Genomic DNA, 144179 nt, shown 5'->3' on the forward strand with positions numbered 1-144179 from the left:
CCATTTGAACCATTTTTTCGATCTTTCCCATAGTCCGAAATATATTGTGTGCCGGCCGGAGTGGCCGTGCGGTTCTAGGCTCTACAGTCTGGAACCGAGCGACCACTATGGTCGCAGGTTCGAATCCTGTCTCGGGAATGGATGTGTGTGATGTCCTTAGGTTGCTTAGGTTTAATTAGTACAAAGTTCTAGGCGACCTCAGAAGTTAAGTCGGATAGTGCTTAGAGCCATTTGAGCCATTTGAATATATTGCGTAATGTCATTTGCTAAGTGTTTTCAAAGAGGTATACGTAAGATAAAGAAGGAAGCGATGCGCTGCAGCAGAATTTCTGTTAGATGAGAGAGATGTGACTGTCACATTGTTTTAAGGCGGAAATAAGACAAAGTCTGTGGTGTGTCTTGGTAAAGAGAGAATACGAGCATTATTATCGTTCCTCCTATTGTATCAGTTTTGTTAACAATATTGGGTTTTGGGTTAATATAAATAGCGTGGAGTGAATTACAGTCCCTGTATATTTTTTTAACAAGCAGTTCATCTCACCGCATCGAAATTTGAGTTTCTTTCATTAGACGACACAGTCAACGTTTAGCAACTTCTACGGCAGCTGTATTCGAGACCACCATCGCAGCTGTAACTGGGTTTTCTCTTTTGATGCTAGGTATTTCTCAGGATGAGCATTACTGCAAAGGGCATTTGATTCTAAAGCATTATGTCAGGGTGAAAAACACTAAATAAATTACTTTTTATCTCTTAACAACATGTGGGCAGCGTGGGTTCTTCCTTGGCTCGGGTATGTGGTAGAATGAGCCAGCATTTTTATATAAGATAACTTTTATTGGAAGTTTTTTACAATGGTTTCCTTACTCGATTGTTCTGGCTGTGAGAGCGGCAGCTGTGTCGTTTGCGAAGCCTTCTGCTGCGGCAGCGGCGGCGTCTTATTACGCCTGGCAGTGTGTATCTCGTGTCGCCGTCTCGCCCAGTTGACTGGAGACGTGCAGCGCGAGGTGACCCGTTTAATTATTGAGAACGAAGTCGTGAATCGGATGGCGATACCTTGGATGTGGCGTCCCAGTGTTTCTCTCTCAATGCGGCCGCGTGTGACAGTGTTGTGCGTCGGCCAGCGGAGCGCTGCGGCGGGGAAGGCCAGTGTCCCGGACTCGAACAGCAGACTCCAGCTTGCCAGTCTTCGGCTGTCAGATCTTCATCCCAGCTCACAGGTGACTGCTGACGTGAGGCCGTCTCCTTCCCGTCCTCACGAGTCACCCGGATACGTAAAAATCAGCCTTCAAATACCTGCTGCTTGCTATTCCATTACAGCGGCGGACTTGGTGTTTCTGTGTACGATGTAGGCTCTTCCTGCATGACGGTCTTCAGCACCGAAACTGAACTGAAAACTACTGTCGGGCCCACTGCGTCTCGCATATTTATTTACTTCAGTTAACTGGAGGTGAGTGACTTGACGGTCATTGCCTCTTCTGCCACTTTGAAAAGCTTCTCGAAGAATCTTCTTAACGTCGGTCATTGGCTCTTGGAATGTAGGCGAGTGCCTTTGATCACATGTGACAATTGAGAAACACGTGAGCCAGTCGGACGATGCCCTGATGGCTGAATCGACAGCTTCCGCTTATGTGGGGAGGGCGATGGCTTCTCCTCAACGTGCAGACTTCCAAGAGCTGGCCGTTGCCACTGCTGCTCTGTACGCTGTTTGCCAGTGTGTAATTCTTCTAAACTAAACTAAGTTTTTCATTTATTTTAGAATTTCTACTTCACTTCACATTGATTTCACTAATTTATTTACCTATCTTAAGTACCACTCAACACAGCAGAGAGAAGAGGTAAAATTTCCCACTGACAAGCAAATAAACATATACTCATAAACTTCCTAAGAATTTTACTTCAGAGATGTTTGATGGTATGTGTGTGGCAGCCAGACATAAAATCCTATCATTAACTGCCATTTATTACTTCACAGTTAAAAGTCAGAAAATATTTCGACTTCAAAAGCTCCAATTCATTAGCAAGCCAGTAAAAAAAAAAAAAAAAAAAAAAAAAAAAAGATTATAATGTAGTTGATAATCAGTAAGAGCAAATATGGTGTTGCAGCCTCTGCTGGAACAAATGCAACAACGTTCGACAAACCTAGTGACCATCGTGACTCACATAATTCTTCATATGGGAATGGCTTATTTTTGCACGGAAAGTACTAAAAAATGCTTGCATGAGAATGGTATTTATCGGCATGTGCCTCACTGTCGTGGATGAAGACACTCGAGATATTCACGTTATAGCAGATTCCATTCAGCTCAGTGTATTTCTGCTGTTGAGAGAAAGGTTTGAAATATATTTATTATATTGAAACTGGAATCGATAGATCGCCCTTATCTTTCCTAAAGGTATGTAGTAGCTTCGATTAGAAAAAGAGTATAAATTCCTCGAGCTTTCTTCAAACCTACTTTCGTATTTTCCAGAAAATTCTAATGTTACTGCGTCGTAATTTGATACACTATATAAGTCCGTTGAAATATATGTTTTATATTCTAATAATGTTTTCACTAACAAAAGATCCAGACAGTACAGCTGACGTTATTAGTGTGAAACAGATAACCCTTACACCTGGGCACTGAACTCTTGTCACTTTTTCTGTCGTTAGACGATTAATCTGCTCAATCTTCTTGAATTTTCTCCTCTTCTCCTCAGACACTAGTTATTTCCAATTGCTATTCTTCCCCGTAAGACTTTCTTGAATTTGTGGAACACATGGTAAACTTGTGGAACATCATAAGTGCTTCAAAAGTTTTCGGGTAAATTATCTGACAAAATATTTGGTTTGTTGCGACATGTCGCTTCCACTGTTATATTTGAAAGGGGCTAACAGGTAAAAACTTTAAGAGAATAAATTGCTCGAATAAGAGAGAAGTATCACTAGAGCTCATTGCTCCCAGCAGTGAAACGAATACAGAATAAGTTTTTATGTATCTCCAAATCTGATACAGTTAAAACAATGTATTACTGCAAAATGGTAAACCTATAGGATCGTATGCGGCCGCTTACTATTTTTATAATCGATGTTTTTGGAAAGTTTGCAACTGGATCGACAATGATTTAAATAATGACAACGGCACCAGTTACGTGTTTTTAATGCTTAGCACGACACGTTTCGAGAATTTATTCTCATTGCCAAGTGCATTTGTTTACGTAACTACTTTTCTGATATTGGCATGCGTGATTTTTCTGCCCGTCTAGCACTGTATATTGTCTCCTCCACTACGCAGAATATTACAAACACATCACTCACACTGGTGATCTTTGAAATCAAAACATCCAGCAGAGATATTACGAGAGTATGGTTTGACAAAGAGTTTGGATACACTCAGAAACGCAGTTTTCATAGTTTAAATCACGTTATTTTATGTTATCGAAGTGACACACATACGCATACAACAGTCACCTGGACCCAAATCTTAGGTAATGCAACACAGAGTGGAACTGGTCACCCACAGCAACGAAATCGAGTAAGACACCTACAAAATTTGAGTGTGTTTATAAGGTACGTATCGGAAGATATACGATCAAAGAGTTATTGATGTAAATTCAAATGAACTTCTCAGTTTTCCTTCAATATTCGCTAAGTTTGTTATTCAAGAGCGTCCTCATCGCCATCATCAAAGTATTTGATAGCATACCGTAAATAAAAATCATCTTTCTTAATGTAGAAATCAAGGTCCTTTCTTTTTAGGTTAAATGCAACACATATTGAAGTTAAAATCTTCTGAGTTGTTTAGCCACGTCATATTTCTTCACACAATCGACGTTTCCACTTCTGAGACTTCTTTAGGAACTTTTGGTATCCATATTCCTTGCCTGTAGCACATATCAATTCGTATTTTATAATGCTTGGGTGCTTTTTTTAACGAGAGTTTAGTTAAATTCATTTGTATTAAGTAAAGAATCTAACACACAGAAATGTTAAATACTGAAACAGCAACAGAAAAAAAAGTATATTTTACCTTAGTTTCTGTGGAGTAAACTAACAGTGATAACCTAGTCAAGCAGCGAGTGAGCCAGGATAGGAATCAGCGGTTGTTGTTTGTAAGCGTGTAACTATATTGCTGACCACTGCCTATATCGATATCGTGCCCCTTCTGCTAACTTGTTGTGTCTTTTGAAAGTAGAAATACGGCTATAAAGCAGCGTGAAGAGGTATGAGCGGGCTTTTTGGCGGCTAGTTCGTCATAAACAGCAAAATAGCTTCCAAACGGTCGCGTTCATGATAAAGGACGTCATATTGAGAAATCGGATGCAGGTGCTCCGTCTGGAATAAATTATATGAACAAATGTATAAATGTTATTGACTTTCGAATACATGTGTCGTGGAGATTAATAACTACCCACCGCAGGACGATTTTTGAGAGACCAAAGCACTCGTGGACTTGGTGTTTTAGTGTGAAGGATCAGTGCAGGAGAAAGTGCACATCAATTAACAATGTTGCACGAGAGGCTGAATATTCGCATCGTCATCAGGGAGTCTACATTCATAAGAATCACGTCGGCTAGGTGCTCTCTCGCGAAGAGCAACTGTCTGTTACGCAACTGCTGTGAATGACGTAAATCAGGAAGATAAACATTGTTATCTTCCAAAACTGTATCGACAATTAAGGTTCGGATGCCCTTAGACCGTGAACAGTGCAGCCCACATACTCAGTATGTTTTTCTGGACTCAATACTCGCTTCGTTTTACGAGAGCTTCATGTGATTAAATTCCAAGTGTGCAGTTTACCCATATTTGAAAAATGTAAAATTACGATTGCCCATTGTGTTGACTAAACAGGAACACGTGGCTGAGCATACTGTGACATATCGGATATCGTAAGAATTACAAACACTAGTCAACAGCAATCGTAGTATGTGTTCGCTTATGACCTCTCATATTTCCATCTGGCAGCTTACATTTTGCGGCAAAACCTACATAATACATGCTTGTGAAGAGCTACTTTGAACTTCGTAACAAAGACAGAAGGAACGTGAAAATCAGTGCACATCAGGGAATCCTCCCGGCAACAAAGCGCTCTTTTGTTAAGTAAATTTCCCCCGTTCTTGTCCGCGCCTCGTGGGTTGGATAATAGAGGGAGAGTGCGCTCACGTGTTACTCTGTCTTCTTTGTCGCATGAAGTATGTTTTACTCCAGAGAAATTTTCATTATGCATAACAAAGTCACTTCTTCTCTCACTCCTAAGCAAGTCGACTGTGACGGAATGACGCTAGCAAATTAATGTGAGGAGGGTGGTATATTTTGCGATGAAGCAGCTTGATACGTTACGCTCACTGAGTACACGCTGTCTCCTCCGATCCATCCTCGCTTTGAACGAGGAGCAGCAAGCAGAGCGATAAAACTCCCTGGGGACGTGGTCTTTGCGACACTCGCCACTGGGGACGAGAGGGCTGGGCAGTTCCCTAGGGAAACGCCACGGCTGAAGACGGCAGATAGGGCCTGTATAGCGGCCTGTATAGTGCCCCTGCTGATCGTTATCCCGTAACTGCGCCTGCCCTGATAAGGGCTGAAATGTCATCGTATGCCGCCATCTTCCCTACATCCTGTAGACAGCGCTGAAGAGTTTTCCAACATCATGTCACAGCCTGAGGTAGTTTTACGGCGCAGTTCCTCCTGCACTCATACAGAATATTGACAACCCGAAAGAACCTTTACGGGTCTATACATCGTTCCCTAGTTCCAGATCACGCCTAACGGTTAAAACGCTGTGTTTTTCATCATAAATCGATCCTGCGTTTGTGTGTGAATTACTAAGGAACCAAACTGCTGAGGTCATCGGTCCCTAGACTTGCACATTAGCTGCCGGTGTGGCCGTGAGGTTCTAGGCGCTTCAGTCTGGAACCGCGTGACGACTACGGTCGCAGGTTCGAATCCTCCCTCGGGCATGGATGTGTGTGATGTCTTTAGGTTAGTTAGGTTTAAGTAGTTCTAAGTTCTAGGGGACATGACCACAGAATTTAAGTCCCAAAGTGCTCAGAGCCATTTGAACCATTTGAACTTACACATTACTTAAACTTACTTAAACTAACTTATGCTAAGAACAACACACACACCCATGCCTGAGAGAGGACTCGAACCTCCGGCGGGAGGGGCGGCGCAATCCCTGACATGGCGCTTCAAACCGCGCGGCCACTCCGCACCTGTATCAGGTGACCAATAACCGTGTAATGACCCACCGTAAATATAAGGGTCGACCTAGCAGCCGGCCTCTGTGAAGTTGAGGATGTCATGACACCAACTGCCTGCATGATTTTATTATTTTTCGAGCTCCGCTAAACCATTTCAAGTACTGATTTCATCCACATCTACATCTACGTAGGTACTCCGCAAGCCACCGTACGTTGCGTGCCAGAGGGTATCCTAAACCACTATTTCTCATTTACCCTTCTATTCTACTCGAAAATAGAGCGAGAAAAAAAACCCTGTCTGTACGCCTGCGTCTGAGCCCTAATTTCTCGTATCTTAATTCGTGGTCGCGCGATGTGTGTTGGCGGCAGTAGAATCGTTCGGCAGTCAGTTTCAAAAGTCGATTGTCTAAATTTTCTTTATAGTCTTTCTCGAAGAGAACATCGCCTTCCCTCCAGGCATCCAGGCATTCCCATTTGAGTTCCCGAAGCATCTCCGTGACAGATAGGTGTTGTTCGAAACTACCGATAACAAAATCTAGCAGCCCGCCTCTGAATTGCTTCGATGCAGCTCTTCAGAAGTTCCTGTCAAAGGTGGAACTATGTTTCTTATATTTTAGACAGCTGTCATAGTGTAGTTCTTAAGATCTTTTACATATGAAACAGGAGCGTGTACGTCTGGGAGAGTTCGAGAAAATACAACGCTTTTCCGCCCTATTCTGGAGTACTGCTGTGCGGTCTGGGATCCACATTAGACGGGACTGACGGATGACATCGAAAAAGCTCAAGGAAGGGCAGCTCGTTTTGTATTATAGCGAAGTAGGGGAGATAGTGTCACAGCCGTGATACGTGAATTGGAGTGGAAATCATTAAAACAAAGGTGATTTACGTTGCGACGGGATCTTCTCATGAAATTTCAATCACCAGTTTTCTCCTATGATTGCGAAAACATTCATTTGGCAGCCACCAATATAGGAAGAAATGGTCATCACGATAAAATAAGAGAAATCAGGCCTCGCACAGAAAAATTTAAGTGTTTGTTTTCTCAGCGCGCCGTTCGAGAGTAGAACGGTAGAGAGACAGCTCGAAGGTGGTTCATTGAACACTCTGCCAGGCACTTCATTGTGAATAGCAGAGTTCAAAAATGGTTCAAATGGCTCTGAGCACTATGGGACTTAACATCTTAGGTCATCAGTCTCCTAGAACATAGAACCATTTAAACCTAATTAACCTAAGGACATCACACACATCCATCCATGCCCGAGGCAGTATTCGAACCTGCGACCGTAACTGTCGCGCGGTTCCGGACAGAAGCGCTTAGAACCGCTCGGGCACCGCGGCCAGCCAATAGCAGAGTAATCACGCCGATGTAGATGTACGTATTGGAAGGTGTGTATGTTTATGTGTAAGCATCAGTCACTCTCAAGGATAGTGAAGTGCGGCGCTGGCATAATGAGATACAAAAGAAAATTATAATGGCGATGAAAGACGCACTAACGCTATTTGACTCGAATTAACGCCTCGAAAATAGATATGCAGCACAAACTTTCATATAACTAACTATTCGGCTAATAAGTATCTCGCATATCTCACTAGAGAATATAATAAATAACTTAACAGATTCGTGAAAGCAGCTTTATGCTTGTAGCTATCAGCAATGTAGTGGTGGTATTTCCTCAAGTACGTGTTCATCGATTCACAGTGAATGTTGTATCTAAACTGATGTGTAACAATCATTCCACAGAGCTCCCACATTGCTCGTAAAAAATATGAACTCCGATTCGTACAAGCATACAAGCTGACGTCCTAACTTGCATTCTAACACGAAAAGACAATTCTGAAAGAAACAACTGATTAGTAGAAAAATTCACAGCGATCGTAGAGAACGTCCATTCCGCTGCCATATGTCGTATTCTCTGCTTGTATACGAAGCTGAACACAGGAAACGTCAGTTTAGCAACACGAACAATAAAATAGCAGAAAATTTTATTTAGTACCAAATTAAACATATCCTGATCGTTCTCCGTTGCTGTCACTGTCGTAAGCAAACGTGTGTAGCATATGGAAATACAGCTCAAGGTAGACAAGAAAAAATGCCAGGCACAGAGCCGCCTATAGTGACCAGTCTGAATCTTGAAGGCTGAATGTCCGAATACAGTTACACAGCTTGTCCGTAGCACAGGTATTAACTCACTCTCTAAACACAAATCTCTCAACAGCTAGACAGAACGGTGAAGCGTAGACTCCGCACTCTGGAGACGGAAACAGAACACTCACTGGAGGCGTTGCCCAAGTCGGAACTTACGCAGTGCAGCCAACGTGGCCAATACGGCCGCATTTCATAACGGGTAAGATGCGGTGGCGTCTGTCAACCCCGAGAGTGGCTCAAATGGTTAAAATGGCTCTGAGCACTATGGGACTTAACTTCTGAGGTCATCAGTCTCCTAGAACTTAGAACTACTTAAACCTAACTAACCTAAGGACATCACAGACATCCATGTCCGAGGCAGGATTCAAACCTCCGACCGTAGCGGTCGCGCGGCTCCAGACTGTAGCCCCTAGAACCACTCGGCCACCCGGCCGGTCTCCGAGAGTGGCTCTCACCTCATCTGTCTTGGTGCCGCTGGTGATGCTGCTATAATGTGCAACACATTTACGGTGGTCGACCTGGGTGTGGCATTGCTGACGCCGATACCGCACTAACCAACCACAAACAGTAGCACAGAATTCAGCTGAATAGAATCACTTAGAATTGTCTTACTGCTAATGTTAAGCGTCGTACAAATAATTCATCATAATAGTTCTCCAGCAGGCAAAACTAATCTCTTAAAAATTGCATGCGAAGTCCAAAGTAGCTCAAAAACCAAACGCATCTCAATGCTCGAGGCACTTTACACTGGAGGTAATGGCTAATAACCTTCGAACATGGAAGCAAGTGGAATCTCTTCTGCCATGGCACGTGCGTGTCTAAGGACCAACGGCTTACCAAAGATAAGCTTTCCGATGCAGCGGTGATGCTAAGAGCTTATGCACATATCAGAATTGATATGTACTGAAGCTGGCTGGCTTAATATCTCATAAATAGTTGTAAAATAAATGTTATAGATCTTCGAAAACATATATTAGCTGGTGGGAAAATGAAAGAGTCTACAACAGGCCCTTTCAATGTTTCTGAGAAATGTTTTGCTTTGTCGTGGGTTTGTAGGACAATGAAGTAGAACAGTACTGTAATATGAAAGTACCTAATAGTGATATAACTACAGGAGAAAATATACGTAGTAGAAGGGAGGAACTAGTGTCACACTGGCATGATCTGTCGATAATCACTATTTTGTGTCTTTCAGACCTAATTCAGGCTATTACCAGTTTCTGGCAAGTAGAATGTATCTTGTGCACAGCGTGTGCCGTTTGAGTGTAGTCTCCTGCTGTGATATTATTTACAGTCACCACCAACTTTGATGGTTACTAAGAAATTGAAAAAATTCTATGTTTTTTACACGCATGGTAAATTATTAAAATACGGAGATAGTGTGCCAATATGCTGCTTATGCAATAAAATTAAAATATGCTACATGTTATCCACTAACGGGGCTTGAGGATCCGACTCAAACTGGAGACCTGAAGATGACAGCAAAGTTTGTCGAAAACGGTTATTGTCAGTAAAGTAATATTCTCATTTCATACTGGGGGCTTGTGGAAGTGGTAACGACTGCTGGCCTCACGAGTGGGATGCAAGCAGAGTTCGCAATTTGCAGCATTGTTCCCACAGTTGTCCAAATTAGTGATCCGGGTCCTTGGGTTTGGAGCCGAGTAGAGGGTCTCAGACAAAGGCTGAAGATTTCTAGACCTGCGTTAGAGTGCGGCGATTTGTGGGACTCCCCTTGATAAGTCAGGTGTACAGTACACAAAGGAAGCAACTACTCGGGTAGCAGAGTACTCGTGGAGTGCAAGTGAGGGTATTTTACGCTAGACGATAGTTCCAGGTGCTCTGGTGAACACTTACCAGTCGATACACAGCAAGGGAAGTCAGACAGCGTTCAGAGTCAAGATAATTCGGCTGTCAAAATTTTATCAGTAAACTGTCGAAGTATTCGTAACAAAGTTCCCGATATTTCTGCCCTCCAGGAATGTTATCGGGTCCAAATTATTCTCGGGACCGAGAGCTGGCTGAAACCCAAAGTAAAAAGTTCTGAGACATTTAGCGAGTTATGGAAGCTATATCGGAGAGACAGACTGCTCGTTGCAGTTGACATTAATAATCCCGCCATTGAGGTCGAAGTTGAGTGTGACAGTGAAGTTGGTCGCGTAGAAGAGATCTAAGTGAAACCAAGTCAATTGTGTTTTTACCTACCACCTGAGACTGCTGTGGCAGTTCTTGAGTTATTCAGAGACTGTCTATTTGGTCCCATAGGTACCTACCACAAATTTCCATATTTTTCCTACAACGCCATTAACCTGTAAAGTCGCACCGCTATGCGGAACATCGCTTCAGCTCCGCAGGTGCAATGGCCGAAGCGAGCTGAACTTCAACTGGCATGCAGGTAGCAGGTTAGTTCCGAGGGCGCGCACAAGAGCAGTAGAGGCCGCCACAGATACAGACGTTCTGGTGGATCTGCCGCGCCGAATTCCTCAGCCAATCCGAGCCCACATAGCTAGACCAACAGCAGTGTAGTAGTCATCCACCACAATGTATTACGAATACATAGAAAGAAGGATCCTTTATCATATGATTATAACGTATAGGTTAGAAAATTTGAAAAGGTAAATGAATAGGTTAAAGTTAGATATTGTGGGAATTAGTGAAGTTCGGTGGCAGGAGGATCAAGACTTTTGGTCAGGTGAATACAGGGCTATAAATACAAAATAATGTAGGGGTAATTCTGGAGTAGGTTCAATATTGAATAAAAAAAATAGGAGTGCGGGTAAGCTACTACAAACAGCATAGTGAACGCATTATTGTGGCCAAGATAGACACGAAGCCCATGCCTACTACAGTAGTACAAGTTTGTATGCCAACTAGCTCTGCAGATGATGAAGAAATTGATGAAATGTATGATGAGATAAAAGAAATTATTGAGGTACTGTAGGGAGACGAAAATGGGTGACTGGAATTCGAGAGCAGGAAAAGGAAGAGAAGGAAACATAGCAGGTGAATATGGATTGGGGGTAAGAAATGAAAGAGGAAGCCGTCTGGTAGAATTTTGCACAGAGCTTAACCTAATCATAGGTAACACTTGGTTCCAGAAACATAAAAGAAGGTTGTATACATGGAATAATCCTGGAGATACTAGAAGGTATAAGATAGATTATATAATGGTAAGACAAAGATTTAGGAACCAGGTTTTAAATGGTAAGATATTTTCAGGGGCAGATGTGGACTCTGACCACAATCTATTGGTTATGAACTGTAGATTAAAACTGAAGAAACTGCAAAAGGGTGGGAATTTAAGGAGATGGGACCTGGATAAACTGAAAGAACCAGAAGTTGTACAGAGTTTCAGGGAGAACATAAGGGAACAATTCACTAGAATGGGGGAAAGAAATACAGTAGAAGAAGGATGGGTAGCTCTGAAGGATGGAGTTGTGAAGGCAGCAGAGGATCAAGTAGGTAAAAAGACGAGGGCTAGTAGAAATCCTTGGTTGGTTGGTTGGTTGGTTGGTTTAAAGATTAAAGGGAGCAAACTGCAAAGGTCATCGGTCAGAAATCCTTGGGCAATGGAAAAAATATTGAATTTAATCGATGAAAGGAGAAAATATAAAAATGCAGTAAATGAAGCAGGCAAAAAGGAATACAAACGTCTCAAAAATGAGATCGACAGGAAGTGCAAAATGGCTAACCAGGGATGGCTAGAGGACAAATGCAAGCGTGTAGAGGCTTATCTCACGAGGGGTAAGATAGATACTGCCTACAGGAAAATTGAACAGACCTTTGGAGAAAAGAGAGCCACTTGAATGAATGTCAAGAGCTCAGTTGGAAACCCAGTTCTAAGCAAAGAACGGAAAGCAGAAAGGTGGAAGGAGTATATAGAGGGTCTATACAAGGGCGATGTACTTGAGGACAATATTATGGATATGGAAGAGGATGTAGATGAAGATGAAATGGGAGATATGATACTGAGTGAAGAGTTTAACAGAGCACTGAAAGATCTGTGTCGAAACAAGGCCCCGGGAGTAGACAACATCCCATAAGAACTACTGACAGCCTTGGGAGAGCCAGTCCTGACAAAACTCTACCATCTGGTGAGCAAGATGTAGGAGACAGGCGCAATACCCTCAGACTTCAAGAAAAATATAATAATTCCAATCCCAAAAAAAAGCAGGTGTTGGAAGATGTGAAAATTACCGAACTATCAGTTTAGTAAGTCACAGCTGCAAAATACTAACGCGAATTCTTTACAGACGAATGGAAGAACTGGTAGAAGCCGACCTCGGGGAAGATCAGTTTGGATTCCGTAGAAATGTTGGAACACGTGAGGCAATACTGACCTTACGACTTATCTTAGAAGAAAGATTAAGGAAAGGCAAACCTACGCTTCTAGCATTTGTATACTTGGAAAAAGCTTTTGACGATGTTGACTGGAATACTCTCTTTCTAATTCTAAAGGTGGCAGGGTTAAAATACAGGGAGCGAAAGGCTATTTACAATTTGTGCAGAACCAGATGGCAGTTATATGAGTCGAGGGTCATGAAAGGGAAGCAGTGGTTGGGAAGGGAGTGAGACAGGGTTGTAGCCTCTCCCCGATGTTATTCAATCTGTATATTGAGCAACCAGTAAAGGAAACAAAAGAAAAATTCGGATTACGTATGAAAATCCACGGAGAAGAAATAAAAACTTTGAGGTTCGCCGATGACATTGTAATTCTGTCAGAGACAACAAAGGAGTTGCAAGAGCAGTTGAACGGAATGGACAGTGTCTTGAAAGATGGATATAAGATGAATACCAACAAAAGCAAAACGAGGATAATGGAATGTAGTCTAACTAAGTCGGATGATGCTGTGGGAATTAGATTAGGAAATAAGAAACATCAAGTAGTAAAGTTGTTTTGCCATTTGGGGAGCAAAATATTTGATGATGGTCGAAGTAGAGAGGATATAAAATGTAGACTGGCAATGGCAAGGAAAGCGTTTCTGAAGAAGAGAAATTTGTTAACATCGAGTATGGGTTTAAGTGTCAGGAAGTCATTTCTGAAAGTATTTGTATGGAGTGTAGCCGTGTATGGAAGTGAAACATGGACGATAAATATTTTGGACAAGAAGAGAATAGAAACTTTCGAAATGTGGTGCTACAGAAGAATGCTGAAGATTAGATGTGTAGATAACGTAACTGATGAGGAGGTATTGAATAGCTCTGGGGAGAAGAGAAGTTTGTGGCACAACTTGACGAGATGAAGGGATCGGTTGGTAAGACATGCTCTGAGGCATCAAGGGATCACAAATTTAGCATTCGAGGGCGGCGTGGAGGGTAAAACTCGTAGAGGGAGACCAATAGGTGAATACATTAAGCAGATTCAGAAGGATGTAGGTTGCAGTAAGTACTGGGAGATGAAGAAGCTTGCAGAGGATAGAGTAGCATGGAGAGCTGCATCACACCAGTCTCAGGAATGAAGACCACAACAACAACAACAACAACATGATTATATGATAGCAGAATAAACACTGGTAGCAGTTACTTCTGTAAAATATCTGGGAGTATGCGTACGGAACGATTTGATGTGGAATGATCATATAAAATTAATTGTTGATAAGGCGAGTGTCAGGTTGAGATTCATTGGGAGAGTCCTTAGAAACTGGAGTCCATCAACAAAGGAGGTGACTTACAAAACACTCGTTCGACGTATGCTTGAGTATTGCTTATCAGTGTGGGATCCGTACCAGGTCGGGTTGACAGAAGAGATAGAGAAGATCCAAAAAGTGGCGCGTTTCGTCGCAAGGTTATTTGGTTAGCGTGATAGCGTTACGGAAATGTTTAGCAAACTCAAGTGGCAGACTCTGCAAGAGAGGCGCTCTGCTTTGCCGTGTAGCTTGCTGTCCAGGTTTCGAGAGGGTGCGTTTCTGCATGAGGTATCGAATATATTGCTTCCCCCTACTTATACCTCCCGAGGAGATCACGAACATAAAATTAGAGAGATTCGAGCACGCACGGAGGTTTTCCGGCAGTCGTTCTTCCCACGAACCATACGCGAGTGGAACAGGAAAGGGAGGTAATGACACTGGCACGTAAAGTGCCCTTCGCCACACACCGTTGGGTGGCTTGCGGAGTATAAATGTAGATGTAGATGTAGGTGTTCTGCAGAGTGTAATTCTATGGCCGTTACTTTTTCGTCGATCTTCACTTTGTTTTTTTATTTTCTAAGTGTGTTTCTGGCAGTGCTATAATGTCTATAGAGTAATCCACCATAACCTACTAATCTGGACACGTTTGGCTCTACCCCTGTTTAGCTGCAGGGTGCGAAAAACAGACACAACGTATTAGTTCAGAGCTCAATAACAGCGCTGCTGTTTGTTTCCTAATGGTACCTCTGCAGCTTTCGACCGCGAGATAAGCAATATCTATTGTGGTCGCCATTGGTGTACACTTTTAGCCGTTCTGATTCCGCTGACCGTTTGTCGGGACGTCACTTCTTGGAAACTGACTACGCTAATGGTTCAAATGGCTCTGAGCACTATGAGACTTAACTGCTGAGGTCATCAGTCCCCTAGAACTTAGAACTACTTAAACCTAACGAACCTAAGGACATCACACACATCCATGCCCGAGGCAGGATTCGAACCTGCGACCATATCGCTCACGCGGTTCCAGAATGTAGCGCCTAGAACCGCTCGGTCACTCCGGCAGGCCTGACTACGCTGCACAGCCCCATTCTCCTGGTGAATCTCATTCTGGCATTTGCCTTTCCTGAGATTCACTTTATGTGGTCATTCCACGTCAGATAGCTCCGTACACATACTCCTCAATGTTTTATGGAAGTAACTGTTTCCAGTGATTGTTCTGCAGTCATACAAAGATGGGTCTTTCTGTTTAACTACATGCAATACGTTACATTTATTTATATTGGGGTTTAATTGTCAGTCCTTGCACCAAGAGTCGATCTTTCGTGAGTGTTGCTGCAGTTCACTATAATTTTCCAGCGTTTCCACTTCTCTGTATAAAACAGTATCACCCGCGAAAAGCCTTGTGTAACTTCCTGAGTCGTCTACTTTGTCATTTACGCAAATTGTGAAAAGCAATGGACCTATAACACTCCCGTAGGGTACGGCCGAAGTTACGTTTACGTATGAATCCTTCTCCATTGAGAATGGTATGCTGTATTCTGTGTTACAGAAACTCTTCAATCCAGTTACATATTTTTTACTACGGGATCCTACTGAACGCCTTACGGATGTCAAGGAACACGACATTTACCTGGGCGCTGGACTGTTGGTAGCTCTTTCCGTCCATATCCAGTTTTGGATTTTCCGTCTTTTGAGCCGTATTACCACTTTGCTTTTCTGTATGTACCAGTTTCGCAAGCGGTTTTGTACTCTGCTGCCCTTACGATCACCTATGTTATCGAAGTTCAGTTGGCGTGTGTGTCTGTGTGTGTGTGTGTTTGTGTGAGTGTGTGTGTGTTTTACTTGATGTGACTATTATCCAGTGATGAAAGACTCGGATAATATGAAATGAAGTCAATGAAAGGGAATTAAGTTGGCTTTGGCCCTACATGAAATTTCCTTTAAATGTGTTGACAGCAGAAAGAAAAAAAGGTGGCTGAAATTTGAGTTATCCACTACGTTACTCAGGAGACAATCACTTTATGGAGTGTGCAGATCAGATCATGAAAGGAAATAACACTTGTACTTGTGAGTGTAATAGAGGATTGATATCTTTTTCACACTGAGCATAAAGACGTACCATCTAAATACAAGCAAGAAAATTGAACCGCGAAATTGGTAGCATTGCAGAGCTAGCAAAGGCACTACATTTCGTGCGTGGCGTCAAGTGCGGTAAGAAGTATTTAAATACTGGCAGTTGTAGGGTAATGCGCTCTTAGCTCAGTGGCACAGCAGGCGTTCTGGTACGCAACTGGCTGACGATAATGTGTTGTTCGTATCTGGGGAAGCGCACTTACTCGTCATCACCGATTGCATCCACATTTGTGGCATATGCAGGGCATGGCCGAAATGAAGGTGACAGAAGCTGGAGCTCCGGGCGGTCAAGCGTTTGGAAAAAATAACATTCATGGCGCGGGTCGCGTGAGGCACGTGCCCTTTACGTTAATGTAAATCACTGGCAGCGCTTGGCGCAGCGGGAAGCGTACAGAACGGTACTCTGACGGTCGTGGTTCCGAGGTCGTCTGTGGACACAATTGTTTTTATTTACAGTTTCTACTCTACTTACACTGAAAATAAACCGAAATAATGCTCAATATATTGTATTTACTAATATTTTCATAAAAGGCACGAAAAGGAAAAGCAAAGTAAAATTTGGTGGCTGTGTATTCAACATACTTCATCTAAATCTAGAAAAATTACAACAACCTTATACAAACTTTTTTTTTTGACTAGTATATGTGGTGTCACCGCCAGACACCATACTTGATAGGTGGTAGCCTTTAAATCGGCCGCGGTCCGTTAGTATACGTCGGATCCGCGTGTCGCCACTATCAGTGATTGCAGACCGAGCGCCGCCACACGGCCGGTCTAGTCTAGAGAAACTCCCTAGCACTCGCCTCAGTTGTACAGCCGACTTTGCTAGCGATAGTTCACTGTCTACGTACGCTCTCATTTGCAGAGAAGATAGTTTAACATAGCCTTCAGCTACGTCATTTGCTACGACCTAGCAAGGCGCCATATTCAATTACTATGAATGTCTTCTGAACAGATAATATTGTGACTCATGTACCGTCAAGAGTGACCTTCATCATTAATGGATTAAAGTTAAGTATCAAACTAATTACGTCCGCTTTCTGAATTCTAATTCCTTGTCATGTTCCAGACCTCACGTCAGTATACACTCCTGGAAATGGAAAAAAGAACACATTGACACCGGTGTGTCAGACCCACCATACTTGCTCCGGACACTGCGAGAGGGCTGTACAAGCAATGATCACACGCACGGCACAGCGGACACACCAGGAACCGCGGTGTTGGCCGTCGAATGGCGCTAGCTGCGCAGCATTTGTGCACCGCCGCCGTCAGTGTCAGCCAGTTTGCCGTGGCATACGGAGCTCCATCGCAGTCTTTAACACTGGTAGCATGCCGCGACAGCGTGGACGTGAACCGTATGTGCAGTTGACGGACTTTGAGCGAGGGCGTATAGTGGGCATGCGGGAGGCCGGGTGGACGTACCGCCGAATTGCTCAACACGTGGGGCGTGAGGTCTCCACAGTACATCGATGTTGTCGCCAGTGGTCGGCGGAAGGTGCACGTGCCCGTCGACCTGGGACCGGACCGCAGCGACGCACGGATGCACGCCAAGACCGTAGGATCCTACGCAGTGCCGTAGGGGACCGCACCGCCACTTCCCAGCAAATTAGGGACACTGTTGCTCCTGGGGTATCGGCGAGGACCATTCGCAACCGTCTCCATGAAGCTGGGCTACGGTCCCGCCCACCGTTAGGCCGTCTTCCGCTCACGCCCCAACATCGTGCAGCCCGCCTCCAGTGGTGTCGCGACAGGCGTGAATGGAGGGACGAATGGAGACGTGTCGTCTTCAGCGATGAGAGTCGCTTCTGCCTTGGTGTCAATGATGGTCGTATGCGTGTTTGGCGCCGTGCAAGTGAGCGCCACAATCAGGACTGCATACGACCGAGGCACACAGGGCCAACACCCGGCATCATGGTGTGGGGAGCGATCTCCTACACTGGCCGTACACCACTGGTGATCGTCGAGGGGACACTGAATAGTGCACGGTACATCCAAACCGTCATCGAACCCATCGTTCTACCATTCCTAGAACGGCAAGGGAACTTGCTGTTCCAACAGGACAATGCACGTCCGCATGTATCCCGTGCCACCCAACGTGCTCTAGAAGGTGTAAGTCAACTACCCTGGCCAGCAAGATCTCCGGATCTGTCCCCCATTGAGCATGTTTGGGACTGGATGAAGCGTCGTCTCACGCGGTCTGCACGTCCAGCACGAACGCTGGTCCAACTGAGGCGCCAGGTGGAAATGGCATGGCAAGCCGTTCCACAGGACTACATCCAGCATCTCTACGATCGTCTCCATGGGAGAATAGCAGCCTGCATTGCTGCGAAAGGTGGATATACACTGTACTAGTGCCGACATTGTGCATGCTCTGTTGCCTGTGTCTATGTGCCTGTGGTTCTGTCAGTGTGATCATGCGATGTATCTGACCCCAGGAATGTGTCAATAAAGTTTCCCCTTCCTGGGACAAGGAATTCACGGTGTTCTTATTTCAATTTCCTGGAGTGTAGTTCTTCCCTCCTCACGCCAGCCTGCGTGAGCTAAGACGAGTGCATTTCGGCCTCCACTAGTAACACGGTGTTGGCTCTTCTGCCAACACAACAGTATAATGAAGCATTATATGTAAACAAACAAATATCTTCTGTTAAGTGACTCACGGAGAGGACAAACAAGTCCACGACGACATTTATCAAGATAAAGGAGTCTCCCAAAATGTACTCACTAGTGTTACCCAGTATGTCTTTTCCTTTTTTATCGTCAAATGAAGAATTTGTTCATAGAGCTCAAAAAACAGGTCTTACCGAGAGAGAAAAATAAATGCCATCCCGAGAAGGCTGCATCAAAACATTTCACTGACAGTATTTCGTGAAACGGTTGTTATAGGTGGTTTGCAGGAACAGTGTGCAGTGTTAAACAACATTTTATCAATGTGAACCAAGCTTGTTTTTCTATAGTCATTTTAAAACCACCATGTACCTTTAAAAATGCGGCGCTTATACCATGTGCAAGATGTCAGAAAACTATTGCATCCCCTGTTTTTCCGATAAATGTCACTTCAGCACCTATTAATCGTGAACTGCAAAATAATAAAAGTACATAAATTTTGTAACGAAATCCTCGTGCACGCCTTACAATCTGTTCCTGGAAGTTTATTTACAGTTCTAAATTTTCGTTGACCTTTCCTTTTTACGGCTTTTTATTAATACATACAATACACTGAGCACTATTTCCATTTATCTGCAGGGTAAGTAGCATGAAAATTTAAAACTAAAAGAAAAAATATTTTCACATGGGAAATTACCCTCATTCTGCACTCCTTTCGCTGCTCCACCCGAAACCAGGTAACTACGTCATCGTAAATGGCTCATGCCGCACTCGCCCCGTGCCAAAAATGTTGTTTTTCCTAAACGCTCGGCAAGCTGGAGCTCCAACTTTTGTCACTTTTATTTCTAGCCAAGCCCTGCATATACCACAAATGTGGATGAAATCGGTGATGCCGAATAGGTGCGGTTCCCTTGTTGGCGCAGTTTCTTTTGCGTTACTCCATTAATTTGTTTAATCAGTAGAGATCTTGAAATTAATAGAAGTAACAGTTCACAGGTCTTATTAATATATTTTCACCCCTGAAAAGGACACAGTATGTGGCTTCTTTACCTCTTAATATCCAATGCAGTGGCTTTCAGCTTCATTGTCTGTCGGTAGTCTACGAAGAAAGGAGTCTCTAAGGTGGGCAATAAATCTTTTCTAACACCTCCATCCGCGCAGCTTGGGTGACGTTACGAAAGTCATCAAGAAACCTTGGTGCAGGATCAGTCCAGTTTTCTCGCAAGGTCTGTTTCATTCTGCCCATACGTTTTCAGTACGGTTGAGGTCTGTTGCAGAAGTAGGCCAATCGATAAGAGAAATTTCATTCCGTTCTGCAAACAATTCCTGCACCGACAGGTGTATAGGAGACTGGTACTGCTGGAAACAGATTACTGCCTCATGATATGATAGTCACGCCATAATAGTAACATGGGTATACTGGGCAGCACCATCTATCTTGCGAAACATTCCAAGTCCGCCAGAACACATCCAGCCCGATATTGTCACAGACACATGGAAACTGCGAGATGACTCGTGGATGGTGTCGAAACGGGTACGTTACGGGCTGAGTGTCACACTGGGCCATCATTTCCCGCAGACAGTGCCTATTCGTCGGAAAATATCAGGTACCACCACTCACTACTGACACTGTTCTCCGCAAACGCTAGTCCACAGTCCATGCCCGTCACGCAGCCTCTCCTTGATTGCCGCAACTTTTTTCAGTAGTCCGGCCTCCCGAAGTCGGCGCCGAATCGCATACAGTGATCCGGGAAAGGCAGTAGTATGTTTCAACTCTTTATTCACGTGAAGTGCTGAGTGCTATTGACAAGGGATTTCAGATCGATTCCGTATTCCTGGATTTCCGGAAGGTTTTTGACACTGTACCACACAAGCGGCTCGTAGTGAAATTGCGTGCTTATGGAATATTGTGTCAGTTATGTGACTGGATTTGCGATTTCCTGTCAGAGAGGTCACAGTTCGTAGTAACTGACGGAAAGTCTTCGAGTAAAACAGAAGTGATTTCAGGCGTTCCCCAAAGCAGTGTTATAGGCCCTTTCCTCTTCCTTATCTATACAAGCGATTTTGGAGACATTCTGAGCAGCCCTCTTCGGTTGTCTGCAGATGACGCTGTCGTCTATCAACTAATAAAGTCATCAGAAGTACAAAACAAACTGCAAAACGATATAGAAAAAAATGTCTGAATGGAGTCAAAGATGGCAGTTGACCCTAAATAACGAAAAGTGAGAGGTCATCCACATGAATGCTAAAAGGAACTCGTTAAACTTCGGTTACACGATAAATCGGTCTAATCTAAAAGCCATAAATTCAACTAAAAACCTAAGTATTACAATTAGTAACAACTTAAATTGGAAAAAAATGGTTCAAATGGCTCTGAGCACTATGCGACTTAACTTCTGAGGTCATCAGTTCGCCTAGAACTTAGAACTAATTAAACCTAACTAACCTAAGGACAACACACATATCCATGACCGAGGCAGGATTCGAACCTGCGACCGTAGCGGTCGCTCGGTTCCAGACTGCAGCGCCTAGAACCGCACGGCCACTCCGGCCGGCTTAAATTGGAAAGACACATAGAAAATTTTGTCGGGGAGGCTAACCAAAGGCTGCGTTTTATTGGCAGGACACTTAGAAAATGTAACAGACCTACTAAAGAGACTGCTTACGCTGAGCTTGTCCGTCCTCTTTTAGAATACTGCTGCGTGGTGTGGGTTCCTTACCAGGTAGGACTGACGGAGCACATCGAAAAAGTTTAAAGAAGGTGATCTTCTCACGAAATTCCATTCGCCAACTTTCTCCTCGGAATGCGAAAATATTTTGTTGACACCGACCTACATAGGGCGGAACGATCACCACGATAAAATAAAGGAAATCAGAGCACGTACGAAAAATAGGTGTTCATTTTTTCTGCGAGCTATACGAGATTGGAATAATAGAGAATTGTGAAGGTGGTTCGACGAACCCTCTACCAGGCACTCAAATGTGATTTGCAGAGTATCCATGTAGATGTGGAACTGTACCACGATTAAAAAAGGATTTTGCCGTCACGTGTTGACAAGTTTATTATCTTGAACAGATATTGTTACACGCCAGATGCTACTTGCCACACAGCTCCGTGACTCCTGTATCTCGACAAAATTTCATCTACCATTGCACCATACCGTGCCTCAGCCTCCGACGCCGTAAAATTCTCTTCTTTCATTAGAGCAAGAACGCGTTCACCAATGAACTTTTTGCGTCGCCCCTTATTACTAAGTTCATGGCACACAAAACAAAAATTGACATGAGACATAGATATACGGATAACAAAATAAAAAAATAACAAAAAAACATTTATGTAACGTTTCCATGTAAGTTTTCTCACAGCATTCCTGAGAACCGTCAAATACGTGGTGGAAAGTCACCTTGCACTCATGCAACCTTGATTCTAACATGGCATGTCATCGATGAGATCATCAACGTAGCCTTGATCCAAACATTCCCACTCTTCAGTTGTGATTCTGTGTTAGTCGCGCAGAGTACGCCTTCGTTTCGACATCCAGAAAAAACTCCTTCATACCGGTACCACACGTGTTCAATTGAACTCGTGCGTCAGGGACCAGGCAGGACACGTCATTTTGGTGATCCTAGCATACTGATGAAACGCGTTGACGAAAATAGCAAGATGAACACACGAGCTATTATCCATCAAGATGACACTGTTAACAAGTTGTTGGTGACAACGTCCCAATACTGGTTGCAGAATACTGTCCCTCTGCCTTACAGCAGTCACATTTCCCACAACAACCTCAAGAGGTGTACAGTGCTGCAAGTAATGCGGCCGTAGGACAATACTTCACCGCCAACCTGTTGCACAGATAGGACACGGCGTTGGAGGCGACAGATATTATCGAGTTGTTTTCAAACACGTTGTCTGCGATTATCAGGGTGAAAACAGATCCGAGTTTCCTCCGTAAAAAATACACAACACCAATCCTGAGCCTTCCATCCCGTATGATTTCTCGCCCATCTGTAATCTTGACGTATGACGTGGCGCTCGCCACAGTCGTCGGGGATGGAGATTCACATCATTCATCGTATCCTAACAGGCTGATGTACGACGTGGCATCCTGTAGCCTCCTCGAATAACGAATTCAGTTGTGGAGCACTTACGTGCGGTTTCTTCGCATCAGAAGTTGAAGACATCCATCATCATGTGCACCTTTCAACGTGGATGGAGTATGCCGCGATAATCCTCAACATTACCTGTCAACTGGAACCGATCCCATGTCCGCGCCACAACACTACAACACTTAGGCTCTTACGCACAATTCAAGTACACTACTGGCCATTAAAATTGCTACACCACGAAGATGACTGCTATAGACGCGAAATTTAACCGATTGGAATAAGATACTGTGATACGCAAATGATTAGCTTTTCAGAGCATTCACACAAGGGTGGCGCCGGTGGCGACACCTAAAACGTGCGGACATGAGGAAAGTTTCCAACCGATTTCTCATACACAAACAGCAGTTGACCGGCGTTGCCTGGTGAAACGATGTTGTGATGCCTCGTGTAAGGAGGAGAAATGCGTACCATCGCGTTTCCGTCTTTGATAAAGGTCGGATTGTAGCCTATCGCGATTGCGGTTTATCGTATCGCGGCACTGCTGCTCGCGTTGTTCGAGATCCAATGACTTTAGCAGAATATAGAATCTGTGGATTCAGAAGGGTAACACGGAATGCCGTGCTGGGTCCCAACAGCCTCGTATCACTAGCAGTCGAGATGACAGGCATCTTATCCGCATGGCTGTAACGGATCGTGCAGCAACGTCTCGATCCCTGAGTTAACAGATGGGGACGTTTGCAAGACAACAGTTCGACGACGTTTGCAGCAGCATGGACTATCAGCTCGGAGACCGTGACTGCGGTTACCTTTGACGCTGCATCACAGGAGCGCCTGCGATGGTGTACTCAACGAGGAACCCGGGTGCGCTAATGGCAAAACGCCATTTTTTCGGATGAATCCAGGTTCTGTTTACAGTATCGTGATGGTCCCATCCGTGTTTGGCGACATCGCGGTGAACGCACATTGGAAGCGAGCATACTGGCGTATCAAATGGTTCAAATGGCTCTGAGCACTATGCGACTTAACTTCTGAGGTCATCAGTCGCCTAGAACTTAGAACTAACTAAACCTAACTAACCTAAGGACATCACACATCCATGCCCGAGGCAGGATTCGAACCTGCGACCGTAGCGGTCGCTCGGCTCCAGTCTGTAGCGCCTAGAACCGCACGGCCACACCGGCCGGCTAGTAGCGTATCATCCGGCGTGATGGTATGCGGTGCCATTGGTTACACGTCTCGGTCACCTCTTCTTCGCATTGACGGCACTTTGAACAGTGGACGTTACATTTCAGATGTGTTACGACCCGTGGCTCTACCCTTCATTCGATCCCTGCGAAGCCCTACATTTCAGCAGGATAATGCACGGCCGCATGTTGCAGGCCCTGTACGGGCCTCTCTGGATACAGAAAATGTTCGACTGCTGTCCCGGTCAGCACATTTTCCAGATCTCCCACCAATTGAAAACGTCTGGTTAATGGTGGCCGAGCAACTGGCTCGTCACAATACGCCAGTCACTACTCTTGATGAACTGTGGTATCGTGTTGAAGCTGCATCGGCAGCTGTACCTGTACATGCCATCCAAGCTCTGACTCAATACCCAGGCGTATCAAGGCCGTTATTACGTCCAAAGGTGGTTGTTCTGGGTACTGATTTCTCAGGATCTATACACCCAAATTGCGTGAAAATGTAATCTCATGTCAGTTCTAGTATAATATATTTGTCCAATGAATACCCGTTTGTCATCTACATTTCTTCTTGGTGTAGCAATTTTAATGGACAGTAGTGTAACTTCTCTGGTTTCAACGCCTTCTGAGAGTAATGAGACGATGTGGATCCGATCACTTGTCGCGACTGCTCTTCATAGCACGATGGATGTTCAGTCAATCTTTTCACGGACGTACCTAACGGGACCCAACTGCTGCTTTACTTTCATTTAAAGTCCGTCCAAGGGCAGTGTTCTTCTTGTAGGCAGCGAACATTGTCACTACGTATATGTTTACAAAGAACGTCAGTGTTGAAACTTACTGGCAGATTAAAACTGTGTGCCGGACCGAGACGCGAACTCGGAACCTTTGCCTTACGCGGATAAGTGCTATACCATCTGAGCTGCCCAAGCACGACTCAAGTCCCCTTCTCCCAGCTTTACTTCTGCCAGTATCTCGTCTCATACTTTCCAAACTTCACAGAAGCTTTCCTGCGAACCTTGCAGAACTAGCACTCTTGGAAGAAAGGACTGGAGAGCTTCTGTGAAGTTTGGAAGGTAGGGGACGAGATACTGGTAGAAGTAAAGCTGTGAGGACGGGGCGTGAGTCGTGCTTGGGTAACTCAGATGGTATAGCACTTGCCTGCGAAAGGCAAAGGTTCCGAGTTCGAGTCTCGGTCCGGCATACAGTTTTAATCTGCAGGAAGTTTTATATCAGCACACACTCCGCTGCAGAATGAAAATCTCATTTCGGGAACGTCAGTGTTGTTCAAAAAAAGTGTGTTTGAATTCGTAAGGGACCAAACTGCTGAGGTTATCGGTCCCTAGGCTTAATCTAACTTATGCTAAGAACAACACACACAACCACGCCCGAGGGAGGACTCAAATGTCCGGCAGGAGGGGCCGCGCAATCTATGACATTGCCCCTCTAACCGCGCGGCCACTACGCGCGGCAATGTCAGTGTTGACTTTCCTAAGCCTAATCACTTGCACGACATATACAAAACTTTTGATGATGTATGTATTCAGTCGATACACAATATATCTATAGACAATGCCAGCAAATCTATTTGCAGAAAATATTTTTTGTCTTATTGGATCATATCTGGAATACTTAAAAGTCAGCTTCCTGTTATTTGTTTCGTTGTCTGAAAAATATGGTGTGTTGAATTTGATTCTCGTCACTGCTATACAGGACTTTAACGCTGGCTCCCATTTCCGCCTGCCTGTTTTTGTGCTGTCAGTTGTACAATGGAAATTCATTAGATACTGCATTAATAATGTTAAGTTTATGCACGTGCTATGTTTTAAGTATCATCAAAAGAAATATAACAGAATAATTTTTTTCCATCACGTAAAAGTTCTGGGGGTTGATTGCGAGGAGGATACGAAACAAAAAAGGTCTATGAACATATGCATGGTTTCCATGCCAGACACCATTTACTCAATCATACTTTTTCACATAGACTGTAGTGTAATAAGCGATGTACCGCGCAACCACAGTTACGGTATGCGTTGAAAACCGTCTTCATGTGCCTCAACACATCCGTGTACGCATTGTAGCACTCTGTCTCACACGTTCACGTCAGCCAGGCTGCACACGGGCAGTGTTAAAGGCAGCATGAATTCGTTGCTCCAGTGTCTCCACGTCTGGAATGGGCTCTGCTACACGATACTTTCGAGATGGCCTGTAGTCAGCTACTGACAACCACTTCTTAACAAGTACTTAGTAGGCGTTCCTGATATTTTGGCAGGTGTTTGTAAGAACAGAGCTTCGGGAGGTGTATAGTATGTTGCTTTACGGAACTATGAGTACCAGAAGAAAATTTCCGAACTCCATTTTCCTAATAGGATTATGTAAATGACGACAGATAGCCATTATTTTCTTCAAAGCCCTTCCAAGATGTTACTTCAAGGAATTGTGCCCAAGGTGTTCTTTGTGTTCGGAAAAGCACTTCGCTTAAGAGCTCGCGATCGGCTTCCCATAGCGACACGGCTGCAGGCAGGCAGCTTTGCCCGCAGGGCGGCTTAGACAAGGTGCCTGCAGCCGGAGGCTAATGCCACCTAACATGCAAACTAGGCGCAGGTGGCGCCTCTGAACCCGTTTCCATTCGCAAATCCCCTACACACCGCTCCTCTCACATCCCAGCGGGCAACATTTTCTCGGAAAGAGGACCGCAGGCGCAAAGCGCGGTCAAAGGAAACGTTTTGGTGTTGGGAAGGGTAACGCCAATTTGGGGCAAGACGGTAAAATTTACTTAACGGTTTCGGACGCGGAACATACAAAATAAGGACTTTATTTATTTGTCTATAACTAACCTTTGTGCCACATGTTAAGAAACAGAGGAAATGCAGAGTACGCAAGCTGAAAGATTTACATTTAAATTAACTGACGGCAGCGTGAAACATGTACGTTTCTAATAACATAACTGACAATAGTCTGCAACACATCTATTAGAACAGGAATGGCATGCGAACGTGTATTTTATATCGTCGCTTAAGCGCTTTGCCCTATGCTGAACTTTTCTGACTGCGAGAATGTAAATAGTCAATAGCTTTAAACCAAAACAAAACTGCATAAATTTACGTAACACAAACATTGAATCTGATGCGACATTATTGATTTGAAAGTGGACCTGGTAATAAAATAAAACTTGATCAAGTTGAAAATAATATTGCCTGTGTTTAATGAATTCTATCCCTGAAATAATTACATTTCTTACCTGTATCTGCGCAATGATAACGCTCTTCTCACTGCTCTCTGTTGGTATTTTAAATAGTATAGTTAGCAGACAGCTATTGTGCAAGGCTGTTGCTTGACATACATTTTAATGAAACAGAAAATCACTCAGACAATAACATCTCGAGAAAAATAAGTAATCAAAAACGACGTGGATCTGGGAACTGGTATTGAGTTGTGGTAAGTAACAATATGGCACTAACTTTGAAACTCATATTTTGACTCTTCGAAAATTAATAATGCTCACTGTTAACACACACAATAAACTGATGCTACAATAACAAAATCATTGTATGTGGGTGCTGTACATTGTCTGAATCATCACTTATAAATACGCACATTGCATTAGTAACAGTACAACTTTCTTAATTATTTACAGCGTGGTATCTGGCAAATGAAAAATCATTACTGCCCTAGCGAGTAAGTATGAATCCAGCACGTATCAGATACAACACGTCTTCACACTCGAGAGTCCTCCATACACGTCTCCATCTAAAGTTACTCTCTACATCGTTTCTAACTCTGTTTTTCTAACGCTTTACCCATAATACCTAGAACCAGCGATCGCTGCTGAGCAGCGACGCTACTACGCAATCGATATTACAGTTGACCATCTCTGGTTCAATACAAAATTTAACACTGTGTGTATACCTTTCAGAGCAAAGAGCGAGGTCGAAATATTCTGTTTTCATATTAAGTCTACCGAAAATTATAGTACGTCTGTTGAAGGCAGATTGTCTTTCTCTTACAGTCAAATAAGTTGCGCCCAGTTCGGTAACATAGTTCTAAATATATACTGAACTGACAGAAGTAATGGGATAGCGGTATGAATATATGCGGATGGTGGAAATAGCACGTACACCAAGTATAAAAGGACGGCACATTAGCGGAGCTGTCATTCGTGCCCAGGTAATTTATGTGAAGACCTTTCCAACGTGATTATTGCCGCACGACTGGAAGTAACAGGCTTTCAACACGGAATATTAGTTGGAAATAGATATATGGGACATTCCATTTCGGAAATCGTTAGAAAGATCAATATTCCGCAATCCAGCAGTGTCAAGACTGAGCCTAGAATATCAAATTTCAGGCATTATCTCTCGCAGTGGCCGTCGGCGTTCACTTAACGTTCGAGAGCAGCGTCGTTGTGTCGGTGCTAAAAGACAAACAACAGTGTGTGACGTAAGAGCAGATACCAGTGTGGGACGTACGACGAACGTATCCGTTAGGTCAGTGCGGCGAAATTTGGCGTTAATGGGCTATGACAGCAGTCGATTGAAGATAACAGCACGACATAGCCTGTAGAGTCTCTCTTGGGCTGGTGACCATATTGGTTGAACAGTAGACGACTGGGAAAGCGTGGCCTGGCCAGATGAGTCCCGATTTCAGTTGACAAAAGCTGATCGTAGGTTTCGAGTGTGGCGCAGACCCCACGAAGTCAAGAACCCAAGTTGTCAATAAAGCGCTGTGCAAGTTCGTGGTGGGTCCATGATGGTGTGGGTTGTGTTTACATTGAATAGACTGGGTCCTCTAGTGAAACTGAAGCAGTGATTGACTGGTAATGCTCATGTTCGGCTACTTGGAGACAATCTGTAGTCATTCATCGACTGCGTGTACCCAAACAACGACGGAAGTTTTGAGGATGACAGTGCGCCATAAAACCGGGCCACAATTGTTTGCGGTTGGTTTGAAGAACATTCTGGACAATTCTAGCGAATTATTTGGTCACCTATCGAACATTTATGGAACCTAAACGAAAAATATTTTCGTCCTCAAAATCTTTCGCAATTAAGGACGTTTGTAGAGGCATCATGGCTCAGTATTTCTGCAGGGGCTGTTGAGAACTTGACACGTCGAGATGCCGCACTACTTCGAGAAAAAGAAGGTCCCGCAACATATCAGGAGGTATCCCGTGACTTTTGTCACCTCAGTACACCGGCTACGCAACAAGTCAAACTTGTATGGCATCTCATCTTTGATGTATATTAGATTGCTATGGCAATCAACAAACTTTATCACAGGAAATTTTAAATAACCTTTTATACTAGCACTCAAAATGAAACCATCTTACTTTCTTCTTTGCACTTACTTTGGAAACGTCTAGTTTCAATAGCTTTCACAAAATGCGTCAATTACGCCTACCTCACTAAATTAGACTCGGCATATGTGTGTTACCGTGCGTATTTTGAAGTGATAAGTAGGACTTCAAGCGGGATCATGAATATAAGTGTTTGACAGAAAAGTCAGAAACCATTAAGCGAGGATAACACTAGAGTGAAGAACAACTTGCGGTACTTTCATTCTTGAAAATTTTTTTTTGTTGACCATGCACTCTACGAGTACTTTCCGGTGAGTTACCATAAGAGTGGCAGATAACATGAGAACATTGAACGCATAAACAAAAAGTAAAATTCCAATGTTTAAGGATGTCGACATTTAGCTGCGTTTTCAGAGGTCTTACTCTGTGTGTGCTTCTTACTGTTGATAACCTTATACGTTACAAATAGTCCCAAGTTAACTTGTCCAAAAAATATCTTTGTGTTCCTAGTATCTAATAACATTAGGTGTGGACTACTCTTTGTCTTTACGCCGAAAGATGGCTAAGTTCCCTCTCCTCTTTATTAATTATTGGCTGGTGCAACGTTTTATGTTAGATTACCTCAGTCTATAGGAGATTAACTGTCCATCCTTTTACTGTGGGTTCGATAGCCATGTGATAATAATATCGTGTCACTTTGCTGTAGCGAACGCATTTTGTTCACCTTTTTGTAAATGTATTAAATTTTATTAACAACTTTATGATTTAACCTCTTATGTATTTTTCTAATCAGTTTATCATCTGCCTGTTTGACGCTAGATGCACTTTACGTAGCATTTTATGTAAGACTTTCTCAAACCATGATAAGTTATTAAACTATCGTTTTATTACATAATACTGACAACTTTATATTTTAGGCTGTTATATGTTTTCACTTCATGCATCAGTTGCCATTTTGTAGTTCCTAGTAGCTCCTTTTACGGAAGATGACTTTAGGTTAATGATGCTACATTATAAACTAATTATCGCTTCGTTTTATATTAATTTTTTGTTACTTGTCATTCCTTTTCTATCGAACAACTCTTGTCAGTTTTTATAAGTTTAACTTTGTTTGTTATTTGTTACGCAAAATGTTTATGTTTATGTGCCATCTGGTAAAGTCATGTATTACAATAACTCTTCAGACTCTATAAGCAATACACCGTCAATCGTAAAATGAACGGAAATGGCAGTTTGTGGATCTTTGTTGAACTTCGTTCTCAAGTGTCGTTGCATTGTTACGACAGACTGATGTGGATGCATTTCAAGCATAAGATACGTTTTCTGGGCATCTGCTGCAATCTTCCCTAACTACTTGCTGTAGCATTGTCGTGTGAGAAATCTGAAGTGCTATGCTACAGTTCAAAACTTCTTGAGTTTTTCTATATGAGTGTTGAGTTATGTGACGATATGTGAAGTTATGAATTCACTAGAATAATTTGCTTTAATCAAATATACGTGGCTAAGTAGTTAACGGGTCATGTTCTTAATGATGCATCTCTGCCAGAATTTTATTTCCCATTATTTTATATCGAAAATTCAATAATTATTTCCTTTGTCCTTTTCCTGGTTTTCGTCCCATTCTGAAGATGCATTTGATGCTTTGGCAGACTGTTCGAGTTGGATCTGTTGCTAACAATTTCGACCTTCTAGTATACGCTTGTTAATGACACACAGAGCGTTACATCTGTGGCACATTCAGCGATCGAAGCGCGTACTGATTCAAACTGCTGTATCTTTGCTGCAACTTTTTCCAGAGTGAATACAAACGACCGTTGGTATTCAGCAACGAAAGCGAGCACTTGCAGTGAGCTATAGCTTGGCATTAGTTATGAACATGACCACTACTCAGTAAGAATTGTGGTTTCAGTGTTGACGCACATTATGTGCTCACTGTCGGATCGATTATGTCCACCGAAATGTTGACACCCTGAAGTACAATTTTAGGCTGGCCGTTCTAAAATATTATGTTTTTTGTATCAATACGTCATACAAAGTTGCTGTATCTTTGTTCTGATTATTTGTAGACAGCACTCGAAAGTGACGTGTAAGACCGAAATTGGCCACTCGTTCAAGATATAGTATTCTAAATACTTGCAAACAACAGCCGAGTTAAAAACCTTCAAAAGGTCTTTTAACAGCTGTACAGATGCGATATCCCACATGAAGAAAAACAAAAATAGTGGTAATACTGACTGAATGCCTATTTTCTACAAACATTTAATTTGAACCACAGTTGCAACTTTAAATAATGGGAAAAATAAAAAAGAGTTGGTTAGAATAGGACAAGGTCTTCTCTCTAAAAATGGGAATAATACTAACTTAAAAATTATTTTGTGCATATCACATAATTCTGTTTGGCGCTTCACTGTCAAGAGCAAAACGCTGAAAAATATGAACAAACGTTAGGTTGAAAGCAAAGCAGGTTTCTCGACTAGGAGAAATAGGAAATTACCGACCAGGTGTCATTCAAGTCTGGGAAAACAGCACCCTTATTACCACACTATCGTGCAATAGCCAGAATCGACCACACATACTTAAACTTTTGCTCCTGAATGTTTAAGATTTGCAGTGGCTAAAAAACGTACATCTCCTTTGTGTAACTGATATTATGTAAATCACTGACACTAATAGTAGTACACAATTTTATGACATTTACTCACTCACAAATCGCTTTAAGTAGATTGGCTGCAACATACATGAGCCCAATGACTTGAGAACACCTCAGATAGATGCGAATCCGTCTAATTCCTCATTACAACGTTTATAAATTGTTGATACTCAAACCACTAATCAATATTCACCATTAATAAAATAAGCTTCACACCAACTACTACGGCAGAATACTGTATTCTCGGAATTAGAGGCCTTATTACTCTCTATTGTTCACAGCTCGTGATCTCGCGGTAGCGTTCTCGCTTCCCGAGCACGGGGTCACGGGTTCGATTCCCGGCGGGGTAATGGATTTCCACCTGCATCGAGATGACTGGATGTTGTTGTGTCGTCTTCATCATCATCATTCATCCCCATTACGGTCGAAGGAAGGCAATGGGAAACCACCTCCACAAGGACCCTGCCTAGTACGGCGGTGGGGGTCTCTCGCATCGTTCCCTTACGCTCTGTCAATGAGTATGGAACTTCATCATCATCATCATCATCATCATCATTGTCTATATGACCTCAATTCACTACGTACCAGGTCCAATATTGTGTAAAACTATCCTCGCTATTCGGTTTTCTCATAGGCTGTCTGAAGCGTTCTCCAACCACTTCACACGCTAATGGACACTTAGGACACTATCTGAGTATATAAATAAATATTCCATAAAACTAGTCAAGTCATAACATTGTTAGATACGGGCTGTCGTTTGTAATTTTACGATTTAAATTACTATCTAAAATACTTAATTATGAATATACAAAATAACGCAAATTTACCAAGATTGGTAGACGGAGTAACGTTTGTGAGTGTACAGTGTTGAAAGTGAAAGTATCTTGTAGAGGGCGCTTTTACCAGAAGAATAGTCCTTAAATAACGTAAAATGGGTGTACTTGGTTTCTGAAGCCAATGATTCTTACGCACAAGGACGTGACTTTACACATCGATCTTACTCTAACATACACGATTTCTGCAGCCTCAGCCACAGTCTCCATTCTATTAGTATCCAGCCGACCGATCGTTGAGGGCTAGTATTTCCATCCACCAGCGACTTCGCCACCTCGCTCTACATGCGGATCTGTGAAACTCTAAGGGCATGCGACTTCCTTTTGACGGAGTCCCATTGCACCACGCCCACTCTCTCTGATGAGGCTGTACTTACATGTAACGACACAAACAAATGATTGTACACAGCGTATCAATCAGTAAAAGTAGGATAAACATATGTGTATTCAGAACTAACAATACGCCGTGGATCCTGTGCTTCGGAGACTCAGTAATGCGGTCGACGTAGACAGCAAGATACATTCAACAGACAGTGACGGGATATTGTTGCCTAAGCCATTGAAACTGCATTAGTCCATAGGCCTGAAGTAAGTTTATTTCAATATATTCTGAGTGGTAACTGAGTTCGATTTCGGGCCAAAATTCAGGATTATTGTATCCACATGAACCGAAAATCTGGAGCCTGGAGCCTGCCGGAGTGGCCGAATGGTTATAGGCTCTACATTCTGGAACCGCGCGACCGCTACTGTATCAGGTTCGAATCCTGCCTCGGGCATGGATGTGTGTGATGTCCTTAGGTTAGTTAGTAGTTCTAAGTTCAAGGGACTGATGACCTCAGAAGTTTAGTCCCATAGTGTTCAGCGCCATCTGACCCACTTTTTAAAAAAAAATTATTGGAGGTCACAAAATCACATTGATGTTCGTTAGAACTATAAGCCGCATGGAAGAATTGATCATAGAAGAAGTTTGCGACAAAAAAAATTCTGCTTGATGGAACTAGATAGACAACACTAAAAGATAACATGAAGATAACGAATACATTAAAGGATTTGTATTAGCAAAGAGATTGGCCCTTTGGAGAAAAGGGCCCAGATTATTCTAGACGTCCTGATTCTGTAGAAAAGTGTGCCAAAATTTTCCAAGACTGAAGGGAGATGAAGTACGCGACAGCACTGTAGCCGTGGGTGAAAGGGAAGCTCTCACTACACCACGTTCATTTGGCATATGTAGTGGCATTGCGAAAAAAAGGATGATAGAAGAGGGTTTGGTGTCCCGTCGACATCTAGGTCATTAGATTCCAAGCATAAACTCAAATTTGTCCTAGCATTGGGGAAGAAGTCGGTCGTGCCCTTTCAAAGAGACTATCCCGCCATTTGTCTGGAGCGACATAGGGAAATCACGGCAAACCTAAATCAGGATGGACAGACGCGTGTTTGCAACATCGTCCTACCGAAAGTCAATGCAGTGTGATAACCACTGTTGGAATTGCGGATAAGACACTACTGAAGCATGTGCTGGCCTTCATACTGGGAAAGTTGATCGGTCTATGGCAAATTAGTTTGTCGTCCCGTGGTGTCTTTCCCTGTGCGGGGTATGCTGCTACGATGGCGATGCTTGTGTGGAATCAATGGCTCGAAAGGCTCGTACGCAGCAATTTATGCCTGTTGCGACAATGTGAAACATCACCTGTTGCTAACCAAACCGCCAGATCTCAGACACTCAGATCGGTACCAAACGTTGTATGTCGATAGAGTATCAACCAAAACTCCGATTTAGTTCGTACAATGTGGTTTCCTCGAGCAGAACGGGCGTAAACGCCAACTAAATGAACACCACAACTACATCAAGAGTACAACTGTGAGTAACTAACACATTTTGCTTCCGTGGAGAAGTTGGTAGATAGATCCACATCCCAAGGGTCCTGGGTACAAATTACAATGATTACGATTTTGTTACTGCATAATAAATCAAAATGTTATGTGGGACAAGGCGTTTGTGACATGTGAAAGGGCTGTTTGGAGATCACGGCTATGTTCTCTTGGAAGTCTGCTTTCACTTCGTTTCATTTAAAGGTAGTAAACCCATAGAGTACATTTTAATTTCACAGAATTTGCAGTCAGAACAGATGAATAAGGAAACAATTGCATCACACGTGTGAAAGTAAAAGTAATGATAATAATAATTAATAATAAACAAGATAATAAGATCAATAATAATCTATAATCACAACATGATCATCTTTTCTCATCCCGAGCGAGGTGGCGCAGTGGTTAACACACTGGACTCGCTTTCGGTAGGGCGACGGTTCAAACCCGCGATTCCCCTAAATCGCTTCAGGCAAATTTCGGGATGATTTCTTTGAAAGGGCACGGCCAGTTTCATTCCCCATCCTTCCCTCATCCGATGCGACCGATGACCCCGCCGTTTGGTCTCCTCCAATTTAAACCATCCAGCCAGTAATAAGTACATAACGTTCAACTAAAGAAGCGAAACCAGATTGCCAAAAGAACATTGCTGCAAACTCGGAAAAGTCCCTTTACATGTCAATAAAACGTCCTCCCATATGACAGTTTCATCCATGAACAGTTAAAAAATTCGTCATTAGTGGGGTTTGAACGCGGAATCTTTGGTACGACGACCGAAGGATCTACCTTCTCACTCACACGAGACCTATCATACAAATACTCATACGTAACCTTTTTCTGTGTTACGTAGCTCTCGTGATACTTCAAATTACCGTTCACATATGTTCTACTGGACTACAGCACACAGCACGAACTAAATCGGTGTTTTCGTTGATTATCAACATGCAACGTTTGTTACCGACGTGAATGTCTGAAATCTGTAGGTCTGGGTGTTAGTTGATTGCTGGCACGCATTCAATTACGTTTACCTTAAAGGGCACACAAGCAACTAAGATTTCATTTACCAGGTGAAGTCCTCCGGTGCGTTGTCGGGTGGTACTGTGTAATACTTCTGCGTGACTATCTCCTTAATGAGTCTTTCAAATAAGACCGTATTTGTGCTGCAAGATAAGACCGTGGCCTGGATTTCACTTAATAGGCCAGTGCCAAGGTTTGTGGTTTGAAGCACTATACAACACCAAAAACGTTCTAAACTGATATTTATTGAGAAATGTATCAGCCGGCTGCTGTGGCCGAGCGGTTCTATGCACTTCATTCCGGAACCGCGCTGCTGCTACGGTCGCAGGTTCGAATCCTGCCTCGGGCATGGATGTGTGTGATGTCCTTAGGTTAGTTAGGTTTAAGTAGTTCTAAGGCTAGGGGACTGATGAACTCAGATGTTTAAGTCCCATAGTGCTTAGAGCAATTTGAACCATTTTTGAGAGATGTATCGGATAAATTTTACAGGGTGTTATGAATGTGATTTACGGAAATCCATATGCCAAATTTTAGAAAGACAATGACGGCATACTGAAACAGGATGAAGTCGTAACAGTTTTTGCTGCTACCTAGTGTGCAAGCCCGCCATTTCTAAGCAGTTTTAATAGAATTTCGCAATATTCCTACCATGTTAACCGGAATTGGAAGCCCGACGATGCTAAACATGGAAACCACGTCAATACAGTCCCTGTAACGCATGTGACAAAGATGTTATCCTAATAAACATCCTGTAAAATTATTGTTGGTTGCGACCCCAAGTTCTAGGTACTCTAATACGTAAACTGAATATGTGCGGTCATTAACCAAAAACAGCATTTTATATCAATAAATAAAAGTGTACAGTAAATTGCCCAAGGAGATTGACATCAATGCTTCCGTATGTCAAAAAAGCGTAACACTTCGGTTTATGCCTTCACCGAATTTCTTTTATTTACTTTTACGCAGTCAGGCCCAACGGACCGCGCTATACTAGAAGTTTCCCATCCCCTTCTTCTTCTGTCAGTCACTTCCATTCGCCATCCGTCCACATCTACATCTGACTGTTGCATGTACACTCCTGGAAATTGAAATAAGAACACCGTGAATTCATTGTCCCAGGAAGGGGAAACTTTATTGACACATTACTGGGGTCAGATACATCACATGATCACACTGACAGAACCACAGGCGCATAGACACAGGCAACAGAGCATGCACAATGGCGGCACTAGTACAGTGTATATCCACCTTTCGCAGCAATGCAGGCTGCTATTCTCCCATGGAGACGATCGTAGAGATGCTGGATGTAGTCCTGTGGAACGGCTTGCCATGCCATTTCCACCTGGTGCCTCAGTTGGACCAGCGTTCGTGCTGGACGTGCAGACCGCGTGAGACGACGCTTCATCCAGTCCCAAACATGCTCAATGGGGGACAGATCCGGAGATCTTGCTGGCCAGGGTAGTTGACTTACACCTTCTAGAGCACGTTGGGTGGCACGGGATACATGCGGCCGTGCATTGTCCTGTTGGAACAGCAAGTTCCCTTGCCGGTCTAGGAATGGTAGAACGATGGGTTCGATGACGGTTTGGATGTACCGTGCACTATTCAGTGTCCCCTCGACGATCACCAGTGGTGTACGGCCAGTGTAGGAGATCGCTCCCCACACCATGATGCCGGGTGTTGGCCCTGTGTGCCTCGGTCGTATGCAGTCCTGATTGTGGCGCTCACCTGCACGGCGCCAAACACGCATACTACCATCATTGGCACCAAGGCAGAAGCGACTCTCATCGCTGAAGACGACACGTCTCCATTCGTCCCTCCATTCACGCCTGTCGCGACACCACTGGAGGCGGGCTGCACGATGTTGGGGCGTGAGCGGAAGACGGCCTAACGGTGTGCGGGACCGTAGCCCAGCTTCATGGAGACGGTTGCGAATGGTCCTCGCCGATACCCCAGGAGCAACAGTGTCCCTAATTTGCTGGGAAGTGGCGGTGCGGTCCCCTACGGCACTGCGTAGGATCCTACGGTCTTGGCGTGCATCCGTGCGTCGCTGCGGTCCGGTCCCAGGTCGACGGGCACGTGCACCTTCCGCCGACCACTGGCGACAACATCGATGTACTGTGGAGACCTCACGCCCCACGTGTTGAGCAATTCGGCGGTACGTCCACCCGGCCTCCCGCATGACCACTACACGCCCTCGCTCAAAGTCCGTCAACTGCACATACGGTTCACGTCCACGCTGTCGCGGCATGCTACCAGTGTTAAAGACTGCGATGGAGCTCCGTATGCCACGGCAAACTGGCTGACACTGATGGCGGCGGTGCACAAATGCTGCGCAGCTAGCGCCATTCGACGGCCAACACCGCGGTTCCTGGTGTGTCCGCTGTGCCGTGCGTGTGATCATTGCTTGTACAGCCCTCTCGCAGTGTCCGGAGCAAGTATGGTGGGTCTGACACACCGGTGTCAATGTGTTCTTTTTTCCATTTCCAGGAGTGTATTTATGGGGGCCATCACTCCATCCGTTTCTTGGCCTTCCCGTTGGTCTCCTACCTGTGTGAATCAAATACAGGAGTTTCAATGGCTATCTGTCGTCTGCCTTCCCAGCCACTGTAGTAGCTTGCTTCTTATGATTGCTGTATTTGATTTCTATATCTGCGTCTCGGTACAGTTTTTTTCTCGTGCTTGCGTCTGATTCTTCATTCACCTCTGCTTGTGTCCAGCAGCTGATCTCAGACTTTTTGCAAACCTTTTCTCTCAAATAGGAGTATTTAATGAAAGTCCTGGTTTCTGACACTCCTCGTCTCACAACCATACAGTGCCGTTGGTTGGATCAGGGTCTTATGTAGTGACATGTTGGACGGTATAGAGACACATTTGGACCAAAACAGCAGTATTAGGCTGCAAAATGATCGGTTTCCTACCTGGATCCTGCCGTTGATCTCCACCCCGCATAACGAGTTCTCCGTGAAAAGCGTTTCCAGGTATTTAAATTCGCAGACTCTACTGTAGGACCGGCCTCCCATCCACAGCAATTTCCACTAACTTGACCTTGTAGGCGAATCATAATGAGATAATCCGTCTGGGATTAGTCTATGAGTAGCCCAAATTTACTGGCGGCCGTTTTCGGTGCCATGTTTATTTGTTTCAGTACCTCTTCAGAGCTGATGAGTAAGCAAATATCATCTGCGTAGACTGAACACACCAGGTTCTTCCCTTCGGCTTGTATCACCTCAAAGTTCTTTTTAAAATCTTCATGCATGATCTTCTCAAGACAAAAGTGAACAAGGTAGGAGCTAAACCATCTCCTTGTCACGGACACGTTGAAACGTCCCTCTAGAAAAATTAATGGATGACTGTGCTGATAAACCTCTTACGTTATTTGCTTTTCAAACTGCTGAGCAAAACTGAACGTACTCAGACATTACTCTCTTTACTTATTCTGATCAACACTAAACTGACACACAATATTTTTAGCGCAACACAATCTGACTTTCAAAAATCCCTACAAAAGAATGGCCCTGACTAACAATAATCTATACCTTTCATGAATCACTTACCTCACAAAAATCTTCGTTACTCACACTACTGCACTACAGCGTGCGCCAGTACTGCCAGCTGAATAAAGGATTCTAACTACTGAAGGCACTAACTACTGACAGGCATAGTTAGCAAATGAAAGATTTTGATAGAGAACAAACAATGTATTTACCTTAATAGTGTTCAAAAGTCATTATATATATGTCAGTTCATGACATCCAGTCTTACAAATTTACTGTCTCTGATGAACACTCGTCCAGATCATCCACTCTCAAAACTCCGCCATTTCTCTCCACACATCCACCACTGCTGGCAGCTCACCTCCAACTGCGCAACGCTACGCGCTGTTATCAGCCAACTGACCAACACTACAATAGCAAATTCCAACAATGCAAACCAGCCACAGACTGCACACAGCAGAGTCAGTGATTTTCATATAGAGCGCTACATGGTGTTACCAACATGAAAACCTAAACAGCCTACTTACAACGTCACAATTACAAAAATTTGTTATTCGGTTTTGTGTTTTCACATTATTGCGTGTCTTACACGCGGAAACCTTTATCAGGCTGACAAGTGTCTGGGACATCTGCAACTCTCTCAGAAAGCTAAACAGGATCCTGTGGTATATGCAACCATATGCCTTCTTTAAATCAACAAACGAAATAAAGAATTCGATACCCTGTTCTCTCAATTTCACAGTGAGCTGTCGGAGAGAGAAGATGTGATCTACAGTTGATCACCCTAGGCAAAACCTTCCTCGTTATTCACCAACTATTCTTTTGGTTTAAGATTGAATTCTATTTATGAGACAGCGGGCAGGATGTTGTAGCATACATTAGGAAGGGTCGATTCCTCGGCAGTTGTCACGGTTCCGTTTGTCACCCTTGAGACAGATTGGACAAATGAGAGCCCATTTCCATTCTATTGGTAGTTCTTCTTAGGCCCGGATTTTTTGTATCAGTCAGTGCAGTGTTTGCGCAAATTTATTGCTTCCTACCTGGATCATCTCGATCTGTATTCCATCTCCACTTGGGCTTTTATTCTTCATAAGTTATCTGATATGCATTTTGTTCTCATTCAATGTGGGTGGGGCAATATCGGTCAGCTGTAGTTGGAAACTGGAAATCGAAGCGTATTTCGCGTTCTTCATAGTCGAGAAGAAGAATTACTCCATCCATCTTTCGGCGATTTCATTATCGTTGGTCAGTGTTTTAGCATCTGAGTCTTTGACAAACTTCTATGTGGCCTAGTACCCCTTGCTAAAAAAATTCATCTTTTGGAACATTTTACTAATCTTGTTTCCTGTGAAGTCTGCTTCTGCTCCAAAGATGGCGTTATAAATACTTCCTCTTTATTCCTCCCGGAGTTGCTTGGGAAGGAAATCGTGCACCAGATCTGTCTTCCTCAACCACTTTCTGCTGTCTTCCTGTCTCCTTTCCAGAGCATCAGCACATTTCTTTCAGAAACCATATCTTCTTGTCATTTGTTCATGGTCTTCATTTTTGTCCCGTTTACGGGATGCTTCGTAACCATAATTAAGTTGCAGCTGATATTGTGTATATATTGCTTAATCTTTCAGTCTTTCAACACGAAGTGTGACAGCCTTTTATAGCTTATTCCTGCTTCTCTCCACACTGTACTTGTAATTGGCCTCTGATTGGGAAGTGGTCACTGCCACGCACTGCACCCCGCGTCATCATAACGTTTGACACAAATTTTTTGGCTATTGTATCCCCGGCAATGTGGTCTGCCTGGTTTATTGTAATCCCATCTAGTGAAAATCACATCCCCTTTTGTATGTCCTTAAGCTGGAAGTTTGTGCGGGAGATGAAGAGGCTTCTTGATGTGGTGAAGCTAATGAGACGCACACCATATCGTTGCTTAGCGTATGTAGGCTGTGTCTCCCTATTGTGTCTTGGAAAACTTGTCCATTCCTAATTTTCGGATCCATATCATCTATGAGGACTCTCAGGTGTCCATTTGGGATGGTATCCATGAGTGTTTCAAGCCGTGCATAGAACTAATCTTTCACTTCAATCGTACTTTCTTCCTTGGGAACAAGACAGTTATTGAAAGTCGCCTTGTTATGTTTTACATTCTCCGTTAAGACGGAGATTCTTGGGCTGACAGACCCAGACACTGAAATATTAACGGCCAAGATTTTACTCACATGAAAATCAATACATAGATTATGTTATTCTGCATTTAAAGTATAAAATTATTGCACAGAATTTTCCTGTGTAAAACCAACATTACTGTATCATTACACATTGATTAATAACTCAAAAGATAAGTCAATTATTCTCATTTAAACATACAGATAAATCTAAGATACGAAAAATTTTTGTTTCAGTCATATTTACATAAAGGATTATTTAATATTTTTGCACTACCAACTCCTTTTTAAGGGAACATACTGTACTTTACGTTTTTCTATATGCCCATCAGGATCTGAAGAAAAAACAACAATAATGACAACTTACAATTATTACAATATTCGTTCACACATCACAATCAACATTACGAAGGTTTATTCCTTTTTTTATTCTGACCTTCTCCAGTCACTTACGCACAGCCTAAACATACGTTACTTAAGTGCCAGGTTTCTGTGGATTACACAAGGAATAATGATATCATGTTGGACAAAAAGGAGACTGTATGTACTATCTAGGAACAGCTCTGACGTTAGAATTGTAATGTATTACAAAGAATACTGCAAAATGTAGAATCAAGTAATCCAGAAATCGAAGCAGTTTTATTATGAGAAAAAGATAATTACATTAGGTAACAAAATAAAAACTGTAGGGGATATTGTGAAGACACAGACAGGTAGGGCCCAGGAGGAAGAGGAACAGATAGCTCTAAAAATAAATATGACTTTGATAACTAGTAAACGTAGTGTTGCAAACCTCTTAAACAAATACTTCATCTCTGTTACTGACAGCTGTGTGGTTATCAGGTTCGGTGAACAGTGCAATGGAGTATCTGAGACCAGGCTTTAAAAATAGCCTCAGTAAAATGGAAATGACACTCACGTCTCCCAAAGAAGTAGCATCCATCATAAAATCCTTAAAACCTATGTATTCCAGTGGGTATGATAACATATCAACAAAGTTAACTAAAGAGTGCTCATGCGGGTTGAGTTCTATCTTAAGTTATTTGTGTAATCAATTTCTTATCGGCGGAACATTTCCAGACTGGCTAAAACATGCTGAAGTTCAGCCTCTTTACAAGAAGGGGCATAAAGAAATACAATCAAACTAACGACCAATTTCACTTTTGCCGGCTTTCTCAAAAATATTTGAAAAGGTTTTGTTCAAGCATCTCCTTAAGTATCTGACTCCAAATAATGTATTGTCCAAGTCACAGTTTGGATTTGTGAAGGGTTCTGATATAGAGAAAGCTATTTACACTTACAGTGAGAATGTGCTTAATGCATTAGATCATTAGATAATAAATTAGAAGGTACTGGAATTTTCTGTGACCTGTCAAAAGCCTTGACTGTGTGAACCACAGCATTCTCTTAAGTTGAAATGGTTCAAATGGCTCTGAGCACTATGGGGCTTAACATCTGTGGTCATCAGTCCCCTAGAACCTAGAATTACTTAAACCTAACTAACCTGAGGACATGACTCACATCCATGCCCGAGGCAGGGTTCGAACCTGCAACTGTAGCAGTCGCGCGGTTCTGGATTGAGCGCCTAGAACCACATGGCCACTGCGGCCGGCTGCCATTCTCTTAAGTAAATTAGAATATTACGGTGACACCGGCAATGCTGCAAAATGGTTTGATTCTTGTCTATCTAGCAAGAAACAAAGAATGTCGTTGCGAAATACCTGTGCAGTAGGCAGGCAGTTTTCATTTGACTGGGAATTAATTACATGTGGCGTTCCTCAAGGTTCGATTTTGGGTCCATTGATTTTTCTTGTGTACATTAATGACCTCTCATCTGTTACACTGCCAGATGCTAAGTTTGTTTTGTTAGCAGATGATACAAACTTTCAATGAGTAGAAAGTCAAGTACAGATTTAGAAATAGCAGCTACTCAAATTTTCAGTGACATTAATAAGTGGTTTAAAGCTAATTTGCTGTCATTAAACTTTGAGAAGACCCACTATATGCAGTTCAAAACCTGTAAGAGATTTCCTTCCAGCATGAGTATAACATATGAAGACATACAGATCGCAGAGGTTGACAGTGTTAAATTTCTGGGATTACAACTCGATAATAAATACATTTGGGAAGGGCATACCTCAGAATTGCTTAAGCACCTAAACAAGTCTTCTTGCCATGAGATTGATGTCAGATGTAGGACATATAAATATAAAAAGAACTTGCATACTTTGCTTACTTTCATTCTATTATGTCATATGCCATTATATTCGGGGCAACTCATCAAACCGAGCAAAAGTTTTTAGCGTGCAAAAGCGTGTGATAAGAATCATTTGTGCTGTAAATACAAGAACATCTTGTAGAAACCTGTTCAAGGAACTTTGTATTCTAACCACTGCTTCTCAATATATTTATTCCTTAATGAAGTTTGTTACAAGTAATACATCTCTATTTCCAACCAATAGCTCAATACATTGTATCAATACTAGGAAAAAGAACAATATACATAAAGACCTAAACTCACTTACCTTGGTCCAAAAAGGGGTCCAATATTCAAGAACACGCATTTTGAATAAATTGCTAGCAACCATTAAAAACTTGGTTTCAGATAAAGCACGGTTTAAACAGAATTTCAAAGACCTTTCGATAGGCAGCTCCTTCTACTCCATAGATGAATATCTGAACAGAGACTGTTAAGCCAGCTTAGGTAAAAATATCTTTAAGATTTCAGTTTTGACAACGCTTGGTCACAACAGTCAAGATTAGGTATTTTGTGTGCGATAAAGTTATTAATAGTGCATAACAGTGTTTCATTCTGACAATGTGTTAATTCTGTAAGTATTAGCTGTTCCAGTTTACTGCATTGTATTAACCTATGTCGACTATCTCCTGACAAATAATCAGAGTAGTAAGTACTATATTCAAATGTTTTATGTTTTCATGTTATACTTTCTGACATGTTCCACACCCACGAGAATTATCTCATTTTTGGGCCCATGGAACGAAAACTGAATCTGATCTAATGTAATCTATGAAGAATCTGAAATTCCCGTTTCGAAACCTTAATTTTCGCCATCTTAGAACCTGCTCTCTGTTGGCGACAACTACAAACACCCCACCGGGATTTCGGTATTACATTATTCATAGAGTGCACTTCCATCGACTAGCAAAAGGATATGTAGATACTCGGTGACAGAGGTGTTCCATACAAGATAGAAAGGTCAGTTAATTTCTCATTCTTCCCCCTTGAATAATTTCAAGTTTGAATTTTATTTATAATGATTCAGGAATCAATCCCTGCCTCGTTCTCATTTGAGATGAAATACTGAGTAGAAAAGAAAAAAAAAAAAGAAATGCTTTGCGTCTACTTACAAAACTTATTATACCACGTTAGGACAAAGTATGCTTTGAAAACGCCCTGACGCACATCATGAGATCAGCTGATCCGATGTAGTGAGATGTTAACATTATTTACTCCGTCGCATAACAGACGGCTATCTTCTGAACACAGTGCTGACACCAAACGGAACAAATTACATCTGAAAGTACATACTTTGGCGTACACACTACAGTTAAAACATGTTCTTCTGCAGTACTTAAAGTGTGGCCTAGGTCAGGAGTGCACTGCATGTGGAAACTGTTTTTCCTCAGGAAAGAGTGGAGGATAAATTCTGTGAACGTTGCAAAGTAGGAGAGAGGTATTAGAAAAAAATTTGGCTGGCAGGGCGGGTCGCGAGTCGTGCCTTCGTATCTCAATCGATAAGAGCGTTTAGTGCGTGGATTCAAGGTAATTTAGTGCATAAAGCAAAATGATAGTCTAATAGTCATGGAAGACTGGAATGCGGTTGTAGGAGAAGGGTTATGGTAGTGTATGAGCTTGGTAGAAGAAATGAGGGAGGAGACAGACTAACTGAGTTCTGCAATATATTTCAGCTACTAATAGTGAATACGCTGTTTAAGGATCACACGAGGAGGACGTACACTTGGAAAAGGCCGAGAGATAAGGAAGACTGCAGTGTTCCAAATGCTTCCATAACGGCCTGCTCGCGCCACCGGTTTCTGCTGCCAGCAAAAGGTAAATAAAGGTCCGATGATGGTCTTACCAGAGACCGAAACCGCTCGCCTACAACATACATGCGATCAGGACTGTTTCATTGAAGTGATTTCAACATGATCTGTTGATGACGACCAGTTTGGCTTAAGGAAAGGTGAAAGAACCAGAGAGGTACTTCTGACTTTGCAGTTGCTAATGGAAGCAAGACTGACGAAAAATCACGACACGTTCATTGGATTTGTCTACCTGGAAACACTACTGGGCAATGTAAAAGGTGCAAGATCTTGGAATATATAATTGGGAAGTAGGGGAAATAGAATAGCGTATATAAGAACCAAAAAACCAAGAAGGAACAATGAGAGTGGAAAACGAAAAATGAAGTGAACTATTAAAAACAGTGTAAGATAGGGATGTAGTCTCACCCCTACTGTTCAGTCTGTAGATCGAAAAAGTAATGCTGGAAATAAAAGAAGTGTTCAAGAGTATTAACAGAATTCAAGGTGAAACGATATCAACGATGAGATTTGCTGAAGGTGTGTTGAATGGAATGAACTGTCTAATGAGTTCAGAATGTCGACTGAGAGTAAAACGAAGAAATAGGGAAATTTATGAGTAGTGGCAGAAATAAGAACAGAGAGTAACTTTAACATCAGAATTAGGTCTCACGACTTAGACAAAGTTAAGTAATACCGCTACTAGACAGCAAAATAATCTATGGTGAAGTGAGCAAAGCGAAAAAACGCAGACTAGCACTGGAAAAAGGGTCATTTCTGACCAAGAAAAGACTGCTACTATTGGACATAGGCCTCATTTTTAGCAAGAGATTTCTGATAACGTACGTTTGGTTAAAAATGGCTCTGAATATTATGGGACTTAACTTCTGAGGTCATTAGTCCCCTAGAACTACTTAAACCTAACTAACCTAAGGAAATCACACACATCCATGCCAGAGGCAGGATTCGAACCTGCGACCATAACGGTCGCACGGTTCCAGACTGTAGCGGCTAGAACCGCTCGGCCACCCCGGCCGGCCGTACGTTTGGGGCAGAGCATTGTACGGTAGAGAAACACACAGACTATGGGAGAACCGGAACAGACGAGACTCGATGCATTTGAGATGTGGTGCGACAGACGACTGTTTCAAATTCAGTGTACTGGTAAGGTAAGAAACAAGGAGGTTCTCCGCAAAATCGGCGAGGAAAGGAATGTAAGGAAAACACTGACAAGTGGGACAGGATGATAGTACCTGTTAAGGCATCAGGGAATAATTTCTACCTCTATAGTACGAGAGGCAACTGCAGAGGGTACTAACTGTAGAGGAAGATAGAGATTACAGTACACTGAGGACATAGGCTGCAAGTGCTACTCTGGGATGAAGACGTTGGTACAGGAGACGAATTCGTGAGTGACCGCATCAAACCAGTCAAAAGACTGACGACTCAAAATGAAACGGCAAATAATTTTTATCTGCAAATAAGTTTCAGTACACTGTATGGTTTTTCGATTTCTGTGGCAGACGAGATATAGTGTCAAAAACCGTGAAGGTAACGCGCTAACAATGGCGTGTTTCCCGAAAGAGCGACGTCCACTAAATATTTATAATTTAACTTTCAACTTATTTATGTTAGCTTTACCTGAACACTTTCACACAGTTCTGGTTCTTTTTAAGTTTCGTATGGATTAGGTGAGGGTGTGAAAAAGCGGGTGTACTTTTCTCAGCCGATGCGGAGCACTACCGTGCCAATCGAGGCGATGCTTTAGCCGACGGCCAGCGACCGCGGAAAGATTGAATCAGAATCATCATGAGCCCCATTGTACTTCATTATAACAATTAATGATAGTAGAAGTCAAAAGCATTTTAATTCTATCGTGTAATAAATGCAATGTCAATGTTCGGAGTGGTTTTGTAACTGACTATCGACTTGAATCGCCCATTAATACTGGTTGACCAAAACATTGTTAATATTAGCACAGTCAAAAAACAAACGAAGAATGTACTCCCCCTTCCCCTCCGTTCTTCGTAAAGTATAAAACAACAAGATCATAGGACAGAAAATAATATAACCAATGTTTCTATTTCAAGAGAATTTTATTTATTTTGAACCCTTAACATGAAACTGTTGATAATCTTCATCCGAACGAAAGTTTTGAAAAATACATTAATTACGTTTCGAAATATTACTTCAGACCTTTAATAAATCAATCAATTAATGGAACCAGGATGAAGCGAATAAAAATCCTTGACGTATCAGATACCGGCATGTGTAATTTTATGTACTCGGTGTTAAAAAAAATACGCTGTGTGGCAGAAAAAAATATTTTTAATTAGTCTCTAAAAGTGGAATGGCATTACTGTCAATATTGGAAGTTTATCACGTATTTCAGGTACGCCATTTTCTAAGGTGGAACGGTGCACAAATTCCCAACATGCTGTCACTGTGAAGGCTTTCTACAATGTTATTGCTTCCCCGTCGGCACATGCGACCAGGTTATGGATCAAAAACTTTGAATCAACAGGAAGTGCACTTAAGCTGAAATCGCCGAGAAGGTCCATAATTTGTCTCTCACAGGAACGAACAGAGGCGATGCAAAATGTAGCAGCCAAGAGTCCAGAGCGTTCCGCGAGACAAATTGTGGCTCTAATGGCAATGTCCAGCCGTCGTGTGCACAGAATTTTACGGAATGTTTTAAACTTACGAACGTACAAGGCACAGGTTGTGCAGCAGTAACTCAAAGTGATTTTGAAAAGTGAATGACGCTCTCTGATGAACTGCTGACTAAAATTGGGGACAATGACGTCTTCTTAAATTTTCTATGGCTGAGAAAAGAGGCATATTTTCATATCAATGGTTATGTCAACAAACAAAGCTGCAGAGTCCTGCTTGCAACCTCCATCAACGCTCCGTAATCAGAATGCCACAGTGTGGTGCGCAGTCTCTTCAGTGGTTATAATCGACCCTTTATTTTTTGAAGATGAACATGGACGAGCAATCAGTCACGTCTCAACGGTGTGCTGTCGTGGTTGATACATTCCTCGCACCTGAACTTGAACAGTTTCCTGCAAGTAAGTATTGGTTTCAGCAAGATGGTGCTACGTCCCATTGTGGTCGAATTTCAAAGGCAGCATGCGCAGACTGTTCGATAATGACAGTATTTAAAGAAATGGGGGCATGTTATGGTCTCCAACATCTCCCGACTTATCGGCCTGCGATTACTGCCTTCTAATGGTTCCGGAAACACGAGGTATATGCTAGACGTCTGCACATAATTGCAGAACTGAAGGACAGCATTCGAGCAGAAACAAAAAAAAAAAAAAAAAAAAAAAACCTGTACAGGTGCTTGAACGTGCCATGAACGAGTTACACTGCAGATTGTCTCCCAACGTAGCGATGGTGGCCGAAACATGTGCAGTGCGTGAAATTGCAATGCTCTGGGGCTTCGTTGTTTGCATTTTAAAATGTTTTACAATCTTATCCTCGGCTTCTTTCGCTGTATCCAAATCGACCCGTTTATCTGCCACACCTTGTACTTCATACTGTCAGAGCTACTAGTACGGACCAAAACAAGAAAAAATATGCAGTAAACTTGCGCTGTAACATGCTTACTATAAGAGGTAGAAGCACTTGTCGAGTAGAAGAGGTGTTTCACAATAACGAAGATACACAAATGCTCATAGCTCTCAACGTGAGCACTTTACAGCCCGTGTTCACTGTGAATTTTTGTCTAGCTTTGATCCACACTAGCACTTCTCATAATATGGAATATTTTTTTACCCCCACTGTACACTGCCAGAAAAACACTGAAGCACCCAAAGTGGAGGAGGAAACGAAATGAAACTTTATAAGTTTGTGGTGTTGTGCCATATGAGGATGAGCATTGTCCTCTCGCAAGAGAGGTAACACAGGTGCATTCAGAATGTGCGTGACATTCCGTTGTACCGTCACAGTTCCCTCTAAACCTCTCCAAAACACTGGAAGAATAGGAAGTCTCCCCAGGCTGTCGCCATACTAGCCGACTATGGTCATTCAGGGCAGTGCAAAACAGCGATTCATCGCTGAACCCAGTGCGACGCAATTCATCGGCAGTCATTTCTTTCCAAATATGGCACCACTCCAAACGCAACGTGTACATGGGACCGTGTTGTTTTAGTCCGACCAACGGTGCAGGATAACAGAGAATGGTGTGGGGAGTGCAATACTTGCTCGTGGTTGGCATGAGTAGATCTGAAAGGCTTACGATGTGCTTGGTGTACAATATGACGATTCTCCCTTGCGGTGATCTCAAGGGCTCCACTGGAACCTTTACGACGAGCATGCCTGCCCTAACCTGGCCATGCTGTCCAACAATGGCCACTGTCGCAGCTGAATGCTCCGCATATACGGATATTGCACGATTCTTCCTGCTGTCAAGTTCTGATAATGCTGTCTTACACGAGAATACGGCACCTTTGTGTTCTTTACAGTGATCAATCAAGATATGACGCTGTTCATGAACCCTTATATACCTCACCAGATCTGATAAGAACACCAAATACGAACAACACTAATGCAATATGGTGTTCCTTTGTACCTGTCAGACAGTTGCAGCAGTAATCATTTACATACCGGCTGATGATGTTTACGTGTACGAAATTACGTTGACATCCGCCATTTCTATACAAAACAGTAGTACATTTCAAATGTAAATGTCCTCACCAATCTTAATCAGAAATTGCCATACCTGTGTTGTTTCCAGAGAAACGCCATTAAAATTATGTTAAAATTGTCACCTGTTACTTAATAACCACAAACATCTGTAAAATTCAAATTATTTATCTTCCCATAGTCTCCTGTTTTCTATATTTAATTGCCCACTAAATTGCAAAAATGGCGAGAAAATTTTTTTAAATGAAAGAAAACAACAGTAGAGCACTTGCCCGCGAAAGGCAAAGGTCCCGAGTTCGAGTCTCGGTCGGGCACACAGTTTTAATCTGCCAGGAAGTTTCATATCAGCGCACACTCCGCTGCAGAGTGAAAATCTCATTCTGGAAACATCCCCCAGGCGGTGGCTAAGCCATGTCTCCGTAATATCCTTTCTTTCAGGAGTGCTAGTTCTGCAAGGTTCGCAGGAGAGCTTCTGTAAAGTTTTGAAGGTAGGAGACGAGGTACTGGCAGAAGTAAAGCTGTGAGTACCAGGCGTGAGTCGTGATTCGGTAGCTCAGTTACTGCCGGCACGGTAGCTCAGCGTGCTCGGTCAGAGGTTTAGCTGCCCTCTGTAATAAAAAAAAAACTGAGTTCACCGATGAACATCGAACTTAAACGGATGTCTTTCGATGTCCGCCCCGAGGAGATGCAACGAACAAAAGCGAACAAAATGAGATTAAAAAAAAGAAAAAGTTGGTAGAGCACTTGCCCGCGAAAGGCAAAGGTCCCGAGTTAGAGTTTCGGTCGGGCACACAGTTTTAATCTGCCAGGAAGTTTCATACCAGCGCACACTCCGCTGCAGAGTGAAAATCTCATTCTGGGAATAAAGTTTTGCACAATAACCATGCGACAGATTATTCTCCACTTTGTGTGGTATTATTTGCAAAAATCTCATTTTGATATCTCAAACCGTTTATGAAATACGAGGAATTGTGAATATTTCACTCTGGGTTTATCATTGGCGCGTTGGAATCGCAAATGAGTGTGCTACATCAAATGAATTTCCTCGAGACTGGTGAGAGAGACCTCCACCCAAATCTAAAGGGAAATTCAATAAGTTAACTAAATTCCATACTTAGAAATATTTTATGTAATATGCACCAAATGCTAAATCATAGAGACCCCTACTTTTCATTGGCAAATTTTCGGAATTTCGCACAGTGTCTTACTTTCAAGTAAATATGACAACAACTATGACTATTAACGAAATTATGGGCACTTCATAATTAACCTGAAATACAAAGCTACAAGTAAAGCAGTAATTATCTTTTTTTCCGAATAGTTTGAGGTAAGATGGCTTGGTGTATTATAGAATCTGTCATCACCGGCTGGCCGAAAAGGGGGCCAGCACCGTCGTTCTCCCTTCGAACAAACGAATGAACTCACCCAACGCTTTGAACGAAAATTTGTCACTGCAAGTTACCAGCTGATCCTGTGCGGACGACGACCTTGGCCATCGCTGGATTGGGCGCAGTGATTATGATAACGTGGCTCTGTCCCTTGGCCGCCCACATCACCTGACCTAATCCTTCCGAAATTTCCTTTTCGAATACGTTTTTACGTACCCTCACTGCCAAAATACTGGAATAGCTCAGAGAACGCTTCATTGCAGCTGTGATGACCTTTGACAGGATGTTGCTACGTAAGATATGGAACGAACTTAACCATCGCTTGAACGTATTTCGTGTGCCAGGAGGGGCACTCATGGAACATTTATAGGGTACAAGATGCTATCATGGTGTGTTTACGGCTCTTTTCTTACAGCTTACATCATAACTTGGATTAGATTAGATTAGATTAGGATTAGTACTTGTTCCATAGATCATCAATACGACACTTCGTAATGATATGGAACGTGTCATGGAAAACATTGAGGTTTGAAAACGAATGAATTATTTATCGTAGCCTCATATACTTATATATCTGGAATTTCCTCTCATTCTTACGAATTCGTATAATTGATATACGACGAACACCAAGCAAGAAGTGAGAATGATCCTTTCCTCATGCAACTGAAACCCTGAATGGCGAATGTGCAAAGATGAAAGTTGCGACACAACCCTCCGAAAACCAATGTAAGTATAATGTCTTATCATTCCTTTACACTAGAAATCCGAAACTGTTAAATCGTTGGTATTTGCCTACATTATCTCCCTCTGTCCATTTTGTCTTTAATTTTTATCCACCTCTTAAGCACCCTTAAACAACATGCTTTTATAGTACTTTGTTCATATGTTTGTCTGTATGTGTTTCACAAGAGAAATTTTACAAAACAGTATAACTTTTTGTCTACAATGTTAACACGTTTACTCATTTCAGTTGCATTCGTTTCGACAGACTGTTGTATGGACACAAAGACCTCGATGTCAAGCACCCAGTTAAATCTGTCATCATCATCATCAACTTTGTCTCTTTATTAAGAGAAAAAATTAAAATGTTTTTTTAAATTAAAGAGATTAAAAAGTTAGTTTAAGAAATCGTCACCAATTCTATTACACATTCTAAGTTAGTCTGTCTCTTTCGTCTGAAGAAAAGAAGTATTTCAGTTTCAGAACTACGATTTTCCTGGTTCTATTAATATGCAGCTCCCCATATAGGGACCTTGCTCTTGCTCTCGTCTCCCAGTCACTGCAGGAGAAATCCAGATTTATAGTGGGAGGCCATTAGTCTCGGTCAGTAATTAGTGGAGAACCTGGCGCAGGTAGAGGCGTGACGCACATCTGCCTAATGGAGCTGACTCTCCGAGTAGCTCGCTTGTCTCTCGCAAATCCCACAGGTTATCTCACGCAGCTTGCGCCACCTGCAGAACCGTCGCTGACTTGTTCGAGTGCAGCGTAAATTCTCTGATATTGGTGCAGTTCCACTGCATTTTAGGGGATATATTCGGCTGAGAGGGACTTCTATTAACTGCAGGAATAGCTCAGATTGCCACTCTGCTACTGATTGAAGTCATCTTCCTGCGAGAAATTTTATCCGTTCAATCACGTTCCGTTAGTTACTTTCAGACAATATGTGTGATTACTGCTAACCACCCTGTAAGTGCCTCAGTACTGATTTACACGTAAGTCTTTGTGAAAAGAAAAATGTTTCTTGTTTTGTCACCAACAGAGCTGATGCTTCGTCCACCATGTAAGAATGATCTGTAGTTATCGAGATCGGTGACGCCGGGGTTCAAAAAGCGGATTCATTGTCAAGAGAACGGCGTTCAAATCAGCCATTCCGATTTAGATATGGCTCTAAGCACCATGGGACTTAACATCTGACGTCATCAGTCCCCTAGACTTAGAACTACTTAAACCTAACTAACCTAAGAACATCACACACATCCATGCCCGAAGCAGGATTCGAACTTGCGACCGTAGCAGCAGCGCGGTTCCGGACTGAAGCGCCTAGAACCGCTCGACCACAGCGGTCGGCTTCAGATTTAGGCTTGAAGGCTTTCCCCTCAGTCTTTTAAATCGAATCCCTGGATGCATGCTTTGAGTGATCACGGCAGATTTCCGGTTACGTCCTCATCCAGTCTGAATTCATGGTCCATCTTGCCATCAGTGGAACGTTAAATCCTAATGACGCTTCATTCATCCATAGGGGACTGCTACTCTAGCTCTTCTCAGAAACGATTAATCCGAAGAGATTAGTACCAATGTCATTTAAACGTAAAAAAAGCAAAGGGTGTAAACGCCTTCTGCTATAGTCATCCACTAACTTGAAGATGTACTAACATTTCTAGTGAAATGTTTACTACCGCTACAATTACAATGTGCAACTACATCCAAGTCTATATTCTGCCTGTTTTTCATATTATCCGGGTAGTAGTCACAAACTCCTAAATAGTAATTAAAATAAAATTTAAAAAATAACAATTCTCTACTCATTGTCAATGTCTAAATTTCAAACCAAAATTTAAGTTTATTGTTTTACTTGCTGGCTAACCCAGCATTACCTGGATGTTTATTTTGCCAGTTTTCTGTCAGAAATTAAAACTAAAAATGAAGTGTAATTTTAATACAAAACTGAAAAAAATTCATTTCCATGTATTATTGAAAACACCTGTGAAATTATGAAAGAGTTTCTGTACGCTGGATGCAATTGATTCACATGTCTACAATGCGATTTTGTAAACGTCCCTATAAGTTGATTTAACTGTAGGTGTGTCTTAGTACTGAAGAATCCGTGTATCAAAACTTCATCCATGATGCGGCATTTTTTCACGATACTCAGTGTTTTTGACATCACATTTCTTGAACTGCGTGTCGTAGAAATATATATATATATATATATATATATATATATATATATATATATATATATATATATATATATATATATATATATATATATGTTTACTTACATTCAATGATTTATGTGGATACTGTCTGCGAAACACGCTGCGAATGAAGTTAGTAGCAAAGAAATAGTAAATTTAAATGTAATGCTTGATGTGGTAGTTTTCACGCATCTCGTTCTTTATGAGGTCGTAGCTGTTGAACTATTTATAGATGGGTGGTTCTTACCCACACAACGATTGTTGCCTTCCAGTAAGGGACACGTGCACCGAGCTTAAATGACATCGGTCCATTGGTTTAGGAAAAGAAACACAGAGGCACTACACACACATACAAACATATATATTTTATAAAAGTTAGCGATTATTCATCCACTTCTAGCAGTATTCTGAAGCCACTACTCTGTATGGAGAACTTACTACACTGTTGTCAAGACACAGGTGTCATCGAATTCTATTATGTTATTTTGCAGAATCAGCTTTCCAGGAATATTTTCTCTGTAAAGTAGTTTTTAATACACTGCTATTTCGTATATTTGGTACTAATTTCAGGAAACCGCAATTGATACAGTGGGGAACCGAACATACAGGAGACACACCTCGCGCACAGAAGAAAACGTTCTATACGGTCACAGTTCCGCAAATCCTTTATTTCCGTGTTAGGGCTCATTTCCTACAGTCATTCGTAGGGTGATGATGATTTATGGGGGAGGCTGCTACGTCATTCGTAGGGCGCTTATCATTGGAAACACAGAGGAACATAACCTTGTAGCATACTGCAGGTTACTCTTTCGTGCGACGATTCAAAATACAGGGTGATTCAAAAAGAATACCACAACTTTAGGAATTTAAAACTCTGCAACGACAAAAGACAGAGCTAAGCACTATCTGTCGGCGAATTAAGGGAGCTATAAAGTTTCATTTAGTTGTAAATTTGTTCGCTTGAGGCGCTGTTGACTAGGCGTCAGCGTCAGTTGATGCTAAGATGGCGAACGCTCAACAGAAAGCTTTTTGTGTTATTGAGTACGGCAGAAGTGAATCGACGACAATTGTTCAGCATGCATTTCGAAAGAAGTATGGTGTTAAACCTCCTGATAGGTGTTGTATTAAACGTTGGTATAAACAGTTTACAGAGAATGGGTGTTTGTGCAAAGGGAAAAGTTCTGGACGGCCGAGAACGAGTGATGAAAATGTAGCACGCATCCAGCAAGCATTTGTTCGCAGCCCAGGAAAATCGACTCGCAGAGCTAGCAGAGAGCTGCAAATTCCACAATCAACTGTATGGAGAGTCCTACGAAAAAGGTTAGTTATGAAACCTTATCGTCTGAAATTGGTTCAAGCACTGTCTGCAGCTGATAAGATTAAAAGAATCGATTTCTGTGATTTTATCCTTGCTCAAATGGAAACAGATGAATCTTTCGTTTCAAAGATTGTGTTTAGTGATGAAGCAACTTTCCACACTAACGAGAAAGTCAACCGTCACAATGTCTGTATATGGGGCACTGAGAATCCGCGGGAAACAACGCAGTATGAACGTGACTCGCCTAAGGTGAACGTTGTCTGTGCCATTTCAGCCAATAAAGTTTTTGGTCCCTTTTTCTTCGAAGGTGCTACTGTAACTGGACTACAGTAACTGGAGATGTTAGAGAATTGGCTGTTCCCTCAGCTCGAACAAGAAGCACAACAATTCATATTTCAGCAGGATGGAGCGCCACCACATTGGCACTTATCTGTCCGTAACTACCTGAACGTCAACTACCCGAGGCGATGGATCGGCCGCCAGGCAGCCCGTGACAGAGCACTTCATCACTGGCCTCCAAGAAGCCCTGATCTTACCCGCTGCGATTTTTTCTTATGGGGGTATGTTAAGGATATGGTGTTTCGGCCATCTCTCCCAGCCACCATTGATGATTTGAAACGAGAAATAACAGCAGCTATCCAAACTGTTACGCCTGATATGCTACAGAGAGTGTGGAACGAGTTGGAGTATCGGGTTGATATTGCTCGTGTGTCTGGAGGGGGCCATATTGAACATCTCTGAACTTGTTTTTGAGTGAAAAAAAACCTTTTTAAATACTCTTTGTAATGATGTGTAACAGAAGGTTACATTATATTTCTTTCATTAAATACACATTTTTAAAGTTGTGGTATTCTTTTTGAATCACCCTGTATATGGACTGGATCAAAAATAGTGACAACACTGTCATAATTCAAACGAGCCTTTATCGAGAGACGTTCATTGTATTAGATGCCCCCAATATCATCACCCCAGATCTCCACTGGCCTTCCGCCACACAAATGGAAGTCATCGTACACCGCCAGTGCATCCCTCTCGGTCGATGTCCCACAAGGGCTGCCCTATGGCACGGATGTGTTGTAGAGCGTAGCCCTAAGAGGTTCCTTCATTTTGTCGGACATGTCGTAATCGCGCTGACTTATATCGGGACAAGTAAACAGAAGACCCTGCACTGAGTTCGCCGTATGCCGTCATGCATTGACATGAAGGATGATGGGATTCAGTGCCAGAAGGTATCGCTCTTTCGTCTCATGCGGAACGAATGTGAGGTGGAAAGAAATTGCAATAGTCGACTGCAGTGACCGTCTGTACTTCAGCTGACCTTCTGGTAAAAAATGAAATGATCGTGTCTCATTGCTGGCCGGGAGGCTCAGTCCGCTGAAGTTCGGCCGCCGAGTGCGAGTCTTATTTCAGTCAACGCCACGTTGGTCGACTCGCGAACTGTTGATGAGGATGAAATTATAATGAGTACAACACAACACCCAGTCCACGAGCAGAGAAAATATCCAACCCCATCTGGAATGGAACCCGGGCCCGCTGCATGCGACGCAAGCACGTTACCATCCGGCGAAGCAGAAGGACTAATCTTCTGGTGTCAGCTGCAGACCGCGCGCACGCCATTTGACGCACGTCCTTCATCTTACGGCAGTGTTGCCTCTACTTTTTATACAGCCAGTGTAGGTGTGTCACGACTTCTGCAGCACGTGCTTAGCTGAATGAACCAGAGTTCGCTATCTTACTAAACACTTCAATACATAATCTTCTTAGAACGTACCAAGGACGCTCTTTCTTTCTCCACGTACAAGGTTCAGTTTCTTTCTAGTGTTACATCTTCTTGCCTTCCCAGTAGTCTACATAACTACGACTAATAAGGTGCGTGTTGCACAGCCCCACTTGCAGGATGCTTGGGGGCAACAAAAATCATTTTTGTTATTTATTTATTTATATATTTATTTACTGTTCCGTGGGACCAAATTAAGGAGAAGTCTCCATGGTCGCGGAACGAGTCAATACATGAAATTATAACACGATATTAGAAACAGATAGAATGAAATGTAAGAAACATATTCAGGCGACAAGTCGTAAGTTTAAATAAAGAAAATCAACAATGTAACACTGGAATTTGCTTAATTTTTCAGCTCTTCCAGGAGCTCCTCGACAAAATAGGAGTGAGCCATGAGTAAACTCTTCAGTTTAGACTTAAAAAGTGTTTGGACTACTGCTAAGATTTTTTAGCTCTTGTGGTAGCTTATTGAAAATCAATGCAGCAAACACTGCATTCCTTTCTGCACAAGAGTCAACGATGTGCAGTCCACATGCAGATTTGGTTTCTGCCTAGTATTAACTGAGTGAAAGCTGCTAACTCTTGGGAATAAGCTAATATTGCTAACAGCAAACGACATTAAAGAAAATATATACTGTGAGGGCAATGTCAGAATCTCCAGACTATTGAATAGGGGTCGACAAGAGGTTCTCGAACTTACACGACATATAGCTCGAACAGACCGTTTTTGAGGCAAAAATACCCTTTTTGAATCAGAAGAACTACCCCAAAAAATAATACCATACGACATAAGCGTATGAAAATATGCGAAGTAGCCTACTTTTCGAGTTGAAAGGTCACTTATTTCAGATACTGTTCTAATGGTAAATAAAGCAGCATTTAGTTTCTGAACAAGATCCTGATCATGGGCTTTCCACAACAGCTTACTATCTATCCGAACGCCTAGGAACTTGAACTGTTCCGTCTCGCTTATAACATGCCCATTCTGTCTGATCAAAATATCGGTTCTTGTTGAATTGTGAGTTAGAAACTGTAAAACCTGAGTCTTACTGTGATTTAGCATCAAATTATTTTCCACAAGCCACGAACTTATTTCATGAACTACATTATTTGATGCTGTTTCAGTATCACACACAAGATCCTTCACTACCAGGCTGGTGTCATCAGCAAACAGAAATATTTTTGAATCACCTGTAGTACTAGAAGGCATATAATTTATATAAATGAGAAACAGAACTGGCCCCAGCACCGACCCTTGGGGAACGCCCCACTTAATAGTGCCCCATTGGGACTGAACATCACTATCACTCTCAATATTGCGGAGAATTACCTTCTGCTTTTTGTTCTTAAAGTAGGAGGCGAACCAATTGTAAGCTACTCCCCTTACTCCATAATGGTCCAACTCCTACAAGAATATTTTGTGGTCAACACGGTCAAAAGCCTTTGCTAAATCAAAGAAAACACCTAGCGTTCGTAACCTTTTATTTAATCCGTCCAAAACCTCACAGAGAAAAGAGAATATAGCATTTTCAGTTGTTAAACCATTTCTAAAACCAAACTGTACATTTGACAGCAAATTATGTGAATTTAAATGCTCCGGTAACCTTGTATATACAACCTTCTCGATAACTTTAGCAAACACCGATGGCATTGAAATAGGTCTAAAATTGTCAACATTATCCCTGTCTCCCTTTTTATAAAGTGGATTCACTACCGAGTACATTAATCGGTCAGGAAACCGGCCACTCCTAAAGGAAAAGTTACAGATATGGCTAAGTACTGGGCTAACATACATAGAACAATACTTCAGTATTCTGCTAGATACCCCGTCATATCCATGAGAGTTCTTGGTCTTTAGTGATTTAATTATCAACTCAATCTTTCTGTTGTCAATATCATGGAGGAGAATTTCAGGTAACAGTCTCGGAACACTATCTTTAAGAGCGCTATATGATTCCCTGTTGGGACTAGGTTTCTATTTAGTTCACCTGCTATATTCAGAAAGTGATTATTAAATACTGTACATGCGACTTATCAGTAATACGGACATTCCCATTACGCACTGATTGTATATCCTCGACCTGTCTCTGCAGACCAGCCACTTCCTTTACGACTGACCATATGGTTTTAGTTTTATCCTGTGACTAACGTACTCTATCTGCATACCACATACTTTTTGCCTTCCTAATAACATTTTTAAGCACCTTACAATACTGTTTGTAATGGGATGCTGCATTTCGATTTTGACTGTTTCCAACGTTTTGATATAACTGCCACTTTGTTCTACAAGATATTCTTATCCCTCTAGTCAGTCACCCAGGCTCCCTGTTTGTGCTAGTACCGTGTTTTGAACGTTCTAACGGAAAGCAACTTTCAAAGAGCACGAGAACAGACTTGAGGAAAGCATTATTTTTATCGTCTACTGTATCAGCACTATAAACATCTTACGACTCTTGTTCCTTGATAAGATTTACAAAGGTCTCTACAGCAACTGGATCAGCTTTCCTAAACAGTTGATAACTATATTTAACATGTGTTGCAGCACAAAAATATTTTAGAGTTAAAATTTGTGCATCATGATATGAAAGGCCATTCACATTTTTGCTAACAGAATGCCCTGCTAGTAATGAGGAATGAACAACAATGTTGTCTATGGTTGTTCTACTGTTCCCTTGCTCTCTCGTTGGAAAGAATACGGTTTGCATAAGATTATATGAATTAAGGAGGTCTTCCAGCATCCTTTTACTTGCACAATCACTTATACAATTAATATTGAAGTCACCACATATTACTAACTTTTTGTATTTCCTATAAAGTGAACCAAGAACCTCCTCTAGCTTTAGCAAAAATGTTGTGAAATCTGAGTCTGGGGATCTATAAATAACAACTGTTAGAAGTTTAGCTCCACTAAATTTAGCCACACCTGCACAACATTCAAACACCTTTTCAGTGCAGTACTTCGAAACATCAGTTGACTCAAATGGGATGCCGTTTTTCACATACAGGGCTACTCCCCCACACCGCAAAGAGCTCCTAGAAAAGCTGCCAGCCAACCTGCATTCTGGTACAGGAAGCCTCTGAATTATCACCTTATTTAAGAAGTGTTGAAATATACCAATAATTTCAGAGTCAACATCTATAAGCAGTTCAATAACTTTAACTCTAATACCTTGTATATTTTGATGAAATATACTATTTCCCTCATTACTTGGATACCTAAACTTTGTCGAAAGTGGTTCCTTTGTTAGAGAGACTTCCCTTAAGCAGGAATACCTATCAGCTGACTTCAATCTAAAAAAGGTGCAGCTCTAACACCTGTAAGTAGGCTGTTTAGGTTTTTTTATTGGTAACGCCACCTCTGTATGAAAATCACTGGCTGTGCTGTATGCAGCCTGTGGCTGCTTTGCATTGTTGTAATACTCGCCATTGTAGTGTTAGGCAGCTGGCTGTGAACAGCGCGTAGCGTTGGGCAGTTGGAGGTGAGCCGCCAGCAGTGGTGGATGTGGGGAGACAGATGGCGGAGTTTTGAAATTTGTCATGAACTGCTTTATATATGATGATATCAAGGTAAATACATTGTTTGTTCTCTATTAATATCTTTCATTTGCTAACTATCCCTATCAGTAGTTAGTGCTTTCCGTAGTTTGAATCTTTTATGTAGCTGGCAGTAGTGGCGCTCGCTGTATTGCAGTAGCTTGAGCAGCGAAGATTTTTGTGAGGTAAGTGATTTGTGAAAGGTATAGTTTAATGTTAGTCAGGGCCATTCTTTTGTAGGGAATTTTGAAAGTCAGATTGCGTTGCGCTAAAAATACTGTGTGTTTTTCCATTGTGTTATCCCCGTATGTGTTTGTGCACCCTTGTGTTTGTTTTCTTCCTGTCTCTGTGTAGTGTTTCATAGAACTTTTTTCTCTTCTAATACTAAGCTACATTCACTATGATGAGGAATACTGTTATCCTCAAATATAATTTGCATTAATAATATGTTATTTTCTTTGTAAAAATGTTTAGACATTTATTCTGTTTTGCTTTAATGCTCATGTGTGTAGTTGATGTTTCAAAAGTTATTCTGATATTTTTTCATAATTCCTGTAACACTGATGTATATGTTTGTTTCTATTCTTTTGTAAAGTTTGTGTTACTACAAATGTTATTTGTATTGTTAGGTTCTTTAATGATGTATTTTGTACCTTTGTAATTGTACTCTCATGTTATAAAATTGTAATTGACACCAGTTCATCAAATTAAGCAACTTGTAAGTTACATTTCACTGCACACGTTTTTGTTGGTCATAGTATATGGACAATATGTGAGAAGTAGTGACTGATAGTGTTTGCACGTGTGTTAATAATTCAGCAAGGGACTGGATAACAGCATTGCTGGTTCTAAGGACAATTCCAAAAACTTTGTGAGTGCACAAGTGGTGGTTATGGACTTGCTATATTGTCCGAAAGACTCTTCGATGGTGATTGTGCACCTGCACAGTCGCAGCAGATGGCTGCTGGCCATCTCTACAAGGACTACAGTGGGTCTACACCTTTGCTGACTCACCAGTACCATTATTTCTACAAGGACTGCAGTGGGTCTGCACCTCTGGTGGGCCACCAATACCGTTATCTATACCAGGACTACAGTGGGTCTACTCTGTGATGACCTACCTACCAATATTCTTCAAAACGTCGAATGACTCTGCTGTGGGTTTGCTCTGTTGTGGCCCATTACGTGTCAGCATGTCAAGAGTCAGCACTGTCTTTCCGTTGGAAGGACAACACTACTTCATCAAGACTGCATGGAAATCCACTACTTCCGTGTGCATTTTCTTTTACTGCTCAGACTTTGAGAAAAATACTGCAACGTGATGAATGATCAGGACTGTCTTTATGGACTGTGAGAACATTTTAGCTTTTGACCAACATTGTATCAATAAGTGTGTGCATTTGATTTCTTTGTTATTGTAATTATGAAAATTTTTTTTCAAATCTGTATTGGCCACTGCCCAAACCAATTTGTAAAATTTTTTGTGAGGAGCATGGGGGCTATGTAAGTAGGCTGTTTAGGTTTTTTTATTGGTAACGCCACCTCTGTATGAAAATCACTGGCTGTGCTGTGTGCAGCCTGTGGCTGCTTTGCATTGTTGTAATACTCGCCATTGTAGTGTTAGGCAGCTGGCTGTGAACAGCGCGTAGCGTTGGGCAGTTGGAGGTGAGCCGCCAGCAGTGGTGGATGTGGGGAGACAGATGGCGGAGTTTTGAAATTTGTCATGAACTGCTTTATATATGATGATATCAAGGTAAATACATTGTTTGTTCTCTATTAATATCTTTCATTTGCTAACTATCCCTATCAGTAGTTAGTGCCTTCCGTAGTTTGAATCTTTTATGTAGCTGGCAGTAGTGGCGCTCGCTGTATTGCAGTAGCTTGAGCAGCGAAGATTTTTGTGAGGTAAGTGATTTGTGAAAGGTATAGTTTAATGTTAGTCAGGGCCATTCTTTTGTAGGGAATTTTGAAAGTCAGATTGCGTTGCGCTAAAAATACTGTGTGTCAGTTTAAACACAGTCTTGTAAAATTATTCAAAGGGGACGTTTCACACCCACTACTACAGGAATTTTCCCATGAGTGATCCCATCACCCCCACCTATGCTGTCACCTACAAACTTTGCCAACCTCCTCTTCCTATACCTGTTGAGGTGCAGGCCATGTCTAGTGAAACCCGTCGTGCTGATAGACTCCACCGACACCACTGAAATGTGACCCATGCCTTCCGTCATCAGCGCATCCCCAAGACTCATGTTATTACGCCTGACGGCTATATTAATATGAGGCCGATCGTGACGCTGAAACAGTTCCACGAAATGCACATTCGAGTTGCCAGTCTGAGTGGCTATCTTTTCCAGGTCACCATCTATGTCATACTCCCCATCAAAACTATTACCAGCTCCACCCACAATCACTACCTGATCCTCTTTAGTAAAATCCCTACATAACCCGCCTATGTTAACAGTCAGCTGAGCCAATCCTGCATTAGGCTTCACAATGCTGGTGACCTGGTACTCACTCCCTAACAGTTCCTGCAACTGTTGGCCCACACCTCTGCTATGGGAACTAGCTAACAGCAGAACCTTCTTCTTTCTCTTCGACTGTCCTAGCCACCGTAACTGTTGATGTCTGGTGCATACTTTCTACATCTACAGCTACTAGTTTCCTCTCCACTAGACTCTGACAGTTGGTCATATCTATTGCAAACACCAATAGTAAAACTATCTGAAAATCTCTTTCTCCTAGCAGATCTCTTGCCAACAGCCAGCTCCCATTGCCCAATCCCCTTCTCCCTCCTCATCCTATCTAGCTCCTCCTGTGCGTTTTTCAACTGCACCTGAAAGGCACAGATCTTACGCTCCTGCTCCTCTATCAACTTACTCTTGCTACATAACCTGCAGTTCCAGGAGAGGATCTCACCAGAATGCCCACTGGCTTCCCCACTGCATTCCCCACAGTGAAAATACTTCGATCAAGTCTCACACCACAATCCACTACTCACGAACCTACGCAAAGCCCACACTTCTCACTCATGGTAAAATTTTACAGTTATTGAAACAAGAAAACTACTTAATCTAAGTTCCGCTACTAGAATAAGAAGATGTTAAAAAAATGACTACAATAATCATAAACTTACTCCATCGTAGCTGTCACGCGGTTCCAAACTGAATCGCCTAGAACCGCACGGCGACACCGGCCGGTTCGGTCGTCACACTGAGCAATGTTTATAACCTGGAACATATGTACGATACGAAGTGAACAAACGCTAAAATCTCAAGTGGAAATTAAAATATGTTTCTTTCAGTGGTTCATTCGTTACTTCTCCTCGTATATCCTTACAAGTGCTTCCACAATGTTTCATTGTCCTACGATCAGTAGTTTGACGTGGAGGCTCTATCATGCAGCGAAAGTTTCTGATTATAACCAACCAGTATATCGTTGAATCTACCTCCAAAATTGTGTCATTACACGATCACTGTATGACATCATAAACATTGAGATGCGTGACACGCTTGTTTTTCTTAAAATAGAAGGCAAAATACCCAAGCTATACTCATCCAGTATTCGATAAATATAGTATTTAGAAACTTCCGACTAATCTTAAACACAATTTCAAACCTCTGCTAAATGTTTCCTTAATTTAGGTGTGAATATTTCGGAACTAATAAAACCAGCATACGATGTGCTTTGCGTTTTCAGCCATCTAGGTTTTACACGCTTAACATCAACTATTTAGCATATTAACTAATTTATAAATTAGACCTCCGGAGCCGTTTTATGGACGGGAGTATGATTATTTAAATAATCTTGGCTGGAGAGGGGGCAGGGGTTACTGGTCCCGTACCATTTCACGCGGTTTCTCTGATAATATCATCAATTTAGTATTGGAGGGCAGAGTGGAGGGTAAAGATCGTAGAGGGGGACCAAGACATGAATGCACTAAACAGATTCAGAAGGATGTAGGTTGAAATAGGTACTGGGAGCCAGGATAGAGTAGCATGGAGAGCTGCATCAAACCAGTTCTGGACTGAAGACCGCAAGAACAACAACATAATCCCTCTTTTTCACTGCTTCTTGATGTGCTGTGTGACGTGCCAATCGAAACACTTCCAACGCGAAACATACCACTCTTACAACTTTGTGTGGTACCTTATCCATTCACGGCATCGCCAAACACAAATTCAGGTTTTGTTTCCCTCAGCGCGTGCAAAAATCTAATAGGACATAGAGGATGCTCCACTGAGCGATTTGAAGTAGGAAACATGGGGTCGGAGAAGGGAACTTAAGGAGATAACAAGAATAAAATCACATTGGTTCAAATGGCTCTGAGCACTATGGGACTTAACATCTGACGTCATCAGTCCCCTAGAACTTAGAACTACTTAAACCTAACTTTCCTAAGTGTTGTGTCTAGACCATACAGCCCAGACACAATGCTGTAGCCGATAGGGCACGCAAGGCTAACGCAGACGGGCGTGAAGTCTGGAACATGAGACTTATAAATGCACTAAAGAAAAATACGTAGCTTTTTTAATACTTAACTTTATTCTCTCCTGCATACTCGTAAGCTATTGTCACTGATACAAATGGCGCCTTGCTAGGTGGTCGCCATTTAACTTAGCAGAGGGCTATTCTACTGTCTATCTCTCGGCAAATGAGAGCAAGGCTTAGCACGTCCAATCGCTAGCTATGTTGTCCGTACAACTGGGGACGAGGTCTCCTCAGTCTCTCGAGACCTGCCTTGTGGTGGCGCTAGGTTTGCGATCCCACAGTGGCGACACGCGGGTCCGACATGTACTACAGGACCGCGGCCGATTTAAGTCACCACCTAGCAAGTGTGGTGTCTAGCGGTGACACCACACTAAGGACATCACACATCCATGCCCGAGGCAGGATTCGAACCTGCGACCGTAGCGGTCGCGTAGTTCCAGACTGAAGCGCCTAGAACCGCTCGGCCACACCGGCCGGCTAAAATCGCATTACTGTTTACTTTTCATTTATAGTAGTTAACTGCAAATACCATCATTGACACAATGAAATTACCTTTTGTACTGTATCTCATAAAATGTGCTGAAACTGACGGCCATCAACCTCAATGCAAGGATGACATCGACAAACAAGATCCTGATGCGTCCTGACAAATATCCCTGGTGTGTTTCGAATCACAGGCAGCTATAATTCTGGCAACTAATTCCATCTCCGTATCCACTCGGGTCTCATACGCAAGCGACTTTAGGTATTCGCTTAGGAAATTAGCAAGGAGATTCAGGTCAGGTGACCTCACAGGGCATGGAAGAGGACCTCCCTTTCCAATCCAGCAAAACAGGAAATACTGTACCCGTACTGCTCCACAGTATGTCTCTGAATATCACTCAGTAATGAGTGGGTTTGTCGTTGAGTCAAAGCGTGTGCTGTCACAGCACAATGTAAATACGATACAACAGATTCACCTTGTGGACAAGTAAAGTAAACAAAACTGCTTAATGACTTCCCGGTAATAAGGCTCGTCCTCATTGTTTCTCTGCAGGAAATAAAGAATGTACATGTAAATAAACAGCATAGTACTTGTAAACTGGCAGGCATGTTAGTTGTAAATACGCTGGAAAGCAGTAATACTAGATAAAGCACTAAAGAAGTTTACTTCAATATCTTCTTAAGTTGGCATGTCCAACCCCAGGCTCAGTGGAGCATTCTCTACGTCCTGTTACATTTTTGCTCGCCCTTACGAAAACGCCCTGTTGAGGAGAGCTTAACATCAATAGAGGATAAAAAATACCCGTGCACAGAATCGAGAGCGTGTTTTCTTTGACACACAACTGCTTGATACGGAGATGAAATACTAACGTACCTTAAATTATTGGAGGCGGAAGAGATACACGAGTACAGCTGCGATTTGTAGAAGATTGAGAAAATTGTCTATGACATTCTAAAACGAGTTCTGTCGGAGCTGTAAATCTCATATGACCATGGGAAACCATTTGCCGATGCAGGCAGCACATCTCTCAATTTATTGGTTGTCTTTCATTTGCTTTGAACATATGCCACATCAATTTGATATTACTGTCACTCAGAACCACTTTGAGCCAGTCATACATCTTAGACGTTACTCCGTATAGAAATACTTTCGTTGTCAGTTGTCAATGTGGTAGACTGACCATCGCAATTCAGTAGTCTGGAAAGGTTGAATGTAAGTGTCTGCCTATAACTCCTACTTGTGAACATCTGCTGGGAAAAAAGTGATCTGCGTTTCACATAACTGGTATTTGCCGATTTTGCACTCACCCTTAGAGAGTATCTTGTTTCCTCAAAAGTCATTAACGTTGAGTAAAGAACATTCGGTAGCGTTATTATAGGTGTGGTGGATTATAATTCTATAGTTCTTCCTTTTACCTTTGTTATTAAGTGACTTGTGTACATTTGCAGTCAAGAGATATCAATCCGGCTGAGATTCTCGGTAGATATGATCCGGGAAAGGTCAAAATTTGTCAACGAATTCCGTGTAAATTCTAATAGATCTTCCAACAGGGTCTGGAGCAATATTTTGTTTTTGAGTACAAGAGATACTTATTTCAGTATCAGCCTATTTCTAGTTTGTGTATCTGTGTAATCTTGGTGTCAAGTTTTATAAGATGCAAACCGACCATGTGTGAATGTTAATGTGATTATGCAAGGTATTAAACTTTTTTTAGTAAACAGTTGTAGAGTGGTATGGTTTCCCAGTGAATGCATTTTACAACGTACTATTCTCTAATTAAGTATCCTGTTTGTTGTCATCGACACCGACTCCATACTGATACACGAGACACCGTTTGGGACGTTTGTATCAGCTCATCGTCTTTACATACAACCCGAACTTCCTATCATTTCCTGAAAGATATTTCGTGAAGGTCTGAAAGCGAGTATCTGTTATAACCCTTGCGAAATACACGAAGTTACTACTGAATCTGTTACTTTCCATTCCCTTTTGAAGTGACAAGAATCAGTCACGTCTATACCAACGATCTTCGAAACGTACCATTTAAGCATGGCATACTACTAAATCTATTACGTTAAATTTTATCACTGAGAGAGCCGGCGCAGCGATGACGTAATTTTCTTGTTTAGGAAGTGTGGGGTTGACTGGGCCTCAAATGTATATCCGACTTTTCTGTATTAGTTTTCCCACTGCATTCGTAAACCTCTCTCATCCAATGTTGGGATATTTTCTTCAAGAAGGCCGACTTAGTCCCTTTTGCTCACCATTCTTTGTCAGTTATGAAATGTAGTTTCCTGGAAAGATAAAATCTATTCAAAATGGTTCAAATGGCTCTGAGCACTATGGGACTTAACATCTATGGTCATCAGTCCCCTAAAACTTAGAACTACTTAAACCTAACTAACCTAAGGACATCACACAACACCCAGTCATCACGATATAAAATCTATTCTCACTTGAAACACTATCGGAAAATCTCATCATTTTACCAGTATTAAAGACAAGTTTCAGCTTTGCACAACTGGTTCCGGTAGAAACGAAGGTGTGTCACTCTTTAAGAGCTTGTATTGAAGAATGAGGTCTGTATGATCTTTCTTTTTATGAAAATCGGTTAAGTATTTGCAACTTTGCACTTATTTTGCAGATAGTTAAAATATTTAAATATTTTTCAGTGCACATTTAGTCGTGTGGGAGTGTCTCCAAAGTAACTTCATTTCCTTTTCAAAATTTGCGCAAACTCCAGTGCGTAAATTTGCCCTCGTGGGCCGAGTGCTTCGCGAGCTAAGCTTCAGAATCTCCGAGGGCCAGCGGGCCGCGTCCACAGCCGCCTAGGCCCGCTCTCTGCGGCAGAGTCACGTTCCGCCTTCATCCTCTTCCAAGACTTGAGACATCACAGCAAAAGAAAAAAAAAATTCTGAATAAAGTAAAAGAGTGGACCAAGCATGTGGTTCTCAAAGTTTTATGGCGACCCAATCCCTATATATTTTCCTTGATATTTATCTTTAAATATCGAACAACCTCGTGAAATAGGTTTACTCTTTTCCCTGATACCCATAACACGTTTCCCTGATACCCATAACACCTTTACTGTTGTGTCGATTCACTGTATTATGCTATTAACACCTATTTTTTTAACAGAAGGCACAGTAAACCATACCGCAAGTTACTGAAGAACTGATGTTTATTAAAGAAAATGCTCATTACATTGTGATGTATTTATATTGTTAATAAAATAGGCATATTACTGTAGAGAGATGTTACAAAAAAGTCACATTGCTGCTTCTTGACTTGTTACTGATCAGTTTGTTTAGAGATTCTGAACTATTTATGAATATTAGCTGTTTCCAGAATGAGTTTGAAGTTAGGAGACGAGGTACTGGCAGTACTGAAGCTGTAGGGACGGGTCGTGACTCGTGCTTGGGTAGCTCAGTTGGTAGAGCACTTGCCCGCGAAAGGCAAAGGTCCTGAGTTCGAGCCTCGGTCCGGCACTGTTTTAATCTGCCAGGAAGTTTAATATTACCTGCTGTCGGTATAAATACCTTTAATATCCATTGTTCGTTTCATGTAACATGTGAAAATCGTTTGTAATATCTTGAAACAGTGGTTTCCGCACAGACATTCTCAGCTTGGCCTAAGACTCAATCGCCATGGCAGCGAGTGCACATTGACTTTGCAGGACCATTTTGGAACACTCGTAGCCTCATAGTGGTAGACTCTTCTATGAAGTTCCCGTTTGTGGTACTTATGGCTTCTACCACATCACGTAGCATCATTGAAGCGTTCTTCTCTATATTTTGAATCGAAAGTACGGCAAAAATACTTGTCGGCTATCGGACAACAGCTCACTTCCCGTGACTCTGAACATTTTTGTGAGCGCAATGGAATTCGTTATATAACAAGTGCTCCATTTGATCTCCGCCAGCCGTCCGGTGTGGCCGTGCTGTTCTAATACCTTCAGTCTGGAACTGCGTGACCGCTACGGTCGCCGGTTCGAATCCTGCCTCGGGCATGGATGTGCGTGATGTCCTTAGGTTAGTTAGGTTTAAGTAGTTTTAAGTTCTAGGGGACTGATGACAACAGATGTTAAGTCCCATAGTGCTCAGAACCATTTTTTTTACCCTCACCCAACGCACAACCGGAACGCTTCGTACGTACTTCGTAGCAACAGATGGCCAAGCTTCGTACCGCCCACACGCGGGAACAGGCGCTGCAACTCGTCCTCGCCTCCTATCGCTCCCACCCACGAGACGGATCATCACCGGCGGAAGTTCAGCATGGCCCTCGCCATTGGACGCCGCTACACTTGCTTCAGTCACAGAAGCATCGGGCGCTACCAATGGTACGCAAGTATCGCTTTGTGCTACGCAATCATGTTCTTTTCATGGTGTATTGCAACCTTGGGCATTGGGACCGAGGCGTAACGCAGGAACGCTTTAGCTCATATATATGTACTTAATTGCAGGTCCCGATGGTTTTCAGCGCCGCCACCAGAACCAAATTCGCGCATGTCGTTTGCCCGTGATTCTGCTGCTTTTCTTCATCCAGATTCACGGCTTCGCGGCACCTCGCGGCATTCGCAACCGTCCGTATGGGCCACCAGGGCACCCCAGGAAGAGCGGATGGACGGAGCGCCCTCGTCCCTTCCGACCCCGCTCGCCGACCCCATGGTCCCGGACCCGCCGTCTCCATCACCGTCGCCGTCATCGCCCCAGCACGCGCCCTGGCAGCAGATTTCTGGATGATGTTTCCGTTGTGTTGTAAGCCTCCCTCCCCGTTGTCGTTCGCAGCCTTACTAGACGACAACGGTGCAGCATTTTTTGGGGAGACGTGGGGGGGGGGGGGCGAAGAATGTGCTGGCGTACGCTGGAGCCAGTACACCATGCTGCATAGTGGTTACGAGAGGTCGACAGAGATACCGAGCGGGGTGGCGCAGAGGTTAGACACTGGACTCGCATTCGGGAGGACGACGGTTCAATCCCGCGTCCGGCCACCCTGGTTTAGATTTTCCGTGATTTCCCTAAATCGCTCCAGGCAAATACCGGGATGTTTCCTTTCAAAGGGTACGGCCGACTTCCTTCCCCGTCCTTCCCTAATCCGATGAGACCGATGACCTGGCTGTCTAGTCCCCTTCCCCAAAACAACCAAGATCGACAGAGGCCAACGATAATATTCGCTGGAGACGAGCCGCCAACGCCCTCTCTGTCGCCAGTATTTAGGATAGGCGTCGCGGATCGGAGGGCCAGTTGTCAGTTAGTTGGAGCCTGTTACATCAGAGTCCGTACACGGTTTAGTTGCAGCGTGTCACCGAGACTGAGCCGCAGACGTAGCCTCTAGCACAGAGACAGGCAGCACATAGCAACCTTATAGTGAACATAGCGGACTTCTACTTCAACAGCATTTACGCTACGTGGACAATACAGCATAGAACTTGTACCACGGTACATGGAAACTTAAGTAGCTCTTTGTTTATGAATAAAGAACCCAGTTATTAATTGCCTGTAGTTTGTGTTATAGAACGAGGATACCGGCCACCAACCAACAACCTCTCTTAGCTTCCCATGGTACAGCTCTACAGACACAACGAGACGATATAGAAGCCGCTAAAGAGAATACAACAGTATTCATTCATTTCTTTTCAGTATGTGTCTAATAATGAAATGCTAGTTTCGGCTGATGTCCATTGATTAGCAATCGGAGAAGGAAACGCTGACTGATTTTTTTAGGGCACTCCCGACGTTCCAGGAAAGAAATCATAATTGAGAGATAGCCACAGCCGACAAACTAATGTAAAGCAGAAGGTTTATGTTTGGTAATAAGAATATGCAACTACCCCTTCTTCCTGTAACATAGTTGGACAGATTTTAAGAACTGTCCCAGCTCACGAACTCCAACTGTCAACTTAAAGAATGAACAATATCGCGGCCCCATTACGCAAAAGCATCGGAACCACAAAATTTGTATACATTTATATTTGAGAAGCAAAGGTGCGATATAACACAAAAGAAGTAACTCAGCGATCATGTCCTGAGTTTCACCCGAAGCTGTCCAAATGGTTCTGAGCGCTATGGGACTTAACATCTGAGGTCATCAGTCCCCTAGAACTTAGAACTACTTAAACCTAAGTAACCTAAGGACACCACACACATCCATGCCCAAGGCAGCATTCGAACCTGCGACCGTAGCGGTCGCTCCGTTCCAGACTGAAGCTCCTAGAAGCTGTCCAGATTGTGTTGTTCTCTCCCATGTGGCGTCATCTGGATGTGGTATGGAGGAGCGTGGGGGTTAACACACCCTCTCCCAGCCGTTGTCAGATTTCCAGCGTCTATTTCTCAATCAAACAACTTCTCAATTGGTCTCACTTGGATTTTATCCATACTGGATGAGAGGTCGTGGTTACGAATGTCAATGTTAAAAAATATATCTGTTCAACCACTTGTTTATATTGTAAAACACTAAGATTGACGCGTTTCGGGAGTCAAGCTTCCATCATCAGAATAATAAAAAGTAAAAGAACCTGTTAAAACTCCCTAAAATGGAACATGCACCAGGCACAATAAAATTGATAGTAAAATTAAAACATGGTGGCTACTTCCCTTGTTGCAGCCGTGTCTTGCAAGGTGCATCTCCACATAGTCCTCAAAATATAAAAACTCTAAAATGGTGTTGCCTATGGTGTTCAACATCTAATCACATGGCTCTCTCCTCTATCATCGTAAACTGCCCGTGCGTCTTCGTTGATACCACACAGCACGTAGCCAAACACGACACTGAAACGCGAGTGAGATCACGCGCAAGTAAATAAGGACGTCACAGGGATGTCTATACAAACAGATAACGTATACAAGTTCCAAGGACCTCATGAAATGATGGTATCCTGCGAATTGCTAAAAATATAGTTACTAAAAGAAACCAGTGAAATGTTTGAAAAAGTTATTTGTATCACCAGTTAGCTGTTCATTCAGTGTGTTCTGATTATCCACGCTATGTATTGTAATTTCCAGGAGTTCTAGTAGATCCAGCTTTTTGCCTTTGTTCTGTCTATGTAAAATAATGAGATCCTGACCTATTCCCAACATGTGGTATCCAGTTTCCCAAATATGCGTGGCTACAGCTGACTTTTCGAAATTATTAAGCCGGAAAGCATCGCTATGTTCTTTGTAACGTACTTTAAAGGACCTACCAGTTTGGCCTACATAGCTTGCCTTGCACGTGTTACACTGAGTTTTATAGACCCCAGCTCTCTCATATTTATCGCTTTCCTGCTGTAAATTATTTCTTAGTTTAAACTGCACCGTATTATTGGTCTGAAAAGCGGTATCAACTTTAAAAGGTTTGAAAATGTTAGCCACTTTTTGCGAAATATCACCGAAGTATGGTATTGTGACTCTCGTAATATTATTTGCGGTATTCTTCCTTGCATTCGCGAGCTGTTTCTGTCGTATTAATTTACTGACAACATTTTGGTGATATTCGTTAGCTCTGGCTAGTTGTTTCACGATGTTCAGCTCAGTTATTCTGTCTTCTTCATTCATAGGGACTCTAAAGGCTCTATCTATCAAAGATCTAAAAGCAGAAAGTTTCTGGCTATTAGGATGGCAGGAATTATTTTGTATCAACACATCAGTTGTGGTTGGTTTCCTAAATATTTTAGAAACATGCCTACCATTTTCTTTCTTAATATTTAGGTCGAGAAATTGCAGTTCACAATTTTTCTCTTCTTCCACAGTGAATTCAATTTTACCGTATAACTCGTTAAATTTATTTACTATTTCTGCAACTTCTTTTTCTTGTCCAATAAGAAGCAGCGTCTCATCTACATAGCGTTTGTAATATACAACTTTATCCACGGGATATTGCGGGTTAACGAGGAGTCTTTTTCCCAAATGATTTATAAAGATGTCTGCTATGGTTCCAGATATACTGGAACCCGTAGCCAGTCTATCTTTTTGCGTATAAAATTTATTGTTAAAAGAAAAATAATTATATTTCAGAACGAATTCGAACAGTTCGATGAATTCGACTAGTTCTTGGTGAGACAGTGTTTTGTACTTAAGCAAATTTTCTTTGATGACCTTAACGGCCTCATTTACCGGCACATTCGCATAAAGGTTTTTAATATCCAGATATACTAGGCGGGCCGTGTCAGCGATAGGCTTATCCTTAATTTCATTTATCAAAGCTGAATTATTAGTGATTGAAAACTTATCCTCAAACACGAAAGATTCTTTTAAAATTTTATCGAGCATTTTGGTAATTTTGCATAAAGGACTGTTTCTAGAATTCACAATTACTCTAGCAGGACAATTTTCCTTATGTACCTTAAACTGGGATCTAAGTCGTGGAGCTTTCGGATTCATGACGGAGCAGCGTATTTTTTTTCTGTGAAGAGCAAGAAAGTCCTCTTCAATAGCTTTTTTCACTCGGCTTGTACCTTTTTTGTTAAATCCATGCCGATTTCTGTAACATCGTTTTCCGAAAAGAACTGCAATGTTTTATTAATGTACTGCTCTTCACTAACAATAACGATAGAATTTGATTTGTCCGCTTTGGTAACGATGGCGTTATTTGAATCAAGCTTTTCGTTAATGGAAGTAACAGTTTTGTAATCTTTACTATGACTGTAAGCTTTATTCGAAATTTGATTTTGTTCAGCTTTAATTGCTTTTGCTAATTTATGCCCCACATGCCCTTTTTCATTTGTATGTAGTTTAGCAACATCTGCTGCGATTTTTGTTGACACAACCAAAGCTCTTATTACTTTTTTATTAGTGTTTTACACTATAAACAAGTGGTTGAGCCGATAAATTTTTTAACATTGGTCTCACTTGGCTGAATGCTACGTGCATCAGTCTTCCCACCATGGAAAAATCCCTGGCTACAGCGAAAGTTGAACTCAGGGCCTCCAAAGAGCAGTCAGACCTGCTGCTGCCTTCTTTCCCCCACAGCTTCACCATACTCTCTCCATTTTAAGCCTTCATCGGGTCAAACTGTTGTTGCATGTGTCGAAATTTCCTCATAGAATTACTTCCACAACAACGTCAGCAATGATTACGGCATGTCTTCTAGAAAATAGGTGTGTCATTGGAAGCAAATAGTTAGGAAGGAAGAATTTAAAACCTCATCTTTAGGTTACTTCCGTGGCCAGAAAAGAGAAAATAGGTTATCTTGAAGAAAAATTAAGAATTTCTCGAAATTTAGCTTCAGAAGGTGACAGCAGGCTTGCAGGCTTAGCAGAAAAAATCTAAATTCGAAAAATTTGTCGACATAAAATGAGACTGCCCTATTTAGATTCTGAGGTAAAAGATTGGATGTATCCCGACTTACAGATGCATTGTGTTGGGCAAAGTAAGAGGCAGCTATTTCTGAAAATGTTTGTACTATTCTTTCCCCTCAACTGATCTTAGCCCTTGGCTGTCTCTAACAGAACTACAATGCCATCCCAAATCTTAAAGTTGCAGCCCTTGTGAAACAGTTTTGTCGTGGTTGCCTGTCCCAAAGGCCTCATAATTCATAGAGAATCTTATCTACTCAGGTTCCCTTGTCTCGATTTAGGCCTTTCACTTTAGTTATATAAAAACTAAGTTGTAGAAAAATTTAATTCAATTTGAGTTAATTCAGAGTATACATTCTATGTCCAAATTTTTTTTCACAGATAATCGATTTGAGTATTTTTACAGCTTTATATAAACAAAATAATTATTGAATGGTTTGTAAGTTAATAAAGTGAAGATGTGCTCTTTCTGTTATAATTCGTAGCTAACAACATATTTTTGGATCACCACATAGGTCTGTGTAGCTTTACACACACACACACACACACAAGGAATCGAATATGATTCACAAGAGATCTCTAATTCTTCGAGTGTGAGGCAAAACGTAGGTGATTCTATGGTCAAACATTCATCCCTCTTAAAGATTTTTTTCTATCTAAAAGCAACTGCAGCATATCGGCGAACGGCTGGCTGGTAGTTTCCGCTCCAGTTTCCCTCGAGCGTAGTTCGCTCCATAGCCATTACTTGCAGTATTAGGGGAACGCTGGTGCCTTCGAGATATAGGCAGTACCCTGCGTGACGAACGTTCTGCAGAATACGCGCACCAATGCTTGTGACGCACGGTCGTATTGGATCGCATTTCGCACGGTCAAGAGACGCAGCTATGTCAGTATGTCAGATTGCGGCTTGATACTGATATGAACTGCGGTTTGATCAGTAAATACTAACATATTTGCCGATAGTTATAGCCTGTTCTTTCTTTTAATGACCCATAGAACAGTATCCTATGAATGCTATTCAATAACGTCCTGTAACACCAAGAGAACATTGTTACAAACTGCGTTTTCCAAGAACAACAGATATTTAATTTCGAAAGTTGAAAAGATCCAGAAAGTTACTGTATTAATTTTACTGCTTCCGCTTCATGCTTCCTAGCAGCACTGCTGTAAAAATTCATAGAACCTTTTGACAGAAATAAAAGTTGATAATTAAAGTCGCTCACTCGCGGCGCTTAAATACACTCTAGTCTCCACTTATAAAGAAATTAGATTTCAAGAGGCTTTCAGACATCGCCTGAGAAGAATTTTTTTGTGAAAAGACCTTCCTCTAGATTTCTTGGACGAAGGAAAAAGGAAATGCAATATCAGTGGGCAAGCCCAAGAAAATATAGGTGTGTTACATCACCTCGTAACTATTCTCCTGGACAGATGCGTCCCTCATTTTTAGTGATGTGATGGTTTGCGTTAGGGTTTTCTTCAACTAATGGCTAAACGCACTTAGTTTTATGTCACCTGTTCTGTTAGCATTCCTGATAAGCAATTTCTAGTAAGCATCAATTCATTAGCTCACCAGAGATAAAAAGTTGTCTCAATGTATTATCTGGAATTTGGAAGTTAAACATCAGTTTTTTGTATCTGTATCTGAATAAAATGAGCTTTCTTCGTGTTGGGTAGTCAATTCAACCTTTTTTTTTAATATGTAAGGTGACGACGAGCACAAAGAGATACATAAACAAGCGCATGATTATATTTATGATTTTCACGTAAACCGTGATTTAACTGTATGTATCATATGCCTGAATTTATTCTTGGGATAACACTGAACAACAAATTTGAAGTGAAAGTGTGTAAAATGCATGATTTTGAGTTAGTTTTGTTTATTTCCGTATAAAATGACACAAAATATCTTGATAAATATTTAGCTCTAGCTTTTTAATAGAAGTAATCTAAATTTTTGTACAAATAACTCACTAACTAAATATGCATTCATGTTCCAAGATTCAGCACAACAAATTGCAACTGAATGATCACTGGAATTATGTTATGTGCTATGCACTGCTAAATTTCAGTGCCATTCTGGAAGTAGAAATTTAAAATATTAAGGAAAAAATGAAGGTAATATTACATGAATGAAAATACTTTGTAAGTCTACTTTGTACCAGCGTTCGCGTTGTTACTTTGCGCCATGAAGGTCTATCAACAAGGGAAGAGTCTAGGCGTCTCTGAGTGAACCAAAGCGATGTTGTTCGGACAGAGAGACAGGAACTGTAGATGACAAGCCTCGCTCAGGCCACCCAAGGGCTACTACTGCAGTGGATGACTGCTACCTACGAATTATGGCTCGGAGGAACCCTGACAGCAATGGCACCATGTTGAAAACTGCTTTTCGTGCAGCCACAGGACGTCGTGCTACGACTCAAACTGAGCGCAATAGGCTGCATGATGTGCAACTTCACTCCTGACGCCCTCGGAGATGTCCACCTATGCAACCACTTCACCACGCAGCGCGGTAAATATGGGCTCAACAACATGCCGAATGGACCGCTCAGGAATGGCATCACGTTCTCTTCACCGATAAGTGTCGCATATGTCTTCAACCACACAATCGTCTGAGACGTGTTTGGAGCAACCCAGTTAGGCTGAACTTCTTAGACACACTGTCCAGCGAGTCCACCAAGGTGGGGGTTCCCTGCTGTTTTCAGGTGGCATTTTGTGGGGCCGACGTACGCCACTGGTGGTCATGAAAGGTGTCGTAATGGCTGTACGGTGCGTGAATGCCATCCTCCGACCGATTACACGACCATATCGGCAGCATATTGGAGAAGCATTCGTCTTCATGGACGACAACTCGCACCCCCATCGTGCACATCTTGTGAACGACTACCTTCAGGATAACGACATCGCCCGACTAGAACGGCCAGCATGTTCTTCAGACATGAACCCTATCGAACATGCCTGGGATAGATTGAAAAGGGCTTTTTATGGACGACGTGACCCACTAACCACTCTGAGGGATCTACGCCGAATCGCCGTTGAGGAGTGTGACATCTGGACCAACAGTACCTTGATGAACTTGTGGATAGTATGCCACGACGGATACAGGCATGCATCAATGCAAGAGGACGTGCTACTGGGTATTAGAGGTATCGATGTGAATAGCAATCTGGAGCACCACCACTGAAGGTCTCGCTGTATGGTTGTACAATATGCAATGTGTGGTTTTCATGAGCAATAAAAAGGCCGGAAATGATGTTTATGTTGATCTCTATTCCAGTTTTCTGTACAGTTTCAGGAACTCTCGGAATCGAGGTGATGCAAAACTTTTTCTGTTGTGTGTAGTTTTGTTCTGTCATTTATCAACCACCACAATATTTGGTAATCGCATTTGATTAAAACTACTGTTTACTACTTCAGTATTTAAGCATATTAAATATAATAAACAGTTGTTAGGTACTATTGGGGGTTCAGTTTTCATACCGTTGTGTACATTGTTCTTTATCTACCGTGACGACGTCTTGAATACTTATCATTGCCCAAAGACTTGTTTTTTCTTTGGTGATATCATCTTATTTGTTATCGTTCGTTGTTTTTGAGCGGGGCGGACGTGGCATGACGTTTGTTGAAGTTCATCGTTTATCCTGTAACTCAGTTATTATTTTACTTTTTATTACAGACGCCAGCTATCCCTCTGACCGAACGCTACCCACTACACCACACTAGCTGTGTAGGTAACAGCTGCGCGGAGTGCACTAGTCAAATGCCCTCCCTAACCCAAACTTCGATTCACGTCCTCAGCTTATTTCTTATTTTCCCCTTATTTTGCCCTTCTAAAATTGTCACTATTACCGACGCCCTCAGGTTTTGGAGCAGCGCACCAGCGTGGACGTAATGGGGAAATTCTGTCCGTACCTCAGGTGTCGGTGATCAATAGATCTGATGTAGTTAAATTTTCCCTGAGACATTTGAGACTCAACTGTATGTATAGTATTCCGTGCAGGTGTGTTACCTGGACTGCTACGGGGTCAAAGGGCTAGTTCACCTACCTAGTAAGCCAGCAGATCTGGGTTCATGTCCTGGTCATAGATCGAATTTTGATTAATTTCTTCAGCTGCTGTCATCGTAAATAGAAATGAGACTCATATGTCGCAAGGAAAGTTTAATTACATCAAATCAGGAAGGAACTATAGGTAACGCCATTAACTGAAAAGGTAATCCAACAGGAGCCGGATTGCAAAGAGTATGCATTGCGTATGTCACCTCAGAGATTCCCTCGACAAGTGATGGAAAGTAGTCCTGCTGGGAGAAGGAATGAGGGAAGACTGAGGAAGGACGGAAGACCAGAACAGGCCAAGAGGCCTAATGCAGGAGTGGCAGAAGAAGGTCACTAGTTTTGAACACCATTAAAAAAATTCACGTCTTATAAAAAATGTATGTCTAGAGATAATTTAAATCAAAATTTGAACTTTAATCAGTCGAGAAACCAAGCCATGGTGGTGAGATTCTGTTTTAATATGGCGCAATTGTATTTGATTTTCAAAATCTGATGAGTGCATCAAAACAACTTATGTTACTGGAAACTGATAAGTTAGACTGAAAGTCTAATAGCGGAAGCTTATGCTAATAACATTGTCATAGCTACAACAAACATTTAGTGATGATTTTTGTGGTCTCACTGCTAGTAACTTTTTATGTATACAGTATAATTAAATCAGATGCTGGCGAAACTCTAGTTAAATCCCGTGATTATTCTTAATCTGAATTTTAATACTTTCTCAGTACGTGAATATAATGATATGATAGTTATACTTTTTCTTGCATCCAAAATTATTAGTAGACTGTTCGAATCTTAAACTGCTATTTGTTAGACTTACTGCAAGGTGATTGTTTACTATAAATCTGCTATCGTAATAATTTTATGAAGATCTTTACATGGCTACATTACCATATTCAAAGCTAAGTGTTAGTAATAACGAAAAACTATTGTTTCTATGAACATTCTTTAATGAGAGAAAGACAGGACAGTGTACTTCTCGGAAACGGTTTCCGGAAACGAAATACCGCAGCAATAATCGGAGATATGAGTTTGTGCAGAGGACAGGAGTAGTGGTTTCTAGCCGATGAAACTTTATTTCAGTTGTTTCTCTCTCAGACAATAGCGAGATTACTTTCTCAGAAGAGCCTCTGAAATACAGGGCTTCTGCGGCATCCACGAGGCCGTTTGACCAGGCCGCAGTGGGGGCGATCTACAGATGCCATCGGCGTGTGTCCCGACTTCTCGGAAGCGCACAGGCAATAGCGGCGTGTCCAAGACACGGCCAACAGCACGACAAGGCCGTCTGTCGCAGGACGGCTTTCCGGAGAACTGCGACCCACGGCTTACGGCGGAACAGCGGATTCTGCTCCTGTCCCGCCGAACAAGGGGTCTGTACTTTCGCGTTGACATAGACTATTGCGAATATCATGTGCTGTTTGACAATTTGCTTCTACTGTGTATAAAAGGGAAGATTTTGTAGTTGTTTTGCAGATACTGCTGTCCAGCAAGTATGTAAATTACTCCATAGATCTTCAACATTAGATGACATCCGTTTTCTGATCACCCTGTCCTGTTCAATGCGATTTAACTCAGGTGACTGACATGGCCAGTTGATTTCATTCTATCGCTTATCTATTCAAATACTCTCCGCAAATTTAGAAACATGACTGGCACCTTTGTCCTGCTGCAGAAGAAATCCAATACCAGTAAGTCACCTGCCATTTGGAACGCTTTTGTTGATCAGTATCCTGTGATATCCTTCCTTCTTTAATGTTCCATTAACTCTGACTATATAACCGACCTGCCATCTGCAAGACACCCCCACGTGATGACCGACTCGCCAACAAGCTTCACCGTACGCGTCTCAGATTGGCTGTTCGTACTTTATACGCAAAGGCGACGAACAAATATTTCACAGTGGCGTCCAAATACGTCAAACATAGATTCGTCAACGAATAATCTGATTCAACATTGTTGCACAACATTTTTATGTCTCTGTGTTCACTGAAATCTTTTAACCTTATTTATTTCTGCCTAATAAAGATTTTTTGATCGCTAAGCAACCCTTTAAATCTTTTTCACGAAGACGGCGCTGCACTGTTTGGATAAAGACTGGAGCTGCTCGCATGCTTTTTACTTCCTCGCTAATTTCAGAATCAGTACGAGTGCTCTCACTTTTACTGTGTGCACATACGAACTGATCTTCGCTGCATGATGTTATATTGGGTGTACCATATTGCGAAACACCAAGCGAGGTGGCGCAGTGGTTAGACACTGGACTCGCATTCGGGAGGACGACGGTTCAATCCCGCGTCCGGCCATCCTGATTTAGGTTTTCCGTGATTTCCCTAAATCTCTCCAGGCAAATACCGGGATGGTTCCTTTGAAAGGGCACGGCCGACTTCCTTCCCATTCCTTGCCTAATCCTATTAGACCGATGACCTCCCTGTCTGGTCTCCTTACCCAAAACAACCCAGATTGCGAAACACTTGAACTTCGTTTTTTAATCTCAGCGATGTACTCGTATACACAATTGTATATTTGGCTACGCCAACTTTTATTGCTATTGTCCTACTAAACAGTCATCCTGCTGCACAGCTACAATTACAGAACGTTTTTCATTTCCAGTCTTCTGCTTCAAATGGCTCTAAGCACTATGGGACTTAACACCTGAGGTCATCAGTCCCCTAGAACTTAGAACTACTGAAACCTAACTAACCTAAGGACAACACACACATCCATGCCCGAGGCAGGATTCGAACCTGCATCCGTAGCGGTCGCGCGTTTCCAGACTAAAGCGCCTAGAACCGCTCGGCCACAACGGCCGGCAGTCTTCTGCTTCCGTTCCACCGTGAGGTAATAACGATATACAAGCACACAGTGTACTCTGAACAGAAGTAAACAGCTTCCTACACAGTCAGCGGAACGAATGATTCCTATTCGAGCGGAACCGTCTTAGGCACAGGCACGTCAGTTTTATCGATACTGATCAGTGCCCCTCTGTGCAATCAACCATCAAAAATGCAATAGAGGCACTTAGTTTTTACATATATATGCTTGTTTAACAACTAAATTCCTGTTTTAACCACAAATCCATAGCTGTGATAGGTTATCGAAAACTTTTGACCAAGAAGGTAAATGTGTAAAAATTGTTACAGTACCAGTTAAGCGTTTCACATCTTTAGAAGGTCGTACTTTCTGAATATAAAACAAAAATATTTTTAAAGGACACAGGACATGAATCCTGTTTCCACAGTGTGAATCCACACCTGCAGACATATACTAAATTAAATAAAACATAGGAGGAATATCTTAAAGCATATCATAGTCAGCAGAATCTGCAACTTTGTCAATATTACCACTGATTAACCTGGATTTGTGATTCTGCGGGACCACTGATGTTATCCGAGCAACTCGGCTGCTTGTTGAGAAATACTGTGAGGAGTGTAAACACCTTCTCTTCGCTTTCGTAGACCCGTAAAAGATCTCTGACCGACTAACACATGAGACTCGACTCGGCTGCTCAATCTTGAAAGTCGAATACACTCTACTATTGTGGTGGGCATGGTTGAACTACAGACAACACGAGCCGTGTACCTCCTTCCTGGTGGAATGACTGGAACTGATCGGCTGTCGGACCACCTCTGTCTAATAGGCCCCGCTCTTCCATGGTTGTTTGCATCTTTGGGTGGGTTTAGTGACAGCTCTGAACAGTCAAAGGGACTGTGTCTGTGATACAATAACCACAGTGAACGTCTATCTTCGGGAGTTCTGGATACTAGGGTGGAGAAAAACTTTTTTTGATGTGTGTATAAAAGTTGCTACTAATTAATTAATTGAAAATTAAAGAGTTAACAGTGATATCAAAGTATAAAACGTAATGGCATATTAACGGACATGGAAGTTAACATTAGCTATAATCTCAAGCTTTCCTTCTATAACGACACAAATAATTCCAATAGATTATATTACTTCACAGCAAACTTTACAAGTACTTGCTAAAAGAAATTGTGACCGGTTTTCTGGAATAAAGGTTGTGAAAGCTGCAGAAGGAATTGCAACCTTTAAAAATAAGTGGAAAGACACTGGTTCAAGTCTTGGTTGTGGTGCAAATTTTTGTTCATTCCTTCAGCTTCTGTCACCTTTCTGATTTCTTCCTTTCTTTCTCTGTCTCCTTTTGGGCAATCTTTCGCTGATCTGTGGAACTTCATTTGTGATGCTTCAAGTTGTGTTTGGTCTTTCGCACATATTGCCCCACTTCCTTCTCCATGTAAAAATCTTTAATGTTCAGTGGTTCGCAGCTTTCAAATACTTATCAAGGGGAATCTTCTATGCATTACGAGTTGTACTAGAAACATTTATTTTCCGTAACTGGTTATCGGGTCTCTAACCAATCATCACTGGCATCTGTACAAAATTATAAACAAATGTGTGTACATCGATCTCTAACAAATGACATCTTTATACACTCCTGGAAATGGAAAAAAGAACACATTGACACCGGTGTGTCAGACCCACCATACTTGCTCCGGACACTGCGAGAGGGCTGTACAAGCAATGATCACACGCACGGCACAGCGGACACACCAGGAACCGCAGTGTTGGCCGTCGAATGGCGCTAGCTGCGCAGCATTTGTGCACCGCCGCCGTCAGTGTCAGCCAGTTTGCCGTGGCATACGGAGCTCCATCGCAGTCTTTAACACTGGTAGCATGCCGCGACAGCGTGGACGTGAACCGTATGTGCAGTTGACCGACTTTGAGCGAGGGCGTATAGTGGGCATGCGGGAGGCTGGGTGGACGTAACGCCGAATTGCTCAACACGTGGGGCGTGAGGTCTCCACAGTACATCGACGTTGTCGCCAGTGGTCGGCGGAAGGTGCACGTGCCCGTCGACCTGGGACCGGACCGCAGCGACGCACGGATGCACGCCAAGACCGTAGGATCCTACGCAGTGCCGTAGGGGACCGCACCGCCACTTCCCAGCAAATTAGGGACACTGTTGCTCCTGGGGTATCGGCGAGGACCATTCGCAACCGTCTCCATGAAGCTGGGCTGCGGTCCCGCACACCGTTAGGCCGTCTTCCGCTCACGCCCCGACATCGTGCAGCCCGCCTCCAGTGGTGTCGCGACAGGCGTGAATGGAGGGACGAATGGAGACGTGTCGTCTTCAGCGATGAGAGTCGCTTCTGCCTTGATGCCAATGATGGTCGTATGCGTGTTTGGCGCCGTGCAGGTGAGCGCCACAATCAGGACTGCATACGACCGAGGCACACAGGGCCAACACCCGGCATCATGGTGTGGGGAGCGATCTCCTACACTAGCCGTACACCACTGGTGATCGTCGAGGGGACACTGAATAGTGCACGGTACATCCAAACCGTGTTCGAACTCATCGTTCTACCATTCCTAGACCGGCAAGGGAACTTGCTGTTCCAACAGGACAATGCACGTCCGCATGTATCCCGTGCCACCCAACGTGCTCTAGAAGGTGTAAGTCAACTACCCTGGCCAGCAAGATCTCCGGATCTGTCCCCCATTGAGCATGTTTGGGACTGGATGATGCGTCGTCTCACGCGGTCTGCACGTCCAGCACGATCGCTGGTCCAACTGAGGCGCCAGGTGGAAATGGCATGGCAAGCCGTTCCACAGGACTACATCCAGCATCTCTACGATCGTCTCCATGGGAGAATAGCAGCCTGCATTGCTGCGAAAGGTGGATATACACTGTACTAGTGCCGACATTGTGCATGCTCTGTTGCCTGTGTCTATGTGCCTGTGGTTCTGTCAGTGTGATCATGTGATGTATCTGACCCCAGGAATGTGTCAATCAAGTTTCCCCTTCCTGGGACAATGAATTCACGGTGTTCTTATTTCAATTTCCAGGAGTGTATATAGTATCAGTAATATATATCTGTTTACCTTATGTGTCTTCATGAGAGTGACATGCGTTTCATGCAAAGGCTCAATCTAGATATAGTAGGGGTCAGTGAAGTGAAGTGGAAGGAAGATAAGGATTTCTGGTCAGATGAATATGGCGTAATATCAACAGCAGCAGAAAATGGTATAACAGGTGTAGGAATCGTTATGAATAGGAAGGTAGGGCAGAGGGTGTGTTACTGTGAACAGTTCAGTGACCGGGTTGTTCTAATCAGAATCGACAGCAGACCAACACCGACAACGATAGTTCAGGTATACATGCCGACGTCGCAAGCTGAAGATGAACAGATAGAGAAAGTGTATGAGGATATTGAAAGGGTAATGCAGTATGTAAAGGGGGACGAAAATCTAGTAGTCATGGGCGACTGGAATGCAGTTGTAGGGGAAGGAGTAGAAGAAAAGGTTACAAGAGAATATGGGCTTGGGACAAGGAATGAAAGAGGAGAATGACTAATTGAGTTCTGTAACAAGTTTCAGCTAGTAATAGCGAATACCCTGTTCAAGAATCGCAAGAGGAGGAGGTATACTTGGAAAAGGCCGGGAGATACGGGAATATTTCAATTAGATTACATCATGGTCAGACAGAGATTCCGAAATCAGATACTGGACTGTAAGGCGTACCCAGGAGCAGATACAGACTCAGATCACAATATAGTAGTGATGAAGAGTAGGCTGAAGTTCAAGACATTAGTAAGGAAGAACCAATACGCAAAGAAGTGGGATACGGAAGTACTAAGGAATGACGAGATACGTTTGAAGTTCTCTAACGCTATAGATACATCAATAAGGAATAGCGCAGTAGGCAGTACAGTTGAAGAGAAATGGACATCTCTAAAAAGGGCCATCACAGAAGCTGGGAAGGGAAACATAGGTACAAAGAAGGTAGCTGCGAAGAAACCATGGGTAACAGAAGAAATACTTCAGTTGATTGATGAAAGGAGGAAGTACAAACATGTTCCGGGAAAATCAGGAATACAGAAATACAAGTCGCGGAGGAATGAAATAAATAGGAAGTGCAGGGAAGCTAAGACGAAATGGCTGCAGGAAAAATGTGAAGACATCGAAAAAGATGTGTCTGATGTGATAGAAGAAGAAACAGGAGTCGATTTAGAAGAGATAGGGGATCCAGTATTAGAATCGAAATTTAAAAGAGTTTTGGAGGACTTATGGTCAAATAAGGCAGAAGGGATAGATAACATTCCATCAGAATTTCTAAAATCATTGGGGGAAGTGGCAACAAAACGACTATTCACGTCGGTGTGTAGAATATATGAGTCTGGCGACATACCATCTGACTTTCGGAAAAGCATCATCTACACAATTCCGAAGACGGCAAGAGCTGACAAGTGCGAGAATTATCGCACAATCAGCTTAACAGCTCATGCATCGAAGCTGCTTACAAGAATAATATACAGAAGAATGGAAAAGAAAATTGAGAATGCGCTAGGTGACGATCAGTTTGGCTTTAGGAAAAGTAAAGGGACGAGAGACGCAATTCTGACGTTACGGCTAATAATGGAAGCAAGGCTAAAGAAAAATCAAGACACTTTCATAGGATTTGTAGACCTGGAAAAAGCGTTCGACAGTATAAAATTGTGCAAGCTGTTCGAGATTCAGAAAAAAGTAGGGGTAAGCTATAGGGAGAGACGGGTCATATACAATATGTACAACAACCAAGAGGGAATAATAAGAGTGGACGATCAAGAACGAAGTGCTCGTATTAAGAAGGGTGTAAGACAAGGCTGTAGCCTTTCCCCCCTACTCTTCAATCTGTACATCGAGGAAGCAATGATGGAAATAAAAGAAAGGTTCAGGAGTGGAATTAAAATACAAGGTGAAAGGATATCAGTGATACGATTCGCTGATGACATTGCTATCCTGAGTGAAAGTGAAGAAGAATTAAATGATCTGCTGAACGGAATGAACAGTCTAATGAGTACACAGTATGGTTTGAGAGTAAATCGGAGAAAGACGAAGGTAATGAGAAGTAGTAGAAATGAGAACAGCGAGAAACTTAACATCAGGATTGATGGTCACAAAGTCAATGAAGTTAAGGAATTCTGCTACCTAGGCAGTAAAATAACCAATGACGGACGGAGCAAGGAGGACATCAAAAGCAGACTCGCTATGGCAAAAAAGGCATTTCTGGCCAAGAGAAGTCTACTAATATCAAATACCGGCCTTAATTTGAGGAAGAAATTTCTGAGGATGTACGTCTGTAGTACAGCATTGTATGGTAGTGAAACATGGACTGTGGGAAAAGTGGAACAGAAGAGAATCGAAGCATTTGAGATGTGGTGCTATAGACGAATGTTGAAAATTAGGTGGACTGATAAGGAATGAGGAGGTTCTATGCAGAATCGGAGAGGAAAGGAATATGTGGAAAACACTGATAAGGAGAAGGGACAGGATTATAGGAAACCTGCTAAGACATGAGGGAATGACTTCCATGGTATTAGAGGGAGCTGTAGAAGGCAAAAACTGTAGAGGAAGACAGAGATTGGAATACGTCAAGCAAATAATTGAGGCCGTAGGTTGCAAGTGCTACTCTGAGATGAGGAGGTTAGCACAGGAAAGGAATTCGTGGCGGGCCGCATCAAACCAGTCAGTAGACTGATGACCAAAAAAAAAAAAAAAAAAAGGTTACCAGCCTTATCATATAACCACCAACTTGGAGTAACAGGATTTACCTTATACATTTGCTCCTCTACGAACCTTGGCTTCACTACGCCTGATGAGGCCTTCCTCCCTATTGGGGAATGAAAATGAAAGATAACCTCGGGGGTTTGGTTTTTTGTTGGAAGAGACCAAATAGTGAGGTCACCAGTCTCATCGGATTAGGGAAGGATGGAAAAGGAAGTCGGCCGTGCCCTGTCAGCGGAACCATCCCGGCATTTGCCTCAAGCTATTTAGGGAAATCACGGAAAACCTAAATCAGGATGGCAGGACGTGAGATTGAACCATCATCCTTCCGAATGCGAGTCCACTGTGCTAAGCACTGCACCACCTCGCTCGGTCCCTTGGGCTTCACATCCTGATACTGTAGGGGCGAAGAAAAAAAAAAAGAAAACCAGAGTTGGCCAAGAGGCGGTCAGAAAAGAAAAGAAAAGTAGTCTAACACAAGTAAGTGGAAACAAAACCTGCATGGCTAGCCATGTGGTCTAACACGCTGCTTCTCGAGTGGGAAGGTGTGCCAGTCCCAGGCACAAATCCTGCTGGCAGATTAGTGTTGAGGTCCAGTGTGCCACCCAGCATGTGGATGGTTTTTTAACGCGGTTTTCCATCTACCTCGGCGAATGTGGGCTGGTCCCTTCGTTCCACCTCAGTTACACTATGTCGGTGATTGCTGCGCAAACACTGGCTCCACATATGCATACACCATAATTGCCCTACCACGTAAATATTTGGGGCTACACTCGTCTGGCATGAGACGTTCCCCGGGGGGGGGGGGGGGAGATGGGAATCCACTGGGGGCCGAGCCGCACAGTTCGGTGTGGGGTGGCAGTGGGGTAAGTGGACTGCTGTAGACTGTTGTGGGATTGTGAACCACTGAAGGCTACGGCAGGGACGACACATCTATGTCGTTTCTAGGTCCCTGGTTCAATACACACAATACACACACAAGTGGAAACAATATCAGACTTAGGTAAGGGCCCATGTGGTTGCTGACAACATACTCCCAAGAGGGCAGGCTCCTAGCAGGACTACTCTTTGTCTGGTCATTCACCTACTGGCCAGTCTGGAATGGGTAACTCTACATGTATCAAGGCTCCCGCCACTACAGCTTAGTAGATCATTGAGATAGACAAATTTCCCCACCAATGTTAAGGCAGTAGTCTACGAAGAGGTCTAGTGATCTGTGTGACATTTTAGAGTGACAATGAACCACAGAAACTTATATATATGGAAATCTCCGAAGCTGCTGGATGTGAGGAATTAAACATAACGTTAAAAATCATGCACTGACTCTTACAGCTCTGTCACTATTCGCTCTCCAATTCTTTTTGATTGAGATGGCAATGAATAACAGGCAAGAGCAAAAAAAGTAATAAAAAAACTGAAGAAAATTTCGCAGCACTGGCATTGATAAATAATGTGAGGATAGAATGAGTGTTACAAAAGAAAAGAGGAATATATTAAGAAAAATAAAGACAATTTTGTGAAGCCAGAGCAAAAGTTAACGGTTCAGGTGTAGGGGGTAATGGCATATTTCAAAGAAAATAAGGAAACAGGAACTTACGAAGCATGTAAAAGGGTCCACAAGAAGATCACCTAGATTTATAAGAAAAATGCGGAGGAGATAAAAAGATCCAAAGTTCAAACGAAAGTTACAAAGGATGAACTGCATAAGGATGTAAATGTCATCAAAGAATGTAAGAGTGAAATGACAGAGGAAATAATGAAGGTTAAGGAACAATATGAGCAGTTGTCATTGCGAATTGGTGTGGAATCAGACAGAACTGTGCTAGTTAACAGCAAACATAGAGAAGAAATCAAGGCATTATTTCAATTCGGGGAAATTCATGTGAATATTAAGTGTAGAAACTGCGAAGCATTGGTCCGAATTGTTTAAGGAAAAGGTATGAAGCAACTGTTCGGGGAAGAGTGCGAGGTGCCGGGGCTAGTAGTGTATTTATCACTAAATTCTACTAGAATCCACATGTGTAGATCATGCTCTAAGCCCCCCCTATTCTAACTCCGACTTTTGCTGTTGCACAAGGATAAAACAAATACGCGAACTGACTCTAATCAACCCTGCTAGTGGAGTAGAAGAGAGTTTGGCACCTGCAATAATTTAATTTGATAAATAAGTTAAATAAACAAAGGTTTCATTAGCATAGTGAGGAATGATAGGGTTGCTCTATTGATTAACAGAAAGAAAGTTCTGTCCAAAATAACAATATGATTTATTAAGATTAAACGCAGAATAGTAAAAGAGACACAGGAAATATAAAACATCAAATTGGCTAAAATTGGAGATTCATACAAACACAGTAAAGGTGAAGTTGTCCCTAACTTAGATCGTGAGGTTTAAGACGAAGTGGTATGTGGAGCCAATTCCTTTCCACTCAAATCTCAAGAGAGACACACAGCTAACCCAATAGTAATTGCTGCTACTCGAAACTGAACAAAGTTAGAAAAGGATGAACAGGCGCGCTCTGCTGAGCTCTGATTATCACCTAGGAAAATCCCTATCTGCCGGTGCTGCGGACGTACATTACCAACAGTCTTCTTATCTCCCAGAACACGATCTGGCGTACCGCAGGCGAGGGCTGGTTGCTCCGACGTCCTCGACCGAAAGGCGACTGCCGACTACCCAGAGCACCCGCACAGGCCGAACACCGAACATTCCCGCCCCCACGACAGTGGCCGTGGTTACGTTCCAATCAGCAACTCGAAAACCGGCGGAAATTCCACTCCATTGCTGGAGCACTACCATTCCACCAATGGAGATTCTTGGCGCCAATTTCTGTGCTGATTTTGCAGAAAGTGCGGGAATTTTCCCGCCACAACTGCGTGGGTACACAAGTCATTCCCACGCCTCGCTGGTAGCCCGCCAGAAAGTGTTTTCGCAAAGTTTCTCTGAAGTAACGGAACCTCTAGCCCAGCCGCTACTTCACACCCCAGCGGGCGTGTCTCTTGACAATGTCGGCGTCTGAAAAGCATTCACTCGACTGCCTCACACACGTCGGCTTAACTCTCTCCAGTTCCACAGAGCCCGCCTGTCACCGGCCCACCCGGGTGACGAGAGACGCTGCGTGGGAAGTACGCGTGTTAAGGAAAAGCAACCCTCCACCGCATGCAACTAGAGAGGAGAATCGTAAGATAGAAATATGAGAGGGGGCTCATGCCACCTCTCATTGCCCCTACGCCATTTTAGATTGTAATTGGTGAGCGGTTGGCTCACTTAGGAGCAAGGTAGTGAGTCAATCGCCCAAGAACAATCTTACAAAGTGACTCCACATGCCGCACTCTATAAAGAAAATCACTGCAACTGAAAAATGCAGCTCATAGAGGGAGGATTATTTATGATGTAGCCAACTTCACCTTCTTAATATGGAACACTAACACTCACATCACACATCCATACCCAGGGAGCCCCTTCCAAACACCGATTCACGCAGACATTCACGCTCTAAACATGGCCCGGGCATCTGAGCCAAATATGGAGCAGTTTATTCTTTACAATCAGAGTTGGAGTGCTCCGCAATTAAAGTCCCAAGATGTTACAACAATTTTAATCATTAAACTAACCTGACCTCACTCACACATGATAATATTTAAGTTAACAATCTCTTTGTGAGTTTTCAGAATCTAGTTACAACCTCCGATTCATTCTGTCTCCCTGCAGCAAGAATAACCTTTACAAAATGTTCCCTGAACTGATGGTCCATTCACAATGACAGTGGTGGTATCTGCTTCAGTTTATGGGGACTTCAGGCACACTGTTAGCATACACACAACAATAAACACAAAATACAAAAAAAAACATGATGTGGAGAACAATACAGTAATCTGTAATAAGAATTACAGTGTAAAACACAAACGCATACCAGGTATAACATACATTACAGAAACAACATAAGAGAAAGAAATTTAAGAAAAACAAAAAAAACAAGGTTCATGGGGAATCAAATTGTGCGTGCACATTGCACAAAGTTCACGACTGTGCTGAGAATGAGGCACTAAATCACATTGTTAGAAATATCCGTGGCACTTCACAAATTCCACCGTACTGACATCACATAAGGCTAAACGTCGGGTGTAGTTGCTACGTTGTGGCAACAGCAATAGGGAGTTCTGGAGTGTCTGCAGTACGCTGTTGAGATTGTAGTCAGACCCACGCATATGATCACGGCAGTACGGTAGGAAGACACAGTGATAGGTTCTCCTCACGTCGATTAATTGTCTCTGAGATCTCCTTGTTGGGATACATCACTAGTCTAGGTCTCTTCTCTCGCTGGACAGAACTTTACGTTTCCCAATATTGCAGTTCGACGAGGGATGATGGCACGTGGAGTGACTCCACAAGTGTGTGAGGTCATCCATACAGGATCGAACTAGGAGCGACTATTGTTAAAAACTGCTCTCTAATAGAGAGGAGAAGTAAGACATGAGACCATACATTTGTTAGTGTGGCACGATACTGCTTTGTGTATGCAGATCGGCCAATGCTAGTGAGTTGTAAAAACCCAAACAGGTGAGTATAGAGCGCCCTTTCTGTCCTGAGGCACATGAGGCGCAGGTTCTGACACGATATGTGATGTTCTTCGTGTACTCACGACAACGTGGTCTGCCGCAGGGAATCCCTCCAAGCGGCTGCCGCGTCCGGAGAGCTAGCAGGCTGTCGCGTGTCAGGGTCAACGGCCAGCCCCACTTTCGCTTGTGGCGGGGCGAGGGTCCCGTGTAATCCCTCAGGTAGGCAGCCGGGTGACTGTCAGCGTGTAGGACGGGACGCTCGCCCTCTAGCAGGTAGCCGAAGACCTCTTGTTTTTGCGCTGGCTGGCCTCTGCATTGCCACGTTCCTCGTCATCTGTACAATTCTTACAAAAGTCTTATGCCTAACTTTTTCCCATGACCTTCTATGTTATAATAAATTTACATAATGAAACATTGATGGTCTGTCATTTCAGACACTCTTATTTTACTTTTATAGTTATTAATCTATGGCAATCATTATAACATCTAATCTAGACATGGAAATAATTTATTTTGATATATGTGTAGAGACCGATCTCAGTATGTACATGGTGTGTGATAACTGATGCTTTGTAATGGATGAACAACTAAATGTGCGGGCCCGCACTAATATTACTATTAATTATATAGATCGACAGTAGACATGCTTCAAGAATTAACTACCATATCCCAACGATCTACATTCTACGTCTTTTAATTAAATTATGTTGTTATGCAGGTCTAAGTTTTACTGTGCTATAAAGAACATGCAACTACGCTACTTTCGCTCGCCCGTCGTCCCTCCATCTCGGGTCTGTGGTTTGGTGACCTGAAAAATAGCAACTCAACAGGCGCGCGCCACACTTGTGGTAGAAAACCCCCACAATATTAATCTAGTTATTGTTAAATCCTACAGTTTAACTTATCCTAGTATCGTACTTTCCCTTTTATTTATTTATTTATTTATTTTATTTATTTATTTATTTATTTATTTATTTTTTTATTTACCTTATACAATACCCTTACATAGTTCCTGTTACGCTGAGATGTCTTGCTGCTCGCCGCTATTGACGACAGTGATGTGCGCGCCGTACGACATGACCTCCGAGTTTTCATTACGCCTCACTGAAACTCCAGAGACTGGGTTAGCCATGGCTATACACGACAATAAATTTATAGTTGCAACTTCCTTCTCTATGTGAAGCGGTTTTCGCGATCGAAGTACACCTTTCCAGAAGCAATGTAATATGACCAAGCCAGGACTGGTTCCTGTTGAGGATTCAGATACCCAACACACGCCAGCTACACAGTATGTCACGAATATCCAAGTACAATTCCTTGGTGATTCATCTGTGACAAAAACGAGCAGCACGCTAAATCCCCAACCAGCACATTAGCATGGTAGGCTTTTATGCCCTCATTTCTCTCGTCTAGGGCACCATTAGAGTCAAATGCTCACAGGTTCACCCCGACTTGCAAGACAACGATACCGGCGCAGCTCTGCAAAAACTATACTGCCCATATTCACCCTCGAAATCACGCAATATACCACAATCGTGCAGTGCACTGACGCGTGCCTGCAAGCATTGGTATGAACGTCTCACGAACTGGTTGTGGCCGCTATGGAGCGTATCACGACCTCTCAGAACGCTTCTAAGAGCACGTTCTTGTATGCGCCCGTTTGTGCGACGTCTCGTCACTCATCCTTATCCCTTAACATGGACACCAGATAGGAAAGGACAAAAACATTGCTCATGAAAAGGTAGTGTCTCCTACTCCATCGACATTGGAGATCGCAAACATAAACAAAAAGAGGATAGCAGCAGTAAATTCTTATGCAAGACAACGCAGCGTGTTAATACTTTAGCAATCTTAATCTATTAATGTAACAATTATTGTTCCCCACAGAAAGGTTCATATATTTGCTTATTCTACTATGTACACCACTTAAACTACTATTATTCCACGAACTTCTTTGTGTGAGAGATGTGGTGGAATCCTATGGACTAGCGCCAATCCCTTGTTAGACTCCCCCTCCTCTGACGTGCATTAGGATTTGCAGGTCTAATTTCAATCTCCTGGTTCTCCTGTTGTCCTTGATTTCGCTCTCTCCAATTACGGTCGCTTTGCCGTACGTTATTTCTCCTGTCCCAGATTCCTTGTCTAGATTGACCCTGTTTCCTGACGTTCTGGTTTCCGTGTCTCTGGTTTCCATAACCTTGAGTAGCGTAACCTTGATTTCCGTAACCCTGGTTTCCTAACTGACGAGTGCGATTTTGCGATCTGTTGTCGTCTTCCCTTGCTGGCCCGTGGTATTTGTTATTTTGCGCCTTCTTCCTGTCCTTTGCGTCTTGTTTATCGAAGACTACTTCGAGTTCGCGCAATAGACTCTTGAATGCTTCTATGTCCGATCCACACTTCCCGACAAGTGTCTGTTGATACCTAATAGGCAATTTGGAAAAGCAAAATTTAATGATTTCTCCGTTGCTATATGGACTATCTAAAAACTGATTCTTCTTGAGTAAATCATCAAAAAATTTGGTTGCGTTCTTATGCCCGGACACTTCCAGTTCAGGACAAAATATTATTTCCTCTTTAATCCTGTCTTGCGTTTCCTTTGACCAGTAGGTCCGCAGGAATGCATCAACAAATTCCTGATAGGTCCGACACGTCGCTGCCACACCCCGCATCTTTTCCGCGGCTTGGCCCTCGATGTGTCCACACATGAATTCTAATTTTGCGTGGGTTGGCCATGATGACGGTAATGAATTAGTAAACTGCGTCACCCAGCTCTTCGGATGCATCGACCCTCCATTATCTCTGAACTTTTGGAATTTTAGTATCGACAGGAAGTGATTGTGATCAAAATCCTGTCCGATCCTCGCACTGGTGTTGTCACTCGTTTCCGATACTTGCACGTCTGCTGAGTGTCCTGATCTATCTTGCTGATAACTGTGATGTGCTACCTCTGTATCACAGTGGCGGTGACACTCAGAATTCACTCTCCTAAGTGGGCTACAATTATTGGAGCTATTACTAGGTGTTTCTGCGTGTGCATTGTTAGTTCCGCCCTCTGTCACTGGGCTAGAGCACGGCGGGCTTTTCCTCGGAGACACACTTCTGTGTACTCCATCATTGGTATCCGAACGCGCAGTGCTCGTGTGCCCGTTTCGCTCTAGTTTCGCTATCCGACTCTCTACTTCTTTCATTCGTTTCGTGATGTTGGTAACCGCAATACTACCTTGGGTTTTTAAGAACGCTAGGGATTTTGAGTGGGCTTGTGTCGCACGTCGCAAGCGACCTACAAGTTGAGAAGTTACTTTTGCGATTTTCATTGCCCCTGTTGCTGCCGTTTGGGCTAGGCCTGCTACTTTTTGTGCTACCATTGACAATTGTTTTGCTTCTCCACATTCTTTCTTTATTGTTAGTAATTCCCCACGAATTTCCCCTATATGCGAAATTATTGCCTCCGTGTCCTTCTTACGCTGTTCGTCAGCTTCTTCCTTCTCCTTCTTACGTTGTTTCTCCTCTTCTTCCTTCTCCCTCTTACGCTGTTCGTCAGCTTCTTCCTGCTTCTTACGCTTTTCGTCAGCTTCTTCTTTCATTGATCGTAGGAAGCTCAGTATTGGGTTTACGTCATCTTCTTGATCCTCTTCAAACATGGGCGATGTAACTCTGGACACCTGGGCGCTAGAGCTCTGACGTGACCGAGCTGGCCTCTGTCTGCACTCGTTCGTTTGACTATAAACTTCTGCTACCGTCTCGACCTGTGTGCCTGTCTCTGTTTCATCCTCTACTTCACTATCATAATCACGGCCGCAACGCTGCTCTGAGATCGCGTCCAAATCACCTTCCTCATCAATGCCCCTGGCGTCCTGTCCTGCTAAAAATGTGCCCATCTCATCTCCGAACCTATTCCCGTCAGTAAACTGCCCCTTATCCATTATGCTATCCTCTTTTGTTTTAGCTTCGCCCGATAATAGTCGTGCCTTACTTCTCGTTATCATTCATAAAAACAAATTCATCTAAAATGCACAATAAAATTAATCTACTCCATATATTTTTTACACATAAACATAAAATTTCAACAACGCTGTTCCAACGCTGTAATCACAAACACAATTTGATGTGGTACAGAAACCGCACACAAATCCGACAAAGTGCGATGCGGTACAGACACCACATCAGCGAAACACAAAAAAAACAATGAACAAAAAATATATACACTGAAAACAAAAACTGTAGTCATGCGCCGCTACTTAAAACTAAACGCGGAACTACCAAAAAAAACTTGGGTATTAATCATTAAAAAAAATAGAGAGAAAAAAAATTGAATGTTCCTACTAAGAATCCTGTTTGTTTATCAGAGATTCCCAGGAAAGATCCGAGGCCAAGGGTCGCCATATTATGCGAGGTGCCGGGGCTAGTAGTGTATTTATCACTAAATTCTACTAGAATCCACATGTGTAGATCATGCTCTAAGCCCCCCCTATTCTAACTCCGACTTTTGCTGTTGCACAAGGATAAAACAAATACGCGAACTGACTCTAATCAACCCTGCTAGTGGAGTAGAAGAGAGTTTGGCACCTGCAATAATTTAATTTGATAAATAAGTTAAATAAACAAAGGTTTCATTAGCATAGTGAGGAATGATAGGGTTGCTCTATTGATTAACAGAAAGAAAGTTCTGTCCAAAATAACAATATGATTTATTAAGATTAAACGCAGAATAGTAAAAGAGACACAGGAAATATAAAACATCAAATTGGCTAAAATTGGAGATTCATACAAACACAGTAAAGGTGAAGTTGTCCCTAACTTAGATCGTGAGGTTTAAGACGAAGTGGTATGTGGAGCCAATTCCTTTCCACTCAAATCTCAAGAGAGACACACAGCTAACCCAATAGTAATTGCTGCTACTCGAAACTGAACAAAGTTAGAAAAGGATGAACAGGCGCGCTCTGCTGAGCTCTGATTATCACCTAGGAAAATCCCTATCTGCCGGTGCTGCGGACGTACATTACCAACAGTCTTCTTATCTCCCAGAACACGATCTGGCGTACCGCAGGCGAGGGCTGGTTGCTCCGACGTCCTCGACCGAAAGGCGACTGCCGACTACCCAGAGCACCCGCACAGGCCGAACACCGAACATTCCCGCCCCCACGACAGTGGCCGTGGTTACGTTCCAATCAGCAACTCGAAAACCGGCGGAAATTCCACTCCATTGCCGGAGCACTACCATTCCACCAATGGAGATTCTTGGCGCCAATTTCTGTGCTGATTTTGCAGAAAGTGCGGGAATTTTCCCGCCACAACTGCGTGGGTACACAAGTCATTCCCACGCCTCGCTGGTAGCCCGCCAGAAAGTGTTTTCGCAAAGTTTCTCTGAAGTAACGGAACCTCTAGCCCAGCCGCTACTTCACACCCCAGCGGGCGTGTCTCTTGACAATGTCGGCGTCTGAAAAGCATTCACTCGACTGCCTCACACACGTCGGCTTAACTCTCTCCAGTTCCACAGAGCCCGCCTGTCACCGGCCCACCCGGGTGACGAGAGACGCTGCGTGGGAAGTACGCGTGTTAAGGAAAAGCAACCCTCCACCGCATGCAACTAGAGAGGAGAATCGTAAGATAGAAATATGAGAGGGGGCTCATGCCACCTCTCAAGAGCTCTAAGATTAATTAACCAATCATGAGCGAAGAAGAAAGGAGGATGAAGTATCCTATCAAATGACTGATAGCTTCTGTTGCATATGCGGCGAGCCATAGCACCCATATGCCTGTGTGGAGCCAGTAATATCAGTGTAACGGCACTATCATTTGGGATAGGAAAAGTCAGTTTTGGTGCAAAATTTCTGCGTGCACAAGTTACAGCAGGGTTTGGGCTTGTTTAAGTGATCTATGCTCACCAGCAGTTGCTAAGTAAAATAGAGGCCACAGGGGCTTAGAACCGCCGGAAAAAGTACATGCAGCAGTTTACATGGCGCAAGTCACCGGCAGAAGAGGCCCACTGGTCAATCGAAGTGTTATGAATACATAACTCAGAGCGGCGCCTTTACCAAACCAGAGGTGCACAGCCGCATATAAATAGGTGCCAAATCACTAACAAAGCATTCAAGTGTGGCAGCCTACATGGACAGGGGGGCGTGTCACACCACTGGCTACACACAGCAGCATATGGGGCGCCAGCGTTCCATTCCCCAGTGGGTCACTGGTTCGACCCTCTGAGGCTGATGTGGGGTCTGTAGCCAGCCAGTGGAGGGCCACTCCATGGCTCGCTACCTCAGGCAGTTGTCTTGGCTCCCAACTTGCACCTTAGGTGCGAGGGCCACACAGTCAACTGCCGGATCGCGGGTGCTTGTTGTCACCGCGACCCCAAGCCATCCCAGCAAGGACAAATGGCGCGGGCCACCTTGTAGTTTTCAGTGGGTGGCGCTGAGCCACTGCAGGACGAATGCTGCTGAGTTGTCTGCCAGCATAGTCCTGACGTCATCATATCAACCCGGCTGTACAAGGCCGACACATTAGCAGAGCACTTGAAGGGTCGCTGAGGTGGCGTCCTCAGCATTGTGAGACCCAGTGACACAGACTGAGGGGAAGGCTGCACTGTAGTTGGAAACCATAAATCACCTGGAAAGCTCGTATTAGTCTTAATACTGTGCCTGTTATCTCTACCTGCTACATTTGGTGTTGCTACTACATTTGGTGTCAGAATAGCGGACATCTGTACGGTATGACGTTCAAGCCCACTGCCTGCATTTCAGTCACAAGATGTGGTGAGTTTTGACGAGTTTTCTTTTGAGTGTTGGACGTTTTCTCTCTTTTTTGTGTTTTTGAGTATGGCTCATGGCAGGCCATTGTAGATGTTTTGTGTGGGCATAGTATTTTTTGTTGTCAGAGTAAGTGTTAGTGTATTTGTGGCAGTAAGATTTATTATTACTTTTTTCATGGCATTTAATTACTTTTGTATTGTTTTGAGTATGATGTTACTGAGTATGATGATACTGAGGTGTAGGGAGTGGGGCTATTTTTTGTACTTAAAAGTTTTGTTTTGGGATTAAAGGGTAACGAAAGCAATACAATGGCAAAGTCAGGAACACGAGCTGTGTTGGAACCAGAAGGGGTACGGATTTTGTTGGAAAATGTAGCACAGTTGACAGTGGACAGTGCACAGTTGAGACATGAATTAGCATCTAGAAGTGAGCAAGAAACCGCATCGCATCAGTCGTTTTGCCTAGGGTACAACAACAGGAGAATGTTCCAGCTGCCACGAGTTTGATTATTCTGTTTTCTGGCAGGGCATCTGAGGATGTGCGTTGGTCTATGGAGGACTTGGAAATTTCAGCTGTGATGAATGGTGGGTCAGATGAACAGTTGTTACATGTAGCCAAGATTAGATTAACAGGTGAAGCGAAGACATAATATGTAAGGTGTTCTGAGGCCTTAAGGAAGGCAGGAAATTTTAAACAGTACAAGGAGAGGCTTTTACGAAGGTGCAAGAAACATAATAGCGCTCGGTACTTTAGGGAGAGGTTGAGTACAGTGACGAAGAGACAGGGGGAGATGGTAGAGAAATTTGGGGACCGAATAAGAGAAATTAACGAGTACTCTTACGAATTGGGTCACAGCGATGAAGCGAATACTGTTCTGTTGCAGGAGGCCGAGCAAAGGGCACTTGATGTATTTTTGAGGGGGTTATCGGTGCATATATCGCGGAAAGTGCTTGAAGGGCTCTGAAAGATGTGTATTCAGCCATTCAGCTATCAATCCAATGTGAGGAAGTAGACGTGGCAATGCGGACATGTGGCAGACAAACAGTGTTTAAGGGGGTATGGTTGTAGCGACATGTACAGAGGCAATGTACCCAATTACCAAGGACTGTAGGAAGGGGTGGAAATTAGCAGCGTGTAGGATGGAGACGTGGAGTTAGTAGAGGAGGACAGTCGTTCAACGGCAGAGGGGGGCCAAGACCCACCTAAGGGAGCTCCCGTTTCTGGTGGCACCGGGAGGTCGCTTTGGATAAGTGTGGAGTCGAATCTGCTTGTGGGTATAGTATGTGTTATTTAACCATTCGAGGATAATGAAGTTGTGGATCCATTGGACTGTTTTGTGAAATGCAGTATTGTATGCATACAGGAGGGGAACGACGGGAGAGTAGTTCCCGTGAACGTTGATAATTTTAGCGCTGTAGACGTGAATTTGAGAAAACTAGTTTTAGTAGCGAATTTGGATGTGCCTGATGACGAAGACTGGTGTTCGAGGCGAAGCGATCAGCCACTAACTGCTGCTACAACAGCACTGCGACACAAAATTAAGCATTTGAAACGAGGAGAAAGAGAACATATGCAAGAATTATTGTGGGAATTTAAGGATTTGTTGTCTCTGCAAGGACCGTTGCCAGCAACTCCATTAGTTCAACGTAGAATACCGACAGGTAACGAAGCACTTGTTTACCGTAAACCATATAGAATACCGAGGTATTTGCAGCCGATTGTGGACGATTTCATTGATCAGCAGCTTGCGGACGGTGTTATAGTGTATAGTAATAATTTCCGGGAAGCGGGAATTGTCGTTGTGCCTAAAAAATCTATGGAACGAACTAAGAAATACATGTTCTGTTTTGACTACCGATACCTCAGTAATAAGACAGTAATGGACGCATACCCCATTCCAAACATATCGGAGACTTGAGTCGCTTAGGACAGTGCCACTACTTTTCTACGATGGATTTGACAAGTAATTATCGTCAGTTAGATGTGGCTCCAGAGGATCGTCCAAAAACTGCGTTCTCTACTCTGGGAGGCCATTACCAGTACATCAGAATGCCATTCGGTTTGAAAAACGCTCCGGCAACGTTTCAGAGATTGCTAGACAGTGACTTGAGGGGTTTGAAACCATGGTAGTGTCTTGTCCATTTGGATGACATTATAGTGTTTTCAAGTAGTATGGAGCAACATGGACAGCGGTTAAGGGAACCCTTTATGAGGTTAAGAGCAGCTTGTCTGACGTTGAGTCTGGAGGAGTGTCATTTTTCATTAGAAGAAGTAATATATTTGCGTCATATTATCAGTAAGGACAGAGTGTGAACAGATCCGTGGTTGTACAGGCTTTAAGGGATTTTCAGGAACAGAAAACAGTTACGGAAGTGCAGTCATTCATCAGAATTTGCAACTTCTATCGAAAGTTCGTGAAGGGTTTTGCAGGTTTAGCACAGCCACGATTGTTACGGAAGGGTGTGAAATTTAAGTGGAGAAGAGAGTGTCAGAAAGCATTTGCCAAACTGAAAGAAGTGTTAACATCAAGCCCAGTTCTTGTGTTTCCAGATTTTGAAAAAGAATTTATTCTAAGATGTCATGCATCGAATCAGGCATTAGGGTGTGTTCTTAGTCAGGAAATTGATGGGAAAGAACATCCTGTATCCTATGCGTCTAGGCAGTTGAATGCAGCAGAGAGGAATTACTCAACAACAGAGAGGGAGATACTTAGCGTAATCTATGGAATCGCATTATTTGTTATTTATATGGGAGAAGATTTCGGGTAGTGACAGATCATGCTGCATTGAAGTGGTAGTTGGCGTTGAAGGATCCGTCCACTAGACTCGGTAGTTGGGCTGTGAGGCCTAGTGAATTCGCAAGACGATGGACTAGCCTGGGATGAAGCACAGTAGTGCAGATGCAGTGGCAAAAGTTGAAGTCATAGGTTATGACCTAGCAGTGTGGCAAGAATTACAGGACACAGACAGTGATTGTAAAGTGTATCGGATACAGCCACAATTTAATATGTATGATGGTCTTCTGTGCAGGAAAACGAAGTTAGGGTTAACGGTAGTAGTGCCAGCGAAGCTGAGGTATGAGGTTTTAAAGGAAGCACATAATGTTGTGTTATCAGGTCATGGAGGGTGTAGAATGACGAATAGGAGAGTACGGGGTGGTTTAGGTGGATCAGTATGTCAAGAATTGTATACCATGTGCGCAGAGAGCAGACTTGAGTCGAAAACGGATACAGCTACAACGACTGCCGGGAGCGACATGTCCATTCTCTATGTTGGCGATTGTTGTCTTAGGACCTTTCAGGCGAACACCATCAAGGAACAGATTCGTTCTGACAATAATAACCAAAATGTAGCGGGAAGAGGTAGAAGGCACCATATGAAGATTTGTCTGAGCTTTCCAAGTGATTGATTGTTTCCAACTGCAGTGCTGTGTTCCCCTAGGTCTGCATCACCGGATCACGCAGTGCTGAGGACGCCACCTCAGCGACCCATCAAGTGCTCTGCTAATGTGTTGGCTTTGTTCAGCCGTGTTGATGTGACAACGTCAGGGACGCGCCGGTAACTGACTCAGCAGCCTCCTTCCTGCGCTGCATCAGCGCCACTGGCTGACAACTGCAATGCGGGCTGCACCGTGCATCCTCGCTGGTGTGGCTTGCGTCATGGCGACAATAAACACCCATGATCCAGCAGCTGAATCTGCAGCCCTCGCCCTGGGTGTCTCCAGTGCGTGTTGGGAGCCAAGACGACTGCCCGCGGCAACCATCTCCCTCCGAAAGGAATAGTTTAGTGCCGCACCCTCAGCCGGTAAAGAGATGACGACAGTTTTCTGGTACTCTGAGCGGGTTATCCTGTTTAACGTCCTCCCTCATGGTGCCACGACCATCTCAAAAGTGTACTGTGCTACCCTCAGGAATCTGGAGAAATGTCTTCAGTGTGTTGATCGCCACAAAAGTGCGAACGAATTTCATCTTCACCTTGGCAACGCAGGTCCTCACACAAGTCTGCACACCCATGAGAGGACCTCACAATACTTCATTGGACTGTTCTTCCTCATCATCCTGGCTGTCGCACTTTCCAACTTCCATCTGTTTGACTCAATGAAGGATGCACTCAGAGGGAAGCAGTAGTCGGATGATGGGGAGGTTATTGACACAAAGTTGGCTCCGACATCGACCAGTAGAGTGGTATAATATGGAAATATGTCCTTCCCAGTGAGGTGGCTAAGGCCCGGTGATTATATTATAAAATAGGGTTATGTAGCCAAAAGAGTGGGGAGGAAAATGGTATATTGGAATCCTCAATAAAACCAATCTGCTTTCAGAAAAAAATGTGTTGTGTTACTTACTGAACGTTCCTTGTATCTTTGTATTGTACATTTCACAGTAACTCTCATTTAGTTATGTTATTCGTTATATGCCAATGAACCAAAAGATTATGACCACACCAATGGCGTGTTGTTCCACTTTTCAAACACAATACAACAGATATTCCGATTGACATGGATTCTACGAGTCCTTGACAGGATTCCACAAGTATGTTGCACCAGATGTCTGGGCACAGGTCAAGCAATTCCCCCAAATTACTGGATGGTGGTTTACAGGCACGCAGCTGACGACCGGTAAGAGTTCCAGTGGGTACACCACTGGCACATTTTCTGGCCTAGACATTAATGTGAATTCACTATAATGCCCCTCAAACCGCTGTAGCACGGGCAGTTATCCTGCTGGAATATGTTATCGCTTTAGCGATAGACTCGAAGCATGAAGCGATGCACATGGTCTGTAATAATGTTCACGAAGTTTGCTGCTGCCACAACGCCCTCGATTACCACTACAGATCTCGCGGAAGCCCAACTCAGTGTACTCTACAGCATAATTCTGCCCTCACCGGCGTGCATCTGTGGCACAGTGCGTGGTTCGCACAGCTGTTCGCCTGGATGAAGGAGTGTAAGGACCCAACTATCGACCTGATGTAACAAGAAACGCAATTCGTTCCACAGGCGACACGTTTATATTGATCCACTGTGAAAACTCATGCTGTGACCATTGTGACGATGTCGTTGAGTCAACACAGGAAACATAGGGGTCATGCGATGTGGAGCTTCATGTTCCACAATGGCCTTTTGCTCCGAAACACTTGTGCCTGCCCCAGCATTGAACTCTGTCGCTAGATAAATAAAAACTCGCTGCCTGTCCTGGATTAAACAAAGGGGGGTCCTCCGACCATCACGTTTTGTGATGAGAGATGATCAGCCAATACCATACGGCCTACTTGTTATTTCACCATCCCTCAACCACTTTCCATAGGTGCTCACAACAGTTGTACGTCAACAGGCGATCATCTTCGCCGTTTCAGAGATTCTCGTTACCAGCCACAACGCCACAACAGTGGACCCTACATCAGTGGATTTTTGCATTTTCTGCTCGATCTTCGCTGCAATGACTGCCCATTCGTTCCTCACTGCGCACGAGTCCACAACACCACCAGGAGGTAATCAGCTTCACCTTGGGTAGTGGGCATAATGGTTTGGTTCATCAGTGTACGTTCTTAATTTCAGGGCCGAACGCGACGAAAATAATTATAAACATGAGGAGGAGCCAACACTAAGGAAGTGAGTGCGCAGTAGTTAGTCTGATACCATGACAATAAGCTTGTTAACTGTGTACTGACAGAAACCTCGGAGGGTCCATGGATTTTCATGCATTGAACATTAAGAGCACGACATCTAATTTGTACACACATATGTACCAAGTATTTCCACTTGCAGCGTTAGAATAAGATTCTAGACATTAGTACACACCACTCTACTTGTGGCTGGTAGTGAAACTGCGATTGTTCATTTATTCATTGATCAAGGAACCGACATTTATATGAGAGTTAAATGGTGAAAATACAGATCAGTTTTAGCAAACATCTTTCTCGGGCGATAAATCATGTTACCTGTTCAAAATGGTTCAAATGGCTCTGAGAACTATGCGACTTAACTTCTGAGGTCATCAGTCGCCTAGAACTTAGAACTAATTAAACATAACTAACCTAAGGACATCACACACATCCATGCTTGACTCAGGATTCGAACCTGCGACCGTAGCGGTCGCTCGGTTCCAGACTTTAGCGCCTAGAACCGCACGGCCACTCCGGCCGTCATGTTATCTGTAATGGATATTTGTTAAAGTTTACTTCTTGCACTTATAACATCTAACTATAATGAGAATATATTTTTCTTGATCGATAAATCATGTTTAGTGTCATGGATATCTTGTTAAGTTTATTTCTTGCATTTGTAGTGTGCGGCTATGTAACGCTGTTTGGGACAAACACTCGACATAGACGATGGACTGAGCTAACTGCATAGCCAGCCGCCGGAATGAACTGGCCTTAGTCAACTGCCATGGAGAGCACGAGAAGGAGGAGTTTGGCGGAGCCTTACCTATGAATGAACTTCTAATCGCGCGCAAATGAAACACCGCTCTCCAGGACACCAACCCTCAGTGGAGCATGGTAGACAACAGGTTTCTGACAGATCTCATGGGAAAAGTTTTGAACATCATGGGTGCACAGTGGGGATTGATATCTACTGTACCTGACCAGTAGTCAGCTGCCTGCACCTCCACAGAAACAGCTCATTGTCTACTAATCCTTCTTGGAAAATCCATCCTGACGACAGGCTTTGAGTCGATCTGGGACACCAGCGGTCTTCTATGGGGGCTTCAGACACCGATAATTTAATTCGTAATTTTGTTTCCCTGACAAAGAAACACCATATCAATAAACAACTTACCTTGAACTTTTACAGTAATGTACTCATAATATGAGCTACAAGAAACTTGAGTTTGATTGATTCCATGTGGTAGCCCCTATATTTTTTTCTACAACGCACCGCAGCATTATTTCGTGTGAATCAAACATAAATACGACTTAAGCCTAGATCCAGCGACAGTCACAGCGGTGCTTACCTACCGCTCATACATTGGCAACACATCAGTTTCGTGTAGCCAGTGATATGATACTTCCACATAACCCATGAGAGACAAGAATAATAATGTCGCGTGGCTAGGGCCTTCCGTCGGGTGACCGTTCGCCTGGTGCAGGTCTTTCGAGCTGACACCACTTCGGCGACCTGCGCGTTGACGGGGATGGAATGATGACGATTAGGACAACACAACATCCAGTCACTGAGCGGAGGAAAATCTCCGACGCAGCCGGGAATCGAACCCGGTTCCTTATGATTTACATTCCGTTACGCTGACCACTCAGCTACCGGGGGCGGACAGAGACAAGAAGAGAGGAAACGTATTTCTATCGCTGAAAATGGGACTGTCTTGTTCGTTGTTGTTCGATGTGTATTCGTGAATATCGAGAGGAATAGTTTGTGATTATGACCGAGAATTCTGTAAAGTGGAATGTTTTAAGTGATATAGTTCAGCACTTGAATGTAGCACGGTGGTGCATGTCTCATGGATTAATTGTCTAGACACCGAAATGTATCAAATGTGGCTGTGAAGCGATTCTTAAAGAGTCAAAGGTTTGTGTGGATAGAATCACCCTGAGTTGCGGCAAAAACTAGCAATTTTCCTAGGGTTCTGTCAGAAAGTGTTCCTGATTTTCGGGAAGCAAGATGAAAATTAGTACCATTCCGCAATTTAGGCATTTATGGGTTGTGAGTGGAAATCAAAATTTATACACCGAGCACTGGATTTGACCAAACAAACTGTTGTTGACGGACTACAATCTTGTAGAGAAGTTTGTATGGAAATCTGCCTCAGATAGATCGATAAACTTTATGGTGAAGGGTAGATTGCAGAGATGGATGAATCTCAATTCGGCAAGAAGTAGTTTAGGACAGGGAACAAAAAAATAAATGAAAAAATAGACGTTTGGTGATATCCAACGAGATATACGAGTATACAACCATTTTTTCCAACTCTGCTTAGGCATACAAAAGCTGTCCTTTCATAAATTCTTAAAGAGATTATTTCGCCGGGGACAATCATAATACCACAATGTTTCTTCACATACAAATATCAAAAGAACAGTGGTGTCCAATCCAACAGGTGCCCATATACATATCACAGAGCGCACATTGACTGACATTAAACGGTCTCTATGCAGCGTAAAACAGTGCAAGACAGTTTTTGATAGCTACCTCTTCGAGTATGTGTGGAGCAAACAAACTCAACATGAGCCAGACTTGTTTTTATAGTTTTCTTAGGCTGCTGCATGGGTGTGTAATCCAAACGAATAAAATCTGTTGCAGTTTCATTTTTCTTTCATTTCATTGGTAATTGTGAGTCCTAATACGAGCAGCAATTCTATTAGTAATATTTATTGCCATGAAATTTTTGACTATTTTTCGTGATTACTACAAGGTTGTTGTTAACTTCACATGTGAAAATGTGCTTGATAGTTGAAAAATCCAACGATCTGAAAGATAAAGAAACCTGCTTGTGCTGACAGACTGATCTGTAGCTTAACCCAAGGTTTGTATGAGGTTGGAAGGTAACAGATTGGTTGTCAGTTGGTGAATCCAAAGAATCTGAAAGCTAAAAAACCTGTTTATGGTAACAGACAGATCTGTAAGTATAGATTAGGCTGTGATTTAACAATTTCGCTGATCAGAATTACGTTTCTAATATTAATATAAAGAAACATTTCATAGTTTTTCCGAACATGTAATGAATTAATATGTTGTGGTTGCGTTGAATTCTAATAGCACAGCATAAATAGTTGTGTGTGAAACGAGCAAAAATTACAGTAATAATTTTCTTTATCTCAAGTATTTCATTGCTTTTATCTGAATATATTGACGAATTACGAAGTTGGGGCTAACTGTCGGGCTAAAGCGTGTTTTAAGTTGCCGAGAGCGAAACAAGCAGCAGTTTATATATTATTTCTCAAGTCAACAGTCCTTTTCCTGAACACATGCTGATCGTGCAGGGATGAATGATGTATCGATAGAAAGGTTTTTAAACGGCTTCTGACAAAACATGCCGATTTTACTCTAAAAACAGTCCGGAACCGCGCGACCGCTACGGTCGCAGGTTCGAATCCTGCCTCAGGCATGGATGTGTGTGATGTCCTTAGGTTAGTTAGGTTTAAGTAGTTCTAAGTTCTAGGGGACTGATGACCTCAGAAGTTAAGTGCCATGGTGCTCAGAGCCATTACCCTAAAATATTTGTGCAAAATTATAACATAAAATAAACTTTTTACTGTCATAGGCAAAAGGGCATCATGGATGCCCAGAGTTAAATCTGTATTTTACGCAGATAACTTATTAATTACGAATAAGAGACACCCTTTTCATTTTATCTTATCACAAATATAGTTTTATTTTGTTTGAAGTAGTTATTAACTGGATTATTTGTATACAGAATTGTCACAAACAATAAACATGACCACTGCGGTAGTACATTACCTCTGCCCGTCGTACGTATTAACTTTTCTGAACGAATACACTTTCCAAAACGACATATATATTTTTCATTTTCGCCTTAAAACGTGAATTACCTATAGCTATTACGGCCTAACGTGCTTATTGAATTCAAAATGTTTGTCGAATTATAGGTTATGTGTCCTGCTGATAGTGTATGATCTCTGTCCGTCGTGAAAGTTGGGACAAACATTCCGAATACAAAAGACTTTTTTGAACACGTGGAAATGTATATAGAAGACTGTATCACACATTTCTGAGTGTTATTTCACGTTGTTAGATTCATTTCTATATACGTTTCCTCTTAATTCCCACAACAACCTTACCCAAACGGTCACATTTATTGCAAGTACCGACATTATTTAAAACTCTGAAAGTGCGAAAGTATCGCACCGGTCCTGTGGTAACCTTTATCATCGTGATTGTCAAAAATGTTTCACTGTTTTTTTTTTATCAAATATCGTGCCTTACGAGGCTATTCTTGGATTTGTAGAATTTACACAGTTTAAACAGCTGCTACTCAAACACGGGAAAAATTAAATTTATAATCCGCGTTCGCAGCAGTGTATCACTCTTTCTTCCCAATGTATTACTTCCGAACACGTCGTCTATAAGCTGATTTCTCACCGACTACGTAGTAGCTCCCGCGAAATGAAGTGGAAATCTATGCGAACAGTACCCGGATCATTTACTGTGCCGAAATTTTAGTCAACACTACTCGCATATTGAACAGTGTGTGTGTGTGTGTGTGTGTGTGTGTGTGTGTGTGTCTATACTCCGTAACAGTGGAATGTATTTTTGTGTTTTTTGTGGTGATTCTTTTCTTTTCAGAAGAAAATGCAACACCCTGAGGGAAGCGTCCAACACAGGCGAAATTTGCAACATGCGTTTGCGGCGATGAGAGATGCACATGGTTAGCATTCCAGCGCAGGCGCACACATCGCGGGCTCTAGTAGAGCCACCTGCAAGCGCTAAATAAGGAGGAACTGCGGACTATCCCTCAGAGAAATTGGTGATCGTGTCGGACGGAACAAAGCAACTGTGATGAGGATCTGTAATCGCTGGATGCAGGAGTGAATGATGAACCGACAGAATCGACTGCACCCACCTCTTTGCACCAGTACACGTGATGACAGGCGTAGCGTGCGCATGGCAGTGATCGCTCACTTTGCCACATCACAAACCATATCACAACGAATTCGGTCTGCTGCGCAACATCCAGTGTCCGCCCGTACCATTCGGCGTCGTTTGCAGCAGAGTGTACTGTCCAGAAGGCATCCATTGCTATGTTTACCACTGAGTCAACGCCACAGGCGTTTCTGCCGGCAATGGTGCGACGAACGGCGGACATGGACAACCGAATGGAACGACATTGTTTCTACCGAGGACTCCTGATTCTGCCTGCGCCACAACAATGGTGACAACCGTGGTGAGAGACTGGCTTATGCATCGCCGTACTGGTCCTACACCCGGCGTTACGGTTTGGGGTGGTAGTGGATTCCACTCCCGCACCCCTGCAGTACGCATTGCCGGTAGACTAATAACATAGCGTTATATCTCTTAAGTGTTGAAGCCTTTTGTGCTCCCACAGCTTCGGAGCTTACCCACGCCTACATTGCAGCAGGACAGAGCGCGACCTAACGCGGACCGCAGTATTCCGGACTTCTTCGTCGTCCATCAGACTGCGTTCCTGCCTTGGCCTATCTCTTCTCCCGATCTCTCGCCTATGCGGACGACTGGCCCGGGATACGCCACCCCCTGCTACACCAGATCAACTTTGGCAATACGTGGAATCAGGATGGATTGCTGTGCCACAATAACACAGCCAGAGCTTCTTTGATTCAATGCCGAGGCGTGTAGCAGCCGCTGTAGCCAGCAATGGTGGCAACACTCAGCACTGATTCCATCATTTTCCTCAATTCGCATACGGCTGTACTGTCAATCACGTGATCTTTGTACAACATATTATCTCCCAAATCAATCTGGCTGTCATATTTCCGGTCCTTCTTGTTGTTACGTATTTAGATCTCCAGCGGTGTATTTAATTCCATGTGTGTACATATTGCGTATTTCTATATAAATTTATTTGTAGCAATTGGCCATAAACTCATTATGGGACACTAATTTAGCACCCGCTACTTCGCTAGCGTAGACTGTGTGGTCGGCAAATCTTTTTTTCCATTATCGAATTTTGTTGTTGTTCACAAACTAAAAGAATGGTATTTTTCGAATGTAGAGGGTGCGGCAGCATTCATAGTAGGATATTAAAAACACACCGTCAGGCAGTAACTGTAATTTATTTATTACCGCTGATGTCAATTACTAGTTAAAGGTATGCCATTTACTAATGTGTAAGTCATTGCCCATTGCGTGGATTGCTTTTTGAATATGACTCCTGTCAAACGATGCAGAGGGGGCATCGTTTGACACGAGTCATATTCAAAAAGCAATCCACGCAATGGACAATGACTTACACATTAGTAAATGGCATACTTTTAACTATTAATTGACATAAGCGGTAATAAATAAACTACAGTTACTGCCTGATGGTGTGTTTTTAATATCCTACGATGAACGCTGCCGCACCCGTTACTTCTGATCAAAATGCGAAACTGGTCGCTGGAGCCCAAGGCTTTTGTTAATTATGCCTTGCGGTGATATTTCCATAGGTACTCTGATCGCCATACATTTATTTCTTTGTATCTAACAGAGATAGGAAACACCAATTCTCATAGATTTATCTTTGAAAAATTAGTAATATAAAAAATTAAAAATTTTATCCCCTATTTCACCACCTTAGGGATTGAATTTCCCAAATCAGTGAAACAACTTTTTATGTTTCTACCCGGGAAATCCAATACAAAATTTCATAGATTTAGGTTCAAAAGTTCTTGCATAATATTTCCATAAAAAATTTCCTCCCCTATTTCAGACCCATAAGCGTTGAATTTCCGGAAAGAGTGAAACACTTTTTTCTAATTTCTAACCGAGGAGCGAAATAAAAGTTTTTGTATATTTAGGTTTGTAAATGCTTACATAATGAAATGGCTCCATGAAAAATTTCCTCCCAGTTTCACTTACCTAGGGAGTTGATTTCCTAAAAACAGTGAAGCACTTATTTTTTATTTCCAACTAAGAAGTCAAACACCATTTTTTAAATATGCTTTAGTAGTATTTTAATACTGATTTATTCCCGAAAAAAATTTAAACACTTGGTGGTTGAATTTCCAAAAATGCTGAAACACGTAATTTTTATCTCTGGCTGAGAAAGCAAATACCAAATTTCGTAGTTTTAGCTTCAAAATTACCTTAATAGGACACGTTTTCAATGAGTCTCTCATCCTCTGTTTCACCACCTTAGAAGTGTAATTTCGAACACTCCTTCTTAAACGATGCCTACAGTATAATATCCGTAACCTCTTCAAATTTTAAGTTTCTGTTCTCAGCGGTTGAAGCTGGGTGATGATGAGTCACTGAATCAGTCTGGTCCTACTCGTATTTCACCTCCTTACGAGTTGAATTTCCGATAACGGTGGAACACCAATTTTTTTGTTTCTAACTGAGAAGCTAGACTAAAATTGCATAGATTTACGTTTTAAAATGCTTTGCTAAAATGTTTCATCTCCTATTTCATCTCCTAACGGGTTGAATTCCTAAAAACACTGAAACACGAGGTTTTTACTTGTAACCGAGAATTCAAATATCAGTTTTCATAGACATACCTTTAAAAAAACTTTATCAGATCTTCAATAATTTATTTAAGAAATCTTTCACCCTGGATGGACTAAATTTCCAAAAATGATGAAAACATGTGTTCCCTTATTCCTATCCGAAAAACCAAATACTAATTTTCGTAGGTCTAGCTTCAAAAGTGGCTTAATAGCTACGTTTTCAAAAAACCATTCATCCATAATCTCACGCCCTTAGGAATGGAATTATGAGAAATCCCTTCTTAATTGACGCCTACAGTGCAAGATCGAGACATTCTCCAAATTTCAAGTTCCAGTCCGTAGCTATTTGCCAGAAGTCAACAGTTACCACAAACTCAGTCTTTACACATACATTTCTCCTCAATATATTTTTTGTGCACCAGAAAATGTGCGTATTGCAGTAATTCATTCGTAAATATAACTTCCCTGGAACACTTCGCAATCTGTACGCCATTTACATTGTTCCCGATGTATGCACGATTCCAGCGTGAGATCAGTAACAATCATGGAACTTGACGCGACAGGTGTCCAGTGAATAGGCCACTAGGTCTCAGAGGTAATCGAAATCATTTGTTGTTACAATATGTGTAAGAATTCGGTGTCCAGTGTATTGGACGTCAGGTCTGATAAGGTTAAGTTGTCACACCAACAAACGGGCGTATTTTTAATGAACTCATCAGTGTTGTATTCTGTGTGCATATATATTCAAAAACTTTATTTACCCATGTATTACCTTTGACAGTTTTCTGTTAGAAACGAAAACGCATATGTGCTCCTGCAGTAGACTCGCTGTGAGATGATCCAAGTTTCTGAACGCCGGCCGCATCTGCTCCGCGTGTCTACAATGCGATTTTGTCTACGAGTCTACGACAACGCCTCTTCAAAGCTCTATAGCCATTTGTGCTTCGTAGTTGAAAACTATGAAAAGCGCTGCCACGTGTCAGGGATTTCCTAAAGTTGATATAACTGTAGGAGTGTCGTAGTAGTAAAGTATAAGTGTACTAAAACTTTATGCATAATGCGGCGTTTTTTCACGCATTTCGACGTTTATGTCATATCTCTTGAAGTATGTGTCATACAATGATATAATTGTGTAGATACGTTCAGCGTCGTACGTGGATATTGCCTGCAAAATGTGTTGCGAATAGAGGAAGTAGCAAAAAGGTAATAAATTTAAACGTCATGCACAATGCGGCAGTTTTCACGCATGTGAGTGCTGATGACGTCATAGCTCTTGAACTACATGTGGTACCATTATATAATTTCCTAGATACCGTTAGCGGCATACGTGGATACTGCTTGCGAAATTTATTGCGAATAGATTTAGTAGCACAGAAGTAATAAATTTAAACGTCATAAATAATGTGGCAATTTTTCATACACCTCATTGTTTATGAAGTAATGTCTCCTGGAGTATGATAGTTACTTGGTTCTTACGTCCAGATCGATTGTTGTATGACTGGAAGGAATATGTATACCACTGGATTCAGTGACTTATGTGTAGGTATGGAAAACACACACACACAAATACATACATACACCCATTTTTATAATATGCATGGGTGTCACTATATTTATGCGTGATTTATGCTGTATGTCAAAGTACACTCCTGGAAATTGAAATAAGAACACCGTGAATTCATTGTCCCAGGAAGGGGAAACTTTATTGACACATTCCTGGGGTCAGATACATCACATGATCACACTGACAGAACCACAGGCACAGAGACACAGGCAACAGAGCATGCACAATGTCGGCACTAGTACAGTGTATATCCACCTTTCGCAGCAATGCAGGCTGCTATTCTCCCATGGAGACGATCGTAGAGATGCTGGATGTAGTCCTGTGGAACGGCTTGCCATGCCATTTCCACCTGGCGCCTCAGTTGGACCAGCGTTCGTGCTGGACGTGCAGACCGCGTGAGACGACGCTGCATCCAGTCCCAAACATGCTCAATGGGGGACAGATCCGGAGATCTTGCTGGCCAGGGTAGTTGACTTACACTTTCTAGAGCACGTTGGGTGGCACGGGATACATGCGGACGTGCATTGTCCTGTTGGAACAGCAAGTTCCCTTGCCGGTCTAGGAATGGTAGAACGATGGGTTCGATGACGGTTTGGATGTACCGTGCACTATTCAGTGTCCCCTCGACGATCACCAGTGGTGTACGGCCAGTGTAGGAGATCGCTCCCCACACCATGATGCCGGGTGTTGGCCCTGTGTGCCTCGGTCGTATGCAGTCCTGATTGTGGCGCTCACCTGCACGGCGCCAAACACGCATACGACCATCATTGGCACCAAGGCAGAAGCGACTCTCATCGCTGAAGACGACACGTCTCCATTCGTCCCTCCATTCACGCCTGTCGCGACACCACTGGAGGCGGGCTGCACGATGTTGGGGCGTGAGCGGAAGACGGCCTAACGGTGTGTGCGACCGTAGCCCAGCTTCATGGAGACGGTTGCGAATGGTCCTCGCCGATACCCCAGGAGCAACAGTGTCCCTAATTTGCTGGGAAGTGGCGGTGCGGTCCCCTACGGCACTGCGTAGGATCCTACGGTCTTGGCGTGCATCCGTGCGTCGCTGCGGTCCGGTCCCAGGCCGACGGGCACGTGCACCTTCCGCCGACCACTGGCGACAACATCGATGTACTGTGGAGACCTCACGCCCCACGTGTTGATCAATTCGGCGGTACGTCCACCCGGCCTCCCGCATGCCCACTATACGCCCTCGCTCAAAGTCCGTCAACTGCACATACGGTTCACGTCCACGCTGTCGCGGCATGCTACCAGTGTTAAAGACTGCGATGGAGCTCCGTATGCCACGGCAAACTGGCTGACACTGACGGCGGCGGTGCACAAATGCTGCGCAGCTAGTGCCATTCGACGGCCAACACCGCGGTTCCTGGTGTGTCCGCTGTGCCGTGCGTGTGATCATTGCTTGTACAGCCCTGTCGCAGTGTCCGGAGCAAGTATGGTGGGTCTGACACACCGGTGTCAATGTGTTCTTTTTTCCATTTCCAGGAGTGTATTTATAAGTATTTCATATACAAAGTTTTTACTATCAGTACTATCAGTACTACAAGTACGAATGATGTGTGATTACAATATAGTAAGTGTAAATGGCTAATAAATAAATGTTCAGCTGACTTTGGGTCTGAGTGAATTTGAGCAGCAAACCATCCATGTGTGAATGAGGTTCTCAAGACAATGTCTTCTCTCTGGAATAAATCCGTGCCATGAGATTTGTTCACCTACTGCTCAAAGAAACAGAATGGTAAAATAGTGCCCAAAACCAAAATAAAATTTCTTTCATTTCCCATCGCAAACACAATTTCAAAAACTGAGGGAGGGATGATGTTATGGAACAGTTTTCTAAAATTCTTCTGTAACATCTATCAATAAATTGTTAATCAGATGAGGATACCCAGTCCATTTAAATTTTTAATGATGCATTAACGTGGGCACACAGCTAAACTCAATACCAAGTAGGAATCTTTTCTGTAACGGTGACAGGTCACTGAAATGTTTTTCTGCAACACTAGATGGCTAGACAGCTATGACAAGAAACAAGAATGCTGAACACAGATAGTAAAAGTTTTTCTGCTGAAAACCATGAATCAGACAGCTCTGGGCAGGGAACGGAGCGCTATTTTCTCGACAGGCACAAAAACGCCAGGTCAAGGGAGAGTACACAACGCGTTGTAAACTTTCAGAAAGTGAGGAGCTTAAAGAATGCTCTTTAGAAAAGATAACACCTGGAACAGCAAGCGAAAAATCTGATGGAGTCAAGAATGGGAGATGTCCGTCGGGGCCAAAGCTCATTTTACATGTAGATGTTTACATTTTGTATGGAAGCACATGACTGGTTGGTAATAATTATTTCGGGCAGAATGCAGAATGTCTATTGGATTGGCTGCTGAGTTCCCGGAGGTGACACAACCAGCTAGATTTTGTGGAGGAGAAGAGAAATATCGTCCTAGGACATGAATGAGTACAGACTTTGTTGCAGGGATCAGGGAGAGAACAGAGATCTCTTCACTTTAGAGCTAATCACAGAGACCTGAGACTGAACTTAGAATTCTCAACCTCTACTACAGAAGTAGTAGAGGTTGGTATCAGAGTATCAGAGTATCAGAGTATCGGAAGGCTGGTAAGCATGAGTCGCATTTGCGTACATCCTGACAAGAGAACTGCTAAGTTATTTGTTTCTTTTGTAACTATTATTCATATAATCCACTTCGTAATCAACTAGCTTCATTCAGCACTGATTTGTTCTACTTCTCTGGATACATTGTTTTGGCTATCAACTTATTCAGCAATCATTGTGGATTTACGTGCAGATTATTTTCGTGTCACTTTAGCTCAAACCCACCCACTCGTACCAAGATCTTTCGTAAATATCTCTGCATCCTTGTGTGCTTTAGTAATTATTCGTATCGCTCATTCAATGATCGAAGTCATACAAATGCATCTAACAATAAATCTGATTGTTACAGTAACCTTGTTTTATTTAGTAGCTTGATGGAGAGCCTTATCAGTATTTCTACGTGATTTGGTATTCAACAGGATCACTTACCTTTAATTCAGGTAGTCATTTAGTTATCCCTTGCGCTACTTTGTTCTTTGATTTTATGAGGTCTAATAGGAGCACTCGGTTCACTTACAATTCACTGGCTTCCGACCTTGTACCATTTCAGGGCTATGCTGGATGCTTAACCGATGCCGCACAGTGTCTCTGAAATTTTGTGGATGATAATTTTATAAAAGTATCATGGTATGTTTCCAGATTTATAGATTCTACACAAAAAATTGAATCTCATTTTGTTGGCACTGCCTCCAGTGATTTCTAAAATTGTGAAGGAATGTTATCCATCCCTTCCAGATCTCTTTCAAATCATGAGTATGATACTGGATTCCATATGTCTTACAGATTAACTCCAGTTTCTTCCTCAACCACGTCATCAGCGAAGTTATGTCTCCAGTAGAGGCCTTCAACGTTCTCTCTTCTGTTCTTCTGTGTTCATTAGTGGAAGTCCCGTTCCACTCTTAATGTTGAAGCCTCTGCTTTTAATGTCGCTGGAAGCTGTTTTGACTTGTCTGTATAACGAATCAATCCCTCCTACGACTATTTTTTCTGGTTACTTCATATTTGTTTCCTGTTGACATTTCTTCTTGGTTTCCTTGTATTACGTGAATCTTGTTGTGGTTCTGATGATCTTCAGTCCGATGACTGGTTTGATGCAGTACTCCATACCATCTATCCTGTGAAAGCATCTTCACCTCTGATGCCACCCTCTATGGTTTATCTGACACCTCCTTGATGCCTCAGAGTGTCCTACCAACATATTCTTTCACTTAGTCAAGTTATTCTAAACATTATTTTTTCCCGCAGTTAGTTTCAGTACAACCTCATTTGTTATTCGATCCCTCCATCTAATTTTCAGTATTCTTCTTCAGAACCGCATTTCGAAAGATTCTATCTTGTTCTTGTCCGAACGACCTGTCGTCCACGTTTCACTGCCGTGAAACAGTACACTCAGCAAACATGCCTTCAGAAAAGGTTTCCTAACACTTAATTTTATATTATACGTTAACGACGCCGACCGCGGTGGTCTAGCGGTTCTAGGCGCTCAGTCCGAAACTGCGCAACTGCTACAGTCGCAGGTTCGAATCCTGCCTCGGGCATGGATGTGTGTGATGTCCTTAGGTTGGTTAGGTTTAAGTAGTTCTAAGTTCTAGGGGACTGATGACCACAGATGTTAAGTCCCATAGTGCTCAGAGCCAGAGAGCCGTTAACGACGCCCTCTCTTTTAGAACCGTCTTTCTTGTCATCTTTTTTATATCTTTATTTCGGCCATCACCAGTTATTTTGCAGCCCAAACAACAAAACTCATCTACCACTTTCAGTGTTTCCATTCCTAAGCCAATTCCCCCAGCATACCCTGATTTAGTTCAACTACATTCCATTAGCCTTGTTTTGCTTTTGTTGATGTTCATCTTACATCGTTCTTTCAAGACACGATTCATTCTATTCAGTTGCTCTTCCAAGTCTCTAACAGAATTACATCGCCATCAAAATACAAAGATTTTATTTTTTCCCCCCTTGATTTTAATTCGTTTTCCAAATTTCTCTTTTGTTTCCTTTACAGATTGCTCAATGCACAGACTGAATAACATTGAGTGTAGGCAGCCGCCCTGTCTCGCTGCTGCTCAACTGGCTCAACTTTCATGTCCTTCCACTCTTATAACTGCAGTATGGTTTCTATACAAGTTGGAAATAGACTTACGGAAACTGTTTTTTTTTTCCCTGGTACCTTCAGAATTTCAGAGTATAGTTCAGTCCACGTTGTCAAAAGCTTCCTCTAAATCTCGAAATGCTATAAACGCGGATTTGCCGTTCTTCGTCCTATATCCTAAAATAACTCTTGGGGTCAATATTACCTCACGAGTTCCTACATTTCCCCGAAAACTAATCTAATCTTCCCCATGGTCAACGTCTGACAGTTTTTTCATTCTTCTGTTCGACCTATTGTTCCAGCATGGAGCGATTAAGCAGTTTCCAAATCGTGTGCTATGAGGTACTAAGTTATTTTGCTCACGTATCAGGCATACGAGTATCCAAGTCGAATAACCAAGTGCTGCGGAAGTGTCAAGGGAGAACTCGTAGCTAACTGGATTATCTCGTTTAGAAATGCGTAAGAGAAAAGCACCTCACATTGACATTGTACACTCTGATTATGGAAGAATGTAAAAATGTAGCATTTGATAAGCTGCATCGAGGTGATTCAAACATACAGACAAAAAAGTCGCTAACGCAGGTCCTCCGGCTATGCCAAAACTGATACCACTTTGCTCAAGTTGCATCAGACAATGTATAATAGCTGTGGGAAAATTGTATCAACTTAGAAGTAGCAACATATTTTTAATTTAAGTCGTGCCTAGAGACCATTTATATTATAGTCAGCGTGAAGATAGCAATGGGTACAAAACAATTTCGTAATAAAGAACATGAAACCTGTTTCTTAATATCCCCGGCTGTTTAAAGGACGCCGTCTGGAACATGTTTTGTAAAGGATCTCATATTTTCTAACAAGAAATTAAAAGAATGTATATGAAGAAGAATGTGTTTTATTCTTCTCCGTCGACTAGATGAAGAATGATAGTCAAGTTTACTGTGAACTTATAACTGATCGCTCATAACCAATTTTCAGTTCTCAGTGCTAACCACTGCTGCTGTTGTAGAAGAAAACACCTAAGGTTAGGGTGAAATGAAGTGTGAAGCTTGAATACTACATGTTTTGTCTGTACTTTAAGACTGGACTATGTTACCTTTGTACTTCGTCATAAATTCAGTTGTTACAGGAGTCACAGTTAACTACTAACGCTCATTAGACGCAAGAGATAGACGCTATTCTTTCAGGTGTTTCTTTGGTATTGTATGGAAAGGTCACGCCAGGTCATGTGTTCCCACTCAAAATAGTATCCCTCGGTATCTTCTACATGTCTTAGGACTCTGTAAGCTATGCAGCTGTGATATACAGTGCTTATACAATTGATAGTTCCTAGTAAAGTGAAAAATCTATCGTGCTGACAAAACGACATATGCTTGAGCTAAACTTGTTCTGGTTTAAAACTTTACTGCTACTAGGATAAGAGACGCGTTGATCAAACATAGTAGAGTCTAGGGGTCGCAAATGCATTCACTCTTTTTGAAAGAATTACTGTGACTCCATTCTCGAGAATGCCCTCATGGAAGCTTTTCAGATCGAAACATGAGATACAGTAGGATCCAACGCATGAACCACGAGGTGACGGCTACCAGAGCGAACGGACGGCGAAATGTTCACTCGTGTGGAGCGTCAACACACTGAAAGGAACAGTGCGGAGCGAGGTTTAGGGGTGGGAACGGGCTGCAGAATATAAATGGATCCGTCCTGCATTTATATCGATGCTCACAATAGCCGCTCACAATGTTTCCATCTCCTGTTTACGCGGCAGACAGGCAGAATTGCTTCGGCGTATCATATACGAATGAAATGTAGGAATATTCCATACATGTAGAACATAATGTTTCAATGCCCCTTCACGTGTAGCTTAAAAAGGTGTATCCAATTTTGAACATATCAACACATCCAATAAGAGACGCGCTGTTTATTATCTTCTCCGAAGATAAAGTGCAATTATTCGTAAACCGTCTCCATGAATTCCTCTTCGGCGTTATGACTTTGTTATATCAGTACTTTCGGTGGATACCATAACGGAAGGCACACAGCTTTGTAAATTAAGATTTGCGTTGACTATAACACTGATATTAGCGTAAAGTAATGTTCTTCTTGAGACATTTAAGTAATCAAGCGAACAGAGCTAAAATAATCTCCTGACAATAGCATAGTGTTTACAACTACATGAATACTTTGTAACTCAAAATTAAGTGCCTGGAAAAGGGTTCTTCGAATCACATTCCAGCTATTTCTCTAAGGTTCCACTCCCGTATGCCACGCGGGAGAAAGAGCACTTAAATTTTTATGTGCGAGCCCTGATTTCTCTTATTTTAGCTCTGATTTTAATGATCATTTCTCACTATGTAGGTGGGCACCAACAAAGTATTTTCTCAATCGGAGGAGAAAGTTGGTGATTGAAATATCACGAGAAGATCTTGCCGCAACTAAAAATGCCTTTTGTTTTAATGATCGCCATCCTATTTCACATGTCGTGTCCGTGGCACTCTCTACCCTAATTCGCGATGATTCAAAACAAACTGCTCTTCTTTCAACTTTTTCGATGTCCTACGGGAGCTCCACCTGAGCAGAAGAGGGCGGTCAAGCGTGGTGCAAACTGTCTCATTAGTAGCCTTGTCCCTTTCTCTAGTGTCCTTCCAATAAATTCCACTCTTTGGTTTGCTTTCCACATCCACGTGATCGTTTAAGTTATTCATGATTATAATATCTAAGCATTTACTTGAATTTACAGCCTTTACATTTGAGTGATTTATCGTGTAACCAAATTTAGCGATTTTCTTTTATGACTCATTTGAATGTTTCACACTTAACATTATTTACAGTTAACAGCCCCTCTTCACACCAAACAGTGTAACGAAAAGCAAAATTTTGCAATTTTTTGCCGGTAAAACAATCATTGTAACAAAGCGATAAGTACAGCTATACAAACCAAAAAACTACATAAACATAAAACATAAGGGAAAATTATCATAGTATAATATTACTGGTATTTTTCAAAATATAATGTAACATTAAATTTATCGCTTTTGCTTGTGACAAAGCTTCTGAAATGGTAAAATGATGCATAGAAAATGTTTACTTATTGATAATGAAATTATATATTCCGCTAACAAGGATCAGATTCCCATCAGACCGACGAGATCGTTGACCGACGACATTGTTTAGAAGCCAGTGACCGATCTCAAAATTACGCAGTTTGAGCCAGATACTGATTGGAAAGACCGGTGAAAGAGATCTCAGGGACGCTGAAATAAAAGTTTGATAAAGTAATAGCCGTTTGAACACTGTTAGCGTTCGGCTGTGACCACCAAACAATTCGCCGGTAACTCTCCTTCGTTGCAACCTGAAAAAGTTCTATAATGCAGCATAATATTTTGATATGTGTAATTAATGAAAAAAGGAAGTAGATTGGTAATTTAAACATGCGTACTGAATTAAATTAGCCTAACTATTTAATCGAAAGCTATAGACACAAGAGCGACTCTTACATTTTGTGAAAAGCCGTCGAAAACAAACGAGAGAGCGCGAGAGCTCATAGCTCCTGCTTTTATATAATCCAACAACAAATTACGGCAGCCGGCTACAGTGGCCGAGCGGTTCTAGGCACTCAGTCCGGAACCGCGTGACTGTTACGGTCGCAGGTTCGAATCCTGCCTCGTTATGGATGTGTGTGATGTTAGTTAGGTTTAGGTAGTTCTAAGTTCTAGGGGAGTGATGACCTTAGATGTTAAGTCCCATAGAGCTCAGAGCCATTTGAACCAAATTACGGCAACTGTCTTCAACTTGCTTTACAGTTTCGTTACATAAACATTTCTCTTTACCATTCTTTACCGGAAAAGCAAATATATATATATATATATATATATATATATATATATATATATATATATATATATATATTCCTTACATTAAATCGTTACTATTTCTCCTAACTTTACGGATTTATTTACACAGAGGAAATTAATTCTTAATGTATTTTTAGCGTTAGTTAAACGATTGGAACATATTCTATTAATTATTAAGAAAAACATTTTCTTGCCCCTACAAAAATTATTACTGTATCGCAGAGCTGCCCTGGAGAAAAATTTCATTAGTAAAATGGGTTTCAGTTTCATTATTGTCTTGCGTGTGTACTGTTCTTGCGATCCAGGTATACCTTTAGGGAACTTTATTTTTCACTAGCTTGTAGTCGGCAGCACTGCCTACAGATCATGCCGTATTTTCAAACTAAGTGAATGGAGTTCTTGACTGCTGACTTAACAAGCAGTACTCGTTTATACTTTTTAGTGGTGTGCGGCGACAATTAGGCACGCTTTCACACGGTGTTTGTTTATTGACGAGGCAGTTTTTTACTTGTCCATTATCTCGCCAATGCAGTAATATCTTTTATATGTTCACTAAGTCACTTTTGTTTGCGGATACATGTGTCAACGTGCGTGTATACAAAGAAGACACGTCATGTACACCGGACGTCTCACGGCGTTCGCTGGCGTGCAGTTCACAACAGTGAGTTTGACATATAAATTGTTCACGTAACAATTACTTTTTTTATCAGGTTATCTTCCATTCGGAAAGCGGTTGCACTTAGTGATTGTTATATTGACTTGTAAATTATAGATTGTAGCAATCAGTCGTCCTTTTTAAACATTATTATGTAGATCTAGATTTCGGCTAGAAGCTGGCGATCCTCAATCCACTATTATTTTCGCTCATTGCATGTAAGTCCCTGTTGATCGGACTTCACCCACAGTTCATTGAATGCTAGTAGTATTGAATGCTAGTAAAATTCAATTAATTGTGGGTGAAGCCCGATCAACAGGGGCTTACATGCATTCAGCGACAATCATAGTGCATTGAGAATGGCTAGCTGCATAATAATATTTAAAAAGGACGACTGATTGCTGCAATCTATAGTTTACAAGTAGTTATTTATTTTATACATTTTAGATTCACAACTGCACTCGCCTGAATGTCCTATTGCGACCATTGGCCACCAGTTCACGTCGCAATCTTCATTTATGAAAACCACTCACAAATAAATGAGTCCCTTTTTCCTACCCACACCAGTCTGTTCGTTCAATGGAACGCATTTACTTCTTGCTCTAATTAACTGACATAGTATCCACGTTTATCTTTCTTACAAGTGACATACTTTACATACATAATGTGTCACTCGAGTGTTTTTTTTTTTTATGTTAGCCGTGTTCGTTAAAATGCATTGCTCGTGCTCTGATGTCCACAAATTCTTTACTTCCCTTTTTCTGTATTTCATAGATTGATTGAGTACCGTTACCTACGTTATCGTCGTGTTACCAAATACCCATGAAATAATCCTATTCTCGATACGGATCGGCAACGAGCAAAGCACAAACAAAATACAAACAACACAAACCGCGATCACGAAATTAACACATGCCTGCGAAATCGCTTTTGCCAAAAATCTAAACTCCTTCTGCGCATAAACTCACATAACTCATAGTCTCGCACCATTTAACATACAATGGAATACGCTGATGAAATTGTAACAGTACACCTCTGCATAGCAAATCTCAAATTCAAAATAGAATTCATATAAACTCACATGTAATATACACTCCTGGAAATGGAAAAAAGAACACATTGACACCGGTGTGTCAGACCCACCATACTCGCTCCGGACATTGCGAGAGGGCTGTACAAGCAATGATCACACGCACGGCACAGCGAACACACCATGAACCGCGGTGTTGGCCGTCGAATGGCGCTAGTTGCGCAGCATTTGAGCACCGCCGCTGTCAGTGTCAGCCAGTTTGCCGTGGCATACGGAGCTCCATCGCAGTCTTTAACACTGGTAGCATGCCGCGACAGCGTGGACGTGAACCGTATGTGCAGTTGACGGACTTTGAGCGAGGGCGTATAGTGGGCATGCGGGAGGCCGGGTGGACGTACCGCCGAATTGATCAACACGTGGGGCGTGAGGTCTCCACAGTACATCGATGTTGTCGCCAGTGGTCGGCGGAAGGTGCACGTGCCCGTCGACCTGGGACCGGACCGCAGCGACGCACGGATGCACGCCAAGACCGTAGGATCCTACGCAGTGCCGTAGGGGACCGCACCGCCACTTCCCAGCAAATTAGGGACACTGTTGCTCCTGGCGTATCGGCGAGGACCATTCGCAACCGTCTCCATGAAGCTGGGCTACGGTCCCGCACACCGTTAGGCCGTCTTCCGCTCACGCCCCAACATCGTGCAGCCCGCCTCCAGTGGTGTCGCGACAGGCGTGAATGGAGGGACGAATGGAGACGTGTCGTCTTCAGCGATGAGAGTCGCTTCTGCCTTGGTGCCAATGATGGTCGTATGCGTGTTTGGCGCCGTGCAGGTGAGCGCCACAATCAGGACTGCATACGACCGAGGCACACAGGGCCAACACCCAGCATCATGGTGTGGGGAGCGATCTCCTACACTGGCCGTACACCACTGGTGATCGTCGAGGGGACACTGAATAGTGCACGGTACATCCAAACCGTCATCGAACCCATCGTTCTACCGTTCCTAGACCGGCAAGGGAACTTGCTGTTCCAACAGGACAATGCACGTCCGCATGTATCCCGTGCCACCCAACGTGCTCTAGAAAGTGTAAGTCAACTACCCTGGCCAGCAAGATCTCCGGATCTGTCCCCATTGAGCATGTTTGGGACTGGATGAAGCGTCGTCTCACGCGGTCTGCACGTCCAGCACGAACGCTGGTCCAACTGAGGCGCCAGGTGGAAATGGCATGGCAAGCCGTTCCACAGGACTACATCCAGCATCTCTACGATCGTCTCCATGGGAGAATAGCAGCCTGCATTGCTGCGAAAGGTGGATATACACTGTACTAGTGCCGCCATTGTGCATGCTCTGTTGCCTGTGTCTATGTGCCCGTGGTTCTGTCAGTGTGATCATGTGATGTATCTGACCCCAGGAATGTGTCAATAAAGTTTCCCCTTCCTGGGACAATGAATTCACGGTGTTCTTATTTCAATTTCCAGGAGTGTATAAGCACGAGATTAGCATACACATAAATATTCACATACAAAATAAAATATTAGTCCAATAGCACCTATTACTAGATTCTGATTGATTTATATACCAAAAGGACTATCTTTCATGCTACTTGCATACTAATATTTACAGATGAAGTATAGTTATTACATGGCCTGTACATCTTGTTTTCAGTAAATGATCAGCTCAGCGTCACCCTGTATAACACAAGTGTGAACAGAGAACGCACTCTGAGTACATACAATTCAGTATCAGGTTTAGCTACTTGTTCTTTACTTGGTTATATTCAATGCATAAGTGCATCACATATTTATTCCGTAAAAATTAAACTAAAATAAGGTTTATCACAAGATAAATAGTTACCCTGAATATTATTGTCTCTTGCTCTATATACACTTAGTTACAGGTCACAGTTCATCTGTTTGTTTGTACAAGGCAACAAATTATGAAAACATAACTTTAGTTATAATTTTGCCTTTTTTTCACCACTTTCCCTTATCCTATACTCTAAATGATCTATACAGGATTATCTTCTTTATAAACTTGTAAAACTTCTATACTTCATATAACTAATGTTGAAAATAATTATTACTGACAAAATACTCAGTCCTCATTTCCACATTTCACAATTTTAGTGCCATAGTGATACTTTCCCATTACATAGTCACTTTTGACAACATAAACATTCAACAAATACTTAAAACTAAAAGATCATTATTGCTTCTAATGTCAAACGAATTTCAGCAGGTTTATCACCTTCTAATGCTGTCTATATATGTATACCATTGCTAATATTTATGTCCATTGGTTTTGGTACACTAGAACACGTTCTTCCTTGTGCAATGGATTTCAATAATATTACAGGTTCAGCATAAAACTTGAAAGAGTGTATATATTCACCATACAGAGTGGCAGATAAAATATAAAAGACAAAATATTTTGGCATCTGTGCAAACATCTATACTAAACATATTTCTTCAGATCCTTTCGGTGATAATAAAACTTCTGGCCTATTTCTTACGGGAACAGTTATTTGTTGCTACATCGTGCATAAAGAACAAAGCGCACCCCTCCACCTGCCTTGCTCACAGCTAATAATGGTCTATTGTATAGTGAAAGGGAAGGCTCTATAACATGCCAGTGTATCATCTTCTGAAGATCCTGTTTAACAGCTTCCCTTTTGGACCACGGGACGGAATAGGATGCTTCGCAGTAAGTTTTATGCGGTAGGACTTCCATCCGGTAAACATAACCCTTAATCACGCCAGGATCTAATGAAAACGTATTTCTCAAGTAACATACATAATTGCATTTTCTGTTCATTCGATAAGGTTTTTGCTTCATTTGAATTGTATCGTATGAGCGAAGAATTTATTTCGTTTTGCTTACTGTTCTTTAGTTCAGGTGCAAGCTTCGTATACTGTGAATGGTCTTACACCCACAGCACTCTGTTCTTGATAATTTTAACTTGTATCCTTGGCACAGTCTGCTGTGTTTCGCCTCTGTCTTTATCAGATTCAAACCAAACTTCTCACTCCTAACCTTATATGGCATATCCCATGTGGGAGGTCGATCTTTACGTCCCGTTCCAGCATGAATTCCATGCTACGGGACAGGACATGGTTACATATTTCACGACGATAAACATTCATTGATCCGCTCCGTTCTCGAATTCTATACCTATCCATGCCTGGAACGTTAAGAGTCTGGCCTCTGGCACTAACAGCACCAGTTTTGAACTGGCGAAGTCGGAATCTTTACAGACAGCGATATTTTCTTAAAGAAATTAGCTTCTATCACGTTTGCGCTTGCACCAGGATCTAAAATCTATGTCGTGGGAATACCTCCCACAACTGCCTGAACAGCGACGTACGTACTCCGGGGGACCCTCAATGTTATTGTCTAACTCATTAAATAACTCCTGATGGATACCAGTCTCGTTGTTATAGCGGAGCATGTTTATCTGTTCATTCAAACTATTGCTCCCGTTCCGTCCCGCGACTGGCATCAGGGAGTTAGATTGAGTAGTGTTTAGTTTGACGCCCCGGACGTTGTCGCCGGTGGCGCATCAACCACCTCGACTCTCGGATGTCCTGATTGCAGTTATTCCTATTTCGGTTTACAGGCGTACCTTGATTATTTTGCGACCACTGATTATTGTGGTCTTGATTCCTATTGTTGTTTTGTCGTTTACCGTTTCGGTTATTTTGTTAACCGGGATGGTACCGATTACTATTTCGTCTCTGCTTTTGCTAGAATGCCTGCCCGTTTAGTGAACCACCATTGTTGCCGTTCCGGTGTGCGTGTACGGTCTGCGACGCGCCTGCCCATTACTTCGCGACCCGCAGTTACGGCTGTTATTGTGGCCGTGGCCGTCCTTATACGCGGACTGCGAGCCATAGTTGCCAGTGCTGCTTTTCGCATCTTCTTGTATTAGGATCATGGAATCAAACACTGACAAGATGTATTCAAGGTCTATATCAGGGAATGTTATTAACTTTTCCCTCACGCGCAGAGGCAATTTTGCCTTAGAGATGCGCAATACATCTTTGTGCGCGACCGCCTCGTCCCAGTATCTCGTTAAATTATTGTATTTTTCGAAAAACGTCATAAGTTCACCCAGGGCTGAAGACCTGTTTTCTAAGGCGTTCTTGTGTGCCCACTGATAAATACTTAGCCAGAAAAGCCTTTTCAAATTGTTCTTAATGTGTTCTTTGTGACTTCAGTAGCCCATAAAGCCCCGTCTCCCTGTATATGTGAGGCAACGAATGTATTCTCTGCCTATCATTCCACTACCTGGGCAATACGTTGCGGAATTAACGTATAAAAACTACGGGATGGACTTGTCCTTAGTGTGGGATAAAGGTTTGAAATTGTGTATGTTTTAACAGGCTTTCTTCCTAAAAGATCTCTGTTAAGGTTACACCTGCCCACATCTCATCACGCTATTGTTGTACAGTGGGGTTTACAGGCTGATACGTTTCAAAGTGTGTCTGTGATCTTTGTGGACCTGCAATATACGCCTCCTGCATCTGCATATCGATAGACTGTGATTCTCGTGACGGTTTTGGCAGTCATTCCACCGCATGTCGCACTTCTCTTACCTGTGATGCAATTTCGTCTCGCCCCTGTGAAAGGTCATGATGTATCATCTGCTTTATGTGGTTTATTTCAGAGCGGAGTGTTTGTTTTGCCGTGTTCGGCCATCGCTTCGGTCCCAGCGCGTTGTATTGCGCCTTTCCACTCTGAATTTGTTCTATTGGTAAGCATTTTGCCTTTCTGCTCAAGCCACTTGGCGAATTCGGTATTTAATTTTGCACTCTGCTCATCTAGCCTTGTTTTTAACACTTCATCTTCTGTTTCTACGGACAGGCTGTCGACACGTTGTGTTAATTCGCGCATTGTATCTTCCATCGTCTTCTGCGCTGATTGTATTGTTTCCACATCTTTTGATAGTTTCGAAACAGTTTCTGGTAAATTCTTACACGCCTTCTTTAGGCCGCTAATTTCGGATGCTATTGTTCCTAAACCAGTGTTTAATTTTTTTTTACTAATTCCTCATTTACGTGAGTGATCTGAGATGTCAGCGCTACATCTCTCTCAGCAATAGTAGTAATGACCTACCTAGAGATTTAAGAAAAGGTGTTGTTTATGGATGAAGCAAGCACTTCATCGCATGCGTTAACTGTCGTTACCAGTTCCTTATCGCGAGCATTAATCATCTCAGTAATTTTATTGAATATCTACATCTTGCACAGTATATAACAGAGAAAAGCGATGTACGGCGGGATTAGGTATTCGCTCGTCACTGTCGTTTGCTTGTGCCTGCGTATTAGCTTCTGCCTCCACATATTTAGCATCGGATTCTGCTACCGTCTGATCGTTACTATTGTCGCTGCCGTCTGCGTCATTTAGGGAAACACTACATTTGCGGAATCCATGTTTTCAGGTTCACCTGTCTTTGTCATAATACAAATTGAAAATATACTTCGAAATAAAATCTCTAGACAATACACTGAATAATTAGCGTAAATTGACCAGAAACTAATAGTCGCACTACTAAAACAACAATGTGGTTGCTTCAAACTATAACAAACTACTATCTCTCAATTTCATCTCGCTTACATGCAGCGGAAAAGTAGCCATTCTAGTATAGCGCTTAGCAACAATGAGTACTGCAATATCAGTTAATTTCATTTATGTTTCGTGTAGCCGTCATCAGTTTTTTCGTATCTCCAACAATACAGTCGAGTCATGAAAAATAGAACAAACATGCATCAAGTAACATCATACAAATTTTTGTTCGAGCCCCACGTTGGGGGCCAATATAATATTACTAGTATTTTTTTTTTTAAAAATGTATGTATTATATTTATCACTTTTGCTGGTGGGAAAGCTTCTGAATGGTAAAATGGTGCATAGAAAATTTTCACTTGTGGATAATGAAATTATATATTAAGCCAATCAGCATCAGATTCCCATCAGACCGACGACAACGTTAATCGACGGCATTCTTTAGAAGCCAGTGACCGATCTCAAAATTACGCAGTTTGCCTAATTCCATTGCCCGGATACTGATAGAAAAGACCGATGAAAGAGATGTCATTGCTGCTGAAATAAAAGTTTGATAAAGTAATAGCCGTTTGAACACTAGTAGTGTTTGGCTGTGACCACCAAACAATTCGTCGGCAACTCTCCTTCGCTGCCACCTGAAAAATTTCTAAAATGCAGCATAATAGATTCATAAGTGGAGTTAACGAAAAAGGAAAGTAGATTGTTAATTTAAACATGCCTATTGTAATTAAATTAGCGTAACTATTTAATCGAAAGTTACAGAGACAGGAGCGACTCTTACATTTTGGGAAACAGTCGTCGAATACAAACGACAGAGCGCGAGAGCTCACAGCCCCTGCTTTTATATAACCCAAAAACAAGTTACGGCGACTGTCTTCAATTTGCTTTACAGTTTAGATACATCAACATTTCTCTGGATCATTGTTTTACTGGAACATCAAAAAAAACTTTTCTCCTTATTTTACAGATTTATTTACACAGAGGAAATTAATTCTTATTGTGTTTTAGCCTTAATTAAACGATTGGGGCATTGTCTAATAATTATTTAAAAAACCACTTAATTGCCCCCTTGAACACTTGTTTCTTATTTTGTCTCTAGAAATACAAAAGAAGGGTTCAGCTGTGGTTAGATTAGTATGCACTGAGTTACAGAGGAGGAAATATAAATCATATTCCAATAGAATCATGTTCATTTGGCAGTTCTTATTCTATTAATTATTCAAAAAAGCAAGATCTCAGTACCCACCACCAGACCAGCCGGCAAATATTCGTAGAAATGAGACAGTGTCTGTGTGTGTGTGGAAGATTTTATGATAGTTAGATGGGCATACAGGTTTTCAGGCCTTTCCACGTGGAATTGTTATTAATTGCTTCTGCGTTCATGTGTCACTACAAAAGGCAGTACAACTAAACTGTTTTAAACTGTTTTACACGTCTCTTGGACGAATGTTTTCAACAGACAGCAATTCAGTACACTGGACCCCAACATACAACGCTCTCCCTACGCTGACGAGAGTTTCACCGGTGTATGGATGTAACAAAGCAAGCGTACACGCGAGATTGACGTCACATTACTTGGTTGTTCCTCATGCCACCAATTCGCGTCCTCAGAGATGTCCCCAGTGAATGCATTCGGTTGTGGCCTGGTTGAGATGTGGCGCATGTGACGTTATGGTGCTATGGTGGTAATCGGAGGAAGTCCACAACTACGGGGAGTACGGTGACGAACAAACAATTTAATTTTTTTGGAGGATGTATTGATGGTTTCAATAAAATCATAATTCACTCTACACTTATTACACTGGACAAGAGCCACGCGGGGTAGCCATGTAGCCATGCGGTCTGAAGCGTCTTGTCACGGTTCGCGCGGCTACCCCCGTCGGTGGTTCTAATCCTCCCTCGTGCATGGGTGTGTGTGTGTTGTCCTTAGTGTAAGTTAGTTTAAGTTTGAGTAAGTATGCGTAAGCCTACGGACGAATGACCTCAGCTGTTTGATCCCATAGTCCCTGCCACATATTTCCAATTTTTCCACTGGACCAGATATTTCTTATCCATAAAATTCTACAACTGCGGGCAGATTACGCTTCAATAACTTCTCACACAGATAAGCAGCTGTACTATAGATCAGCCCACGACTATGCAATCATAAACAATATTTACGTTACTAATTCCCAATAGTTGACGAGAGCCATCACTTACGCGACCTTCCACCATGTCCCCTGCTACGAGACCCTCCTTTACCCTCTCGACCTTCGTACCTGCCGAAACAGGAGGCCTTCCCAATCGATCGTTTCAGCCAATCCCAGCTACGGAATTTCTGTGTCACCATGTTCCAGTGATGACGTGTGGAGACGATGGCGCGGAACAGCAACTGTGGATACCACGAGCTGATGTCAACTGGGAAAATTCGAGATCCACTGTTTCTGATCCATGCCATCGTCTCCACACATCATCAATGGAGTGTAGTCAGAGGATGACCCATGTCGGGTCGGGTCGAAAGTTATGAATAAAAGTGTTTTTATTCAAACAAGACGCCCTAGGAAGGAAGAAATGTTATAACTTTTGACTCTGGAGCAAGGCAGTACTACTCCAGAGTGTTCAGTTAAGGATCATGCATTTTCTTTGTAACATTTAACTTTTTAGTGTAGAAATCGCTTTTGCTATTTGCGCGAGTTAATCGAATATGTCTTATCGTCCTCTCAGCACATTATACATTTAAAAAAATTTAAAAAAAATATTTTGGCACTCCATCCAATTTTTATGCCTTGGATGGGAACACATGTATTTTAAATATGGATATATATATTAATTAGTGCATAAATAACATTTTTTGTGCAATTTATTTTTCCGCTTTGCATTTCGAGGTCCAAACCGATAATTACGTATCTACATCTACATCTACATCCATACTCCGCTAGCCACCTGACGGTGTGTGGCGGAGGGTACCTTGAATACCTCTGTCGGTTCTCCCTTCTATTCCAGCCTCGTATTGTTCGTGGAAAGGAGGTTTGTCGGTATGCCTCTGCGTGGGCTCTAAACTCTCTGATTTTATCCTCATGGTCTCTTCGCGAGATATACGTAGGAGGGAGCAATATACTGCTTGACTCTTCGGTGAAGGTATGTTCTCGCAACTTCAACAAAAGCCCGTACCGAGCTACTGAGCGTCTCTCCTGCAGAGTCTTCCACTGGAGTTTATCTATCATCACCGTAACGCTTTCGCGATTACCAAATGATCCTGTAACGAAGCGCGCTGCTGTCCGTTGGATCTTCTCTATCTCTTCTATCAACCCTATCTGGTACGGATCCCACACTGCTGAGCAGTATTCAAGCAGTGGGCGAACAAGCATACTGTAACCTACTTCCTTTGTTTTCGGATTGCATTTCCTTAGGATTCTTCCAATGAATCTCAGTCTGGCATCTGCTTTACCGACGATTAACTTTATATGATCATTCCACTTTAAATCACTCCTAATGCGTACTCCCAGATAATTTATGGAATTAACTGCTTCCAGTTGCTGACCTGCTATATTGTAGCTAAATGATAAGGGATCTTTCTTTCTATGTATTCGCAGCACGTTACACTTCTCTACATTGAGATTCAATTGCCATTCCCTGCACCATGCGTCAATTCGCTGCAGGTCCGCCTGCATTTCAGTGCAATTTTCCATTGTTACAACCTCTCGATACACCACAGCAATATCCGCAAAAAGCCTCAGTGAACTTCCGATGTCATCCACAAGGTCATTTATGTATATTGTGAATAGCAACGGTCCTACGACACTCCCCTGCGGTACACCTGAAATCACTCTTACTTCGGAAGACTTCTTCCCATTGAGAATGACATGCTGTGTTCTGTTATCTAGGAACTCTTCAATCCAATCACACACTTGGTCTGATAATGCATATGCTCTTACTTTGTTCATTAAATGACTGTAGGGAACTGTATCGAACGCCTTGCGGAAGCCAAGAAACACAGCATCTACCTGGGAACCCGTGACTATGGCCCTCTCAGTCTCGTGGACGAATAGCGCGAGCTGGGTTTCACACGATCGTCTTTTTCGAAACCCATGCTGATTCCTACAGAGTAGATTTCTAGTCTCCAGAAAAGTCATTATACTCGAACATAATACGTGTTCCAAAACTCTACAACTGATCGACGTTAGAGATATAGGTCTATAGTTCTGCACATCTGTTCGACGTCCCTTCTTGAAAACGGGGATGACCTGTGCCCTTTTCCAGTCCTTTGGAACGCTACGGTACACTGCCGCAAGAAGGGAGCCAAGTTTCTTCGCGTACTCTGTGTAAAATCGAACTGGTATCCCATCAGTTCCAGCGGCCTTTCCTCTTTTGGGCGATTTTAATTGTTTCTCTATCCCTCTGTCGTCTATTTCGATATCTACCATTTTGTCATCTGTGCGACAATCTAGAGAAGGAACTACAGTGCAGTCTTCCTCTGTGAAACAGCTTTGGAAAAAGACATTTAGTATTTTGGCCTTTAGTCTGTCATCCTCTGTTTCAGTACCATTTTGGTCACAGAGTGTCTGTACATTTTGTTTTGATCCACCTACCGCTTTGACATAAGACCAAAATTTCTTAGGATTTTCTGCCAAGTCAGTACATAGAACTTTACTTTCGAATTCATTGAACGCCTCTCGCATAGCCCTCCTCACACTACATTTCGCTTCACGTAATTTTTGTTTGTCTGCAAGACTTTGGCTATGTTTATGTTCCCTTTGCTTCCACAGCAGTTTTATAACTCGGTTGCTGTACCACGGTGGCTCTTTTCCATCTCTTACGATCTTGCTTGGCACATACTCATCTAACGGATATTGTACGATGGTTTTGAACTTTGTCCACTGATCCTCAACACTATCTGTACTCGAGACAAAACTTTTGTGTTGAGTCGTCAGGTACTCTGTAATCTGCTTTTTGTCACTTTTGCCAAACAGAAAAATCTTCCAACCTTTTTTAATATTTCTATTTACGGCTGAAATCATCGATGCAGTAACAGCTTTTTGATCGCTGATTCGCTGTTCTGCGTTAACTGTTTCAAACAGTTCGAGTCTGTTTGTCACCAGAGGGTCTAATATGTTATCGCCACGAGTCGGTTCTCTGTTTAACTGTCAAGGTAGTTTTCATATAAAGCACTTAAAAAAATTTCACTGGATTCTTTGTCCCTGCCACCCGTTATGAACGTTTGAGTCTCCCAGTCTATATCCGGCAAATTAATATCTCCACCCAGAACTATAACATGGTGGGGAAATCTACTCGAAATATTTTCCAAATTATCCTTCAGGTGCTCAGCCACAAGAGCTGCTGAGCCAGGGGGCCTATAGAGACATCCAATTACCATGTTTGAGCCTGCTTTAACCGTGACCTTCACCCAAATTATTTCACATTTCGGACCTCCGTCAATTTCCTTCGATACTATTGAACTTCTTATCACTATAAACACGCCTCCCCCTTCACTGTCCAGCCTGCCTCTGCGGTATACATTCCAATCTGAGTTTAGGATTTCATTACTGTTTACGTCTGGTTTCAGCCAACTTTCTGTCCCTAGTACTATATGGGCATTGTGACCGTTTATTAATGAGAGCAGTTCTGGGACCTTTCTATAGACGCTCCTGCAGTTTACTATTAGCACATTAATATTGTTATTCCCTGTTGCATTTTGCCTACTCCTACCTTGCCGCGTCTCAGGAGGCGTCTTGTCGTAACGTAGTAACGTCTTGTGCAATATCTCGCTGGAACTAGCGTTTAACACTCCCACCGTAAATAATTACATGTATTAGGTTTCTGTTTCCGCCTGCATTGGAAAAGGTACACTGGTGTACTAATCGGAGCATTAAGTTTTTGTAGAAATATAAGTGGTCGATCACGATATTATTTCTTTGCCTCACTTTTCATATGAAAGTTGATTTCTTAACCGGTATGGCTACAACACATTGGGACCGTCGATCTAAATTTAAATAGCACACCGTGTAATCAAGTGTTGTCCTAATGTTGCTATGTTGCACTGAATAAAGTTAAGCGTGTTGGTTGAGGGTCATCAATTCCAAGTGTGGGGTCACGATGTAAAAACAATACAATTCGATTTATTGTCTAACTCAAAATCAGTAGAGCTATACACAGATACTCGCCTCGTATCGTTACTGAATCATGGAAAACTCAGGATCAAGATAACTAACTATGCATCAGTCTTTTGCATTAAGTGTAGTTTCCACAAATAAATTGTACCAAAGTTGTTCAATATTTTGCTACGGACGCTGGTTCGAATCCTGCCTCGGGCATGGATGTTTGTGATGTCCTTAGGTTAGTTAGGTTTAAGTAGTTCTAAGTTCTAGGAGACTAATGACCACAGATGTTTAGTCCCATAGTGCTCAGAGCCATTTGAACCATTTTTTTGTTCAGTATTTTTTTCCTTGTCTCACAAATAAACTCTAAATACACTGACTTGTACAAACGATGCAACTTACGTAATACTTAAAACTAGCCAGCTGTGAACGCGTGTACACCAGCTGTCAGATTTGAATACTGTACCTGCTGCCGTTTTCAGCGGCTCAGAACAAAGTAAATTTACGACAGGTTGGCGTGAACACCGTTGATGGCGGTTTTCAGATCAACCCACTTAGGAGTTTAAATTCGTTATTACTTCAGAAATAATATCTAGTAGTATATAGCGACTTGGACTGAATGAGTGAGATGTGTGACTACCATTTTGAACATTAGGGAAAAATTATAGGGAGGGATGTGGAACACACTCTACCTGTATACGCTGGTTCTGTCGCAACAATTCGCGGAGATACTGTCGACCTAAGACAAACGGACAAGATTTCATTTTAATGATGAAATAATATACAGCTTTTACGGCTGAGAGCCTGATAGTATGTAAGAGTCAGTTTCTAATCTATCCAGCTTGGCTGCACCTCACACCTCTGCAGGATTCTGAGGTAGTGTGATGAAGATGACAGGTGATGTTGGTATCTGACGACTCTGCTTTGAAAATAACATCTGCATATCCGTTATATATTTGTTAAAGGTAACGATAGGACTCTTACGATGTCGCAGCTGTCGTTGGAAGTCTGATACCGAGAGAATGCAGTTGCATAGCGTGCATACTTAGAAACACGCAGTACTGACGTATTTACTGAATATATTTACTGAATATATGTCTCACTGCTTGAAACACGCACAACAGTTTAATTTCATTGAGTGGAACGACTCAGCTCAAAGTCTATCTGTACCTAAGCTCATTACTCATAATTTTCAAGTCTCATATAGTGCACGCACATTATTTTCCCAGCAATCCACCGGTATGTATCCCTCGTACACGTGAAACTATCGTAGTTTATCGAGGAATGAAAGCACAGCGCACATAGCACGGTTTACTTAACAGTAATCATTGTCGTTCTGCAACTCACATTGATACGACACACATATTATTTTAAATATGTTATCCGTGGCCTCATACACAGATGCCGAAGCACTAGTCATGCCACACCATCACGGCAGAAACCCGCGCCTCTCCGTTACTGACTTTACCACCCAATTGTTCTGTTTTCGATAGTCTAAAGAGAATTTTTTATCACGAAAATATTTCTACATAAGGTTGAACTTAAACGTTTATATTCAGATACACGTGTTTGCAATATGTGAATATGTTTACACTTATTGTAAGAGTTGTGACCAGACAAAACTACTTTCCTCCAGCGATAACTATGGGTTCTTTGATTGCTCTGGGGAAGGTTCAACAAACTACAACACATGAAATATTATTTCACTTTATTGCACAAATAAGTAAAAGATTTACTTATCCTTGGCACACTCCTGTTGTTGTAATTTACAACTGTCATTGACTAGCCAAGAATCACGTCATGCACTTATTAACAAACTGTTCCCGTGTGGATCACAACGCAACATTTATTAGAGTACATTTTATTAGCAGCCTTAACAGCTGTCACTGTCAAGTCATCATCAAATGGAATGCTGTAGCTGAGGTAACGTACTGGGCGGAGTTCTTCCAACTTCGGCTGTGTATTGACCTCAGTGCGAGGGCGCTGCAGTGATGGGAGACAGGCGTCGTCCTCAAGAACGCCTCTCGTAAGTCGTTGCAGATTGCAGCAAGCCCTCGCTAATGTCTGTGATGAAAATACGCGTTGTCGACTTGGGTCTGGCACGACGAACTCTAGACGATACTACAGTAAGTGTATAGGGTAGAATGCAATTACAAAAGAAAAAAAAAAAAGATTTGAGAAGGCTCCCTAGCATGCTACCCTTCATGTCCCTAAGCTAAGCACCGCATCGTCGTAAGCGTTACTGTACAAATTTAAGAGGTTGGAGGAATCCCAACCAGATGGAAAAATTGACAGTCTACACACTGTAATTTTCAAAATTTGGTGACTCGGATGCCACCAAAACAAGGAAAGTTATGGTGGTTTACACTCTGATAGTAAAGTGATTTAATTGGGCTTTTAAAATGTACATTCGCCTGTGTCTACGCGTGTCTGTATGCTCGAGATAGTCTTGTGCTCTATTATTTGAGATTCTCAAACGCCTGACGGAAGCAGTCTCTCCAGCGTGAGGTCGGCAAGCGCAGGCAGGCTGGCAGGGCAGGATGTGAATCCGCCATCCCAGCTGTCACATCTCCGCACCCGACTCATTTGCATATTTACGGCTGACTTCATTAGCCTGCCGCACGCGCGATTCGGCCAGCACCTTCTATAGCCCCCCGCCACTGGGCAGCGAAATTCTACATCAGCAACGTGTTGCGGGGAGATGCGTCCGTTCAAATGGTTCAAATGGCTCTGAGCACTATGGGACTCAACTGCTGTGGTTATCAGTCCCCTAGAACTTAGAACTACTTAAACCTAACTAACCTAAGGACATCACACACATCCATGCCCGAGGCAGGATTCGAACCTGCGACCGTAGCAGTCCCACGGTTCCGGACTGCGCGCCTAGAACCGCGAGACCACCGCGGCCGGCGATGCGTCCGTCACTGTTTGGGTGATAGTATCTGCAATAACTTCCAAACACGTAGTTTTGGAATGTTCCTCGTCGACACTTCCTATACACTAGACAGTCAGAAGTCGTAAGACAGCATCACTCGTTTTCTCTGTTTGTAGATATTTTTATACTACTTATTCTCGAAACTCAAGGTGTCCTTAATGAACGTTTCAGTTTCAAAACACTGCAGAAACAAAACCACTCCTCAGAATGTCATATTTGAACAGAATATTACTGACCCAGTTGCGAAACGTCATGGAAAAAATTACGAAAATTTGAACAATAGATGACACTGTAAGCGCTAGAAAAGTACACCAACAAACGCACGATACACGGCTACTCCTCAACGTGAGTCCGAGACGCCTGACATGATTGTCTTCACAAAGGCCTGCAAAAGTTCCGGAAGCGCAACGGTATGAGAAAAGGCATTGGTCTGATATTTGCTAAGACCCTGGGGTAAATAATTATAAAATTCGAAAAAACAAATTTTTTTGAAGTGCAATGTGGCAGAAAGAGGAAACAGTTGATTCGACGTCTGTCGAAGATGTGCCAACAGCATTGCATGAGGGTTCGAGCGGAGGTGTTCGAACATGCAGGGCGCGAGAAATTACACGTATGTTGGACACGTATGCTAGCACGGTGCATAAAATGCTACGAAACATCCTGAATTGCTATTCAAACAAAATCACACATAAAGAGATTTTCACTCTGCAGCGGAGTGTGCGCTGATATGGAACTTCCTGGCAGATTAAAACTGTCTGCTGGACCGAGACTCGAACGGGACCTGCCAGGAAGTTTCATATCAGCGCACACTCTGCTGCAGAGTGAAAATTTCATTCTGGAAATATCCCCCAGGCTGTGGACAAGCCATGTCTCCGCAATATCTTTTCTTCCAGGAGTGCTAGTTCTGCAAGTTTCGCAGGAGAGCTTCTGTGAAATTTGAAAGTAGGAGACGAGGTACTGGCCGAAGTAAGGCTGTGAGGAGGGGGCGTGAGTCGTGCTTGGGTAGCTCAGTTGGTAGAGCACTTGCCCGCGAAAGGTAAAGGTCCCGAATTCGAGTCTCGGTCCGGCAAACAGTTTTAATCTGCCTGGAACTTTCAAAATCACCCACGTTCATGAGTTGCCTCATGCAAACCTGGCAACAAGACAAACGTTAGTTCTTGAATTCATTGCTCTCATCCAAACGGCAAATGAAGGGCCATTTAAACGTTCTGTGTACACGCGAAGCCTATTTCCACGGAAGTAGGCTGTTTAGGCTTTTATATTGGTAACGCCACGTAGCACTCTGTATGAAAATCACTGGCTGTGCTGTGTGCTGTCTGTGGCTGGTTAGCATTGTTGTAATATTCGCTATTGTAGTGTTGGGCAGTTGGATGTGAACACCGCGTAGCGTTGCGCAGTTGGAGGTGAGCCGCCATCAGTGGTGGATGTGGGGAGAGAGATAGCGGAAGTTCGAGAGCGGACGATCTGGACGTGTGTCCATCAGAAAGAGTAAATTTTGTAATATTGGATATCATATATTATGACTTTTGAACACTATTAAGGTAAATACATTGTTTTTTCTCTATCAAAATCTTTTATTTGCTAACTATGCCTATCAGTAGTTAGTGCCTTCAGTAGTTTGAATCTTTTATTTAGCTGCCAGTGGTGGCGCTCGCTGTATTGCAGTAGTTCGAGTAACGAAGATTTTTGTGGGGTAAGTGCTTTGTGAAACGTATAGGTTGTTACTCAGGGCCATTCTCTTGTAGGGATTATTGCAAGTCAGATTGCGTTGCGCTAAAAATATTGTTTGTCAGTTTAGTGTTGATCAGAATAGGTAAAAAGCGAAATGTCTGAGTACGTTCAGTTCTGCTCAGCTGTTTGAAAATCGAATAATGTAAGAGGTGTATCAGCACAGTAATTCATTAATTTTTCTAAGGGTACGTTTCATATGTCGACCCTTAGCCGAGGATACTTCACTGGAATCTTCTGATTTTTTCTTGTAGTTTGTGTAATTAGTGTAGCTATTGTTTATTGCTAGCGCGTCATTACCGAGAGAATTTCGTTTGTAGTTGTTGTTTTTCATTGTTGTACAGTAAAACAGTTGTGGCATGCATGTAGATTTACACCAAGTATTTCCCAGCTGCGCTTGCAATTAACTAGATATTAATTTCAGTGCTATGTTAATCTGTTTTCTTATTTTGCTCTTCAAATTGTGCTTTTCTGTTTTATCGTGTGAAATATGGTGACAATAATGGAATGTGAAAAACGTAACACTAGGCTCCAAAGTAAACTGAGAAATGACAGTGAAGACGAAAGCAGTGTGTTAGCGCCACCATGTAATGAATTAACTAATGTTCAAAGTAGTAATTTGGTAACTGTGCATAGGGAAATGGAGCGAACTGCAAATAATGGTGTAGGCAGTGAAACAATTAGTGAACAGGGAAGCATTATCGATCGGTCGGTCGGCAACAGCTCGCCTCAGGAATACGAAATGACAGGACACAATCTCATAAAAACTGTAGATTCAGGTTTTGGGTCCTCATCGTTTTCTCAAATAAGTCAAGACACATTTTCTGATTTTCAAAATGCGAATATTGCCGGTTCAAATGCACTGCCTAATAGCACTGCGAAACTTGTTTCAGACAACAGTGCAGTGTTATCACAATTAGTGCAACAAATGGTGCAAAAGCTTCAAAAGTTAGACACAATAGAACAAAATCAGTGACAAACACAGCAACAGCTTCAAAAGTTAGACTCTACGCTTGAACAAATATGTGAAGGTTTAACTGCTGAGTTACTTAAAATCGAATCTAAATGTCAAAAAGGCTGTAATGACGTAAAAACACAAATTTTTGAGCATTTTGAACCTATTTTTTCGCGTCATGAAAATGCATTACAGAATCACGAAGCAGCCATAAAAGAACTGCAAACTGTTGTTCAAGAAAATCGCGACACCTTGCAAGTTAAAATTGACTGAATTGCTTCTACTGATTCGGTTACACTACTTCAAAAACTCAGGAAAACTTAAAGGACACAGTAGATACTCCGAAAATTCGTTCAGAAAGACACATGGAGGAAATTAGTTCATTATCAGAGAAAGTAGTCGAACTTTCGGATCAGCTAAATAATTTATCTACTAAGGTAGATGATAATCTGAATGACACAAGACCGGTAGTCTTTAATGATACAGAAGAGTACGAACAAATTAGGAAATTAAAAAAAAAATCAGAATCAAATTAATACGCAACACAAAAGAGAAATCCGGGAAGTACAAGATCAGTTGGCACAAATAATACAAGAATTACATATTTCAGAGGAGACTCGCGCTCCAACACGGGAAGAGGGACATAGAAATACGGAACAGCGACAAAATAATAACACAGGGCACTTCGGAAATCATGAAAGAAAGTGGCAAGGTACAGCGATTTTTGAGATGGAACCGCCGAAACGAAGTAACAATTACCGATATGCGACTCGCCGACATGATGATTTTGACTATAAGCTGTTCATTACTACACGTAAATTCAAAACATTTAAGAATTCTGGCAACGACATTCATCCACAAGCATGGCTCCATCAATTCTCTCATTGTTTTCCTCCCAACTGGTCATTGGAGCACAGGTTAGAATTTATGTGTGGCTACTTAGAGAATGAACCAGCTATAAGAATGCGATCGGTCATTCACGATTGTCACAGTGAAGGAGAATTTTATCAAGCTTTCCTCTCAGCATATTGGTCTCAAGCTACACAAGACCGAGTAAAACATAGCATCATAATGATGAAACATTTCGAACAATCTGAATTTTCCAGTCTTGTGAAATATTTTGAAGACATGTTGCACAAGAATCAGTACATGTCAAACCAATACAGCCCCTCAGAACTCATCCGCATTTGCTTAATCAAATTGCCTGAACATTTACGACATATTATTTTGGCGGGACATTGCAAAGACGATATTGAAGCTTTTCAGGGACTCTTACAAGAATTGGAAATTGACACTGACAATCGCGGAACTCAAAAACAGGAGCATAACAATTACAGGTCACATCCGTCACAATTCCGCGATGACAGAAATAATAACTGGACATGACAAGGCTATTCATACAATGTAATTCGTGACCAAAACAGACACCACCCGTATGACAACCGTTGGCAGAGTAGTAATAATTAAAAGGAAAGCTCACCTCTCCACAGTAATGACTATCGCAGAGACAGTCAGAGAAACAGACATTATGGGAACCAAAATAATTATTATCAAGGGAGACAGAATAATGTCAGACGCAACAGTCCACCGCGCAGTTACGATTCCGGGAGAAATTCTCCACCATGTGACCAACAAGTAAGAAATTATGGAATCTACCGACATGACGACAGACGATATAATCTTAACGAAAGACCTGAATTGCATCACAACTGGCGGGATTCAAACAGGGCAGGGCCCTCTCGACAAGGTGAATCTGTAGAAGTTAGATCTCCAAATCCCTATAACGATGCGCACCAACAAAGAGAGAATAGGCAGTGACTCACACTGCAGGCAGCCACGTGCGCCGGCTGGCTCAGAGAAAAATAACATAGACGCAAACCTTGAGAAAAATTCCAGTATTCTTTACCGACGTATACCACATGATAATTGCATTGAAGTTGAAACTCTGCGTACTAGGAAGACTAAAGATTACACCTCATTTTTCATGTAAAACCGTTTATTGAAAGATAATCTGCTTTTTAATTTTGTCTTTGCCATAAAACTTTTAACTTCACGTTACTAGTATACTGTGTCAGACTTAGAAACTGTTAACATGCAACAATATTTGAGGTTAAATATCCAGTCAAGAACCAAGAGAACTTATTTAAACAGAAATTACGGATGCATTGTTATAGTGAACAGACGACACAGTGTTGTTATTTGTACATTCTTGCTTGTTAGGTTCAAGATTACATGACGAATATACGGCTTACATACTTAGAACATATACTGCTAATGAGATTTTAATGCAACATTTTGGTTTACTTGAAAAGACATTCGTTATTTGAAGTACTACCTGTGAGATTAAAGATGACTTAGTATTTAGTTTCTTTGACAGCTACACGATTATATCATGACGGTACTAATGTGTGACACAATTTACATTGTTGCTTTTGTGCTGTATCTGCTTTATATCTGTATTGTTCTGGTAAGTAAAACATGTTTTAGTAGTAACTTTTGTGGTATATCTACAATGATACAGCCTTTTTCGTAGCACAACAACATTGATCACGGTAATGTACGTAATAACTACGATAACTATACGCATTGAATTTCACTTTTTTATGATGTGGTAAATACATTGACTTCTGCAGAACTTAACTTTCGGAGGACGATAACTACGACACTCCCACAGAATTATCTTACAGCAAGATGCACATTTAGCGCTAAAGGACACGTATTTGAGTATTTAATTTTTTACTTAAAACATTTATTTTTAAAGATTTTTGAATTACAATGATACAAAGGTTTTCCGTGATACATTTCATTCGATTGCTGCAATCTGTAACACCTGGGGGTATAATTACATTAATCCTCAGAGGGGTACACGCTTTCTTTGTGTACCATGTGTTTGGCAAGCACAAGGAGCCCTAGCTAATAT

This window comes from Schistocerca nitens, chromosome 2 (genome assembly GCF_023898315.1).
Source record: "Schistocerca nitens isolate TAMUIC-IGC-003100 chromosome 2, iqSchNite1.1, whole genome shotgun sequence".
NCBI lineage: Eukaryota > Metazoa > Arthropoda > Insecta > Orthoptera > Acrididae > Schistocerca > Schistocerca nitens.